The 144179-nt window shown below is 44.1% G+C and overlaps 1 long non-coding RNA gene across 1 annotated transcript; it reads right to left on the reverse strand.

Annotated features, from left to right (window-relative positions):
• Nucleotides 1–43309: 43309 nt before the first annotated feature.
• On the reverse strand, nucleotides 43310–105566 carry LOC122933762. Its single transcript, XR_006388551.1, has 3 exons — nucleotides 105475–105566; nucleotides 47594–47744; nucleotides 43310–43623 (listed from the first exon to the last, which is right to left on the reverse strand). It is a non-coding gene; the product is annotated as an uncharacterized LOC122933762 (long non-coding RNA).
• Between the last annotated feature and the right edge of the window lie 38613 nt (nucleotides 105567–144179).

Genomic DNA, 144179 nt, shown 5'->3' on the forward strand with positions numbered 1-144179 from the left:
TTTTTGTTCTGGGTTGAAATACAATTCCCAATTTAGCAATTTCATAATTTAGTGGTTCCTGCTATATCAGAGCTATTTGAAATCTATCCCTAAAAAGGGTATATAATATTCAAGGTGCACATAGGGTCATTCAGAATAACTTCACACACACCCTCTACTGTGTATTTCCAAGTCTAATTCTGTCACTAAACCCATACCTGTCACCCAGCGCCTAAATACTAGGCCTCAAATTTATATCCTGCTAAATCTCTCGTTACCGCTGTACTGTTGTTGCTGGGCAAGATATTTAGTGTCCGTCAAAGCACATTTTTTGTTCTGGGTTGAAATACAATTCCCAATTTAGCAATTTCATAATTTAGTGGTTTCTGCTATATCAGAGCTATTTGAAATCTATCCCTAAAAGGGTATATAATATTCAAGGTGCACATTGGGTCATTCAGAATAACTTCACACACACCCGCTACTGTGTATTTCCAAGTCTAATTCTGTCACTAAACCCATACCTGTCACCCAGCGCCTAAATACTAGGCCTCAAATTTATATCCTGCTAAATCTCTCGTTACCGCTGTACTGTTGTTGCTTGGAAAGATATTTAGTGTCCGTCAAAGCACATTTTTTGTTCTGGGTTGAAATACAATTCCCAATTTAGCAATTTCATAATTTAGTGGTTCCTGCTATATCAGAGCTATTTGAAATCTATCCCAAAAAGGGTATATAATATTCAAGGTGCACATAGGGTCATTCAGAATAACTTCACACACACCCTCTACTGTGTATTTCCAAGTCTAATTCTGTCACTAAACCCATACCTGTCACCCAGCGCCTAAATACTAGGCCTCAAATTTATATCCTGCTAAATCTCTCGTTACCGCTGTACTGTTGTTGCTGGGCAAGATATTTAGTGTCCGTCAAAGCACATTTTTTGTTCTGGGTTGAAATACAATTCCCAATTTAGCAATTTCATAATTTAGTGGTTTCTGCTATATCAGAGCTATTTGAAATCTATCCCTAAAAGGGTATATAATATTCAAGGTGCACATTGGGTCATTCAGAATAACTTCACACACACCCGCTACTGTGTATTTCCAAGTCTAATTCTGTCACTAAACCCATACCTGTCACCCAGCGCCTAAATACTAGGCCTCAAATTTATATCCTGCTAAATCTCTCGTTACCGCTGTACTGTTGTTGCTGGGCAAGATATTTAGTGTCCGTCAAAGCACATTTTTTGTTCTGGGTTGAAATACAATTCCCAATTTAGCAATTTCATAATTTAGTGGTTTCTGCTATATCAGAGCTATTTGAAATCTATCCCTAAAAGGGTATATAATATTCAAGGTGCACATTGGGTCATTCAGAATAACTTCACACACACCCGCTACTGTGTATTTCCAAGTCTAATTCTGTCACTAAACCCATACCTGTCACCCAGCGCCTAAATACTAGGCCTCAAATTTATATCCTGCTAAATCTCTAGTTACCGCTGTACTGTTGTTGCTGGGCAAGATATTTAGTGTCCGTCAAAGCACATTTTTTGTTCTGGGTTGAAATACAATTCCCAATTTAGCAATTTCATAATTTAGTGGTTCCTGCTATATCAGAGCTATTTGAAATCTATCCCAAAAAGGGTATATAATATTCAAGGTGCACATAGGGTCATTCAGAATAACTTCACACACACGCTTCTGTGCATTTCCAAGTCTAATTCTGTCACTAAATCCATACCGGTCACCCAGCGCCTAAATACTAGGCCTCAAATTTATATCCCGCTGAATTTGAATACAATACATTGGGCCAAATAATATATTTGTTGTTGTGGTGAACCATAACAATGAGAAAAACATCTAGTAAGGGACGCGGACGTGGACATGGTCGTGGTGGTGTTAGTGGACCCTCTGGTGCTGGGAGAGGACGTGGCCGTTCTGCCACATCCACACGTCCTAGTGTACCAACTACCTCAGGTCCCAGTAGCCGCCAGAATTTACAGCGATATATGGTGGGGCCCAATGCCGTTCTAAGGATGGTAAGGCCTGAGCAGGTACAGGCATTAGTCAATTGGGTGGCCGACAGTGGATCCAGCACGTTCACATTATCTCCCACCCAGTCTTCTGCAGAAAGCGCACAGATGGCGCCTGAAAACCAACCCCATCAGTCTGTCACATCACCCCCATGCATACCAGGGAAACTGTCTCAGCCTCAAGTTATGCAGCAGTCTCTTATGCTGTTTGAAGACTCCGCTGGCAGGGTTTCCCAAGGGCATCCACCTAGCCCTTCCCCAGCGGTGAAAGACATAGAATGCACTGACGCACAACCACTTATGTTTCCTGATGATGAGGACATGGGAATACCACCTCAGCATGTCTCTGATGATGACGAAACACAGGTGCCAACTGCTGCGTCTTTCTGCAGTGTGCAGACTGAACAGGAGGTCAGGGATCAAGACTGGGTGGAAGACGATGCAGGGGACGATGAGGTCCTAGACCCCACATGGAATGAAGGTCGTGCCACTGACTTTCACAGTTCGGAGGAAGAGGCAGTGGTGAGACCGAGCCAACAGCGTAGCAAAAGAGGGAGCAGTGGGCAAAAGCAGAACACCCGCCGCCAAGAGACTCCGCCTGCTACTGACCGCCGCCATCTGGGACCGAGCACCCCAAAGGCAGCTTCAAGGAGTTCCCTGGCATGGCACTTCTTCAAACAATGTGCTGACGACAAGACCCGAGTGGTTTGCACGCTGTGCCATCAGAGCCTGAAGCGAGGCATTAACGTTCTGAACCTGAGCACAACCTGCATGACCAGGCACCTGCATGCAAAGCATGAACTGCAGTGGAGTAAACACCTTAAAACCAAGGAAGTCACTCAGGCTCCCCCTGCTACCTCTTCTGCTGCTGCCGCCTCGGCCTATTCTGCTGCTGCCGCCTCGGCCTCTTCCTCCGCCTCTGGAGGAACGTTGGCACCTGCCGCCCAGCAAACAGGGGATGTACCACCAACACCACCACCACCACCTCCGTCACCAAGCGTCTCAACCATGTCACACGCCAGCGTTCAGCTCTCCATCTCACAAACATTTGATAGAAAGCGTAAATTCCCACCTAGCCACCCTCGATCCCTGGCCCTGAATGCCAGCATTTCTAAACTACTGGCCTATGAAATGCTGTCATTTAGGCTGGTGGACACAGACAGCTTCAAACAGCTCATGTCGCTTGCTGTCCCACAGTATGTTGTTCCCAGCCGGCACTACTTCTCCAAGAGAGCCGTGCCTTCCCTGCACAACCAAGTATCCGATAAAATCAAGTGTGCACTGCGCAACGCCATCTGTAGCAAGGTCCACCTAACCACAGATACGTGGACCAGTAAGCACGGCCAGGGACGCTATATCTCCCTAACTGCACACTGGGTAAATGTAGTGGCAGCTGGGCCCCAGGCGGAGAGCTGTTTGGCGCACGTCCTTCCGCCGCCAAGGATCGCAGGGCAACATTCTTTGCCTCCTGTTGCCACCTCCTCCTTCTCGGCTTCCTCCTCCTCTTCTTCCACCTGCTCATCCAGTCAGCCACACACCTTCACCACCAACTTCAGCACAGCCCGGGGTAAACGTCAGCAGGCCATTCTGAAACTCATATGTTTGGGGGACAGGCCCCACACCGCACAGGAGTTGTGGCGGGGTATTGAACAACAGACCGACGAGTGGTTGCTGCCGGTGAGCCTCAAGCCCGGCCTGGTGGTGTGTGATAATGGGCGAAATCTCGTTGCAGCTCTGGGACTAGCCAATTTGACGCACATCCCTTGCTTGGCGCATGTGCTGAATTTGGTGGTGCAGAAGTTCATTCACAACTACCCCGACATGTCAGAGCTGCTGCATAAAGTGCGGGCCGTCTGTTCGCGCTTCCGGCGTTCACATCCTGCCGCTGCTCGCCTGTCTGCGCTACAGCGTAACTTCGGCCTTCCCGCTCACCGCCTCATATGCGACGTGCCCACCAGGTGGAACTCCACCTTGCACATGCTGGACAGACTGTGCGAGCAGCAGCAGGCCATAGTGGAGTTTCAGCTGCAGCACGCACGGGTCAGTCGCACTACAGAACAGCACCACTTCACCACCAATGACTGGGCCTCCATGCGAGACCTGTGTGCCCTGTTGCGCTGTTTCGAGTACTCCACCAACATGGCCAGTGGCGATGACACCGTTATCAGCGTTACAATACCACTTCTATGTCTCCTTGAGAAAACACTTAGGGCGATGATGGAAGAGGAGGTGGCCCAGGAGGAGGAGGAGGAGGAGGAGGAAGAGGGGTCATTTTTAGCACTTTCAGGCCAGTCTCTTCGAAGTGACTCAGAGGGAGGTTTTTGGCAACAGCAGAGGCCAGGTACAAATGTGGCCAGCCAGGGCCCACTACTGGAGGACGAGGAGGACGAGGATGAGGAGGAGGTGGAGGAGGATGAGGATGAAGCATGGTCACAGCGGGGTGGCACCCAACGCAGCTCGGGTCCATCACTGGTGCGTGGCTGGGGGGAAAGGCAGGACGATGACGATACGCCTCCCACAGAGGACAGCTTGTCCTTACCCCTGGGCAGCCTGGCACACATGAGCGACTACATGCTGCAGTGCCTGCGCAACGACAGCAGAGTTGCCCACATTTTAACCTGTGCGGACTACTGGGTTGCCACCCTGCTGGATCCACGCTACAAAGACAATGTGCCCACCTTACTTCCTGCACTGGAGCGTGATAGGAAGATGCGCGAGTACAAGCGCACGTTGGTAGACGCGCTACTGAGAGCATTCCCAAATGTCACAGGGGAACAAGTGGAAGCCCAAGGCCAAGGCAGAGGAGGAGCAAGAGGTCGCCAAGGCAGCTGTGTCACGGCCAGCTCCTCTGAGGGCAGGGTTAGCATGGCAGAGATGTGGAAAACTTTTGTCAACACGCCACAGCTAACTGCACCACCACCTGATACGCAACGTGTTAGCAGGAGGCAACATTTCACTAACATGGTGGAACAGTACGTGTGCACACCCCTCCACGTACTGACTGATGGTTCGGCCCCATTCAACTTCTGGGTCTCTAAATTGTCCACGTGGCCAGAGCTAGCCTTTTATGCCTTGGAGGTGCTGGCCTGCCCGGCAGCCAGCGTTTTGTCTGAACGTGTATTCAGCACGGCAGGGGGCGTCATTACAGACAAACGCAGCCGCCTGTCTACAGCCAATGTGGACAAGCTGACGTTCATAAAAATGAACCAGGCATGGATCCCACAGGACCTGTCCGTCCCTTGTCCAGATTAGACATTAACTACCTCCCCATAACCATATATTATTGGACTCCAGGGCACTTCCTCATTCAATCCTATTTTTATTTTCATTTTACCATTATATTGCAAGGCTACCCAAAGTTGAATGAACCTCTCCTCTGCCTGTGTGCTAGGCCTAAATATATGCCAATGGATTGTTGCAGTGGTGGCTGACGTGAAGCCTCATTCTCTGCTATGACATGCAGACTGATTCTCTGGTGACATGAAGCCAGATTGTCTGTTACGGGACCTCTCTCCTCTGCCTGGGTGCTGGGCCTGAATTTATGACAATGGACTGTTGCAGTGGTGGCTGACGTGAAGCCTGATTCTCTGCTATGACATGCAGACTGATTCTCTGCTGACATGAAGCCAGATCCTCTGTTACGGGACCTCTCTCCTCTGCCTGGGTGCTGGGCCTAAATTTATGAAAATGGACTGTTGCAGTGGTGGGTGACGTGAAGCCTCATTCTCTGCTATGACATGCAGACTGATTCTCTGCTGACATGAAGCCAGATTGTCTGTTACGGGACCTCTCTCCTCTGCCTGGGTGCTGGGCCTAAATATCTGACAATGGACTGTTGCATTGGTGGCTGACGTGAAGCCTGATTCTCTGCTATGATATGAAGACTGATTCTCTGCTGACATGAAGCCAGATTGTCTGTTACGGGACCTCTCTCCTCTGCCTGTGTGCTAGGCCTAAATATATGCCAATGGATTGTTGCAGTGGTGGCTGACGTGAAGCCTGATTCTCTGCTATGACATGCAGACTAATTCTCTGCTGACATGAAGCCAGATTGTCTGTTACGGGACCTCTCTCCTCTGCCTGGGTGCTGGGCCTAAATTTATGACAATGGACTGTTGCAGTGGTGGCTGACGTGAAGCCTGATTCTCTGCTATGACATGCAGACTGATTCTCTGCTGACATGAAGCCAGATCCTCTGTTACGGGACCTCTCTCCTCTGCCTGGGTGCTGGGCCTAAATTTATGAAAATGGACTGTTGCAGTGGTGGGTGACGTGAAGCCTCATTCTCTGCTATGACATGCAGACTGATTCTCTGCTGACATGAAGCCAGATTGTCTGTTACGGGACCTCTCTCCTCTGCCTGGGTGCTGGGCCTGAATTTATGACAATGGACTGTTGCAGTGGTGGCTGACGTGAAGCCTGATTCTCTGCTATGATATGAAGACTGATTCTCTGCTGACATGAAGCCAGATTGTCTGTTACGGGACCTCTCTCCTCTGCCTGGGTGCCGGGGCCTAAATATCTGAGAATGGACTGTTCCAGTGGTGGGTAACGGGAAGCCAGATTCTCTGCTATGATATGAAGACTGATTCTCTGCTGACATGAAGCCAGATTGTCTGTTACGGGACCTCTCTCCTCTGCCTGGGTGCTGGGCCTAAATTTATGAAAATGGACTCTTACAGTGGTGGGTGACGTGAAGCCTGATTCTCTGCTATGACATGAAGACTGATTCTCTGCTGACATGAAGCCAGATTGTCTGTTACGGGACCTCTCTCCTCTGCCTGGGTGCCGGGGCCTAAATATCTGAGAATGGACTGTTCCAGTGGTGGGTGACGGGAAGCCAGATTCTCTGCTATGGAACCTCTCTCCAATTGATTTTGGTTAATTTTTATTTATTTAATTTTTATTTTAATTAATTTCCCTATCCACATTTGTTTGCAGGGGATTTACCTACATGTTGCTGCCTTTTGCAGCCCTCTAGCCCTTTCCTGGGCTGTTTTACAGCCGTTTTAGTGCCGAAAAGTTCGGGTCCCCATTGACTTCAATGGGGTTCGGGTTCGGGACGAAGTTCGGATCGGGTTCGGATCCCGAACCCGAACATTTCCGGGATGTTCGGCCGAACTTCTCGAACCCGAACATCCAGGTGTTCGCTCAACTCTAGTCATGGGGCATTTTTATAGAGGAGATTATTACCGACGCGGCAATACCTATGTCTACTTTTAATAAATTATTTTAGTTTTTTTGGGTGTCTCAAGTCTGAGAACCATTTTTTTTTATCCGATGTCAGTGCTAAATTGGGATATAAATTTAGTACTCCATGGAAGTGTGATACTCCCTGAAGCAACCGTCAATGCAGAGGCCCGGATGATCGGGGCATGTGTCGCACTGAGTAGTCGTGTCCTTCCGTATCCCCCTCCTGCGACACACTCTGCACTTTTTTTGGGTTCGTCCCTTCTTTCCAGTATGGGGGACCACACCTGGAAAGTGTTGGCCAGGGACGATCCGGGCGCCTACAGTTCCCGAGGTACTCCGGCCTGCTCTTTCCTGGTCCGAAAAGATCAGGGCCTTGAGGACTGCCTCATAGAACTGGAGGAATGTCCCTGTGCTGCCAGCGCTTTGGGATAGTACAAAAGAGTTGTACATGGCAACCTGTACCAAGTAGACCGCAACTTTTTTGTACCATGCCCGGGTTTTGCGCATGGCGTTATATGGCTTGAGGACTTGATCCGAGAGATCAACTCCTCCCATATACCGATTGTAGGCGACGATACAATCGGGCTTGAGGACCGTTGCCGCGGTACCTCGCACAGGGACAGGGGTGATGCCGTTACCATGAATTGTGGACAGCATAAGGACATCCCTCTTGTCCTTATACCTGACCAGCAACAGGTTTCCAGTGGTAAGGGCACGGGTCTCACCCCTGGGGATAGGTACCTGGAGGGGGTGGGCAGGGAGGCCGCGTTGATTTTTCCGCACGGTCCCACAAGCGGACGTGGATCTGGCGGCAAGGGACTGGAACAAGGGGATACTGGTATAAAAGTTATCCACGTACAAGTGGTAACCCTTATCCAGCAGTGGGTGCATAAGGTCCCACACAAGTTTCCCGGTAACACCCAGAGTGGGGGGACATTCTGGGGGTTGAATCCGGGAATCTCGCCCCTCGTATACACGAAATTTGTAAGTGTACCCTGAGGTACTCTCACAAATTTTGTATAGCTTCACGCCATACCTCGCCCGCTTGGAAGGCACATACTGGCGGAAAATGAGTCTCCCCTTGAACGCAATGAGAGACTCATCAACCACGACCTCCCTTCCAGGTACATAGGCCTCCATGAATTTGGCCCCAAAGTGATCGATGACCGGCCGTATCTTGTACAGACGGTCATGGGCAGGATCACCTCGGGGTGGACATGCTGCATTATCGGAATAATGCAGACATTTCCGGATGGCCTCAAACCGGGAGCGTGTCATAACTGTACTGTAAAGTGGGGTCTGATATAGGACGTCCCCACTCCAGTACAGCCTGGCACTGGGTTTCTTGACCAGGCCCATATGCAGCACGAGGCCCCAAAATGTCCTCATTTCGGCTGCACTGACCGGCGTCCAGCCACCGGGCCTGGCCAAAAAGGAGCCCGGGTGTTGAGCGACAAACTGTTGGGCGTACAGATTCGTCTGCTCCACCATCAGATTTACCAGTGGGTCACTGAAAAAATGACAAAAAAAGTCATATTCAGTGTAGCCCACTGTGGAAATCTGGATTCCTGATTGGCCTACGAAATCGGGAATCACGGGCTCGTATCGCTCTGGGCTACACCAGACAAGTTCACCGGCAGGGTGCTCCGGTGGATTTAACTGGTGGGCCGGGAAACCAGTACGAGCCCCAGAGCTGCTCGTACTAGTGTGGGCCACAGGGTCCCTAACATGGCGGTCCCCTTGCTCCGCCTGGCGGCGTCTCCGCCGCCTTGGGGGCTCATTATCATCGCTAGATGATGAGGAGGATGCGGATGACAACAGGAATGTGGGGTCATCCTCATCCTCACTGGGACTCTCGGACTCGGAGGCAAGCTGGGCGTATGCCTCCTCGGCCGAGAACGTCCGGCGGGCCATAGGGGAGTGTGTGTCTGCGTGTATATGTGCGTGTGTGTAACTCTTTATTTGGTGTGCGTGTGTGAGGGGGCACGGGTGTTCACGAACTCACCCTAAAACTAACAGAAAAAATAAATAAACTAACTAAAAAAAGGGCAAAAAATGTGGGGAAAAAAAATTCAAAACTGCTGATCAACCGTCCGAAGTTGATCAGCAGTGGGGTGTGCGATGCGCTAACAGTGGCCGGACGCTAAGTGCCGGCCACAGTCAGCGAACTCAAAAAAAAAAAAAAAGCACCCCAAAAAAGGTGGGGGGGGGGGCAAGTGGCAGCACCCTGGGGGGTCTAGGGTCACACAGCTGTGCTTGTGGACCCCAGACACCCTAACTGGGGTGATGCAATAAAAGTTCAAAAAAACTACCTTTCCCTTTTTTTTTCCCTGCCTAAACCAAACTTTCCCTAGCTGTCACTATGTACCTGATGGGGTGCTGGGGGCAGAGATCGGGTCCTGGGGGGGCACAGATCGGGTGCAGGCAGTGGTGCAGCGGTGGCAGCAGACACGTGCAGGCAGCTCCTCTCTCCTCCGGCTCCGGAACACAAAAGGAGGAGGAGAGGGGCGCCTGCCTCTTTTGAATCTGCCGCCGGACCGCCCACAGACCAATCAGAAAGCGATCCTGAGTGGTGATGTCACCATCACCACTCAGGATCGCTGGATGGTGATTGGTGGAGTGAAATCACACCACCATCACCATCCTGTTCCGGGTTATCGGGTCTTCTGAGACCCGAATAACCCGGAAACGCAGAAAACCGCAGGTCTGAATTGACCTGCGGTTTTCTGCGATCGCATACATGGGGGGGTCACCGGACCCCCCGACGCATTTGCCCCAAGTGCCTGCTCAATGATTTGAGCAGGCACGGGGTTCCGATCGCCGCCGGCCGCGCGGCGGTGATTGAAAATGCACAGGGCGTACATGTACGCCCTGTGTCCTTAAGTACCAGGGCACAAGGCCGTACCTGTACGCCCTGTGTCCTTAAGGGGTTAAATATAGATATTGACATGAAAAATTTAATATAACCATCAAAAGTCTTTACAAATATGTTACACATAAAAACGTGGTTTAAACAATAGGTCAGAGGATTTGTCATCAGTATTAAAGTCTTGGAAAACCCTTTTAAAGCCTCATTCACATGTCAGTGTTCCACAGACGTGTGCTGTACGTGCTCTCCATGGACAGCACACGTCCCCATTCATTTTAATGTGTGTTTGAGCACGGTCTGTGGGTCCATGGTTTTAGCATGCTCTATTTTGTCTGTGTTCACGGATCCAGCACGCTCATTATAGTCTATGGGTCCGTGAAAACCACAGATGCCATCTGCTTTTTTTACGGATCATTAGGAAAGAGATGCTTTGAAAATAATTTTTCAACTGTGTAGGTTTCGTGAAACACAGATGACACACGGACAGCAAAAAAACTGACCACCTTTGCTCGGATTTGAGGACCGACACGGACATGTGAATGAGGCTTTACTCAAAGATTTAAATGACCAGCTTGCTGAATGCTGAATCCTTTCCCTCAAAACCATATACAGTGCTGCCCATAATTATTCATACCCCAGGCAAATTTTTACTTAAAGTTACTTTTATTCAACAATCAAGTAATTTTTTGACGGGAAATGACATAGGTGTCTCCCAAAAGATAATAAGACTATGGACAGGAGGCTTTATTGTGGGGAAAAAAACATTTCTCAGCTTTTATTTACATTTGAGCAAAAAGTGTCCAGTTGGCATAAAAAAGGAGAAGCCTACAACCCCAAGAATACCATCCCCACTGTCAAACATGGTGGTGGGAACCTAATGCTTTGGGGGGGGGGGGGGGGGGGGGTTCAGCCAATGGACCAGGGAACCTAATCACAGTAAGGGGCACCATGAAAAAAGAGCAATACATGAGGATTCTCAACCACAACATCAGGCAGTCTGCAGAGAAACTTGGCCTTGGGCACCAGTAGACATTTAAGCATGACAATGACCCAAAACACACAGCAAAAGTGGTGAAGAAATGGTTAGCAGACAACAGCATTAATGTTTTGGAGTGGTCCAGCCAGAGTCCAGACTTGAATCCAATTGAGAATCTGTGGAGGGAGCTAAAGACCAGGGTGATGGCAAGAAGACCCTCCAACCTGAAAGATTTGGAGCTCATTGGTAAAGATGAATGGGCAAAAATACCTGTGGAGACATGCAAAAAGCTGGTCTGCAATTATAGGAAGTATTTGATTGCTGTCATAGCCAATAAAGGGTTTTCTATTGATTATCGAGAAGGTTATGGATAATTTTGGACTGGACACTTTTTGCTCAAATGTAAATAAAAGCTGAGAAATGTTGTTTTCCACAATAATGCCTCTTGTACATCGTCTTATTATCTTTTGGGAGACACCTATGTCATTTCCCGTCAAAAAATTACTTGCTGGTTGAATAAAAGTAACTTTAAGTCTAAATTTGCCTGGGGTATGAATACAGTTGCAAGAAAAAGTATGTGAACCCTTTGGAATTATATGGATTTCTGCACAAATTGGTCATAAAATGTGATCTAATCTTCATCTAAGTCACAACAATAGACAATCACAGTCTGAATAAGCTAATAACACGCAAAGAATTAAATGTTACCATGTTTTTATTGAACACACCATGTAAACATTCACAGTGCAGGTGGAAAAAGTATGTGAACCCCTAGACTAATGACATCTTCAAGAGCTAATTGGAGTGAGGTGTCAGCCAACTGGAGTCCAATCAATGAGATGAGATTGGAGGTGTTGGTTACAGCTGCCGTGTCCTATAAAAAAAACACACACCAGTTCTGGGTTTGCTTTTCACAAAAAGCATTGCATGATGTAAATGATGCCTCGCACAAAAGAGCTCTCAGAAGACCTACGATTAAGAATTGTTGACTTGCATAAAGCTGGAAAGGGTTATAAAAGCATCTCCAAAAGCCTTGCTGTTCATCAGTCCACGGTAAGACAAATTGTCTATAAATGGAGAAAGTTCAGCACTGTTGCTACTCTCCCTAGGAGTGGCCGTCCTGTAAAGATGACTGCAAAAGCTCAGATCACATTTTATGACCAATTTGTGCAGAAATCCATATAATTCCAAAGGGTTCACATACTTTTTCTTGCAACTGTAATTATGGGCAGCACTGTATCAATCTGCTCAGCTCCTCCTGCTGCAAAACATGTTGCCTGTAGATCGCACGGCAGTTCATGGTGACAGGTTCTCTTTAATATGCCAGCAAATGTATTTTACGTGTCAATATATTTTTCCGTTTTGCTTCTCTATACAAATTAGTGATCTTATAATATATCACTTTATAATCGTGACCATGAAAAAGCACAAAGCTCACTTTCACATGGCAATATTTAGATCAGTATTTTGCGCCATTATATATAAGTCGAAACAAGGATTGGGCCCACATTAGTGGTCTATAATACTATTTTCTCCATTTCTATGTTCCTCTGATTTTGGTTATCACTGATGCAAAATACTGATCAAGATACTACCGTGAGAAAGTGGCCTAAGGAAAACACAAAATGACAAAAATGATAATGTAAGGAATATGGAATTCTGCCAATCAAACAGCTGTTCACGGTTATCCAACATTGTCAGATATGACTTCACAGCTTTTGCCCATACTGTGCCAAGAAATGTCAAGTGCCAAAGACTGTATCTGACAGCTTGATTGCTATGCTTTCTAAGTGCTTCAGATGTAGAATGTCAAAGCAGCTGACTGAGCAACCAACAATGCCATGTTCCATGTGTAGCTGGTTACATTCATTCCCAAAGTTGGGATGATCCTGGGGGTCAATTCTGAAAATCAAAATGCAAAATGACCTTCTAAATGACACATTACATGCATGTCTCCTTCCAGATCACACAAAGTCCACACAAATCATACAGATGAATCACTTCTGCAGAATGAAAGGGAAAGGGCTGTAGCTCGCATGCATTGATTTTAGTGCTGATTTGAATTAGGCTTTAATATTTTAAGGCTACTTTCACACTAGCGTTATTCTTTTCCGGTATTGAAATCCAGTAAAGGGTCTCAATACCGGAAAAAAACGCATCAGTTTTGTCCAAATGCATTCTGAATGGAAAGCAATCCGTTCAGTATGCATCAGGATGTCTTCCGTTCTGTCCCTTGTACGTTACTTGAGTGGACAAAATACTGCAGCTTACAGCGCGTACGATCGCGCTGTAAAACGCCCGATGCTCAAACAAGTGCTTGAGCTTTTTTTTGGGCGTTTGTCGCGCGTTCCCGCACATAGAAATTCGGGAACGCGCGACAATGTGTGAACGCCAGTCTCTGTATGCGCGATTGTAAACGCCCGTACAATCGCGCATACAGAGCGCTCGTTTCTGAACGCTCAGGTCTGAACCCAGCGTTAGGGGTTTAAGTATAACACATGGAAAGATGAGGTAATTAGTAGTCTATGACTAAATGTAAATAAATATTAAAGCCTCTACATGTGTTAGGGTCCGTGTGTAAAAGTTTTTATCTAAGAGATACCACACCGCTTAAATTGTTAGGTGGGTTCTACTAGGCAATGGAAATGCCATAAATGTGGACGTAAGCTGCTGTTTGGGTACAGTGCAGGGCCCAGAAGGGAATGACCACCTTTTGGCTTTTGCAGCAAAGATTTTGATGGATTGGTTTATGGGCACCATGTTACTTTTGGACAGCTTCTGGGTTACCAGTGCAGCCATTTTCTGAGAACTATACATTTTTTTTATTTTCTCTCGATGGATTTGTGTGAGGTCTTATTTTTTCCAGGATGAGTTACCATTATCATCGGTTCTATTTTGGGGTACATACAGGGGTGCACCACCAATGAGGCCAGGTGAGGCGATCGCCTCAGGGAGCACCAGGTAGGGCCAAGAGAGGGGCAGCCGAAGGGCCATGGATTGAAGGGAAGGGGTTAGGTTAAGAAATTGGCATTGGGGAGGGATGGGCGCCATTTCGGTTTTCCCCTCAGGCAGCAGAAAGGCTAGGTGCATACAACTTTTTGATTTCTTTTTATTCCACGTTTTGGGAAGCAGGATGAAGAAAAGGCAGCAATTCCACCATGACATTTTGGATTTTACTTTTACAGTGTACACTGTGCGGGAAAAATGACATCTTAACTTTATTCTGTTGGTCAGTATAATTACAGAGGTACCAATTTTGTAAAAAAAAAATGTTATAAGTTTTATTCCTTTTACAACACAAAAGCATTTATGAAAAAAAAATCATGTTTTTGTGTCATCATTTTTTTGATTGATTGATATTATGGTTTTTGTGAGGCAAGGTGATGAAAAAAATGGCTGTTTTGGCACAGTTTTTTTTTTTACAGCATTCACCTGATGAATGAAATTGTGATATTTTTATAGAGCTGGTCATTACAGCAATACCTAATATGTCTATTTTTTTAAGACATAGTAAAAGCCTTGATTAGGGGAAAGTGGCATTTTTTACTTTGTATTTTAATCCCACCAGGTAACTACAATTTTTTCTGGTTCAATGCAGTATCGCTGGTTCAATGCAGTAAAATTCAAGATGCATTGTATTGCAGTGACCCTGTCAATTTTCACACTTATAGTTGCTTTCTTACATGTCAGACCCGGAAGCCTTCGTAAGGCCTTCAGTTGCCATGGCAACTATCAGATGATCGCAGGGAGCTGATGGAGACAGAGAAGGGGCCTCATCCCTCTTTAATATCCTTAGATGCCATGGTCAGTATTGACTGTGGCATCTAAGGGGTTAATCTGCAAGCATTGGAGTCAGTAACAGCCAGGCCCCTGTCCTGATCCAGCAAACACAGCTTTTGTGTCTGACGGTATGGTGCATTGTGTGAACCTTATGTTCACTGCGTCATACATGTATAGCACATGTCAAAAGTCTGCTGTGATCGGTGGATATGGGAAAAATGTGCGCTGTGATTGGTTGCTATGGGCAACATACAGTTAGTCTTTTAGAAAGCACATGCAGGGAGATGAGAGGCAGGCTTAAATGCAGGGAGAGAATCAGTGCCTCAGCAGCTATAGTTACATTAGTGTATAAGATGCAAACTGCACCATAGAATGCTATGGGCAACAAGCAGTTTGTCTTTTAGAGAGCACATGTAGAGAGATTACCACTCACAAATCCTTTGAATCACAAAGGATCTTTTTTTTTTCTGAAAACACGCAGGGAGAGGCAGATTGGGAAGTGCTGTAGTAAATCGAAAGCTGTGATTGGTTTCTATGGGCAACAAACAGTTTTTCTTTTAGATAGAACATGTAGGGAGATGAGAGGCAGACTGAAAAGCAGGAGAGATGAGATGCAAAGAGAAGCACTGCCTGAGCAGTTACAGTTACGTTAGTGTATACATTTTAATGCATTATGCATGAACAACACATTACTTTATTAATCTTCTAGAACCCTGTTGGCCGAACTTTACAGCCCCCAGAATTTTAAGTTGGATCATGAAGTGTATATATACCAGGTTTTACCATGTACCAGGAGTATTTCCATAGGGGACTTATGGAAGATGGTTTCAGGTCATGGGCTAAGTTGGAGGCACAGAAGCTTGAAGTTGATGACAGGTACCCTGCAAGACTAATACACAATTCCAAAAACATAACCTTTAACTAAAACCTTTAACCTTCATGAGCTTAAGAACCAACAACACTCTCTTGACAAAAGAAAGAGCCTCACATGGATCCCTGCCCAGTGCATGGAAATTACTGTGAAAACTCATTTCCTCATTTCCTTGTCATTGTTGATATACTTCTGCATTATAATGATTATTACCTAATCCTGCTTATTCTTTGTGAAACATTTTGTCACTGTTTAGAACTAGGCAGAAGCTAGCTGTCCACTAAGATTATGGCCACACAGCCAGTTTTGAGAAGCTAAAACCAGGAGTGGATTCAAAAAAGTGGAGAGGTCATATTTGTCCTCTATACTTTCCTTTTATGATCCACTCCTGTTTTTGGTTTCCAAAACTGCATGCAGAAACCCGACTGCATGGCCGTAACTTAAGGATTGATTTTAAACTTCTTGATTTTAAGCTTATTGAGTGGTGACTCTCAATAAGGTCTACACATAGGGCCAGATTTATCATGACTCTGACAGCTCACTCTACTTTCACATATGGCTAAAGTCAGTTTTAGCCAAGTCAGATTTATGATCGGCCCTTTAAGACTGTGATAAAAGTGGTTTGACAGTAGCAGTTTATCCGTCAGTAAGCAGCTTTACAAAAGTCGCACATCTTTACGAAAAAGTTGCACGTCTTTACGAAAAAGTCGCATGTTCTATTAAAAAGTCTCATAAGATAAGCATGGTATTCACTGGAGTGAAATTGCGCATTTTTTTGCGTCTTTTTTGCAACTTTTTAAATAGTCCCAATAGTAAATCTGTCTAGAGATTAATTTACATAAGAAAACACGCCCACTTTCAGAAAACTGGCGAGCATAGTGCAGAGCAGAAAAAAGTCGCAAATTTTTGCGCAGTTTTAGTGATTGCGCAAAAATTTGCGACTTTTTCACTCCATTATTCTGACTTGAGCTAATGATAAATCTAGCCCATAGATTACCACAATTATGTTTCTATTTTCTAGGCCACTAGGGTGAGGTCTCTAAACATACAGTAATTGCGTTATACACATTCCAAAGCTCTGAAGAATTTATGAAACATGAAGGCATAGATCCATGAGATCTGTTGCCAATTTAGAAACACATATGGAGAGCAAGAAATAAAGAAAAATGTGCTTGTTATGTTTTATGACTACAGACAGTCTTGTTTGTGTCAGAGATGATCTCCTTCTGAAAGACACAATCTCAGCTGAAGTAACCTTTACAAAATAGAGTGGACCTCTTGAAGCACAAACAAGTATTACATTGTATCAAATTGCACTAAAGCCTAGAAAAGAAGATTTCCTTGAATAACAAATACCTCAATGTCTAAGGCTACTTTCACACTTGCGTTTGATCAGATCCGTTCTGAACGGATCCGATCATATTAATGCAGACGGAGGCTTCGTTCAGTACGGATCCATCTGCATTAATAACTTAGAAAAATTTCTAAGTGCGCAAGATGCCTGAGCGGATCCGTTCAGACTTTCAATGTAAAGTCAATGGGGGACGGATCCGCTTGAAGATTGAGCCATATGGTGTCATCTTCAAACGGATCCGTTCCCATTGACTTACATTGTAAGTCTGGACGGATCCGCACGCCTCCGCACGGCCAGGCGGACAGCTGAACGCTGCAAGCAGCGTTCAGCTGTCCGCCTGGCCGTGCGGAGGCGAGCGGAGCGGAGGCTGAACGCCGCCAGACTGATGCAGTCTGAGCGGATCCGCATCCATTCAGACTGCATTAGGGCTGGACGGAAGCAGAACGCTAGTGTGAAAGTAGCCTAACTGTAATGGGGAGCCTACCTATGAGACCGATGGGGTTTTCTTCACTCCCTAGATTCCCTAAGGCTGTTTTGTGAAAGGGACAAGTTCTAGGACCCCCAGCAATTAGCTATTATTTGTGGGGGAAGCTGACAGCAAATATAGAAATTCCTTGCTCTGCCACCAACGTGGAAATGGAACTTCAGGGTACACTCACACAACTTTTTTAATAGCCTTCACATGGCCGTTTTTAGAGCCATTGCGGTCTATGGTTCTATGCACACCGCCATTTTTTTAAATGTGCAATCAATAATAGCTGTAAAAAAATAGGAGATATCCTTGTTTTCAAGGACTGACAGTCCCCATTTAACCCCTTAAGGACGTAGGGCATACCGGTACGCCCTATTTCCAGAGTCCTTAAGGACTCAGGGCGTACCGGTACGTCCTAACTTTAAATCGCTATTCCGGCGCCGCGGGGGTTAATCGGAATGGGATGCCAGCTGAAATCATTCAGCCGGCATCCTGTAACAACGCCAGGGGGGGTCATTTGACCCCCCTGTATCGGCGATCGCAGAAAACCGCAGGTCAATTCAGACCTGCGGTTTTCTGCATCTCCGGTGACCCGATGAACTGGAAAAAGACTGTGATCGGTGGCGTGATTACACACCACCAACCACAGTCCGTGCATTTGGAGAGGCGGTGCTGGCCCTGGTGCTGAATGCCGCTGTCCAGGGTGCTGATTGGTGCAGGGGAGAGAGGCGCGAGATTCAAACTTCCTGCCCTCCTCTCTCCCCTCCTCTTCCTGTTCTGCACGAGCACCCTGCAGCACCATTCAGCACCAGCTCCTGAGTCCCCCCTAATCGGCATCCATCACCCTCCTGCACCCATCGCCATCCAGGTAGGTTAGGGTCAGTGAGGGAGAGGCACCATTAGGCAGGGATAGAAGGGAAAAGTTAGTTAGGAAAAAAAAAAAAAATGAACTTTTATCTAAACTTTCTTTGTTCCATCTTTCAGACCCCAGACCTACCCTGCCACTTGCCCCCACTACCACCGGAGGCCATCCGGAAATGTCTGCATTATTCCGATAATGCATCATGTCCCCCGCAAGGTGATCCTGCCTATGACCGTCTGTATAAGATACGGCCGGTCATCGATCACTTTGGGGCCAAATTCATGGAGGCCTATGTACCTGGAAGGGAGGTCGCGGTTGATGAGTCTCTCGTTGCGTTCAAGGGGAGACTCAGTTTCCGCCAATACATTCCCACAAAGCGGGCGAGGTATGGCGTGAAGCTATACAAAATTTGTGAGAGTACCTTAGGGTACACTTATAAATTTCATGTGTACGAGGGGCGAGATTCCCGGATTCAACCCCCAGAATGTCCCCCCACTCTGGGTGTTAGCGGGAAACTTGTGTGGGATCTTATGTACCCACTGCTGGATAACGGTTACCACTTGTACGTGGATAACTTTTATACCAGCATTCCCTTGTTCAGGTCCCTTGCCGCCAGATCCACGTTCGCTTGTGGGACCGTGCAGAAAAATCAACGCGGCCTACCTGCCCACCCCCTCCAGGTACCTATCCCCAGGGGTGAGACCCGTGCCCTTACCAGTGGAAACCTGTTGCTGGTCAGGTATAAGGACAAGAGGGATGTCCTTATGCTGTCCACAATCCACGGTAACAGCACCAACCCCGTCTCTGTGCGAGGTACCACAGCAGCGGTCCTCAAGCCCGATTGTATCATCGCCTACAATCGGTATATGGGAGGAGTTGATCTCTCTGATCAAGTCCTCATACCATATAATGCCATGCGCAAAACCCGGGCATGGTACCAAAAAGTTGCGGTCTACTTAGTACAGGTTGCCATGTACAACTCTTTTGTACTATCCCGAAGCGCTGGCAGCACAGGGACATTCCTCCAGTTCTATGAGGCAGTCCTCAAGGCCCTGATCTTTTCGGACCAGGAAAGAGCAGGCCGGAGTACCTCGGGAACTGTAGGTGCCCCCGGCCAACACTTTCCAGGTGTGGTCCCCCATACTGGAAAGAAGGGACGAACCCAAAAAAAGTGCAGAGTGTGTCGCAGGAGGGGGATACGGAAGGACACCACCACTCAGTGCGACACGTGCCCCGATCATCCGGGCCTCTGCGTTATCGATTGCTTCAGGGAGTATCACACTTCCATGGAGTACTCAATTTTTATAATCCCCAACGGACCTAGAGAACATAAAAAACTATGGCTCTCAGACTTTGGAGACACGGAAACAAAATTTTTTCCCAAAAAAATATTAGTTTTAGTGCAGGCATCCTCAAACTGCGGCCCTCCAGATGTTGTAAAACTATAACTCCCAGCATGCCCAGACAACCTACAGCCATCAGCAGGGCATGGTGGGAATTGTAGTTTTACAACATCTGGAGGGCTGCAGTTTTAGGATGCCTGCTTAGTGTCTCCAAAGTCTGAGAGCCATACATATTGGGCATCGTCGCGTGCGTAAAAGTCGTCGCTATAAAAATAACATTTGACCAAACCCCTCGGATGAAAAGCGTTAAAAATATAAAATAAAAACGGTGCCAAAACACAAATTTTTGGGCAAAATTTCCATTTGAATCCTTTTTTCCGGTAATAAAGCAAGGGTTAACAGCCAAACAAAACTAAATATTTATTGCCCTGATTCTGTAGTTTACAGAAACACCCCATATGTGGTTGTAAATGGCTATATAGCCGCACGGCAGGGCATAGAACGAAGGGAACTCCATATGGTTTCAGGAAGGCAGATTTTGATGGACTGATTTTTTTTTTACTCCATGTCCCATTAGAAGACCCCCCCCCCCCCCCCCGATGTAGCCTAGACTAGAAACTCCAAAAAAGTGACCCCATCTTAGAAACTACACCCCTCAAGGTATTCAAAAGTTACTTTACAAACTATGTTGTTACAAAACTGTTATTCACCCTGTTAGTCTGAATGGATGAAGCACATGGTGAGAACAATGGATGGCGGCCATTTTAACTCACAGACACTGTTCAGACTTTTCTACACGGTGCCATCTCGCCGGTATTTGGTGCCCAAAGACATCATTCAGTAGTTTGAAACTACCAAACAAGGGACACGTTTATTAGTAACTATTTTCTGTATAACTTGTATATTTTCGGTGTAACTGGCATAAAACTGTATCTTCCAGACTACTGAACGGATCTGGGTGAATTTCGGATATGTGGTTCACCCAGATCCCCCGGTTCTGAGGATATACTTGTTATGGGGTTATTGCATGTTTTGGGGTTCCTGTGATATGTTTTATAAAACTGTATTTCTCTGCCTTTGATAATTATATTCGTCATTGTGTTTAATGGTCATCATCGGCAGAGGGGAGGATTTTGTGTGGGTGTGTTTCTATTGTCCCATTGTGTGTTTAAATGGTGATATCTGTCTTGTTGTCTCCACATGTGTATTGGCGATATCCCTTTTGTCCTGAGAGATAATTGGATTGTCTTCGGTCGTCTCCGGGACAGAGGGAGGAAACCATGATGCATTGTGGGGATGTGTTGTATCTGCAACAAACTGTAATAAAAACCAGGCTGGGTGTGCTAGCACTTGAGACCTAGTTTGACCTTCAAATCGCAGCCTCGCCTCGTTTTGTGGGGGAAAGATTATCCTAGCTGTAAGATAGCTAGTGGGATTGTTCTACATTTACAGGATCCTTCTGGATATCGAGACGAAGCGGCTCCTCTCTCTCTCCCTAAACAGAGATCCAGACTATCCAAGCGGTCCAGCTTCCAGCTAGCCTGGGAGTAACCGTAACATATGTTAACCCTTTAGGTGTTCCACAAAACTAAATAGCGAATGTAGAAACAATTTTTACATTTACATTTTTTTGTTACCTTGCCTCAAAAAAGAGTAATATAGAGCAACCAAAAATCATATTTACCCCTAAAATAGTCCCAAAACAACAACCACCTTATCCCGTAGTTTCCTAGATGGGGTCACTTTTATGGAGTTTCTACTCTAGGGGTGCATCAGGGGGCTTGAAAGGGTACATGGTGTAAATAAACCAGTCCAGCAAAATCTGCCTTCCAAAAACTATATGACGTTCCCCTTCTTCTATGTCCTGCCGTTTAGCCAAATAGTAGTTTATGACCACATATGGGGTGTTTCTGCAAACTACAGAATCAGAGCAACCCATTTTGAGTTTTGTTTGGCTGTTAACCCATTTTTTCCAGTAATAAAGTAAGGGTTAAAATGGAAAATCTTCCAAAAAATAGAAATTTCTAAATTGTTTCTCTATCTGCCATTAACTCTTGTGGAACACCTAAAGGGTTAACAAAGTTTGTAAACCCAGTTTTGAATACCTTGAGGGGTGTACTTTCTTAGATGGAGTCACTTTTTTGGAATTTCTATTCTAGGGGTGCAAGGGGGGCTTCAAATGGGACATGGTATAAACAAAACCAGTCCTGCAAAATCTGCCTTCCAAAACCCATATGGTGTTCCCCTCCTTCTATGTGCTCCCGTTTGGCCAAACAGTAGTTTACGACCACATATGGGGTGTTTTTGCAAACAACAGAATCAGGGCAACCCATATTGAGTTTTGTTTGGCAGTTAACCCTTGTTTTATTCCTGGAAAAAATGTATTATATTGGAAAATTTTCCAAAAAATTGAAATTTCTAAATTGCTTCTCCATCTGTCATTAACTCTTGTGGAACACCTAAATGGTTAACAAAGTTTGTAAACCCAGTTTTGAATACCTTGAGGGATGTACTTTCTTAGATGGAGTCACTTTTTTGAAATTTCTATTCTAGGGGTGCAACAAGGGGCTTTAAATGGGACATGGTATAAACAAAACCAGTCCTGCAAAATCTGCCTTGCAAAACCCATATGGTGTTCCCCTCCTTCTATGTCCTCCCGTTTGGCCAAACAGTAGTTTACGACCACATATGGGATATTTCTGCAAACTACAGAATCAGGGCAATCCATTTTGAGTTTTGTTTGGCAGTTGACCCTTGTTTTTTTCCAGGAAAAAATTGATTATATCGGAAAATATTTCAAAAAATAGAAATTTCTAAATTGTTTCTCCATCTGCCATTAACTCTTGTGGAACACCTAAATGGTTACCAAAGTTTGTAAACCCAGTTTTGAATACCTTGAGGGATGTACTTTCTTAGATGGAGTCACTTTTTTGAAATTTCTATTCTAGGGGTGCAACAGGGGGCTTCAAATGGGACATGGTATAAACAAAACCAGTCCTGCAAAATCTGCCTTGCAAAACCCATATGGTGTTCCCCTCCTTCTATGTCCTCCCGTTTGGTCAAACAGTAGTTTACGACCACATATGGGATGTTTCTGCAAACTACAGAATCAGGGCAACCCATTTTGAGTTTTGTTTGGCAGTTAACCCTTGTTTTTTTCCAGGAAATTCATAACATTTATGTCCATTTGCCATGAAGTCTTGTGGAAGACCTAAAGGGTTAACAAAGTTTGTAAAAACAGTTTTGAAAACCTTGAGGGGTGTAGTTTCTAGAATGGGGTCATTTTTGGGTGGTTTCTATTATGTAAGCCTCACAAAGTGACTTCAAATCTGAACTGGTCCATAAAAAGTGGGATTTTGAAGATTTCTGAAAAATTTCAAAATTTGCTTCTAAACTTCTAAGCCTTGTAACATCCCCAAAAAATAAAATATCATTCCCAAAATTCTACAAACATGAAGTAGACATATGGGAAATGTAAAGTCATCAAATTTTGGGGGGTATTACTATGTATTACAGAAGTAGAGAAACTGAAACTTTGAATTTTTTCAAATTTTTGGTAAATATGGTATTTTTTATGCAAAAATTTTTGCAGTGTCATGAAGTACAATATGTGACGTAAAAACAATCTCAGAACGGCCTGGTTAAGTCAAAGCGTTTTAAAGTTATCAGCACTTAAAGTGACACTGGTCAGATTTGCAAAAAATGGCCAAGTCCTTAAGGTGAAATAGGGCTGAGTCCTTAAGGTGTTAAGGGGCAATTTTTTGTGACCGATTTTCAGAAAGGCATCCTTGTCCATTAAAAAAAGGAACATTTAGCAAATTTAAAGGACAGTCTTGCCTTAGAGTACGGCCACACTGAGCGGCCGTGATACGGCAGGGTTGCGGCCATGCTGCGGCGAAGCACTGTGCAGCCAATTAGCGCAGCTGCCTTCCATCTAACTACTGAAGATCACACTGTATAGACCAGTGGTGCCCAACCATTTTTCGCACTAGACTTGGTATAGATTTCGCGGGCTGGAACCAGGTAGCTTTGCCAGAAAGAAATGCAAAGCCGTGAGGTGGCACATGTGAGCATTACTACTGTGAAGAGGGCACATATCTGGCATAACTACTGTGAGGGGGCACATATCAGGGTATAACTACTGTGAGGAGGGCACATATCAGAGTATAACTACTGTGAGGAGGGCACATATCAGGGTATAACTACTGTGAGCTGTGAGGAGGGCACATATCCGGGCATAACTACTGTGAGGGGGCACATATCTGGCATAACTACTGTGAGGGGGCACATATCTGGGCATAACTACTGTGAGGGGGCATGTGTGAGCATTACGTCTGTGAAGAGGGCACATATCTTGGCATCATTACTGTGAGGGGGCATGTGATGTATACATGTGTGTAATGTATGTATTGCAGTATGTGATGATCACACACTGCACTGCATACATTACACACATGTATACATCACATACTGCGCTGTCACCTTCTTCTGCAGGTCTACCTTGATGTCTTGTCTTTAGGCTTCAGTCAGATCCTCCACCGCCATGCTTGCGCCTTGTGCCCGACACCACCAAGAGCTGGCCCCTCCTCCTTTCATCTCCCGCCAGTTTCTCCTACAGCAGGGCGCTCTATCTCTCCAGTGCCCAATCTTAACAATCAGGGGCATAGCTATAAATGACTGGGCCCAATAGCAAAAAAATTATGGGCCCCCCCCTCCCGGATCTCCTACCCCCACATACCTATCGAACCTCCCACCCCTTCCAGAGCTCCCACCCAAACATCCCCACAGCCCTCCCCAGTGCCGTCCACAGATATCCCCCCCCCTTCAGTGCTGTCCACAGATATCCCCCCTTCAGTGCCGTCCACAGATATCCCCCCTTCAGTACCGTCCACAGATATCCCCCCCTTCAGTGCTATCCACAGATACCCTCCCCTTCATTGCCGTCCACAGATATCCCCCCCTTCAGTGCCGCCCACAGATATCCCCCCTTCAGTGCCGCCCACAGATATCCCCCCCTTCAGTGCCGTCCACAGATATCCCCCCCTTCAGTGCCGTCCACAGATATCCCCCCCCTTCAGTGCCGTCCACAGATATCCCCCCCACCCAGAGCCGCTTCATAGCTAATTTATGCACTGCACTTGCCTCTGTGAAATTGAAGAGAAGCGCTGTAATCTCACACAGGCGCACTGGCAGAGGCCAGGAAGACTGTGCATGCGCACTTCGATGCCTCTGCTAGTGCGCCTGTGCGAGATTACAGCGCTTCTCTTCAATTTCACAGAGGCAAGTGCAGTGCATAAATTAGCTAGGAGGCAGCGCTGGACGAGGAGATTGCAGGCACAGGCAGCATCGCTTTGCTGCCTGTGCCGTTTGCAGCGCGTCCTGCGCTAGTGTACTGATAAAGTCCGGTCACTGCGTGGGCCGCATGACACGGCTTCGCGGGTCGCATTTGGCCCGCAGGCTGTAGGTTGGGCATCACTGGTATAGACGGTCTGCATTATTAATAGCCGCACGGTACCTTCAATACCGAATGGCCATTAACAATGAAGACCGACCATTAGTTAAATGAAAAGAAGCTGCAGACTAATTGGCCGTGCGTATCTTGCCCTCAGCATGACCACATGGAGAGGCCACTATCCTGTCGGGTTGTGGCCGTGCTGTGGTCAAGAACCACACAGCCTATTAGCCCACAGCTTCCTTTCATTTAACTAATGAAAACCCTTACACAGTTTCCACTGAAATAAATGGATTGTCAGTGTGGCGCATGGACATTGAAGGTCATCCACAGCAGAAGACACTCTTTGCTGCTTTTTTTCTCTGAATAATAAATTCTTAAAATGAACACCTCCATCTATTAAAGGGGTTGTATTATGAAGAATGCTAAGGCATATGGACATCAGTGAGTAATACCACTTTTCCCCCTCAGTCGCTTCTATGAGGGATATGTTTGGCAGAAAGTCAAACTTCCTGTGATGTTTTATTGGTAGCCTATCCTGAGGTTAGGCCATCAATATTCTGTTCTCACAATCCCTTCAAGACCTCTTTCATACCTTGTTTCCCTATGTACATTTTGGAGACTTTAGAGAAATGTATTTCTGTGGAATTCACTTTTACTGGTGACAGTTTAGAAAAATCATTTCCTAAAAAGCATAACAAAAAGTTAACATAATAATTATTCCTTATGAACTTTGTATACACTTTACTTGTACTCCTTATGAGGTATAAATCTTTTCTTCTTGAAGGCAGCCTAAAAAAATCTGCTGGTTTCCCTTTTGGAATCTGTATGTGGTTTATCTGCATTCTGCAGACATTCATGTGGCTTGGTACTAACTGGGTAACCTCCATCTGAGCTCCCACAATGCACTGCTCTCTAGTAACAAGAAGCCAGCAGAACTTTGTATTTGGCATTATGTCTGACCATAGAATAAAACATTGTGTCATTAGAATGTAGAACAAGATAACTACAGCAACCTTTCCTTAAAAGAGGTTATCCAACAGTAGAGCGTTACTATGCAATGAATAGGTCATTTCAAAAGAAGTACTATTGCAATATACATACCATACAATAAAATGTTTTTTTTTGTGTTTTTTTGTACATTACATTTCCTCTGTGATTGCACCCCCTGCTGTCTTTACTATGCCCGAAATTCTTTTCCACCTTCTCCTCCATTCAGCAGTGGACCAACATGCTCTCCTTTTCTTCTCAGTGCCAACATAGTGATCCCACAGGGAAGCAGCTGAAGTGGACCAGACACTGTTTGTTCATTCGTCACTGCTTCTAAAGAATTATATAGCTATATCTCTCTACAGACAGTGTAGACAGAAATTGTGTGCATGTGTGTGTATGCATATGTGTTTGCGTGCAATAAGGTGGGAGCGGGCAAAAAGACTTTCTGCAAAGACTGCCATGTGACATAAGGCTGGCCCTAGATAGAACCATGCAACAGTACAGATTCCAAACAAAACAATAAACTAAACTGTTAAACTACAGATCCAAGAATGCTCAGAAATCACACTAGCCTCTGTGGAATTACAAATACCAGAAAATACAAAATATGCACTAAACTAGAAAAAGGTCAGAGTAATAGAGGAAAAAATAAAGGAACAAGATTACAAGAAAAGTACAAGAAAAACAGTCAACAACAAGAATGAAGTGATACATGGATATAAACAGCCTCCACAAACAACACTCCACCCTAATCAATCAGGCATGGCTCTATAATAAACAAACCTAATTCAGATGTAAGGCAGGTATGCAACTGTCCAAACAAAGTTAGTAACTAATTAATAAAAGAAAGTCAGTCACGTAGTTCTTTTAGATACTGTTGAATACTTGCGCTGCAGGTCCTTGTAGTGTTGTGGGTCAATTCACACCAGTTTCCAATGCGTTTAAAAAAAAGAACCGCGCTGCCTGAACAAGGAATATTTTCCAAACGTGCTGTAAGCCCACCGGACTGATACAGGATAACAGTGCTTCCCAGCTCTGGACTCCAAACACGCCTTCTGGATTCCTCTGCAGGGCACCAAAAATCACACCATAGTGAAGCACTTAGGATACAGATAAAACAACTTGTGGTTTTATTATACTCACAAACGAGCTAAAAATCATAGCATATATAAAATCCTGCTATTGGGCATCTCTATCATTATTTCTCAAGGTACATTCAATAAATTACCTAAAGACATATCCACTGAATCCACTGAAATTCTCCTTGCAACTGGTGTCGCTAGGGGAATCATTATAGAGCGTTCACCATCTTCCATTGCTTGTACAAGAGATTGCCACTCACACTCAGATACTTAATCAGAGATCCCAGATGCTGCGGTCGGCCCTTGAGGGGAAACTGACCATCCAACCCTAGGGTGGCTACTTTTTACGGTCTTCCAAAAATACACAAAGGAACTAGTCCCCTCAAGGCCCTACCGATTGTATCTGGGATAGGTAGCCTCACTGAACATGCAGGCACCGACATCGACAAAATACTTTGTCCATTTGTCACAACCCTACCATTGTATCTACAGGACATGACGGATCTACTCAAACGTATCGTTGGCATAACATTGGAACCAGATATTTGGCTAGCATCTATTGATATTTAGGCACTATACACCTCAATCCCCTTCAACAAAAGTTTGTCAGCAGCTAAGTATTTTTTGGACTCCAGGTCCAATAATTTGAAGGAACATAATCATTTTGTTATTCAACTCTTGGACTTTGTACTTTCCCACAATTATTTTGTGTTTAATGGTCAATTCTACCACCAGCTGAGGGGCACCGCAATGGGTAGTCATGCACACCGACCTATGCAAACTTTCTCCTGGGCTTGTGGGATGATATCATAGTTTTTTCAGAGACCATGACACACTGGACTAGATTTATCACCTTCTGGTCCAGATTTATAGATTCAATTTTGTTACTATCATCTGGGACACAGGATGACTTTAAACTCTTTATGCATGAGCTCAACACAAATCACATAGGGCTATACTTTAGATATGAACTTCAGTGTGATACAATAACCTTCTTGGACACACAAATTCAGAGGGGAGATAATAATGCCATTAAAAACACACTGTTCCGTAAAAAAACATCAACCAACGGCCTGCCTGCTAAGATGGGATAGCTTCCACCCGAGACCACTGCGAAAGGGCTTTCCTAAGGTACAATTCCTGAGGGTCAGTAGAAATTGCTCGGACCACAGGGATTTCACCAGGCAGGCCTCACAATTAATTCATAATTTCAAACAGAGGGGATACCCTGACTCATGTCTATATGAGGCTTGGAGTAATGCTGAGTCCATGGATAGGTCCAATCAGAATTATCGGCACATACAATACCGCATCCCAACAAGTTCGGGAAATTTGGGGACGGTACTGGTCTCTTCTCAAAACAGACTCTGATCTGACAAACCTTCTCCCAGACTACCCTGCAATAACTTTCAGACGGGGACGCAGCATAGGGGACACATTAGTGCATAGTTACTGTCACAGGGCGCCGGCGGCGTGCTTCTCCCCTCCTGCGCCGCCGGCGTCCTGGGATGACAGGTCATGCCCACTGTGTTCTTCTGTAGCGCCGAGCAACGGCGGCCCCCGTTCCTATAGTTACACTCAAAGGGGCTGAGCACCGAGCTGGCCACTCGGCGCTCGGCTACACACAGGGGGGAGGTCATATGGTGCTGGCCACGTCACATGACCTCTGCTCTTCACTATATAAACAGGCAACCTGCTAGCCACAGGTTGTCTGTGATTAATTGTCTAAGGCTAGTTGTGACTGTGTACCCAGTGCTATTTGGATTTTGACCCATGCTCTTGACCCATGCTCCTAAGTTCCAGACGTGACCTCTTGGCTTGACCTTCGGCTTGTGACCTGACCTGTTTTTGTTCATTCCTCTGGCACTTATTTACTCTCCTGGTATTTGACCTCGGCTTCTCCTGACTATTCGCTGCTTTCTCAATTTGTACTTCGTCGCCCTCTTGGTATTGACTCAGTTCGTTCACTATCTGTTGTTTGTCTTGTCTGTCCTCCCAGCACGTATTATAAGCTAGGGACTGCCGTCCAGTTGTCCCCTGTCATCAGGACTTGTGAGGCAAGTAGGCAGGGCCAGGGGTGAGGGTGGAGCGCAGTGGTCACTATCCTTTCCCCCTGTTTGTGCGTGAACGTGACAGTCACTTTGACGCCCCCATTAGGAATACTTGGCTACTGGATAGGAGACTAGGCACCCACAGGTGCGGCAAGTGTAAGGCATGCCCTTTTATCGAAGTGGGTGATACTTTCTCGTATAGTACCCAAGAACGGACCTATACTGCCCGTACGTTTGCAAACTGCAACACCCTGGGCTTAGTGTACTTGGCTTGATGTGAATGTGGAATAAAATACATTGGCAAGACCTATAGAGCCTTCAAAAAAAGAATCTTGGAGCATGTTGGGAATGTTCGCAACAAACGCAACAAACCGCTCTCAAGACACGTAATACTCCATCACAGAGGCATGATTGAGACAATAAAACATTCCTTCAGGGAAGGAGACTTCGATAAAATCCTAAAACAAAAGCAATCTAAATGGATTTATGTGTTAAACACTATTTTGCCCTCTGGTCTTAATGAGAATATAGATTTTTCATGTTTTTTGTAGTCGGCCATCTTACTGAGGGGGTAGTATATATTTGTCCCAGTTAAAACTAGTAATAGTTGGGAATATGTGGCCATTCCCTAAATTGGGCACTTTTACTCCCTCTAGTGATTTACTTTACCCTCTAAAAACTGACTGATTATTCAGATGGGTCTCACCAATATCTGCCGTCTGGCGTAGGCCAACCCCCCCCACCCCCCCTACCCCCCCCCCTTTCTTCCTCCTAACTTTTTTCATCTTCTTATTACATCTCCTCTCGATATAATACTGTCTTATTGAATTTACAGTATATACAGGTGCCCCAAGTGGCCAATTCATGCAATTACATCTTTATTTACAGTATTTACAGTAGGATGGCGCGCTTTGCACTCAGATCGTGGTGCCGGTCATGTGACCTTTAGGCGATCATATGATATGGTCTGTGCTTCAGGACTGCTGGGGGCATGAGCGCGATCACGTGACCTATCAGTCCGGGACATGATTCGCGCCACGTCACAACTGGGGGCAGGACGCTCATCTTGCCATTGGGGATAGCGTCCTACTACACGTCGAGTTGCAACGCCCCTTGCATATCCGGCGGCCTATTTAAACCTTGCAAAACTACATCCTCCTGCCACTCCACTATACAGACTGACCTATGTGACGCAGGTAGGCTTTGTGGTATTCGAGACCCGAGCAGCGCCTCTGTTCTATGGCATCTTTTGATAAATTCTTGGGTCATTTCATCATAGACAGTATGTCACAGCGGCATGCTTATGTTACCGAACAGCAACTATACTGGCTGGCAACCCTCCCCAACATTTTGAGTTAAACATATGGGGAACGCAATTACTTTTTATTTTGACAATAATTGATTGAGCAGTATCTATTTTGCATCTCATGTGAGGATGAATATGCAGTAAGCCGGATTGGGGTTATGCACACTGGTTCAATAATATTGTCACGGCTGTAAGTGAGCAACACACAGTAAATAGCAACTGACCGGAACCAAACTAGGGAGGATAAAGGGTGACCCCTGTCAGACCCTAAAAGCTCTCCCTAAGCTGCTATGCACATGTCCGGATCCATATGGTGGATCGAGACATGCCCGCGTACCTCAGGCTGATGACCACTGAAACCCCTACAATAGTGGAAGGGGCACGGCCACCGGTGCCCTGCTCAGTATATAGACGGAACCGGGGTCGCCTCGGATCCAGTCAGCAAAGAAAAAGAAACACACAATGTCTGAACACTTATCTGACGGATCTGCGGCTGCAGTGAAAACAGATCCAAAGTCAGCAGACAATATCCAAAGTACTTGCTTCAGCAGAACACAGATCCAGTAAAAAGATATCACACAGGTGAAGCTACTCAAGCGAGAGATACAGCTCAAATGAAAAGTATAATCCGCACCTCTACAAAGGAGGAGGGGTGATTTAAAGGCAGCGAAATCAAACACAGGAGAGACAGCTGGGAGGAAGAAAACCGAAAGTAAAGACCTCATCACAGGGGCAGATATGCACTGATTGTGTCAGGTGTAGGTAAGAGTTAATAGTTTTTGTTCGTGACGCCAATTGCAGGGTGCGCAGGCTACAGTCTCAGGGCCCTTTAAGGTGTTGCAACTCACGTACCAGGTGAGGAATGCCAGAGTGGGGTAATGTCTCTGTATGGTAGTAGGTATAGTGTCAATGGTGTCTCCTACCTTGGTACGGCTGGACGCCTGGATCCTGGCTCACTTGCAAAGAATGAGTGTTGCTAGTAGGAGTAATTGAGGAATGAATGAGATCCAGACTTGAAATAGAATTCAACTTGTCTTTACTGGAGGCAGCATTAATCCATATGAGATACAGCATTAGTCTTTTGGATCCCAGCAGGTATTTGGCAATGTATGGCAGGGATCAATATCTCTTCTGCATCTAGCATGTGCCTGGAGCTCTCTTGCAGGATTAGTCATCTGTAATATATGGCAGGAATCTGTCTTCTGCTCTGTCTATCTTCTGCTTGGTATGGGACTGACTAGCTGAGGAGGAATTTGGCTTCTCCTAGTCACTGGATAGTTACACAGTTATGCTCACAGGGAATGGTTCTTCCTGGAGGACTGGAGGTACTGTAGCTGCTTGCTTGTCAACCAGCTGAGGCTGATGGCTCAGGCTGGGATGGGAGATCTTTGGCCTCAGCCGAGGCATGATCCTGGGTTGGGATCCCTAGAACTGGGAGCTCCTACCAGCACAGCCTCCCCCAAGCGAGGGTAGCTGGCACACTACTTTAACTTTCTTTCCTCCCCATGAGGCAGGATGTGGGAACATTCCACACCTCCTTAAAGAGGGGGAGCTAAACTGGAATAGACTATTCCAGTTTAGAAACACTAAACTGACAATAAGGTCCTGCTGACATTGCTGCCACCTGCTGGTGTACATGGAAATTACAGCAAATATATGTACCATTCTTGACATTGCTGCCACCTGCTGGTGTACATGGAAATTACAGCAAATATATGTACCAGGCTTAGAATATGCACATTTGTGAGGAATATTAAATAAATCACATTAGATGACAAGGCACATGTTACCAACCAATAGTAGCGGGGAAACAGACTTTAGTAACATAACTCTGGGATGTTACACATACTATTTATCTGTATTAAGTGTGAGGGGGTCATCTGGCTCACTGGCCCAATTGTTTTATTGTTCTCTTTTTGCTGAATCAGTGTCTCATCAAATTTTATTCCTGAACCATGACTAACTGGCGTTGCAAACATTTCTGGACACTAGGTCAGATTATTTATGTGAAAAACTCTTGATGCTTATTTAAATACTGCATTGGTGTCCCCTGATGAGCCCATTTTATGTACTGGGTGAAATGTGTTGGGATGAAGGGACCTATACTTTGAATGTAACGATCTTTTGAAGCTGAAGCTTTGGCAAATAAGGATATAATCCGATACTGCAGAAATTGCACTGAGCATCTTTTTTTTGTTATGTATTCAGCAGTTATCTATCTTGGTGTACTCTGCATTTATTTATTATTTTGATGTACTTAGCGTTTATTACTTTCTGTATTTATAGTAGGTCATTGAACAGACCCGTTCAAGGGCATCTTATCTTGGTTTGCCTCTATAATCTGTTTTCAGGGCTAGCCAAGGGCTTTTAGGAGGTCCCTGAATACGGGATCGCCCTTATCGGGGCGGCTATTCCATTCTATAGGCAGGGCTATACAGTATAGGGTGAGAATCAGGGAAAGGTCCCCATTTTATTACCGCTAACCTACCTACAGTATTGCCCTATCCCGTATTGTGGAATACTGATTATTATTTTGTTCACATCAATTTATTATATTTTCTTTTGTTTGGTATAATTTTTGTTGGGTAATTTTAGTATTTGTAATTAAGGCTACGTTTTAGATTAGGGTGGTATTCTGTGAATAGTCTATTTAGATTTATACTACTTTAGTATATTGACCCTCTGACAGGTTACTGTCTTAGCTTTGACACTGAATCAGAGAAGTCTGATGGAGTCTGATCTGAGGCTGGGGGTCTGATAGAGAGCTGATCTGAAGCTGATGGAAGTTGGGGGGGGGGTCTGATCTGAGTCTGATGGGGGCTGGGGGTCACGGGCTTTGATGGGAACTGCAGCAAGACCTCATTCACTTGAATGGAACTCTGCAGCAGTTTCCTGCACAGTGAATGACCATGAGTGTCAACCACTGATGTGCCATCAAGTGTATATGTTAAATAGAGTTTTAAATATTTTTTTTGCATATTTTTTTTTATTTCCTTGTCACTATTTGTAACCCACTATACTAACTAATTAGTTTGGCTTTCAGCTAACTCTAAGGGCATTATCCTGGCAGTCCCCTTGTTTTCACCCTTTAACCTCAATACAGGTATCTGGTCTTTACTGCAGGGGAGCCACATGGCTGCTACCCCTATTGATAGTACTGCTATAGTTTGCAGCTGACCCACAGGGGTTAAAGACACCATTGAGAAGGACAGAGGAGTCAGGCAATATTTATAGTCAGGAGACAGGCCAAGGTCATTGCAGGCAGAGTTCAAACATATTTGAAAAACAAGTCTGAGGTCAGGGATGGTGGCAGTGGAACAATATGAAAAACAGGTTAAGTTCAGAGTCAGTTGTCAGGCAGGAATAACACACTTTCAATGGTTAACTAGAGACTATGTACCTAAAGCTCAGGTACTCTCCCACTGAATACGTTTTTTTAAATACCCAGAGAATCGCGAGACGCGAGATGACGCGAGTATGCGCCCGCGCGTGCGCAGTTAGCGCCGGCATTTCGTCGAGAAGTATTTCGTCAGCAACCTGCCAGCCAATGATCGTGGCTGGCAGGTTGCTGATTTTTAAAAAATCCAATCAAAGTGCCAGATAGCAGATCATATTTGTAAATATGATCTGTTATATGGCTGCCTGCTCCTCTGCTGGTTCTTTTCGTCGGTTGGATCCAGCAGAGGAGCAGGCTTCACAGTGAGTACACCAAACACTACACTATAGCCCCTGATCACCCCCCTGAACCCCAATTAACCCTTTGATCACCCCTTTGATCGCCCCTGTCAATCACAAGTGAAAAGAAAAAAGTGATCAGTGCAAACTGTCACTTTTTTTTTTCACTGTTATTGACCGTTAGGTTTTAGGTATAGTTTAGGTCCCTTGGTTAGGTAGTTAGCGATCAGTTAGCGCCCAGCCCACCGCACCGCAGTCCGTTATTCGCTGATTAGCGTATCGCTAATCAGCATTTGTACTTTTATAGTATCTGGAAGTGATCAAAACTGATCACGGTCAGATCTATAATTGTATTAGTGTCACTTTAGTTCGCCCTCCACCCAAAACGCAGTGTTTGCCCGATCAGGCCTGATCGCTCGCCCACACGTGCGTTCGCCCACACCCGCCCCACCGCAGTGACAAAAAAAAAATTTTTTTTTGATCACTGCACATTCACTCTACACGCACTGCGGCGATAAAAAAATCAGTTTTGATATTTTTTATCAACCGCAGCGGCCTCCGGTACTTCGCTAGCCTCCCCTTTGTAAGACAGGCTTGCTTTTTTTTTTCTTGGGTAGTCTCAGGGAATACCCCTAAATTTAGTTGCCCACATGTCTAACAGGGGGTATTCTTCTGAAGAGGCCTACAGGCTTCTGACCCAGTCGGATGAGGAGTGGGAACCCTCATCTGATGAATCCAGCGGGTCAGAATACGAACCTGTAGAAAGCAGTGGCTCTCTGACCCAAAGTTCGGACGAGGAGGCTGAGGTCCCTGATACCACCAGGCGTACCCGGCCCCGTGTCGCTAGACCGCAGGTTGCGCAGGATCCACTTCAAGAGCAGCAGAGTGGGGCTGGTGCTGTCGGATTACGTGGTGAGGCATACACCAGCAGCCCAGCCCTCCCTGGACCTAGTACCAGCACTGCCGTACAACCTGGTGAAGTAGCGAGCACCAGAAGGGCAGTTGAAGCTGGTACGGTGGCACGTGCAGTAGTGACCCCGTCGCAGCCACCGCAAAGACGTGCCCGTAGAGCCCCTAGAATCCCAGAGGTGCTGGCAAACCCTGATTGGCAGTCCCCAACTTCAGCCGCACCTGTAGTTTTCCCTTTCGCTGCCCAGTCTGGAGTTCGGGTTGAGACGGCTCAGATCGGTTCGGCCCTGGGATTTTTTGAGCTGTTCTTGACTGCGGAGCTTTTAGACATAGTTGTGGCCGAAACAAACAGGTATGCCACACAATTTATCACCGCTAACCCGGGAAGCTTTTATGCCCAGCCTTTCCGGTGGAAACCAGTCCAAGTTTCCGAACTTAAAACTTTTCTGGGCCTCCTCCTCAACATGGGCCTGACAAAAAAGCATGAATTGCGGTCATATTGGTCCACGAACCCGATTCATCACATGCCCATGTTCTCTGCTGCCATGTCCAGGGCACGTTTTGAGGCCATCCTGCGGTTCCTGCACTTTAGTGACAACACCGCCTCCCGTCCCAGGGGCCACCCTGCTTTTGACCGGCTCCACAAAATTCGGCCCCTCATAGACCATTTCAACCAGAAATTTGCAGATATTTATACCCCAGAGCAAAACATCTGCATAGACGAGTCCCTGATACATTTTACCGGGCGCCTTGGCTTCAAACAATACATCCCAAGCAAGCGCGCCCGGTATGGGGTCAAATTGTATAAGCTCTGTGAAAGGGCCACAGGCTATACCCACAAATTTCGGGTCTATGAGGGAAAAGATCAGACCCTGGAGCCGGTCGGTTGCCCTGACTACCTGGGGAGCAGTGGGAAGACAGTTTGGGACTTGGTGTCACCCTTATTCGGCAAGGGGTACCATCTTTATGTGGACAATTTTTACACAAGTGTGGCCCTCTTTAGGCATTTGTTTCTAGAACGGATTGGCGCCTGTGGTACCGCGCGAACTAGTCGCGCGGGCTTCCCCCAACGGCTCGTTACCACCCGTCTTGCAAGGGGGCAGAGGGCCGCACTGTGTAACGAAGAACTGCTCGTGGTGAAATGGAGAGACAAGCGTGACGTTTACATGCTCTCCTCCATTCACGCAGACACGACAATACAAATTGAGCGAGCAACCCGTGTCATTGAAAAGCCCCTCTCAGTCCACGACTATAACCTCCACATGGGAGGGGTCGACTTCAATGACCAGATGTTGTCTCCGTATTTAGTTTCCCGACGCACCAGACGCTGGTATAAGAAGGTGTCTGTATATTTAATTCAATTGGCTCTGTACAATAGTTTTGTTCTCTACAGTAAGGCTGGGAGAACTGGATCCTTCCTCAAATTTCAGGAAGAGATCATCGAGAACCTCCTGTATCCAGGAGGTTCAGTGGCCCCAACCACCAGTGTAGTTAGCCGTCTACACGAGCGACATTTCCCCAATGTCGTTCCTGGTACCTCAACCCAACCGTCACCCCGAAAAAGATGTCGTGTCTGTAGCAGGAGTGGAATAAGGCGTGACACCCGCTATTTCTGTCCTGACTGTCCGGACCACCCTGCCCTATGCTTTGGAGAGTGTTTCCGGAAGTACCACTCACAGGTACACTATTAGCATAGGGAGCATCTCACCAGGACAGGCACACAGGGCTATTAGGGCCCATTCACTCACTGCTGCTGCAAACGTCTCCTTTCACATGGGACAAAGTGCATAACGCACTTCGCCACATCTTTGGGCGATTTGCGCTTTGCACATTGACCCATGGGGAAGGAGAGGTTTGTTCTATAAAGGTAAAAAAAAAAAAAACACACCAGTAAGCAAACACGTTAATGTTCAGTTAAAAAAGTTAAAGTTTATATGTTCTGTTGCAAAGTTAATAAAATTATTGCGTTGCGGCCTGGTTTTTTCTTTTTTTTTTTTTCTTCTTTTTTTACCTTCCAGGTGGACCAACCGATTGACTAGCTGCAGCACCGATGTGCATTCTGACAGAAGCATTGCGCTGCTGTCAGATTACACGCAAGTCGGTGTATGCGGCGCTGCAAGACGGGATTTTCTCCTCTGCAGTGACAGATACGTTTGCCGAGGCATACGAGCTGAGGAGGAGGCGGCGTTCCTATGCTTTGGCAAGCACTTTGTATATATATATATATAAAAAATAAATAAAAATCCCGGCAATGATTTATTCATCCACATCGATTGATGTGAATGGAGAAATCTGGTTTGCCAGGGCATACGAGCTAAGTGGGTATGGATGTAGGGCGGAGCTCCTATGTCCTGGCAGACGCCTTTCCCCTCCATTTTTTTTTTTTGGCAGAGATTTTTTCATCCACATTGATCGATGCGAATGAAGAAATCTGTGCCGTTCATTTTTTTCTTTCAGCCCAGAGGCTGAACGGAAAAAAAAATCTCATTACCTGTATGCTCAATATAAGGAGAATAGCAGAAACTCCTAATGCTGGCCATACATGTAATGATTGCGGAGACCCTCAAATGCCAGGGCAGTACAAACACCCCACAACTGACCCCATTTTGGAAAGAAGACACCCCAAGGTATTTGCTGAGGGGCATATTGAGTCCATGAAAGATTTAAATTTTTGTCCTAAGTTAGCGGAAAGTGAGACTTTGTGAGAAAAAAAAAAAAAAATCTATTTCCGCTAACTTATGCAAAAAAAAAAAAAAATTCTATGAACTTGCCAGGCCCCTCATTGGATACCTTGGGGTGTCTTCTTTCCAAAGTGGGGTCACATGTGGGGTATTTATACTGCCCTGGCTTTTTAGGGGCCCTAAAGCGTGAGAAGAAGTCTGGGATCCAAATGTCTAAAAATGCCCTCCTAAAAGGAATTTAGGCACCTTTGCGCATCTAGGCTGCAAAAAAGTGTCACACATCTGGTATCGCCGTACTCAGGAGAAGTTGGGGAATGTGTTTCGGGGTGTCATTTTACATATACCCATGCTGGGTGAGAAAAATATCTTGGTCAAATGCCAACTTTGTATAAAAAAATGGGAAAAGTTGTCTTTTGCCAAGATATTTCTCTCACCCAGCATGGGTATATGTAAAATGACACCCCAAAACACATTCCCCAACTTCTCCTGAGTACGGCGATACCAGATGTGTGACACTTTTTTGATGCCAAGGTGGGCAAAGGGGCACATATTCCAAAGTGCACCTTTCGGATTTCACCGGTCATTTTTTACAGATTTTGATTGCAAAGTACTTCTCACACATATGGGCCCCTAAATTGCCAGGGCAGTATAACTACGCCACAAGTGACCCCATTTTGGAAAGAAGACACCCCAAGGTATTCCGTGAGGGGCATGGCGAGTTCCTAGAATTTTTTATTTTTTGTCGCAAGTTAGTGGAATATGAGACTTTGTAAGGAAAAAAGAGAAAAAAAAAATCATCATTTTCCGCTAACTTGTGACAAAAAATAAAAAATTCTAGGAACTCGCCATGCCCCTCACGGAATACCTTGGGGTGTCTTCTTTCCAAAATGGGGTCACTTGTGGCGTAGTTATACTGCCCTGGCAATTTAGGGGCCCAAATGTGTGAGAAGTACCTTGCAATCAAAATGTGTAAAAAATGGCCTGCAAAATCTGAAAGGTGCACTTTGGAATATGTGCCCCTTTGCCCACCTTGGCAGCAAAAAAGTGTGACACATCTGGTATCGCCGTACTCAGGAGAAGTTGGGGAATGTGTTTTGGGGTGTCATTTTACATATACCCATGCTGGATGAGAGAAATATCTTGGCAAAATTCAACTTTTCCCATTTTTTTTATGCAAAGTTGGCATTTGACCAAGATATTTTTCTCACCCAGCATGGGTATATGTAAAATGACACCCCAAAACACATTCCCCAACTTCTCCTGAGTACGGCGATACCAGATGTGTCACACTTTTTTGCTGCCAAGGTGGGCAAAGGGGCACATATTCCAAAGTGCACCTTTTGGATTTCACCGGTCATTTTTTACACATTTTGATTGCAAAGTTCTTCTCACACATTTGGGCCCCTAAATTGCCAGGGCAGTATAACTACCCCACAAGTGACCCCATTTTGGAAAGAAGACACCCCAAGGTATTCCGTGAGGGGCATGGCGAGTTCCTAGAATTTTTTATTTTTTGTCGCAAGTTAGTGGAATATGAGACTTTGTAATAAAAAATAAAAAAAATAAAATCATCATCATTTTCCGCTAACTTGTGACAAAAAATAAAAAGTTCTATGAACTCACTATGCCCATCAGCGAATACCTTAGGGTGTCTACTTTCCGAAATGGGGTCATTTGTGGGGGTTTTCTACTGTTTGGGCATTGTAGAACCTCAGGAATCATGACAGGTGCTCAGAAAGTCAGAGCTGTTTCAAAAAGCGGAAATTCACATTTTTGTACCATAGTTTGTAAATGCTATAACTTTTACCCAAACCATTTTTTTTTGCCCAAACATTTTTTTTTTTATCAAAGACACGTAGAACAATAAATTTGGCGAAAAATTTATATATGGATGTCGTTTTTTTTGCAACATTTTACAGCTGAAAGTGAAAAATGTCATTTTTTTGCAAAAAAAATCGTTACATTTTGATTAATAACAAAAAAAGTAAAAATGCCAGCAGCAATGAAATACCACCAAATGAAAGCTCTATTAGTGAGAAGAAAAGGAGGTAAAATTCATTTGTATGGTAAGTTGCATGACCGAGCGATAAACGGTGAAAGTAGTGTAGTGCCGAAGTGTAAAAAGTGCTCTGGTCATGAAGGGGGTTTCACCTAGCGGGGCTGAAGTGGTTAAGAGGGCAGGAACAAGCGAACTGCCCTATAGTACAGGCCAGGAGGCTGCAGGCTACAGAAGACACAAGAGACACCATCGTCTGGAACCGCCGCTGGCTGGGAGATGAGGGCAAATGGAACCAGACCGCAGGCTGACTGAGGAAGCCAGCTGGGTGAATAGTGCAGTACCCATGGCCGCAAGCAGCAGTGTGACAGTGGCAGGCACAGGACATCAGTGCAGCACTGTATTTAAAAATAATGGGGGTCATTTATTATGAGAAGTACACCAGTTTTGCGATCGAATCTGTGACTCTTCCCAGCTCACACCACATTTCCGAGGTGGCGGAAAAAGGGGGCGGGCTGTCAGGCCCATCTAATTTATCATTTTCTTTGCCTGTTTTAGGTTCAGGTGTGATAGGGTGAGGGCTGCAGCAGAAGGGACATGCCCCTTGAGGTATAATAGGGAGAGGGCTGCAGCAGAATGGGCTCTCCCCCCTTCCCACCAAGCTGCCAATTGGAAGAGAATCTAGCAAAGCAATTGGGATAATGAATGGGGAGAGAACTGGATCCAAGTAATGTACAGGGCTAGTGTCACAGACGTTCCCGCGACAGGTGGCAGGAGATCGGTGAGAGTGGCAACACGTGGTTTGATCTGACGTTTGGATAAAATTACGTCTGTGTTGTTTCTGGTGCTTGCCACACCTTCTTTCCACAGGTGTGGCTATTAGGGTCATTTAACCTTCTCTATTTATAGTTGCTTCTCCCACAATGCTGTGCGGTTTAAAGCTTCTGTTTGGACCTTTGGATAGATTGTGGTTGGATCTCGTCTGAGTTCCTGGTGCTTCCATTGCTACTTTGAAGTTAAGTCTTTCCTTTCCCTTTTGTATTTTGTTTGGGTTCTGTGTGTTGCATTTCCCTATTGTTTGTATTAGGCCTGAAGGAGACTCCTGTCCGTCCTTCCTTTTGGAGAAACAGGTCGTCTCGTCCCTGCCATTAGTACCAGGGTCCTATCCTTTGGGTTCTATTCATACTGGAGCTTTGCACTTTGGATTGCTGTGTCGAGACTCTTAAATGAGGCTCCACAGTGTTTTCTGTAGCTGATCTCCCTAAGATCAGCTATTGTTTTGTTTGATATGGTGCATGTTGGCAGGCAGACAGCAGTATGATGGAGGCAGCAGCAGCCGTACAAAACATGATGGTTGGCAGGTCACAGCGGGGGCATGATGGAGGCAGGCAGGCAGACAACAGTGGCAAGATGGGGCACCGCCAGCAAGTCCAGATCTATTCATTGGGCTCAGTAGGAGGAATGTGAAACTTTTCCCGAACCCAGAATTGGTTTTGAAAAAAGTGATGTTTTGGACACTGGCGGAGGACAACTTGGTCCGTTTGGGTGTCATCACGCACCCCGTGGCGCTGAAAAACCCTCTCCAACATGACACTGGAGGCTGGGCAAGAAGGTATAAAGAGAGTGTACTGTGCCAGTTAGGGCCACTGTACCAATCTGCCTTCCCAGAAAAAAAAGAAGGCATCCTACTTGGAAAGGGCAGCAAAGACTGAAAGGACTCCACTGAAAGCCTTCTCTAGGGCTGAATGCGGTGACCCCTGGCTCCATAGAACACTGTCAGACTCCGGAGTCACCTCCACATCATCCTGCTGTGACTGGGAGGAGTGAGTCATCCAATCCTTAATCTCATCCTTTTTCTCCTCAATGATAATGTTGCACTTTTCCAAAGCCAGCAGGTCTACTACTATTACTACTACTACTACTACATCTGTCCAGATAGCTGGTGCTGGCTCTACCCACATTCTGGCTCAGGGTCTTTTGTTTGGACCCTTTCTGTAGCCCTGACATATTTGGTCCTATCAGATAATATTGAGCCTTACCCTGTGTATTGGTGTAATAATCGCGTATATGCTGGTTTTAATCATTTCAACAACCTTCCAAAAAATTGGCACAGAGTGTAGATAGAAATTAAGGGAAACTGATTTAGGCATAAATTCATTAACAGTCACAGGTACATTGTTGTCCTAGTCTATGTACTGTTCGCCTATATGCAGGTTTAAATCAACTGAACAAGTCCCCCCAAATATGTAATTCCAACCGTGTGGAAATACAATGGCGTGAAATAGACAATTGAGGCCTGATGCTCAATTTCACGTTAACACTCACAGGTAAATTGTTGCCCTAGACTGTGTATTGGTGTACTGATCAGCTATATGCTGCTTTAATTAAATTGAATAAGTACCCCAAAAAATTTAATTCGAACCATGTGGATATAAAATAAATGGAAACAGATGATTGAGGCCTGCCTGACGCTCAATTTCACGTTAACACTCACAGGTAAATTGTTGCTCTAGCCTGTGTATTAGTGTATTGACCACCTACATGCTGGAATAACTACATTCAATGAGCCCCCCCCCCAACAAAAAAACAACTGTGTGGAGATAGTAAATGGATTTAGCTTGTATGTTTTGTTCTCAATCACTAACGTATACAGTTTTTCAAACAATGTAATTTTTTTTTTATATGTGAGATGGTCTGACACAGAGCTCTCACTAGTATTCTATATGCTATGCTAGATTATTCCACCTCCATCCCCCCCCCCCCCCCCCGGCTAGGGCAGCGCAAAATCCCGCCCATCAGTGCCGGTGACGTCACTGGGGTTTCTGGCAGCCCCATGGGGAGCCCGGTACATCACTGGATCTCCAAAAAATGCCTTTGTCCTGCGCGATTTAGCACAGGGCAAAGGAGAGCATCGGAGCATCAGCTGAACCCGGACAACCCCTTTAAGGGACTAAGCACTGTAATGGTTGCCACTAGAGCAGGTTTCTCAACTGGAAAACCAAGATCCAAATGTAGCTTGCAGTCGCCAGCTGTCTAGCCCCCACATGCCCTGCTTTCAACTGTATCTGTGTCCTCAGGATGCAGACACAGCTGAATACAATGGTGAATCAAACAAGGACTATAATTAGTAGCACATTGCTATATTCACACACAAACACATTTAAACATTGAAAAACAGGAACAAATGTAAAATGTATTACTTCTATACTTACTATATGAATATATTTGATCAAGAATATGTCCGGCCCGTCTACCAGCGACAAGTTGGCTTCTATCAGACAGGACCTACTCTAGCAGTCTTGTCTACCTCTCTTGGAGGTGCTGGTCTAACTCTCTTTACCACATTTATTTAGTGTTTTTTATGTTTTACTACTTTTAAAGAATGTAAAACCTTCTTTCATTATTTTTTATTGCTTTGTGTCTCCATGTTTTGACACCATAACCTTTTATTTATTTTTTACCAATCGCTGCCTCTCTAACGTCCGCTCTCCTCAGCCAGATCCCGCACGTGCGCACTAAGTATAACCTGAGGAGAGCGGACGATTTCAGAGACGGTGCTGACATTAGAGAGGCGGTGATGAACTGAGGTAGGCGGCTCTAATGAAAGGGAGGGCGGCGATTTCAATTCAGAAGGTGGCGCTGGGCACCGAAAGGAGATGTGGAGTTTGGGTATTGTAGCTGGGGTGACTACGCAAGTCCATGCTCATTTCACGCAACCTTCAGCCATCGACCATGATAGAACTGTGTGAGTAAAAGAAAGAGAAAATTAGCTTAATTAGTATCTGTATGTTTATATAAATAACAGAATACAGGGAGTGCAGAATTATTAGGCAAGTTGTATTTTTGAGGATTAATTTTATTATTGAACAACAACCATGTTCTCAATGAACCCAAAAAACTCATTAATATTAAAGCTGAATATTTTTGGAAGTAGTTTTTAGTTTGTTTTTAGTTTTAGCTATTTTAGGGGGATATCTGTGTGTGCAGGTGACTATTACTGTGCATAATTATTAGGCAACTTAACAAAAAACAAATATATACCCATTTCAATTATTTATTTTTACCAGTGAAACCAATATAACATCTCAACATTCACAAATATACATGTCTGACATTCAAAAACACAACAAAAACAAATCAGTGACCAATATAGCCACTTTTCTTTGCAAGGACACTCAAAAGCCTGCCATCCATGGATTCTGTCAGTGTTTTGATCTGTTCACCATCAACATTGCGTGCAGCAACAACCACAGCCTCCCAGACACTGTTCAGAGAGGTGTACTGTTTTCCCTCCTTGTAAATCTTACATTTGATGATGGACCACAGGTTCTCAATGGGGTTCAGATCAGGTGAACAAGGAGGCCATGTCATTAGATTTTCTTCTTTTATACCCTTTCTTGCCAGCCACGCTGTGGAGTACTTGGACGCGTGTGATGGAGCATTGTCCTGCATGAAAATCATGTTTTTCTTGAAGGATGCAGACTTCTTCCTGTACCACTGCTTGAAGAAGGTGTCTTCCAGAAACTGGCAGTAGGACTGGGAGTTGAGCTTGACTCCATCCTCAACCCGAAAAGGCCCCACAAGCTCATCTTTGATGATACCAGCCCAAACCAGTACTCCACCTTGCTGGCGTCTGAGTCGGACTGGAGCTCTCTGCCCTTTACCAATCCAGCCACGGGCCCATCAAGACTCACTCTCATTTCATCAGTCCATAAAACCTTAGAAAAATCAGTCTTGAGATATTTCTTGGCCCAGTCTTGACATTTCAGCTTGTGTGTCTTGTTCAGTGGTGGTCGTCTTTCTTACCTTGGCCATGTCTCTGAGTATTGCACACCTTGTGCTTTTGGGCACTCCAGTGATGTTGCAGCTCTGAAATATGGCCATCTTGGCAGCTGCACGCTTGACTTTTCTCAGTTCATGGGCAGTTATTTTGCGCCTTGGTTTTTCCACACGCTTCTTGCGACCCTGTTGACTATTTTGAATGAAACGCTTGATTGTTCGATGATCACGCTTCAGAAGCTTTGCAATTTTAAGAGTGCTGTATCCCTCTGCAAGATATCTCACTATTTTTGACTTTTCTGAGCCTGTCAAGTCCTTCTTTTGACCCATTTTGCCAAAGGAAAGGAAGTTGCCTAATAATTATGCACATTTGATATAGGGTGTTGATGTCATTAGACCACACCCCTTCTCATTACAGAGATGCACATCACCTAATATGCTTAATTGGTAGTAGGCTTTCGAGCCTATACAGCTTGGAGTAAGACAACATGCATAAAGAGGATGATGTGGTCAAAATACTCATTTGCCTAATAATTCTGCACTCCCTGTAAAAATTACATTACTACCCATCACAGGAATTGAGCATAGAGTGAATAAAAAAATGGGTCAGGGCAATCTATCGACCAAATACCTGTCCTAAATTGAGATCAACATTGAGGCCATGTGGTTTCATAAAAATCCAATGGATTTCTTTCTTTTTGAGGAGTGTAATTCTGTTACCACCCCTCTTCAGCATGGGTACATAATCCACAATCCAACACTTAAGATCCCTTTCCTTGTGTTTGAGATCCGTAAAGTGTTTAGAGACTGGAAGATCCAATCCTTTTTGTCTGTAGATGTTTCCCCAACATATAAAATATTGCAGGGACAGGACAGTACATATACCACATGGTCAGAAATACATGTCAGATGAAAACGGATAGGATAAGCAGCCCCCGTAGACGGATGGATAAAAGAGGAGGCTTTGCACATGTATCTGCAATTGACGCAACCAAGACACGGAAAACATCCGCGTCCGGGACGCATCAATGTAGATTGTCTGAGGACTTTTTTTGTCCCCACATCAGCCAGCACCAATTGGTCCCTAAGACTCTTGGACTTTCTGTAAGAGAACAATGGTGGGGAATCAAATTCAGGAACACCCCTGATGGAGCCAGCAAGAACAGGCCAGTGTCGTCTGATGATATGACTGATATCGACGCTGGCCTCAGTATACGTAGACACGAATGGGATCCTGGACATTCCACTTTTAATCGATGGGCCGAACAGGATTTTATGCCTGTCCATCACCATCACTGTATTACGGTGTTCTTCCAATAGTTTATTGGGATAGCCATGTTTTTTAAACCTGTGTAGCATGTCATCCAACGTGTGTCTGGAATCCAGATCATCAAAGACAATTCTCTTGGCTCGCACCATTTGCGAGTACGGAAGAGAACCTATCATTCTTTTAGGATGACAGCTGCTATACAGAAGAGTTGTATTTTTATCAGTTGATTTGACATATAATTGTGTACAAAAAAGTGCCGTTTGAGAACAATACCTTGGTGTCTAAAAATTGCAATTCACTGGTGGAATGTATCAAGGTAAATTGTAGGGACCTATTTACTCTGTTAAGGAACCTGTGGAACTCAATCAGTTGTTCCTGATTGCCTGTCCAAATGAGGAAGACGTCATCTATGTTTTTCCACCACTTCAGTACATGCCTGAAGTGGGTAGATGGATGACGTCCTCCTCAAATACACGCATGTAGATATTAGCCACACCACGTTTTTGGATATAAAAAGTGTCTTGAAACAAGAAGTAGTTATACTCCAACAAAATAGAGAGTAACCCAAGAACAAAATCTGCAACCATGTCTGACAATGAGGAGGCAGGCAACATTTTTTTAACAGCTTCAATCCCTCTATGATGTTCAATAGAGGTGTACAAAGACACTACATTGAAGGAGGCTAGAATTACCTCTTGGGAGTCAGGGATGTGTACCTGATTCAACCTAACCAGAAAATCATTGGTATCACGGATATAGGAAGTGCCACCAGTGGCAAAACCCTGTAGCTACCTGTCTAAAAAGGCAGCCGGGCGGATGAAAATGTGATGACACTGATGTGACGCTATTATCTAGCCATGCGCGTACTGTGTATTTCGGATGACGCGTCCGGGTCTTGCCGCATGCGCACTTGATCGCACATGTGTTGGTCCGTTGGATGACGCATTCAATGGGTTAATGCTAATTTTGTTTGATGATGTCACTTCCTCACACTATAAGTATGTTCAGTTTGCTTTGTTACATTGCTTGAGAAAGGCTTCATGTTGGAGCCGAAACATCGTGTCACCACTGGGTGAAAAAACTGCTTTCTTTTTTTCACCATACTGGCGTGCTGCTCTGCTTTTTACTAATATTATCTTGAGACGCTATTCCCATTGGAGCTTACACCTTATTTTGAATATTCTAATGATGGCTGCACACGTTTCTTTGCAGGTCACCATGGTTAACAATGGAAGAACAATGATTTCAAGCATCACCCTCCTTTTAACAGGTCAAGTCTGCCATTTTAACCCAATCAGCCTGACATAATGATCTACAGCCTTGTGCTCGTCAACATTCTCACCTGAGTTAACAAGACGATTACTGAAATGATCTCAGCAGGTCGTTTAATGACAGCAATGAAATGCAGTGGAAAGGTTTTTGGGGGATTAAGTTAATTTTCATAGCAAAGAAGGACTATGCAATTCATCTGATCACTCTTCATAACATTCTGGAGTATATGCAAATTGCTATTATAAAAACTTAAGCAGCAACTTTTCCAATTTCCAATATTTATGTAATTCTCAAAACTTTTGGCCACGACTGTATGTATATATATATATATATATATATGTATATAAACACACATATATATAGCATTGCTGTGTAGAATTGAACTTATACCTGCGCACGTCATCAGCTTTACCAGCTGTTCTTAAGTACAGTTTGCTTTTGCTGCTGAGAAGACCAATGCAAACAGGATGTGCAGAGAAAGGATGGCAGGAGGAAAGCGATGTTTGCATGTTCATGGGGCATTTCCAAAATAAACCGGTTGCTGCAACATAGAAAACAATACTAAGCAAACAGAGTGTTTAACTGCAGAAAGAGCCATGCCGGCATTTTATAGGGAATGATGTCTCCATCTACTACTGACTTACACAGAATTCCTCAGTTGTCCAGGGTCTCGGCAGCATTAACAGATAAAATACAAGAAGAACATCTATGTAGCACTTGTTTCATGTTCAGATGCTTCCAGCATCAGGATTTCTGTTGTTTAATAGCACACTGGTTCCTTCAAATACATAACTCTGAGGGTCTCACACCTCACCACATCTCCATACTAGTCTCTCTAGCCCCTTAAGGACTTGACTTGTGTCAGAACCGTATATTAAAGGGGATTTCCGTGATTTGGATACTGATAACCTATCCTCAGGATCTGATCGGTGGGGGTCTGACACTCGGGACGTCTGTCGATCAACTGTTTGAGATGGCACCAGTGCTCCTGTGAGCACCGCGGCCTTCTTGTAGCTTACCAAGCACAGCGTCGTACATTGTATAGCGGCTGTGCTTGGTATTGTGCTCAGCCCCATTCACTTCTATGGAGCTGAGCGTGACGCCAAGCACACCCGCTATACAATGTATGGCGCTGTGCTTAGTAAGCACATAGAAGGCCATGGGGCACACAGGAGTACCAATTGGGACACTGAGTGTTTATATTTGTCAAAATGGTGGGGAAGCGGTAATAGGTTTTTTGTTCTTATTGTAGATTTGTGCTCACATATCCTATCTCTCACTGTCTGCATTGTTTCCCCTATGTACAACAGACCACAGTTGCATTTTATCAAATAAATGACATTTGTGGACTCGCATGTGAAAAAAACTTCTATCTTGATCGCTTGTCCCGTGTGAGGTTGATAAAATTCTGGGTCTTTAATGACATGAGAACATTGAAAACAATGGCGGCAGGGAAATGTACCTTTTTTCATTGTTCTTAATGTACTTTGTCTCAATGTTCCCTCCTTACTTCCCAAATCAGCATGTACTAATTTATCTCTAAAACTGGGGTTCTTTTTATTACAAATCAATGTAATTAGTCTATTAGGATACATAGCGTTCACCATTAAATGACTCAGGAGGCTGATACAGGAAATTTTGTCAAATACTGTTGTTAAATTATGATCCTGGACACTCCAGGGAATGTAGAAATGTTACACGGAGGTGCCCGAGATGATTGCCGCAAAAATCGCATCGGAAACGCATGAAAACCGCATGCTGTCGGATGCGTTTTTTGGTTTATTGGAATCTCCTGGTCCATATCTATATAGAGATGGAGGGGTTTTTATATACCCAGTTGCAAAGAAAATCTTGCGCATATTTTGTTTCTATATATTGAATAATTTGAATGGTAGTGTGGAATATAGACTTCCAAGCAAGGTATCTTTTCTCCCTGAAAATAATACATTAGAAAATAAGATATCGGAGTATAGAGTATTCACTAAAAAATAACTCATGAGTTACCAGTTGCATTTTAGTAAGTACTGCTCTTATATTGTGATCCTGGACACTTTAGTGAAGGTAGAAATATCACACAGAGGGGTCCAGGATGATTGCCGCAAAAAACGCATCAAAACCGCATGGTGTTAGATGCGTTTTTTGGTCTATTAGAAGCACCTGACTTACATCAATATGGGGATGAAAGGATTTTCACATACCCAGCTGCAAACACAATCTAGAGCATATTTTCGTGTTTATCTGTTTAGAATGTTATTTTTTATTTCATGGAAATTTTAAGACCATTGTAATACATGTGTGTTTTTATATATATATTAAAATTATTTGGCAATGTGATTTTATATGATATAGCGAGGATTTGAATAGGAATAGACTCAATGAAACAGTGGATCAAAAATTGATCCACTCCAGGTTTTTGGAACATCCTATCCAGACTTTTGGAAGAACTTCTCCACTATATAAGAAAGGGATTGTTTGGGGGACTGACAGCTACTGAGGAAGGGGTATTTCTAAACCCCGAAACGCGTCTAGCCTAGACAGGACCCCAACATTTGGACCACTTGGGAAGCTGGAGATTTGACTGGAAAGTCGCAAAGAAAGAACCTCGGTCACAAGAAAGGTATACTTGGAAAATAACGTGTAAGGCCTGATTCCATGGTGAAGGCCTGACTACATGTGCCAAACAATTGCCGGTGTGCGAGTTTACTACGAGATATGGGCTGCAAACTTAGAGGTCCATAACTGCATCTTTGTCGACTGATTAAAGGAGACGGTAAGACAGTACGATTTTATCCAGCAATTATTATCCAGCGATTTAAAAACTGCATTATTATTCCAGTGGGACGCTGCTGGTGGATGCTATTAGCGGGACGCCGCTTGAGTTTGTTCTTTGCTCATTGGGATTCGGCTTATTTTCAGATATCCCTGTTATATATCGAAAGGGACGTACATAAAGGACATTGGATTATCACTAAAATTTCAAATATCAGACTTTCTCATAATAATATTTGCAGATTATTCGTACAAATTATTGAATATTCTATTTTATTCCTCAAATTTTAGTATTTTATATCTTAGTATTTGTTTTATTGGATTACTGCATATTGTGTTTTATGGTGTAGTGGATAGGTATTTTAATTTACAGTTTTATATTATCATTGTCAATTAGTACAGTTATTCATGCTATTATATGTTAATAAATTTCAAATGGTCCAGATTTCCTGAGAGTGCCCAGTTACTTTTGTTCTATTATACTTGGTCAGTATATGCCAATGTTTTCCAACCATTTTATCAAAACCAGCATTGTAGGGATGAAATGTATGTATAAAGGTTATCCTCTGCGGTTTATCCTTTACGGCGACATGAGATTGTAGATCTGATTTTGCCTTGTCCAAAATGAATTTGTCATAGCCCCTCTCAAAACATCTCTCAGTCATCTCTTCTAATCTAAGGTCCTGTCTTATTGGGTCAGAGACTACACGTTTAATTCTCTGGAATTGGGATTTTGGTATCGCTCTCTTAGGGTCTATTCACACGTCCGTAGTGTATTGTGGATCTGCAATACACCCGGCCGTCACCCCAATAGAACTGCCTATTCTTGTCCGCAATTGTGGACAAGAATAGAACATGTTCTACTTTTTTCCGGAGCCGCGGACCGGAAGATCGGGGCCGCGCTCTAGAAATGCGGATGCGGACAGCACACTGTGTGCTGTCTGCATCCATTCCTGCCCCATAGAGAATAAATGGGTCCCCACCCGTTCCGCAGAATTGCGGAACGGGTGCGGACACATTCACGGACGTGTAAATGGACCCTTAAGCGAAGGGGGATGAGCACTAGTATAATGGAGAATGCTGTTCCTGAACAGATCAGTTGAAAGATGACCATGTTAATTTTTCATTACAGTGGTGTCCAAAATCTTACCATCTGCTTGTCAAAAGTGATGGTAAATTTCAGACCTTCACATACAGTATTCAAAAAAGGAAAGGAGGGACTCCTGTGGCCCCGCCCACACGCAAAAAATGCCATCAATAAATCTCTTACACATCAGGACCTTTTTTTTAATATTGTTCCGTGTTATATACATATGACTCCTCAAAAGATGACATAAATGCGTTAGCGTAGGGCGGGGCCACATTAGAACCCATTGCGGTCCCGCGCTGTTGCAAGTAATAAGTATCCTCAAACATTAAAAAATTCTCAAACAAAACCAAATGCAAGATTTGCAGAATAAATTCTTGTTGTATGCCCGAATAGTCACTGGTTCGCAAAAAAATCCACCACTGCCTGTATTCCTCCCTTATGTTCTATCGACGTATAAAAACTCACAACGTCTATGGTTACCAACCAGCTTCAGGAGCGATAGATTGAAGATCCGCAATTGTTCTCAAGAGATGTGCTGTATCCAATAAGAAGGATCGTGTGTTCTTAATTAATGGTGTCAATATCTTTTCCAAAACAATTGACAAAGGGGGCAACATTGAATCCACCGAGGCCACAATCGGGCAACCAGGGGGGTCCAATAGTGTTTTGTGCACTTTTGGAAGTACGTATTGTACCGGAGTAACAGGTGATTGATTAATCAGGGATTCATCCGGGATTATGAGATTACACGTAAAAATATGTTTTCTGTTGATGTTTCTAGTTTATTGTCTATCTTTTGATATGTTAATTTTCTCCATAGACCTTATCGTCGCGCTGAACATCTCTATGGATAACAACACGGTAACCTTTGTTCATTATTGCTACATATGAAAGTGAAACCTTGTTACTGATTTGTGTTGTGATAATCACCGCCTACTGCTGGGCATGCTACGTCACTTGGGAGTGATGCATTATGTTTTATATATAAAGGCGTATTGATTATTTACTGAGTGAGAAAGGCTTTGTGCCGAAACGCGTCTTTATTACACATTGAATGATAAAAAAATATAAAAGAATATACTTTGAAGCAAGACACGGTTGCCAGGATTCCTTCATACATTTAACGTGGAGTTTACTCCTTCCTTCCTGCTGCAACGCGAACGCAAGATTGAGTGCCCACTGGATTCTGTTTCATTTTAAACAGGTGATCGGCGGGTGTCGGACCCCCACGATCAGATACTGATGACCTACACTGAGGATAGTGCAGAAGAATGGACTGGCACTCACTTGTAGAATAAATGCTTCTTTTTATTGAGACATAAGTAAAATTTTGAATGCGTTTCAGTTCAAGAATGAACTCCTCAAACTTGTATTGACATATATGATACAAGTCTGAAGAAGGTTCATTCTTGAACCGAAATGCGTCACAAATTGTACTTATGTGACAATTTAGAGAATGAGCGAATTTCCGCTTATGAAATTCGTTCACGCTTCGTTTACTGGTAAAAGATGAATTGTGTTATGGATTCCGTTACCACGGACCATAACACAATTCTATGACAAAATGCATTACGGAATGCCTTTAGAGGCATTCCGTTATTCATTCCGTTATAATAGAATTCTATAGGCTGCAAAACGGATCTGTCCTGTTTCCATTATGCAGGGGAGTCCTCTCCTGCATAACGGACACCCCGGCAGCCCCCCTGACAGGAGCATCGGAGCAGTTCATTCTCCGATGCTCTCCTTTGCCCTGCGCTAAATCGTGCAGGGCAAAGGCATTTTTTGGAGATCCGGTGACGTACTGGGGCTCTCCATGGGGCTGCCAGGAAGCCCGGTGACATCACCGGAACTGATGATAGTGATTTAGCACTGCCATAGCCAGTAAAACAGCTAGGGCAGCGCTAAAGCCCGCCCATCAGAGCCAGTGACCTAACCGAACACACTGACAGGTGGAAGTTTCCGCCCAGCAGTGTGTTATTGAAAACAAAAGAACCCGTGCCCTGCGCGATTTAGCATGAGATGCTCCGATGTTAGCCTCAGGGGAGCTGCCTGGGTGAAAATAGGGGTATGTCTGGGTTCAGCTCTGAACCCGGACAACCCCTTTAAGGACTTGATCTGTGACAGAATTCAATATTAAAGGTAATGTGTGATCAGAAAATTACCTACTCTTTGAATCACGCTTTTGTGTTAAACGTATTTTTATTTTTAATTTTTTATGTTTTTTTTTTTTCCATGTCGCTATATTATTATTTTTTTTTATATAATCCTGCAATTTTCACACTGGCCACTAAGCCTAATAATAGATCAAAATTTCCTGTTCTGCCGAGGTAACTTTTCAGTGACTATTATCATTATCACCACAGGCAGAACTACAGTGACAAGTAACACCTCTGTGTATAGATAAATTAGGATCCACCATTCACAATAGGTGAAGTCTCAGCTTATCAGCATCCTCCTGACCTCTGCACAGGGCAAAGAGCATGCCATAGAAGTCAATGGGGTCTCCTCCTGTCCATTGTGTCTGTTGCCCATGTAGCTGTTCTCAAAAGGCAGTACGTCTAAGGCTACTTTCACACTAGTGTTTTTTGTGGATCCGTCGTGGATCTGCAAAAACGCTTCCGTTACAAGAATACAACATCATGCATCTGTCATGAATGGATCCGGTTGTATTATGTCTTCCATAGCCATGACAGATCTGTCATGAACACCATTGAAAGTCAATGGGGACGGATCTGTTTTCTATTCTGCCAGATTGTGTCTGAGAAAACGGATCCGTCCCCATTGACTTACATGTGTAGGACGGATCCGTTTGGCTACGCTTCGTCAGGCGGACAGCAAAACGCTGCAGGCAGTGTTTTGGTGTCCACCGCCAGAGTGGAATGGTGACGAAATGGAGGCAAACTGATGCATTCTGAGCGGATCCTTTTCCATTCAGAATGCATTATCCGTTTTTGACCGCTTGTGAGAGCCCTGAACGGATCTCACAAACGGAAAGCCAAAGCGCGAGTGTGAAGCGTATTTTAGGCCTAGTGGCCAATGTGAAAATGGCAGGATTTTTGTTTATTTAATATAAATAGTGACAAGGAATTTTTTATCAAATATTCACCAAAAATTCTTTAAAAAATGTGTTCAACATAAAATGTGATTTAAACAATAGTTCATTTTCTGAAGACACATTTCCTTTAATATATGACAATTGATATTGCATAGTGAGTATCCAATCCTAGAACAGTTAGGAATTGATTGATGCCCAATTATTGTGCCACGTGAACGGTGACATAGTCGGTTCAATAAAAGGGAAACAAGTGCAACTATTTAGCAACTGCTACTGTTTAGTAACCAATTACTGTGTCATGTGACTTGGTAATGAACAATCATTGGTTATTTGCAATTTGAAATTGGTTCTCTGTTTGTTGTATAAAGTTATGCCATGACCGGTCGTAGTTCTAGTGTCCATGATGTTCCTTAAAGGTGCACAATAAAGGTCTTCACTGGTCTTTTATCAAATACTGGAGCTCATCCATTGAGTTTCATGTTTAATGAGGTTGTCCCACGAAAAATATTCTACAGTTTTCAAACCAGCATCTGGATCTGAATACTTTTGTAATTGCATGAAATTAAAAAATTTGTATAGCCACAGAGTTATTCAATAAAATGTATCTGTGTAGCGCCACCTGTTGTTTTTGTTTTTTTCTTATTCTTTGACCTGCTCACTGAGATGGCCACACATGCTCAGTTTCATCCTTCAACTGCCTCCTGAGCTGTGATAGGGAGAGCATGGACACGCCCCCTTAGCTGCAGCAGAAAAGACACGCCCCTTGAACTGTGGGCCTGATATACTATGAATCTAAACAGCAACCAGCAATGAATGGGGAGATCTCTAGATCCATGTGAGGTACAGGACTGGTTCTAGCTTTCTTAGAAAGAGATTGTCATGTACTATATGATGTCTGATTTTCATTTTTTACATTAGTCATGGGATAACCCCTTTAATTGAACTGTTTTTTTTTCACCAAGTACGTTACTTTCTGAGGTCTTTACAACCCTCACCGCATCTCCATAATAGTCCTTTAAAGACTTGACCAGAATTCTATATTAAAATATGACGACTGATATTGCATTGTGTTATCTAATAATAAAGCAATTAAGAAGCGATTAATGCTGTTATTTGATAATTATGATATTTTCATTGGTATCTATTTAACACCATATGGTGCCCAGTGACAAAAAATTATGCCACCTGGTAGAATGTATCTGGTTTGCTCTATTGGAGTGTGGGTGTTGTTTCCATTAACCTCTTTGTGACTGCCAATACACCTTTTACCACAATGCAAAAAATCATTTTTTTCAATAAAAAAAGGCTTTTTATTTGAAATATGTATTTGAAATCACTGTAATTATATTGACTCAGAGAATAAAGTTATATTGCTATTTATGTTGAAATATGAACGCCGCAAAAACGTAAAAACTCAGTTGCAGTATTGCTCTTTTTTTTCCATTCCCCCAAACCATACATGTCCGGCCATATATATTGATGACCTATCCCCAGGATATCTGGCTCCCTGTCACCTCACTCTTGGTTTAAAAAAATATATATTTGCCAAAAATATTTTGGGATGGTGTGCAGGGTTCTAATACAGGTCTGGATCTACAAACTCTTGTATGGATACCTTCTATACTATATAAGTGCTGGTGTTGCTCCTGTATTACTAAAGTAATTAAAGGGAATTTCTGGGAATTTAATATTAAGGACCTATACTTAGGCCACCAATTGGTGAGGGTAGAACACCGACTAATCAGCTGGGTGAACAAGAACCAGAACTGGCACAGGTAAGCACATTGGAGCACATTTATGAAGACCAGTGTTTTAGATGCCATCTTAATAAGCCCTATAGCTGGCGGTGGATCTTTATATAACTTTGGTGTATCCATAAACGCTTCTAAATGTAAGACAGCTTCCTTGCTGTCTTACATTTAGACAATTTTCTATGCCTAAACCAGGCGTAGAAAATAATGAATGAGACGGGCCTGCCGACCCGTCCCGTTCCCCACCCAAGACATACTCACTTTTTTAGACCTGGTATGAGCGGGGAATATGTCGGATTCTGCTGCACCATGGCATGCAACAGAACCTGCTCCAGATATATGCCACAAAAGTGGCATATATCTGTTCATAAATTACCCCCATTGTGTACTCAGCATGAATGGTCCTAAAGCTTTCTCCCATCCAATTGAATGGAAGAGAGCTGTAGTACCATTCACTGTCAGTGACCACTGTATGGAACAGTGCCTGTTCTGGAGCAAGCTGATCAGTGCCGGTGCTGAGAGTCCCAGCCCATAAATCCTGGAAAACCATTTTGATGGAATGGGTCTAGTGCTCTATTAAAGAGCCTCTATCAGCATGATCAACCCTATTAAACCAAGCATACCACTTGGTAGGGTTGATCATGCTGGTAAAAACAATGCCTATTATTATGAATATCCATGGCCCCATTGCTAAGAAAAACACATTTTTATTTACAGTATATGCTACTGACCTAACTGGAGCACTGAGAGGATGGTCAAAGCCCTCGGAGCAGCAGTTTGTTGTACTTTTTCACCATCAGTCTCTCCCCCCTTCCCCTGGATTGACAGCGCTAGACATCGGGTATAGCCATGCATTCTTGTACCTTTGCCTGCTCTCTCGATCTCAGCACTTGTTCTGTGTTCTCTCTGCTCTCCATATGTGGGTCTCAATGCTTGTAGGACAGCAGGAGAACATAGAACAAGTGCCCAGACCTGTCATCTGTGCCTGCGCTGTATCTACTGGTCTCGGCGCTCGATCAGTATTTCTCCTGCTGTACTGATCAAATGCAGGGAAATGTGGCTTCTGTTTGATTATAGATGGGGATTCTTTACTATAACAACAGTAAGACTATAGAAATTTTATGCAATCAAATGTAGTCTGAATGTCTTTTTTGAAAGAAGTAGTATGTATAATATGCACTGGATTTCTAGACATGGTTCATTAATCCAGGGATTTAGTCTGAGTGACATATCTGGAGTCCAGGAAGAAGTTTTTCTCTCTAATATGAGGCAACTGGAAATCATTTTGTAGGGGATTTTTTTTGCCTTCTTCTGGATCTACAGTCTTAGCATAATACATTAAACTGTATTCTAACGCTAATTACTAAGATGGAGCCTTGCCGGGAAGGATTGCTACCAATTCCCAACTCTCTTGAGTGGACTTTGTTCTCTCAATATATGAGAGGGTATAAAGGGGAAATGAGTAAATCAGTAGGAAATACAATGTTTCCCTGCTAGAGGATGTCCTCTCTTTTACAAGTCAATGATTGATAGGGGTCTGACACCTTTCACCCCTGCCAATAAGCTTTTCTGCTGTAGATCCAGTGCCGGATCCAGTGCACCCCAAAATAGTGCCAATCTAACCATCACCTCATCACACAAAAAATAATACCCTACCTAAGACAATCACCCAAAACATAAAAAAAAACTATGGATCTAAGAATATGGAGACACTAAAACATGATTTTTGGGGGGTTTCAAAAATAATATTATTGTGTAAAACTTGAATAAAAAAGTAGACATATTAGGTATTGCCATGTCTGTAAGAACCTGCTGTATAAAAAATATCACATGACCTAACCCCTCAGATGAACACCGTAAAAATATAAAATGAAAAGTGTGTCAAAAAAATCACAAAAAGTGTAATACCAAGCAATCAAAAAGTCATACACGCCCCACAATAGTACCAATCAAACCATCATCTCATACAGAAAAAAATGAGCCCCTACATAAGACAGTCAACCAAAAAAAAAAAAAAAAATACAGCTTTCAGAATGTGGAGACACAAAAAATCTTTTTTTTTTAATGCTTTATTATGAGACGCTAAAACATGATTTTTTTGTTTAAAAAATGAAATCATTGTGTTAAAGAACTTCAAAAATAAAAAAAAGTATACATATTAGGTATTGCAGCATCCGTAATAACCTGCTCTATAAAAATATCACATGAGCTAACCCCTCAGGTGAATATCATAAAAAAAAAAGTGTAAATAAAGCCATTTTGTGTCACCTTACATCACAAAAAGTGTAATAGTAAGCGATCAAAAAGTCATACGCACCCCAAAATAGTGCCAATCAAAGCGTCATCTCAACCCGAAAAAAAATGAGCCCCTACACAAGACAGTTACCCAAAAAATAAATAAAACTATGACTTTCAGAATGTGAAGACACTAAAGAATATTTTGGTATTGTCGCATCTGTAGCAAACTGCTCTATAAAAATACCACATGATCTAACCTGTCAGATAAACGTTGTAAATAGCAAAAAATTAAAACGGTGCCAAAACAGGTATTTTTTGCTACCTTGCCTCACAAAAAGTGTAATATAGAGCAACAAAAAATCATATGTACCCTAAAATAGTACCAACAAAACTGCCACCTTATCCTGTAGTTTCCAAAATGGGGTCACTTTTTTGGAGTTTCTACTCTAGGGGTGAATCAGGGGGGCTTCAAATGGGACATGGTGTCCAAAAACCAGTCTAGCAAAATCTGCCTTCCAAAAGCCTTCCAAAAACCATATGGCGTTCCTTTCCTTCTGCGCCCTGCCATGTGCCCGTACAGCAGTTTACAATCACAAATGGGGTGTTTCTGTAAACTACAGAATCAGGGCAATAAATATTAAGTTTTGTTTGGCTGTTGACCCTTGCTTTGCTACTGGAAAAAATGGAATGGAATTAAATACCTTCAGGGGTATAGTTTGTAAAATGGGGTAATTTTTGAGTGGTTTCTATTATGTAAGCCTCACAAAGTGACTTCAGACTTGAACTGGTCCTTAAAAAGTAGATTTTGGAAATTTTCAGAAAAATTTCAAGATTTGCTTCTAAACTTCTAAGCTTGCTAACGTCCCCCAAAAATAAAATGGCATTCACAAAATGATCCAAACATGAAGTAGACATATGGGGAATATAAAGTAATAACAATTTTTGGAGGTATTACTATCTATTATAAAAGTAGATAAATTGAAATTCGGAAATTTGCACATTTTTTATTTTTTTTTGTAAATTTGGTAATTTTTCATAAATAAAAATGAAATTTCTTGGCTCAATTTTACCACTGTCATAAAGTACAATATGTGATGAGAAAACGGTCTCAGAATGGCCTGGATAAGTAAAAGCGTTTTAAAGTTATCACCACATAAAGTGACACATTTCCCAAAAATGGCCTGATCCTTAAGGTGAAATATGGCAGGGTCCTTAAGGGGTTAAGGTCCATGATATTCATTTTGAAATTAGGTACTGTTACAATAACAGGCATTGTTTAAAGATGAGGTTTTCTCATCCAGGTTTTTGTGGCATTTAGATAGTCCTTTTGCAAACCAACATAATCCTACACAAATCACCGGCTTTAGCAGCCATTATCTACAAAAGAAATCTAAATCTCTTAATCTGTTAAAATATCATCACAAGCGTGGTACAATGGTAAAACAAATTTATGGTTAGATAATCATTGATACTGATAGGGGAGCAGTTTTTACTCTCTACTTCTGAACATAAAGACTGTTATCCATCTGTCGGTATCATTACCGTCTGTTGGTATTAGGGTAGTTTCACACAAGCGTATTCAGTGAGGGAAATATATTCTGTCGGACAGCAGTATTTCCCGGGCTGAACACTTCTCCTGTGACACAAACTCATGGCATTATAATGATTTATTTTATGGTTCCTGCGCAACCTCATATCTACTGAACTGTACACACAGAATGCCATCAGTACAATTCAGTGCAGCAGCAGTCAGACTGGAATTCACAGAATTATAAATCATTGTAATGTCGTGATTTTGTGTCACAATGTTAAAATGTTTGCAGCTCTTTCACACCAATTTTGCTCTTTCCAGGTTTAAAGTGCACCAAACTTAGAAATAACAACCTAACTTTCAGGAAATCTCAGCGGTGTACTGGTGAGATTCCACTGGGTAAGTGATGCACAGGCAGGAGCACACATCATTACTACAGCCTGTACCAGCTCTGCTAAAGCCTGGCACAATACATTAATGATGTGCTATGACCGGTTTTAGTGAAGACAGCACAGTCAGGAGGAGAGATCTGCTATGCAGTGTTCCTGCCTGTGCTCGCTCCACTCTGCTAAAAGCTTGTACTGATGCAAGGCTTTTAGCAGAGCGAAGCGAGTGTATAAGGCCTCTTTCACACAGGCGTTGTGTGTGAGGGCCAGATAGGATGCTGGCGCGTTGTGGGAAAATGCGCAATTTTTCTGCGCAAGTGCAGTGTTTTAATGCGTTTTTCAGGTTTGGGATCGGTGTTGTGTAAATTTTATTATTTTAAGGGAAAATAATAGCATTCTTAATACAGAATGCTAAGTAAATTAGGGATGGAGGGGTTAAAAAATAAATAAATATTAAACTCACCTCATCTACTTGTTCGTGCAGCCCGGTTTGTCTTCTTTCTTCTTCTTTGAGGACCTGGGAGAAAAGGACCTTTGGTGATGTCACTGCGCTCATCGCATGGTCTATCACATGATCCATCACATGATTATAAAAAAGAAAATGGCTGTACACCATTATACATGCAAACAATAGACTGAACACCCCCATCTACCTGGGGCTTCTTAACAGAGTACGTATGTAGCTGGTTCCTACACTGCCCTGAATATTGTAGGCTTAGGTAAGTCCAAAGAGAGGCAGTATACTAGTGTTAGGGACCCATCTGTGGAAGCCACCTTTACACCTGGTAGATGGACCCGACACACGTTTGATCAAATATGTGCGCTAAGAGCTTCCATTGACTCATTTATAGTCGGTATTGTACGACTTTTATTTAGAATGATTCCCATTTCTTAGCTCTATTGTTTGTATGTATAATGGTGTGCAGCCATTTTATTAGAATGATTCCCATTTCTTAGCTCTATTGTTTGTATGTATAATGGTGTGCAACCATTTTCTTTTTTATAATCATGTTTGCTTCATTGATATGCACCTTTGATTCTGAAGGTTCTAGTCTAAATTTTCTTATATGATCCATCACATGGTCCATCACCATAGTGATGGACCATGTGATGAGCGCAGTGACGTCACCAAAGGTCCTTTTCTCCCAGGTTCTCAAAGAAGAAGAAAGAAGACAAGCCGGGCTGCACGAACAAGTGGATGAGGTGAGTTTAAATTTTTATTTTATTTTTTAACCCCTCCATCCCTAATTTACTTAGCATTCTGTATTAAGAATGCTATTATTTTCCCTTATAACCATGTTATAAGGGAAAATAATAAAAATCGGGTCCCCATCCCGATCGTCACCTAGCAATCATGCGCGAAAATCGCACCGCATCCGCACTTGCTTGCGGATGCTTGCGATTTTCACGCATCCCTATTCACTTCTATGGGGCCTGCGTTGCGTGAAAAACTCTAAATATAGAGCATGCTGCGATTTTCACACAACGCACAAGTGATGCATGAAAATCACGGCTCATGTGCACATTCGGTCCGGATTCAGTGTGGGTGCAATGCGTTCACCTCACGCATTGCACCCACGCGGAAAACTCGTCCGTGTAAAAGAGGCCTAAGTGTACAGAACTTCAGGTACCTATTTTGCAAGGAAAAGTAAAAAAAATTATAATAATAATTTAAGTATATTACAAAAACATTTTAGTGCACATTTAGAATAGATTTTAATTAAGTTAAGCATAAAGTTTAGGTATAATTTAAAGGGAATGTATCACCTATATTTTTTTCTGCCAATTAAAACCATATAGTGATACATTTCCTTTTTTTCTAATCTGTTTTTATTTTCTGATTGTAGATTTTTTCTTATTCTATTTTCTATAACAGATTAATGGGGCAGCGATCTTGTCTGAGCTGTTGTTAACAGCATCTAGAGATAAGCTTTACAGCAGTCACCATGGGTCACAGACACAATCGTCTGGAGGGGACTTCTTTAGTGAAAGCACCAACAAGAGGATGCAAAAATGACATAAAAAAGTGCTCATATTAACTTTAGTGACGATTAGTGTTCTTATGACTATGGAAAATTAGGGGAAGCTGGAAGGTCTTTCTTGACACTATTATTCCCACTCCCCTCTAAAATGTGTAATGATGTCAAGTTAATGTACCCAAAAGTGTGCCCTCACAGCCTCAGTAAGGCTACTTTCACACTAGCGCTTGATCGGATCCGTTCTGAACGGATCCGATCATATTAATGCAGACGGAGGCTCCGTTCAGTACGGATCCGTCTGCATTAATAACTTAGAAAAATGTCTAAGTGCGCAAGATGCCTGAGCGGATCCGTTCAGACTTTCAATGTAAAGTCAATGGGGGACGGATCCGCTTGAAGATTGAGCCATATGGTGTCATCTTCAAGCGGATCCGTTCCCATTGACTTACATTGTAAGTCTGAACGGATCTGCTCGCCTCCACACAGCCAGGCGGACAGCTGAACGCTGCAAGCAGCGTTCAGCTGTCCGCCTGGCCGTGCGGAGGCGAGCGGAGTGGAGGCTGAACGCGGCCAGACTGATGCAGTCTGAGCGGATCCGCTCCATTCAGACTGCATCAGGGCTGGACGGAGGCGTTCGGGTCCGCTCGTGAGCTCCTTCAAACGGAGCTCACGAGCGGACAGCAGAACGCTAGTGTGAAAGTAGCCTAAGGCTGATCAATTACTGTATCTACACAACTTTCAGATGTCCATGGATGCACTTTGTGGTTACCTTGGGTTCCAGAGCATTTGATGTCTATTTGACTTTTTTCACTGGATCCTCCCTCATAATTATCATCATCATCATCAATTCTACAGCCACCTCTAACTTACCTGGACCATTCCTCTGGTCTTGTCCAGCATTTCATTATCATCCTTCCTACTCTTACCCACCTGTAGAGCTAGCACTCCACCAAAGCTACTACCCGTGACTATTCCATTACTACCTTTACTTCTGGAAACCATCACAGCTCAATAAATCAGTTCTTCTGCACCACAACTTTGAAGTATCTATTCCACTATTACCATTACTTCTGGAAACCATCACTGCTTGACAAATCAGTTCTTCTGCACCACAACTTCGAAGTATCTATTCCATTACTACCATTACTTCTGGAAACCATCACTGCTCAAATCAGTTATTTTCCACAACTTCCAAGTGGGTCTAGCTGAACCTCTCTCATCTTTACTTATTTCCAGCTTTTGACTATGGTACAGTACATCAACCTTTTGACTAAGTCAGAGTTCTCCATTAGCACACAAATAACTCCTCCTTTACATGTGAATGATAGGCTGTCAGCATGTGTCATACTGATTTTGGAGATATTTAATACAGTATTTGAAAGAAATGATATGGTATTGGAGTGAAGATGGAGAGTAAGAATATCAATAGTGAGCAAGAGAGACAAATAGTAGCCAGCTACCACTAACTACTATGATCACTCATATTCTCATCCCTTGTTTCAACAATTCTGTCAGCAATAGCTTGAGTGTGTGAACCGTTTGTTCTCAGTACAAATTGAGAGCATGGTGAAACTGGTCTGATAGTAAAGGCTCATTTACATGGGCTAATGATCAAGCAATCATCGGGAAGGAGCATTTTCAATAATTACCTTTTGTAAAGGTGCTGCCAATCACCATATAAACGAGCAAATGCTCATTCATCAGGTGAAAGTATTGCTGTTGTGGTCACCTAAATCATTGCTTCTGATCAATAGATTAACCTGTGTAAACAGGAATCTGCTGCCAAGAAGCAATGATTCTTTATGGGAACGAACAATCAGTCAATAGGGACCACTAGTCCTACAGCCTTCCACTGCTTTGGTAGTAGTCCACTGCTTAAATGGTTACTGGTCCACTGCTTCTTAAAACTCAATATGGAGAAAACTGAATTCATCATCTTTCCTCCATGTCAATCAGCCCCGCTACCTGACCTATCCATTACATTTAACAGCACAACGCTTTCTCCAGTCTCACAGAGGTCCACGGCTTGGGGATAACATTTGATTCTGTGCTTGTCCTTCAAGCCACACATCCAAACCCTTGCCTCCACCAGCCGCTATCCACTCAAGAACATCTCTTGTATTTACTCCTTCCTCACCCCTGAGTTAACTAAAATGCCAGTGCACGCCTTTGTCATTTCCCACCTAGACTACTGCAGCATCCTACTTTGTGGCCTCCCATCTAGCACTCTTGCACCCCTCCAATTTATGCTCAACTTTGCTGCCGGTTAATCCACCTCTCCCCTCGTTTCTCCTCTGCTGCTCCCCTCTGCCAATACCTTCACTGACTCCTCATTGCTCAGAGAATTCAGTTTAAAATACTAGCAACAACATATAAGGCCGACTACAAGCAGTCCCCTCCTTTCACCTCTGACCTACTTTCTCGATATATCCCCACACGTAATCTCCGATCCCCACAGGACCTCCTTGTTTGTTCTCCTCTCATCTGATCTTCACACAGTCATCTACAAGATTTCTCACATGCAGTTCCCCTACTCTGGAACTTGCTACCCCGGCACATCAGACTGTCGCCCAACATCCAAACCTTCAAAAGCAACCTGAAAACCCACCTCTTCAGGAATGCCTACCACCTGCAATGAGTATGCTATCACCATACCACCATATGAGCAGCTTTTACACTCACCTACCGTACCATGTCCGTTGTAGATTTTAAGCTTTTGCGGGTAGGGGAATTTCCCCCTCTGTACCAGTCTGTTAATAGGTTCATGTTTATCAGATTTTTATTTTTATATTATGTACTGTATGTGTAACCCTCTCTTGAGATACAGCACCATGAAATTAATGGCGCTTTCAAATAAATAATAATAATATGCATTTTATGTATGTGACCTGCCCAAGGAGTTAACAGGCTATAACAACCCTTGCTAGGTTGGGCTGTGCGACTCTCCAGAGTAAGACAGAACAGTACAGTGTGAGACAGAGAAGTGAGAAGAAGCTAAAAGCAGCCCTGTAATGAGGACTAGCCTGAGAGGAAGTGAAGAGAAAGAGTAAAAAGAGCATATTGTGGATCATACCAGTGGAGGTGCGTGCAAAACTGAAACTATGGAAATTACTAGCCTGGGAGGCTTATGGACTCCTGGCAGCAAACCTGTCTAAGAGACTAAAGGCTTCAAGAGATTGGACATACCTTAAAGGCAGACTGGGGATCTGCAGAGGCCCCCTCATGGCTCTGCAAATGATATCTAACATACAAGTGACACAATAAAACATTCTAACACAATAGAAGTGGAAAATGTGGTGAATTTAAAATCCTGATGGGAGAAGCAGGGTGTAAGGAAATCTGATTCCAAGGACTTTTCCATCAATTCCACAATGCCAAGAATGAGAGTTTTTTTTCTCTCTCAGGCTATGAGCTGAGCGCTGCGATTGGCCAGCGCTCCAGCCTGGGAGAAGGAGACGCCGGCAGGCTCCACCCTGTTGAGCCGAACATATGAAGATACCGGAGCCTATACCGGGAGAACGGAGCGGCGCCCAGGGATAATAGTAAGTGCAGGGAGATCGCTGGGCGTCGCTCTCCATGTCTGTATGCTTAGTTTAGATTTTTTTATTCTAGTGAAAGGTCCTCTTTAAAGGGGTTCTCCAGGATTAAAAAAAAATATATACTTAAATACAGTCCTGATCAAAAGTTTAAGACCACTTGAAAAATGGCAAAAAATCATATTTAGCATGGCTGGATCTTAACAAGGTTCCAAGTAGAGCTTCAACATGCAACAAGAAGAAATGGGAGTGAGACAAAACATTTTTTGAGCATTCAATTTAATGAAAACAACGAATAAACTGAAACAGGCAGTTTTTCAGCTGATCAAAAGTTTAGCACCACACCTCCAAAAAAAAAAACTAAACCCCCCCAAAACAGAAATCCAACTTACAAACATGAACTCAGTAATGAGTAGCTCCGCCGTTATTGTTTATCACTTCAAAAATTTGTTTCGGCATGCTTGATGCAAGCGTTTCCATGAGGGGAGTGGGAACATTTCTCCAAGTGGTGAAGATGGCCGCACGAAGGCCATCTACTGTCTGGAACTGTTGTCCATTTTGTAAACTTCCCTTGCCATCCATCCCCAAAGGTTCTCAATTGGATTTAGATTAGGGGAACACGCAGGATGGGCCAAAAGAGTGATGTTATTCTCCTGGAAGAAGTCCCTTGTTCTGAAGGCATTGTGTACTGTAGCGTTGTCCTGTTTAAAAACCCAGTCGTTACCACACAGACGAGGGCATGAAGAATGCTCTCTGTGCTCTCTGCAACATCTTGACATAGCCAGCGGCCGTTTGACGCCCCTGCACTTCCTGAAGCTCCAGTGTTCCACTGAAGGAAAAAGCACCCCAGACCATTATGGCGCCCCCTCCACTGTGGCGTGTAGAAAACATCTCAGGTGGAATCTGCTTGTCATGCCAGTAACGTTGGAAACCATCAGGACCATCAAGGTTCCATTTTTTCTCATCAGAGAATAAAACTTTCTTCCGCCTTTGAATGTCCCATGTTTGGTGCTCTCTTGCAAAGTCCAAACGAGCAGTTCTGTGGCGGTCAAGGAGACGAGGTCTTTGAAGAAGTTTTTTGTTTTTGAAGCCCTTCAGTTTCAGATGCCGTCTGATGGTTATGCGGCTGCAGTCAGCACCAGTAAGGGCCTTAATTTGGGTCGAGGATCGTCCAGTGTCTTGATGGACAGCCAATTGGATCCTCCGGCTCAGTGCTGATGAAATTTTTTTGGGTCTTCCACTTGACTTTTTGTTCCATAACCCTCAGGATCATTTAAGAATTTAAGAAATTCCAAATGACTGTCTTACTGCGTCCCACCTCAGCAGCGATGGCGTGATGTGAGAGACCCTGCTTATGCAGTTCAACAACCCGACTATGTTCTAAAAGGGAGAGTTTTTTTGCCTTTGCCATCACAACGTGTGACTACCTGACAGACAATGAATCCACATCTTTGCACAGATTTGGCCTTTTAAAGGCATGTGGTCCTAAACTTTTGTTCAGCTGAAAAACAGCCTGTTTCAGTTTATTCGTTGTTTTCATTAAATTGAATGCTCAAAAAATGTTTTTTCTTACTCCCATTTCTTCTTGTTGCATGTTGAAGCTCTACTTGGAACCTTGTTAAGATCCAGCCATGTTAAATATGATTTTTTGCTATTTTTCAAGTGGTCTTAAACTTTTGATCAGGACTGTATTATTTTATTATAAATATATTCACAAATACCTTTCATTACTTAGAGAAATAAAATGGCAGCCGTCCTATCAATTCACACAAAATCTGTCCTAATCACACAGGAGGACAAGTTGCTTCACCACAATGAGCCATAGAGCTGCCTCATCCTCCTCTCTGCTCTGCTTGTCAGGAATCATGATCCTGAATACAGGTGAATCTCTGTGGGAATGCAGATGAGGAAGAGACATGTCAGGAGGGTGAGATGTGGCTAATGAGCAACAGCACTTGTTTACAGTCTCCATTATTACAGCCCCACATTACCACAGACTGTCCTGTCCGTCCTCTCTGTACATCGCAAACTCACTAAGAGATTCAGCTAAAGCTCTTATCATCTGTATTCAGGATCATAATCCCTGACAAGTAGAGAGGAGGAGGAGGCCGCTCTTTACCTCAGTGTTGTAAGCTAACTTGTCCTCATGTGTGATCAGGACAGGTTTTATGTGAACTAATGGGACAGCGGCCATTTTGTTTCCCCTGATAATTGCTCCCCAGACATAACGAGCCATTATAACTAATGAAAGGTATTTGAGAATATATTTATGATAAAGTAATATTTAAGTATTTTCATTTTCTTAATTCCCGGAGAACTCCTTCAATAAAGGGTTGCTATTTGATAGGGTCAACTCAAAGTGAAGGTCCTTGTGCAAAATATTACTTAGGCCTCACATCCTAGGTAAGGAGGAAGAGAGGGAGTAAGCAAGGAGAACAGAGAAAATCTGGCTAACAATAGGGACATACAGTCCTAAATTAATGCTGTCATACTGTGCAATACCTCATACCCTATAATACAACCATAGCATTCATTGGCCAACAGGTCTCTACTGCAATCAAGTAGAGGGTCCAATGGACATTTCAGTTCTGTGGATTCCATGTAGCCCTGAATCTTGATGGCTGCCAACAAATGAACTCAGGGGTTGCTGGGTTTTTGACAGCTTTGGGATAATTGTTCATTTTGCTATATAAATCAGCTCTATTTCTTAGCCAATACACTAAAATCTCAACTATAAAATAATCCAATTTTTATTCACCTGGAATTAATCCAGACAAGGCACATAACTTTGTCTGCAAACTACAGGTCATCATCATTCATAACATGTAATAGTCAGCAAATAGAATTCAGGCTGTCATACCACAATCTTTGCAAATGCAGTAAATAGTAAATGCAGCTAAAGCCTCACGGACATGACCGTATTTTGGGTCTGCGTCCGATCTGTATATTTTGTGGCTCTCACTAAGATCCATTCATTTCTATGGGGCCTCAAAAAATGTGGATCTTTGTAGCAAGAGCAACATAACTATACATTACAGTATGCCTTATTTAGTGATGACCCCTTAGAAATGCAATGTAAAAGTTGCCTCTATGTATAGACTGCAATTAGTCAGCGTTGTTTATGACATCATAACTCATTTTAGCAGTCACTCTTTTTGCAGCATTTTTGAAGAGTTTATGCTGCTCAAATTAACCATCTGTAAAGTTTCTGCTTTGATGCAAGCGAGCAGATGGTATTCCTTTGTTGGGCAGAATGTTATTTTTGCTTTTGTGATGAATCCTTTCAAAGTCGAGTTGAAGGCACAAAACCTGACCCAAACTCTACACGTAAGAACAAACAGGGTAATTCTAACAGAAAGCTGCCTGTGTCAGGGTGACCTCAAATCTCGTGAAAGGGCACCAAATGTGATTAGTGTTAAATTTTTGCAAATTGCACCCGAGAAAAGGACATGAGCAGTAAACGAAGATATGTTCAATTGCTGCATTCTCACATATGCAACAGTTTGGTAGTGAAATATAAGGAGCGATAAATGAATATCTACAAAAAAATAAAAATAAAATGAGATTGGCCTGTCTACCGCTATGCAATGTTGTGTCTAATGATTTGCCCCATATTCCACTATTTTGGTATATTTGTGTTCTTTGGGACACATTTATTAAGACCTGCATTTTAGGTGGTGGTTCCCTCAAAGTTATGAAGAGGCCCTTCCTAGCTGTCTTACATTTAGACCTTTTTCTACATCTGAAACAGGCATAGAAAATGGTAAATGAGACGGGCCTGCCGGCCCTTCCATGCCCACGCCACTCCCACTATTTTAGATCTGCCGTGAGTGGGGAGAAGTAGCAGATTGCGGTGCAACTAGCTGTTGCGCCACAATCTGTGCCTGAAATACACCTAATATAGGAGTATTTCAGCTTAATAAATGACCCCCTTTGTGTTTCAAGGGGTATTCCAACCAAAAACATTGATTACCTTTCTACCTATCCAGATTAGGGGCATACACATATTTCATCGGGCCCCATAACAAAACTTTTACATGGGCCCTAACAAGTTTCCCAGTATGCATGCGTTAAACACTCCAAAGCAATGCAGAACACAAAGCGCGGGGCCCAAGATTTCTGACAATTTTAATTAAAAATTGACCTCTGTCTGACCCACTTTATCCGACTTTTATGTCGTAAAAAGAGTAGCGGTGCTTCATAAATATGTCTCATTCTGAACACCATATTTCTCAATGCATTTACACACAACTGGAATATCTACATTAATAATTCTCCCCATACAGCTCTAAATCACTGCTTCCCCTCACATAATATAATTCCAAAACTGGCTTTTGAAGCCACCACTAGGGGGAGCTCAGTGCATAGGAATGTATACATTTACCATTGACTGCAGTGGAAGTTGTAAATATCTTTGCACCAAGCACGGTCTAGTGGCACTTGCATGAAAATGTAATGTTTTCATGCTGGGAACAGCTCTGTGTGGTTGCGTGGTCTGCCTTCGTGGAGGGTATGCTGCTGCTAAAATTTTACATCTGTGAAGGTCTGACTGCTAGGACCCACTGCTTTCTGCTGTTTTTGTCACTCAATAGATTTTGTATGGAGTATGCCATTTTCTGTTCATTTCCAAGGTGCTGTGAAGTACTGGGCACCCATTCTCTTTATCGGAAGGGATCTTACCACTGAGATAGGGGGTAGCTTCAAACTACCAGGATACCCTTTTAAAGGGGAAGTCATTAATGAGATAAAAGTTGATAACATTTCCAAAACTTCTTAAAAGACTTTTATCTAGATTGATAGCTTATCCTTAAGCTATCAATATTATATTGTCAGGATTCCCACTGATTAGCTGTTTGAATGGGACACTCTGCGGTCTGCACCATCACTACTAAGGCCTCTTTCAAACAAGCAAGTTTTCCACCCAGATGTGATGCCTGTAGCGAACGCACAGCATCCAGACGGAATCCTGACCCATTCATTTCAATAGATCTTTGTAGATGACAAGATGAGCAATGTTTTTCACGCATCATCTTTGAGTTCAGGAAAAATGGCAGCACGTTCTATATTGTGCGTTTTTTACGCAGCTCTGGCTCCATAGAAGTGAATGGGGCTTGTGTGAAAAATGGAAGGCACCTGGACGCATTACGTTTATCACTGATGGTGGCTAGGAGATGTAGATTGCTATTCTTCTGTTTTTTTTCACATGCTTGAAAACCGCATGCAATCCAGATACAATCTGGATGGGAAAAAATGCACAGACAAAACTAACTAACTTGTGTGCAAAACAATCAGTTTTTTCCTTAACAGATCCGGACACAATCCATATCGCTTGTGTGAAAGAGCCTTAAGGGTATGTTTAGATGGCTAAAATCCACAAAAGAAAAATCAGTCGAAGAAAATTTGATGTTTTTGATGGTGATTTGTAATTTGGTGGAGGTTTTAGAGGAGTTCTTACAAGAGTATTATTATTTTTGGTTAAGGTTTCTCGGCTTCCACATTGACTTCTATGAAATCCAAAAATCAAATCTGTTTCAAAGAAATAACGTGACTTTTCAAGCATTTTTTCATATCAGCTACTAAAAAAAAACTCTGCCATTTTTACACTGTGTGCACAAGTTTGACACTACAGCAGCCAAACACAGGCCACGGCAGTATCAGGCTCCACTTGCGACCATGTGATTATATGTCAGGACACAACGTCAGCCTAACACTGCTGCGACCTGTGATTGGCTGCGGTGATGTGGTTGTGGACATTGCTGGAGCCCAGAGGACCATTGCAGGCCTGCAAGAGAAGGAGCGGGGAGTTGGCGCCGGGAAGCAGTTGAGCAAGCTTCTCTATGCCCCAACCTCTTTAAAGTCGAAGGGGAAGCAGTCGGTAGAGGTTTGAATGTGGATTTAGCAGTGGAAAATGTCTGTTTTCCACTGCTAAATCAGTGGCAGATTTTAGCTGTGTGAACACACCCAAAAAGTATCCCTGCGCTCTCCTTTTTTTTGTGGACACATAGAAATGAACATACTGTTGGTGGAGGTCAAGTAACCACTGCAGCCAATCACTGGCTGCAGAAGTGACCTGTCACCCATGCGGTACATCACAGGGTCACATGACGCATGGATCATAGGTAACCACTGCAGCCAGTGATTTCCGTTGAGAGAATGTTGATTCCGAGAGACTCAGAACCTGTGAAGGTGGCTATTGAGCAATAGAGATGGATCGAAGCAGCTAAGACCAGGTCAGTATGACCGGACACTCTAAGTTGCACAACCTCTTTGAAGGAAGTGGGCATGGGCTGTAGTACCAAACACAACCACTATGTAATGTACAGCACTATGCTTTGTACGCTGTGAGGAGTAGTGCACTGCTCAGAGGAGTGCCATGGCCTCATCAAACATTTGATTGGATCAATCTGATATTGATGAACTTTCCTGAGGATAAGTCATCATCATTGTACTCGTGGAAACTCGTGGTGTGTCTCTCCCCTGTTCTTCTGATAGGCCGCAGGCACTAATGCCTGCAGCCTATCAGAGGCCGGCTCTGGCGGCGCGATGACGTCACCATCGCGCCGCCTGAGCCGGGCAGCACACAGCAGGGACACGGGCCGGAAGAGGCTGCATCGCATCGCTGCTGGTAAGTATTGGTGTATTTTTTATTTTTATTTTTTATTTTTTTGAGGGGGGGGAGCTGGCACTATGGGGGCACTAAAGGGGCGAACTGCACTATGGGGGCACTAAAAGGGAGAACTGCACTATGGGGGCACTAAAGGGGAGAACTGCACTATGGGGGCACTAAAGGGGAGAACTGCACTATGGGGGCAGTAAAGGGGAGAACGGCACTATGGGGGCACTAAAGGGGAGAACTGCACTATGGGGGCACTAAAGGGGAGAACTGCACTATGGGGGCACTAAAGGGGAGAACTGCACTATGGGGGCACTAAAGGGGAGAACTGCACTATGGGGGCACTAAAGGGGAGAACTGCACTATGGGGGCACTAAAGGGGAGAACTGCACTATGGGGGCACTAAAGGGGAGAACGGCACTATGGGGGCACTAAAGGGGAGAACGGCACTATGGGGGCACTAAAGGGGAGAACGGCACTATGGGGGCACTAAAGGGGAGAACGGCACTATGGGGGCACTAAAGGGGAGAACGGCACTATGGGGGGCAGTAAAGGGGAGAACGGCACTATGGGGGGCAGTAAAGGGGAGAACGGCACTATGGGGGGCAGTAAAGGGGAGAACGGCACTATGGGGGCATTATTTGAGGGGCACCATGGGGGAGAGGAGCACTATGGGGGCTCTAAAGGGGCTTTTTTTTTTACACATTATGGGGGCACTATAGGGGAGAATGGCACTATGGGGCATCTGGTGGCACTATAGGGGCATTATTTGGGGGCACTAAGGGGAAGTGGGGGCTCTAAAAGGGCCTTTATTCTTATTGGCACATTATGGGGGCATTATTGCATCTGGTGGCACTAAGGGGGCATTTTTTTACTGGCACATTATGGTAGGCACTATGGGGGAAAGGAGCACTATTGGGGCATATGGTGGCACTTAGAAGGGGCATTTTTTACTAGCATATTATGGGCAACACTATGGGGAAGGGGAGAGGAGCACTATGAGGGCATTTACTGGGGCACTATATAGGGGTATTTTATACTGGCATACATTATGGGGACATTAGCTCAACAGCGGGTACTAAGCGTGGGTACAATAATTTTTGGGGGACATTATCTTTATACTAGTAGTGTCTGGGTGCAGTTATTTTTTTAGAGCACTGTGTGCCAAGGGGGCACTACCTGTGTGGTAGCAGTATTTCCAGGGGGACTGTTTCTGCAGTATAGTATTGGGGGCACAGCGGGCACAGTATTGGGGCACTATCTGTGTGGTAGTAGTATTTCCAGGGGGACTGTTTCTGCAGTATAGTATTGGGGGCACAGCGGGCACAGTATTGGGGGTGGCAGGAAAGGGTGTTCAGAAGATGTGAAGATGATGGAAATGTGGGAAACTAATGTCTGTTTGTTAATCTCTGCAGAGATGGGAGATGGCTGAAAAATCATCATGGCGGTCTGGTCTGAATGGAGAAGATGAGGAAAGAGAAAGTCTACAACAAAGGTGACATCACTGGATGTAAGAGGTATATGGCGCTATGTAGGAGAGGAGATGCTCTGGCTCCTCCCCTGCCATTTGCAGAAGGAGGATTCAGAGCTGGGTGAGGACAGCCAAATGGGGCAGCAGGCAGATGGTGGGGGGAACCACAGGCCTTGAGCAGGATCTGGGGAGGGAGGAGAGCGGAGGAGGAGCTTCCTGGCTGTAGCCTGCTGTCTATTGTATGATGTGAAGCAGGCAGTGCAGCCAGGACAGGTCTCCCCTCTCCGTATGATGTGTAGAGACAGGCCGCAACTATAGAATGTCAGCTGTACAATGTTTGTTGGGAGTGGCCTATTATATGTAGGAGGGGCTTTTAATAATGGGCGGGGCCGAAAAAATTGCATTGTTGTTTTCCAGCAGAGCTTTTAGAATCGCCAAGTAAAAGAATCAGCGCAACACACTACACCCCCCGTCCCTGCAGTTTTAAATATAAAGGGGGCTTTGAAAAATTGAATTAGCACAGCGCACTACACATGCCACATTTTTTTGCCTTTCGGACCCCCCCTAGACAAAATTCCTGGGTGCTCCCCTGTGCACATTTGTCTAGGTTTAGAAAATAACCCAATAGAGAATCTAATGTCTGAGACACTAAGTTTTGTCTCGGATCAGCGACCAGAAGGAGAAGGTCGTCAGCAAAAGCAGCAGTCTGTATTCCCCTGTGGCCCAACTATGTCCCAGTTTAGGTAGAGGTATTCTGGAGGTCAATAGATAGATTAAATAATAAAGGAGAAAGAGGACAGCCCTCCCCAGCCCCACAGTATAAATGAAGGGGGGAGGGGGATAGATTATTAATTAGAAGAGAAGTACAGGAATATTTCTGCCGGAGTGTTAAAAAAATTGGAGAAATGTAGGGCTTCTTTTCAGGGTAGATAGTAAGAAGGGCTATGAAACCTTGTCAAACGCCTTTTCGTCAGCATAGAGGGCGTGTCATCCGGATCTTTTGCCGCTACGGTGGTTGCGTTCACTGTTATTTCTAGTGAAGTAACAGTTAGTAATGAAACCAATATGACAAGGATTCATTGTAGTTTATTAGCTAAAATCTTGGGGAAAAAATTATAGTTATCGTTCAGTAGGGAAATCGGTCTGTAAGAATGAGGGAGGGTTGGATCTTTTAGTGGTTTTGGAAGTAAAATTGTATGAGATTCCATACAACGGTCTGCTATTGTTTGATGTTCAAAGTGTCCTATAAAGGCCAGTTAAAAGGGGAACAATATCTGACTGCTAAATTTTATAATATTCTGCTGGAAAATCATTGTCCTCAGTCACATTTGCAGCAGGCTACTGCCAGGCGTCTGGGGTATCCCTTGGCCCTTAGGAGGTTTCTATGAAATATACACACAACCAATAGAGCTATATGGATCCACAGATTATAACAAAGAATATACATACAAAAATATAATCAATAATTGAATAATTTATTAATAGCAGTTTTATTGTTAACATGATTAGCACAACACAAAACATAAAAACACAATTAAAATGTGGAAATAGAACTGGTAGTGCATGATTGATGGAGAGTACAAGTAAAGTGCAAGTGCAAAAAGGCCAGTGATCAGTACATCTAAATTAGCTGATAGAGATGGTAAGATTATAAACAGGATCAAAGCTGATCTGAGTTCTTCTGATCATGTGTAGATAACCTGAATCCACACAAAGAGCATATCAAGGCCAAGTACAAAGAGCACAATTATAAGTGAAAATGCATAAATATACTCACCAATATAAAGTCCACAATCACAGCAACACCACCAGGCCACTCACTGACGTGCGTTTCGCGGTCTGCTACCCCTTGATGTAGACAATGGGGCCATATCCTAGCAATATGCCCCCATTGTCCATGATGAGACAACCCTTTTAAATCAGTGCAAAATGAAATAAAAAAACCTACCTTAATTTCTACCCAAATGTCTTATGGTACAGCCACACAGTCAGGTTTGTGCATGTAGTTTTGATGCCAAGACCAGGAGTGAATAAAAAAAAAAAAATCAGAAGTTGTATCTGTCCTTTATACTTTCTCTCCTTTTAAGACCCACTCCTGATTTTGACCGTGCTGCCATACTCTCACAGTTTAATAGACATCATTAATTTGCAGTTTAACAACCTTGACACTTGCTTCTAAAGCTTCTGATCCAGATTAATTATTGGGCGAGTCATTCTTACAAACATCTAATCAGCTTATTATTACTTTCAGGTATTAAGGTTATATGATTTACATCAGAAATAGTTTGTGGAAGTTGATGCCATAATGACACAAATCCTATTTTAAGCGGCTAGGTTTCATCACATTCTGTATTCTTAAAGTATTAAAATTTTACAGATACCAATAGTTAAATATCACGGAAGGGAAAAAGACAAAAGGGAAACAACCATTTTAGCAAAGTTGTATAAGTTAATATGATCTCTTTAGAATAAAATATTTTACGTGAAGAGCTAGCCAAGAGTCATATAAACATGTTATAACTGCATAACAGGTTTAGAGATATTTAGAAAAAATAATTCCTTGTAAAAGACATACCAAACTTTTCACCACACCATTACCTCTGTATGTGAATGTTCCCATATATACAAGACTGAAATGCACAGTATCAACAGGCAGAGTGTTATAGATAATGGATGTGAATCCACTGTCTGGCTTGGGGCTACTCCTAAGGGCATTATCTTGGCAGTACCCTGGTCTTCACCTTTTAACCTATATACAGGGATCTAGACTCCACTGCAGGGGAACCACCAGGCCATTAGCTCCTGGAGTAGTCTTAGTTCACGGGATGCTGAACCTTGAGGATCAAAGGAACATGGGTGCAGAGCTAAGAGGGGGCAGGCAAAACCATAGTCAGGAACACGCCAAGGTAAGGGCAGGTAGCGTTCATGCAATCCAAAATCTGTTTGAAGGTCAGGGCAGGCAGACCAGGGTCAGTACGAGGAACAGACAGAGGTCAGGTCAGGCAGCAAAGGGTCAAATACAGAGGTCTGGCAGTTGGTACACAAACAATCAGAAAAATGACACACACCTTAGCAGGACCCTATCTTTCTAGAACCTATTGCTGAGGCAAGATTAGCGTGTGCACATGCTGACCCTTTGAGAGCTGGAGAGAGCAAATGTGCCCTATGGGCAGAGAGACAGGGCACAGGCAGGATGCTTGCCTCACCGTCTGTGGAGTGGATGGAGGAGCTCTACTCTGATGGTGACGCTATCACCAGAGCTGCGGCAAAGGGTCGGCAACTGCCATCAAATAGGATGGGAGAGTGCAGTGAGCACTTTAGTGGCCATGCCCACAGGGAGGAGTGGGATGGTGGTTAGCACAGGCACAAAGTATCATTCTGCTAATAAAAAAATTTAGGCTTCCTTTAAAGCGGGGCTTCTCAACCTTCTTCAACTGGTGCCCCATGAACCAGGGTGGTGGGACATCGGCCTCATCAGTGCATGCCAAAATAATATTATTTTAATCTATCTCCTGAAACATAGCTGCCCTGGTTGCAGTGCTGCACGCTGCCTAGTTTCCCTTCCCAGCTCTGCTCTATTACTTCTCCTTTGCATCGGGTTTCAGTGGCAATCCAGCACACAGCAGTGACGTCATCCTGCCTGGTGAGTACAAGGAATACTATAACTACCATTATTGATGCTGCCCATACACAGCCATTGGGAAAAGAAACCTCTGTGAGATACTTTGGTCTTATCATCTATCCAGTAAAGAAAGACTTTATTTATTGCAATCAAAGGGCGTGGTTATTGACTCCACCATCCATCCGCCAACCCTGCATCCTAGCCAAACTGTTCAGGATCAAGGGTACCCCAACTACCATCAGGCAAGAGTCCCAGCACCAAGGTGTGCCTCGAGGGAAGAAAGGGTGCGCCCTTCAGTCATTGCATGGTGCTGGGGAGTGCCAGGGTGGAGCTAGCCACTGAGAACTGTGAGTGCTCTCACCATCGCCACAACCACTGCTCCCATCCTGGCCTCCCCTCTGGGTTGCTCCACAAGCATCTCAACAGCAGCAAAATGAATTTGGAAGCTTGACATACCATCGCTAAAATTTGTCTTTAGTGGTCATCCAAAGTTTTTAGTAACTCCTATTGAATCCTGGTTAAGCTCTGCCAAATACATGTTGAATCCAAATCAGAGAAACCACTGAACAATCCAAATCAGAGAAACCACTGAACAAACGGAGCTTCTAAATGTTCAATGACAGCAATATATGAAAGAATACAAAGTCATTTTTCTTTTTTGAGGGCTTGTCTCCAATTGTTCTCTTTAAAGGGATTTTATTGTCCATGATTTTTTTTTTTATTGGTAGGGACAGTGTTCTAATTGAAAAAAATATTATACTTACTGTCCCAAAGCCCTCTCCGTTCCAGCACCACTGCTCCTCTCTTCCCCGTTGGGCTTTGTAATCCCGACTGTAGTGGTGACATGCCTGTATACCACATGTGACTGCTGCAGCCAATCACTGGACTCAGTAGCCTCTTTGGCCCCTTTCACACGGGCGAGTATTCCGCGCGGGTACAATGCGTGATGTGAACGCATTGCACCCGTACTGAATCCTGACCCATTAATTTCTATGGGGCTCTGCACATGAGCAGTAATTTTCACGCATCACTTGTGCGTTGCGTGAAAATAGCAGCATGCTCTATATTCTGTGTTTTTCACGCAGCGAAGGCCCCATAGAAGTGAATGGGGCCGCGTGAAAATCGCAAGCATCCGCAAGCAAGTGCGGATGCGGTGCGATTTTCACGGATGGTTGCTAGGTGACGATCAGGCTGGGGACCTGATCTGTATTATTTTCCCTTATAACATGGTTATAAGGGAAATTAATAGCATTCTGAATACAGAATGCAAAGGGAAATAGTGATGGAGGGGTTAAAAATAATAAAAAAAATTAACTCACGAGTCCACTTGATTGCGTAGTTGCGGATCTCTGTCTTCTTCTGTAATGTTGAGCCGCCGGCTAAGGACCTGTGGTGACGTCACATCACATGGTCCCTCACCATGGTGATGAACCATGTGATTGGACCATGTGATGAGCACAGTGACGTCATTAAAGGTCATATTCCTGTGCACAGCAAAGAAGAAGACAAAAGAGATGCCGGCTGCGCGATCAAGTGGATTAAAGTATAACTGTCATATTTTTTTTTTTGGGAGTATTGGACTGTGGTGATTAATATCTCCTTGGTGGCCCTATTTCAACTTTTCACTGTGTATTCAATTACCCCTTAATTCCACAGTTTTGTTCCCTGTACTGCCTACTTTTACCTGTGCTTAAAATAGGTTTGCTAGGCATGGTCCGTCTATCTGACGGAGGACGCAGAAGCACGCAGCGTGCAAGGTCAGTAAATGATTAGAGCCAGGTCCTCCCCAGCAGCAGATAACAGTGCCCGGGCTGTGTGCACTTCTCCCTGTCCCTGCGGTTGGCAGACGCTCCCTCACTCAGCAAAGCTGGAGAATGCAGAGCCGAAGCAGCGCAGACCAGGGAAGGGAGATCTGCCGTCTGCTCAGTGTATAAATGAAAGCAACATGTGGTAAGAGGACCCCTTTGTGCTACAGGAGAGTAACCCTTTAGGGGGAGGCCTCTGGTTACTGACACTTTTGGGGGGCTATTGTTACTTGCTAGTGAGGGCAGGCGGGATTAGCCTCGGGGTGAGGGCAGTGGCGGCCATCTTAACTGAATAGTGAAATTGCAGTTTTATGCAGACTGGTTGCTAAGGGCTGAATCTTATTAAGTATGGGGTAAGTCAGTGTAATAGTAACTGATTCTGGAATATCATGTTATTAGTAACTACATATATGAAAATTGAAATTAGGGTCTAAATGTGACAGTTATCCTTTAAGGTGAGTTAAATTATTATTATTTTTTTTTTTTAACCCCTCCAGCCCTATTGTACTATGCATTCTGTATTCAGAATGCTATTATTTTCCCTTATAACCATGTTATAAGGGAAAATAATACAATCTACAGAACACCTAACCCAAACCCGAACTTCTGTGAAGAAGTTCGGGTTTGGGTACCAAACATGCCGATTTTAAAAACACATTACAATGTTTTGCACTCGCGCGGAAAAAACGCGCATTTTCCCGCAACGCACCCGCATCTTATCCGGGCAAAAAACATGATGCCCGTGTGAAAGAGGCCTTTCTGTATACAGCTGAAACCAGTGATTTGCTGGACTGGTGACGTGGAGTATACTGTACAACCAAAACTAAATTACTAAATTACATTACTGCAAGCAGTGGAAGGAGGGAAGCGCACCATTGGAAAAGAGGGGTCCAAGATAGCAGAGGAAGCTCTCCAGCCCTCATGTGAATTCTGATGAGGTCATCAGTGGCAAACAGTAGTGAGCAGTGATGAGTGCATTTACTGCCTTGGTTCTTATGATGGCTGCATCAGAATTTGCAGGAGGGCTGGAGAATGCCTATTGATATTATGCATAGTGTGCAGACACAGGACAAACACCAGGTGCACATTTTTTTGTGTTATTTCCTTGTTTGCCACAGTACCAATATTTACAAGTGCGGCTACCAATAAATGTACATCTATATACCGTATTTTTCGCCTATAAGACGCACCTGCCCATAAAACACACCTAGGCTTTTGAGGAGGAAAATAAGAAAAAAAATATTTTGAACCAAAAGGCGTGCTTTTGATCGGTTTTGAAGTAATGGTGGTCTGTGGATAACACTATTATGGGGGATCCATGGATGACACTGTTATGGAGGGGATCTGTGGATGACACTGTTATGGGGGATCTGTGGATGACACTGTTATGGGAGGGATCTTTGGATGGCACTGTTATGGGGGGATCTGTGGATGGCACTGTTATGGGAGGGATCTTTGGATGGCACTGTTATGGGAGGGATCTGTGGATGGCACTGTTATGGGAGGGATCTGTGGATGGCACTGTTAAGGGAGATCTGTGGATGGCACTGTTAAGGGAGATCTGTGGATGGCACTGTTATGCGGAGGGGGTGGCACTGTTATGGGGAGGGAGATCTGTGGATGGCACTGTTATTGTGGATCTGTGGATGGCACTGTTATGGGGGATCTGTGGATGACACTGTTATGGGGAGGGGGATCTTTGGATGACACTGTTATGGGGAGGGGGACCTGTGGATGACACTGTTATGGGGGGAATCTGTGGATGACCATGCTATGGGGGGGATCTGTGGATGACACTATATAGCATCTTATGCTATATGTGTCATCCACAGATCCCCCCCATAACAGTGACCCCCAATACACCGGGCCCTGCCGCTCACAGCAGTATTCATATCTAAACAGTAATCCTTAACCTCGAGTACGGCAACTTTAACTTTAAAGCAGCGCTATCCTGTTTACTACCTTACAATTAAGCTCCTGTAGCATGCAGAGCGGCCGGCAGCATACCGTCACTCTCTCACGTCACGCGCCTGCTTCATTCATAAAGTGGGAGGAGCAGGCGCGTGATGTGAGTGAGTGACGTTACGCTGACGCCCACTCTGCCTGTTACCGGAGCTTGATTGTAAGGTAGTAAACAGGATAGTGCTGCTTTAAAGTTAAAATTACTCAAGATTAAGGATTACTGTTTAGATATGTATACTGCTGCGAGTGGCGGGGCCCAGTGTAAGAGTACAGTGACTGCATCGGGCCCCACCGCGAGTTTCCGGCCTCCAGCCCCTCCTCCCTCCCTCGCTGCGCTGTGCTGCCGGTGATGTATCAGCGTTAGCAATGTAAAAATGGCAGCATTTGCCCCATAAGACGCACTGCCATTTTCCCTCCGCTTTTGGTAATACGGTACATTCTTGTAGCCCAGCAGCATATATACTTATTGATCATACTCTATATGGATTTTTTTTTTATCTACATGTATTTATGGAAAGTCATGTAATATTTTGATATACCCATTCTGGGTGATATTTCAATGTTAATATGTTTTCAGATTTTAGAATGGGCATGTTATAATATAATATTATCAAATTGCAATATACAACTGTATTTTATTATATATTCAATCACATTTAATATTTATGGTTCAATCTGTTTTTATTGAAATATAGTAGTAATAAACCATTACAAACGATTGTGAATCTTGAAATATGCCAGAACAAGAAACTTCTAGGAGTTATATGGATACGCAATAACACAATCTGAAGAATCTGTATAACATATGGTGCAGAACTGTGCATGCAATTTTTAAGAACAGCATGTCTCTATTACAATGGACATCAATCAAATAAGATGTTTGAACGTCATGAATAAAGAATGAAATAGAAACAGATAGCGAGGAGACAGACATGACGGCAACAATAGGAAGGGGGAGGGGAGAAGGATGGAGCGATAGCTGCTTATCTCAAGCGATGATCTTTAGCTAGTAGGTTATAATGTAATGCCACTGGTCAGCCAAACCGAAAATTGAGGAGAATTGTAGAACTGAATCCATGGCTCCCACATTTTTATGAAAACAGGTATCGTGCCTCCTTCCTCAGCCCCTAATTCCTCCATGCGGGTTAAGACATCAAGAGGAGCTGCCCAGGCACATTTCCGAAGGCTCTCAGTCGATCTCCAATTATGGGGAATTATTTGCCTCATTGCCATAATAAAGAATCTTAGAGTATCTTTTTTAATTTGCTGGGTCATTCCTGGAAAGACCAATATCATGGCCATTGAAGGTGTGAGGTGTATAGTAGACCGGTAAAGAGAATTGTATAGGGTGATAACTTCTCTCCACAAGGGAGCGACTCCTGGGCATTCCATGAATCATTGTGCCAACTCTTCTCGAGCATCGCCAACAAGTGTCCGAGACAAGAGGATAAAATTAGTGGAGCTTTACCGGAGTCCTATATCACCTCGTTAATATTTTGTAATTAAGTTCTTGTAATCTACATGAGGTTGATAATTTATGCGTATGCAGAATGTATTTTTTCCACTGTGCTGGTGAGAGAGTGATCCCTAACTCTTTTTCCCAAGCAAGCATAAATTTACATTCTGCTGATGGTATCTCAGAATCCCTGTCCTCAGATCTCCCGGCACCCAACATGTTATATATGAGAGAGATGGCATGGTCTGGGGCCGAACCCGGCACACACAACCTTTCAAAATCTGTTAAGGAGGTACATAACCGCATTCTAGGTGTCAGAGACTTGATAAAGTTACGCAATTGAAAATAAAGAAACCAACGCCCAGAAGTGTGTGGTATAAGATGGGACAGTTCACTGAGTGTGTGGAGACAATTTGTGTTAAATAAGTCTTTAAGCCTAATTGGGCACATAGTCTGTGATCCAAAACTTGCAAGGGCTTTGAGGCCTGGAGTTAGGTCAGGATGTCCTGCTAAGATAGTGAGGGGTCCTGGTGCTGCCACTAGGCCAAGTTTAGTTGCGAATCCTCCCCAAATTTTCCCCAAAGAGAGAAGAAATTGTGACGTTGGGGAATCAAGTAGTTGAGTCTGAGTCTTCAGTAGGAGCCAAAATATACCTAGAGCCAAATGTGGCGCTAATTCGTGTTCTATCTCAACCCACAATTTCGAATGTCGATTATGTTGAAGATCAAGGACACAATTTCGCAATTGCTGCATTGTTGCTTAAGGGAAAGTTGGGTAGCCTGGCCCCCCTGTGGCTTTTGATCGTGCTAATAGGCTATAACTAAGTCTAGCTCTGGAACCCCCCCCCCCCAAATGAATTGTGAGGCGAGCCTCCTGAGACGGACGAAGAATAACTGTGGAATCCGACATGGTATCGTCTTGAATAGGTATAACAAGCACGGTAGAATGTCCATCTTAAGCGCATTGATTTTGCCAAACCAAGATATCCGGAGAGAGGACCACCTGTCACGAGGGTGTCAAGAGCCACGTCTGACTCCGTTATACCCGGGGTCAGGAAGTCGCAGCGGGTGGCTGCGCGCTCTATGTCTAAAGATCACGGTGTTTCTTAGTGTTTGTTTTCTGTGTTTGCATTGCTATCCTTTTTGTCTCACTCAGGGATCCGTAGCTTCTCCTCCTCAGCTGTTTCTTGTCTGCCACTCCCAAACTCCTTATATTCTCCTCTCACACTTCTCTTGTTGCCAGTTATAGAGCTTCCTGCCTGGACATCTATGCTGACCCACTGGAGCTGAGAATCTGGTTGTTGTTCCAGAGTGCTACCCTCCGGATCCCTGTTGGGCTTTTGTTGTCTCCTGTTGTTGCCCTCCTGGGATTATATGTTTAGTTTGTATTGTCTGTCCTCCCCTTGGTGTTTTCCTTTAGAGCTAGTGGTGCGGACTAGTGTTCCCACCGCCCTGTTCACTATCTAGGGCTCATCCTAGGGAAAGCCAGGGTTTTAGGCACGTGATCGGCGTACGGGTGAGGAACCCGTCTAGGGACGACAGGGCAGCCAGGCGCCAGTCGCAAGGTGAGTCAGGGGTCACCACCTTCCCTCTCACTAGGGCAGGGCCTCCCTCTTTTCCTCCCTCCGTGTCACGTATGTGACAGTTACGCCGATCGTGATATTATAACTGGCCCTTATTTTTTTTTTGAGAAAAAAAAAAAATTAAAAAAAAAATATATACGTTTTTTTTTTTTTTCTCTACTTAGAATCCAATATGGATCCTATTGCTGCTTTGGCAAAACAGCTTCAAGGCCTGTCTTTGGAGGTGGCGGGATTGAAGGCGTCTGTCCTCCAACAGCAGCAGCAAATGCAGCAGACCGTAAGCCCAGCGGTTGCTATGGGTAACCAGGTTGTTACAGAACCCAAGGTTGTTCTTCCTGACAGATTCTCTGGGGGAAGGGACAAATTTGTGTTGTTCCGTGAGGCCTGCAAATTATATTTTAAGCTGCGCCCTTACTCCTCAGGTAATGAAGAACAGCGGGTGGGGATTGTTATTTCCCTGCTTCAGGGGGACCCGCAATCCTGGGCGTTCTCGTTACCCCCTGGTTCCCAGGCTCTCCGGTCAGTGGAGGGATTTTTTGGGGCTTTGGGTCTCATATATGATGACCCTGACCGTGTCGCCCTGGCTGAGTCGAAGTTACGGAGACTCCTACAGGGAGATCGGCCAGCAGAGGAATATTGCTCAGAGTTCCGCAGGTGGGCTACGGATACTCAGTGGAACGACCCGGCTCTCAGGAGTCAGTTCTGCTCTGGGTTATCTGAAAGGGTTAAGGATGCGCTGGCGCTGTATGAGACCCCCCTTTCCCTTGATGCTGTTATGTCCCTCTCTATCAGGATAGATAGACGTCTTAGGGAGAGATCGAAAATTCCTGAGCAATCGGTAACCTCTCCCAAGCAGCAGTTAGTCTGTACTGACTTGGATGAGCCTATGCAGCTAGGAGGAACTTCTCGTCAGGTCCGTCCTCCTGAGGTTCGCCGTAGGTGGGGGGCTTGTTTTTTCTGTGGGGGGAAGGGTCATTTCATTAATGTCTGTCCCTCCTTTTCCCAAAAACAAAAGACCGTCGGAAAACTACTAACCCCAGGCTGTGCGGAGGATGTCAGCCGGGGGGTATACGTTTCCTCCATACGAACATCTCAATTTGTGTTGCCAGCGGTTATTGTTTTTGGTGTTAAGACGGAGTCTATTTCTTTTTTTCTAGACAGTGGTGCAGGGGTAAATTTGATAGATGCCCATTTTGCCCGCACTATGGGTTTGTCTCTCTGTACGCTGCAGAGACCCATTCCCATATTCGCTATTGACTCTGCTCCTCTGTCTCAGAGAAACCTCACTCACGTTGTCCATAACTTACATCTTCGGGTAGGGGACCACCATAAGGAGCGTCTTTCATGTTACGTTCTGGAGGGCCTTCCCTCTCCTGTGGTATTGGGTCTTCCCTGGTTGGTAGCGCACAATCCAGTGGTGGATTGGCAGGCCAGGGAGATATTGGAGTGGAGTGAGCATTGCAGAGAGAATTGCTTAAATAACAATTGCTTAATCGCCTCCATAGCTTCCCTACCTACATTTATTTCAGACTTTGAGGACGTTTTTTCTGAAAAGGGTTGTCAGAAGCTACCACCTCATCGTCCTTATGATTGCCCGGTTAACCTGATTCCCGGTGCAAAATTACCCAAGTCCAGGTTGTATAATCTTTCGGGTCCCGAGAGACAAGCCATGAAAGATTATATCTCCGAGAGTCTGGCCAAGGGACACATCAGACCCTCTTCTTCACCCGTGGCTGCAGGGTTTTTCTTTGTTAAAAAGAAAGATGGGGGCCTGCGTCCTTGCCTAGATTTCCGTGAGCTAAACCGGATAACCGTCCGAGACCCATACCCTCTTCCTCTCATTCCTGACCTTTTTAATCAGATTGCGGGTGCTAGGTGGTTCTCCAAACTTGATCTTAGGGGGGCCTACAATCTGATTCGTATCAAGGAAGGGGATGAGTGGAAGACAGCTTTTAACACCCCTGAGGGGCATTACGAAAATTTAGTCATGCCTTTCGGTCTGACCAATGCCCCTGCTGTCTTCCAACATTTCGTTAATGATATTTTTAGTCATCTCATCGGCAGGTTTGTAGTCATATACCTAGATGATATCTTAATTTATTCGGCTGATCTGAAAACACATGAAGTACATGTCAGGCAAGTACTGCAGGTCCTACGGACGAATAAATTATATGCGAAAATTGAAAAATGTGTCTTCGCCGTTCAGGAAATACAATTCCTGGGATATCTATTATCTGCTTCAGGTTTCCGTATGGATCCTGGGAAGGTCCAGGCAATTTTAGATTGGGATCTTCCTGAGAACCTTAAAGCTCTACAACGGTTTTTGGGTTTCGCAAATTTCTACAGAAAGTTTATTAAAAATTATTCAGTGATCGTTAAACCCCTTACTGACATGACTAGGAAGGGGACTGATTTTTCTAAATGGTCTGACGCCGCTAAAATTGCATTTTCCTCTCTAAAAGAGAGATTTACCTCGGCACCTGTCCTAATTCAACCTGATGTCTCCCAGCCTTTTATTGTTGAAGTTGATGCGTCGGAGGTGGGAGTGGGGGCTGTATTGTCTCAGGGTCCGTCTCCTGGCAAATGGCGTCCTTGCGCTTTCTTTTCCAAAAAATTATCTGCAGCAGAAAAGAACTATGATATTGGAAATAGGGAACTGTTGGCGATTAAACTGGCGTTTGAAGAGTGGCGTCACTTCTTAGAGGGAGCAATCCACCCCGTCACGGTAATTACGGATCACAAAAACCTTCTGTACCTAGAATCGGCTAAGCGTCTCACCCCTAGACAAGCTAGGTGGTCGCTATTCTTTACCAGATTTAACTTTGTAATCACCTATCGTCCTGGGGCAAAAAATACCAAGGCAGACGCATTGTCTCGTAGTTTCCCTGGAGGGGGTAATGTTAGAGATCCGGTACCTATTTTACAAAGAGGAGTGGTTGTCTCTGCTGTACACTCTGTTCTAGAGGGAAAGGTGTTAGAGGCCCAGGGGGACGCCCCGGCCTCTTGCCCCTCAGAGAAATTGTTTGTACCGTTAAACCTGCGTCTTGAGTTATTGAAGGAACATCATAATTCGGCACTTGCTGGGCACCCGGGTAGTAAAGCAACCTTGGAGCTATTGTCTCGTCGTTTTTGGTGGCCAAGGTTGCGTCAGGATGTAATAGATTTCGTGTCTACTTGTTCTACTTGTGCACGCGCGAAAGTCTCTCATACACGTCCAGCAGGGTCTTTATTGCCACTTTTCATCCCCAATAGACCATGGACACATCTATCAATGGATTTCATCACTGACTTACCTTTGTCTGCGGGTAAAACAGTTATCTTGGTAGTAGTAGACAGGTTTAGCAAAATGGTACACTTTATTGCGCTACCCGCACTTCCTAATGCTAAGACTCTTGCTCAGGTATTTATCAGTGAAATCGTGAAGCTTCACGGGGTCCCTTCCGATGTGGTTTCGGATCGGGGAACCCAGTTTATTTCTAAGTTTTGGAAAGCTTTTTGTACCCGTTTAGGGGTACACTTATCCTTTTCCTCAGCTTTCCATCCTCAGTCGAATGGACAGACTGAGCGTACCAACCAAAACCTAGAAACATATTTAAGGTGTTTTGCGTCTGAAAACCAAGAGGTGTGGTCATCATATTTACCGTTAGCCGAGTTTGCCATAAATAATCGCCGTCAGGAATCCACTGGCAAGTCACCATTTCTTGGTGCATACGGTTTTCATCCCCAATTTTGTACTTTCAAAGAGGGGGGGTCTTCTGGGGTTCCCGAAGAGGAACGGTTTTCTTCATCTCTTTCATCGGTATGGCAGAAGGTGCAAGCTAACTTGAAAAATATGAGTGGTAAATACAAATGCATGGCCGATAAGAAACGGTCGCCAGGTCCGGACCTAGGAGTGAATGACTATGTGTGGTTGTCTACTAGGAATATTAAGTTGAAGGTTCCCTCTTGGAAACTGGGTCCTAGGTTCATTGGTCCTTATAAAATTGTAGCCGTCATTAACCCTGTGGCTTTTCGCCTGGAGCTACCTCAGACTTTTAAGATCCATAACGTCTTCCATAAGTCGCTGCTCAAGAAGTATGTTCCACCTCTAGAACCATCACCGCTGCCACCGCCTCCTGTTGTTGTGGATGGTAATCTGGAGTTTCAAATATCCAGAATTGTTGATTCTCGTCGGGTCCGCCGCTCTCTTCAGTATCTGGTGCATTGGAGGGGTTACGGTCCCGAGGAAAGAATGTGGGTTCCAGCGTCAGAGGTAAACGCCAACAGGTTGATTCAGGCTTTCCATGTCTCTCATCCGGAGAGACCTGGTCCTGAGTGTCCGGAGGCCCCTCGTGAAAGGGGGGGTACTGTCACGAGGGTGTCAAGAGCCACGTCTGACTCCGTTATACCCGGGGTCAGGAAGTCGCAGCGGGTGGCTGCGCGCTCTATGTCTAAAGATCACGGTGTTTCTTAGTGTTTGTTTTCTGTGTTTGCATTGCTATCCTTTTTGTCTCACTCAGGGATCCGTAGCTTCTCCTCCTCAGCTGTTTCTTGTCTGCCACTCCCAAACTCCTTATATTCTCCTCTCACACTTCTCTTGTTGCCAGTTATAGAGCTTCCTGCCTGGACATCTATGCTGACCCACTGGAGCTGAGAATCTGGTTGTTGTTCCAGAGTGCTACCCTCCGGATCCCTGTTGGGCTTTTGTTGTCTCCTGTTGTTGCCCTCCTGGGATTATATGTTTAGTTTGTATTGTCTGTCCTCCCCTTGGTGTTTTCCTTTAGAGCTAGTGGTGCGGACTAGTGTTCCCACCGCCCTGTTCACTATCTAGGGCTCATCCTAGGGAAAGCCAGGGTTTTAGGCACGTGATCGGCGTACGGGTGAGGAACCCGTCTAGGGACGACAGGGCAGCCAGGCGCCAGTCGCAAGGTGAGTCAGGGGTCACCACCTTCCCTCTCACTAGGGCAGGGCCTCCCTCTTTTCCTCCCTCCGTGTCACGTATGTGACAGTTACGCCGATCGTGATACCACCTCAGAAGGCTTGCCTCGACAGACCTGAGCATGGGTGTGTAGTTAAGCTTAAATAACTGAGAGGGATCTGGTGAGAAGTGAACTGCCAGGTATTTAATGGAATGTGAGGCCCAACTGAAAGAAAAAGCTTCTTTAAGTAGGGTGACTTTATGCTGTGGGAGGGTGATGTTTAGTATTTCCGATTTTTGGATATTTACTTTGAAGTTGCTAAGACGACCAAAGGTCTTGAATTCTCTAAGGAACAGAGGGTAGTCACAGTCTGGGAGAAGTCAAATATATGAGATCGTTAGCAAATAAAGATAGTTTATGTTCAGAGTTGCCCATTTGTATTCCTTTTATGGAATAATTCGCTCTTAGGGCATTTGCCAGGGATTCTATAACTAAGATATAAAGAAAAGGGGAAAGAGGACATCCCTATCGAGTCCCATTTCATATAATAAAGGCATCAGAAAGTAAGCCGTTAACTCGGACGCAAGCTGAAGGGGAAGAGTAGTGCCATAATCCTATCTAGCATTTTGACTCCCAGACCAATATGGGCTAATGTTTCTTCTAAACAATCCCAACTGACTCTGTCAAAAGCTTTCTCTGCGTCGACTGTGAGAAAGCATAAAGGAGTTTTTAGCATCTTAGCTCTGGAAATTAAACCTATGGATTTTAGTGTATTGTCATGGGCCTCTCTACCCGGGACAAAGCCCACTTGTTCTCTGTGGATGCAGTTAGGATTGTGTGGGTTTAATCTCAAAGCAAGGAGTTTGGCATATATCTTTAAATCTACATTAAATAGGGAGATGGGCCAATAGCTGGCGCATGAGGAAGCATCTTTGCCTGATTTAGGGATTACTGTAATGTGAGCTTGTAAGGTCTGGTGTGGGAAGGGGCAATTTTTTTTAGATTGAGTTGAATGCAGTTAGCAGTATCGGGGTGAGTTCATCCCCAAAGGTTTCATAAAAGCGGGGGGTCAGACCATCAGGGCCGGGACTCTTCCCATTCTTGAGAATTTTAATGATGGGCAGGAGCTCTGAAGCATTAAAATCCTCTTCGGTGTTACAGGATGATTCATCTGAAATACGAGCCGGGACATATTGGATAGCAACTCAGATGGGAAAGTGTACTAAGCCCTTTGAGGCTGTATTTAATGATAACACATGGGTTAGAGGAATCTGGGGGTGTAATGCCCTCGCCAACCACTTGCTACTTTTATCTCTGTATTTGTAGGAGCCATACTTGACCTTATCACGAATACTCAAGGATTTTTGATCTAATATCTGGCGTATTTGTTGACGTAGGGAGGAAATATCTGCCTTCAGTTGGTCAGAAGGGGATGTCTTTTTCATTATATCCTTTTGGTCTAACTCTTTGAGAAGTGGTTAATTTAAGGGAGCATTCACACGACTGTTTTTCTTCCGTGTCCGTTCTGCAATTTTTGTGGACAATGCACAGACCCATTCATTTCTATGGGTCCGCAAAAATTGCAGAATGCCTTTCATTGTCATCCGTGTGCTGTCCGTTCCATGTGTCCGTTGCTTTTATTTTAGAACATGTCCTATACTTGGCCGCAAATTGCGGTCCGTGGCCCCATAGAAAGTCATTGGGTCCGTAAAAAACGGATAGCACACAGAAATGCATCCGTATGTCATCCGTTTTTTGCGGACCCTTGGACTGAAAACATTCTAGTAAACCCCATTTCAGTCCCATTTCAGTTTTTTGCGGACAGTGAAAAACGGATGACACACGGAAGCACCACGTCCATATTATACGGACTTACGGAACGGAGACGGAAAGATAACTGAAGACATACGGAATACACGGATCCATGATTTGCGGACCGCAAAACCAACACGGTCGTGTAAATGCTCCCTAAATGAGCGTTCATGAGAAAGGAATAAACCTCTGAGTACGCATTTCAGAGCTTCCCATTTCACAGGCGGGGCAGTAGTATCAATTTAGTGGTCTTTGATGAAGTTTGAGATGGTCTTTCGTATGTCCTCTACACACACAAGATCATTTAGGAGATTATCATTCATTCTCCAGGTGTATGATCGCTGGCGTGAAGGACAGCTGGACAGTAGACCGTACATCGGGGCATGGTCTGACCATAGAAAGTTGTCCATGGAGCATCGAGGGGCTAAATCCAGTAGTTTATGAGAGACAAATAGGTAATCAAGTCTCCCATAGCTATTGTGTGCCAAAGAGTGGAAGCTATAGTCCCTGACACCTGGATGCAGAACCCGCCACAGAGCAACCAGTCTGAGTGTAGCGAGATCGGCCCTGAGCGTGCTTGAGGACCCCGGGGAGATTGAGGTTCTACCTGATGAGGAGTCTATGGAGGGATCGATTACCATGTTCAAGTCGCCTCCTAGGATGATGGAGGAACCGTCCGCAAATTTGGCTAATCTTTTCAAGACTTTGGAGCCAAAGGTCATTTGTCCCTGGTTAGGAAAATAGACATTGGCAATTGTTACAACAAAGTTATCAACTGAAAAACAAATCTGCCACTAGTACTAATGTCTGAGGACAAGACCGTGGGGTGGAAATCCTTGTGAAAAGCAATGGAACCAAACCGGATAATATCTACTCTAGCATTTGGGAATAGAGGCCATTTTAAAATGTGTTTCTTGAAACATGGTCAGCATGACCCTTTTCTTGTGGAATCAATACAGGATTTGGCTACGCTTCTCTGGTTTATTAAGACCCTTGGCATTATATGTGCAGAATGAGAGGGGAGCAATCATGGCGGGTAAATGGGTGGACCATAGTGTTTAGTAGACAGTACTCCCATCCAAATCTTGGATATCTTGGGACAGGGGGACACATAAGGGAGAAGACAGATACCAAATGGAGAGGGCAAAGACATTGTTTCCATGAGGAGTAATATGAGGTGGGGGGGGGGGGGGGAATAAAAATAAATTATAAAACAGGAGAAAAAGAAGAGGGAACAGAAAAACGAGAAAGAGACAAAGGAAAAAGAAGTAGAAAAAGGGGGCGAGAGAGCCGAACAGGGCACCTCAGTGCAATCCTAAGTAGTGACCTCAATCGCCATCAGCACTACGTGCTGTGTTCCCGAATTGAGGGCGTGAGAAGCTAAGGGCCAAGAGGCAACCCTACTAGTCTCCAACTATGATAAACAACTAACTTTAAACAATTCAGGACAAATATAACACATATTCTATACTCTTATAGCCTTAACTACAGAAAAGGACATAACTTTCTGTGTACAGATTGAAATAATAGAGGAAGACAAAAAGCCAGGAAGATGACAAATGCAGTCATTTGTGTACTCCATCAACCAGAGTCTGCGGTCATCTGGGAGATCTCTGTTGTTTGGAAGATGATGTCTGCCACCTGTTTGGTAGTGGTATGGCATAGATTGGTTTCGCTCTGGGCCAGTCAGGAAGCTTCAGGGTTGGCAGATCAAAAGTGTTCAGTAGACTTGGCAAGTCCGCTAGAGATTTGAAAACCGCCGACTTTCCCTCCTTCTTAGCAAACAGTTAAAAAGGAAATCCCCATCTGTAGATTATGTCGTTATTTCTAAGAATAACGAAGAGGGGTTTCAACTCTTTGCGCAGCATCAAGGTGCATCTCGCAAGATCTGGTAGAATGAGGAGTTCCTTGCTCTCAAAAAGGATTGCCTCTGAATTACTTGCAGCTTTAAGAATGGCTTCCTTATCTTTATAAAAATGTATTCTGCAAATAACGTCACGTGGACGTGATGAGTCATCCATCTTCGGACCCAGGGCCCTATGTATATGGTCAATCTCAATAGGTTGCTCACGTGGCCTGCTCAGTATTTTCAGGAAAAAGTCCTGTGCCCAGGCCTCTAAGTGATGCGGTAATATGTTTTCATAGAGTCCCCTTATGCGGAGGTTGTTCCTCCGGTTTCGATTTTCCATATCTTCCAGGTGGGACAATATGTCCTGTATTTGTTCCGAATGGTCATTGAGGACTTGATGATGTGAGTCCAAAGTTGTGAGGATCTGCTCCTGCAGGCCTTCTATCTCCTCCACCCTCTGCCCCACGTGTTTAATTTCTTGGTGTAAAGCCGCCATATCTTGATTGTGAGAGTTTTCCAACCTCACGAATAGGGTGTCAATTTCAGATTTAGTGGGGAGAGCTTTAAGGTGCAGCTTCCAGTCCCAATCATGGTTTGGGTCATTTGGTGTGGTGGACTTTACTGACCTGGAAGTCCCTGCCAGGGAGCCACCATGCTGGGAAGAGGCGCTTGGAGAAGACTCCATATGACTGTATAATACTGGAGAGGCTGAGGATGGCGAACCGGGTCTGCAGAGTTTGACCAACAGACATCTTAGTTTCCTACTTTTCCATCCTCCTCCCCACTGAACAGCCCATCCTGCCACCCCCAATACTGTGCTCTATTCTGCTGTCAGCAATGCAGTGCAAGACACATACGTCATCTAGTCTGTGCCCTGCGCTCTATGCAGCCCAGCTCAGGCAGTTCAATAATGATGACACCGGCCTCTGATAGGCTACAGCAACTAGGACTAAAGCCTATTAGACGAAATGGAGGGCCAGGGAGACATCGCTCCCGTGCCCCGTTGCCAGGGCTGCCATCAGAAATTTTGGGGCCCCTTACACAGCTCAAGGCCTGGGCCCCCCCTCCTACCCGCCCCTTTAGAATCCTTCCTGACTCCACCCCCCCCTCCACCCCCAAGGACCTACCCCCAATTTCATTATTTTTTTACAACTACAAAGACAGTAAAAAGTGATAATCAGCGATTTCAGTAAGGAATAAATTTTTGACCAAATAATATGAAGCCTGCTACCACGACAAGGTAGACCCTTTTTAGCAGGACCCTACACTAACTACACTACCTGTTCTAATCTGCCCTAGCAATCTTCCCCTGGCACATTTAAGAAAAAACACCTTAAAAGCACAAGGTTTACTGTTACAGCATTATGGGGGGATCTGTGGAGGACTTACTGTTATGGGGGGAATCTGTGGATGACACACTGTTATGGGGGATCTGTGGATGACTAACACTGTTATGGGGGATCTGTGGATGACTAACACTGTTATGGGGGATCTGTGGATGACTAACACTGTTATGGGGGATCTGTGGATGACTAACACTGTTATGGGGGATCTGTGGATGACTGACACTGTTATGGGGATCTGTGGATGACTGACACTGTTATGGGGGATCTGTGGATGACTGACACTGTTATGGGGGATCTGTAGATGACTGACACTGTTATGGGGGATCTGTGGATGACTGACACTGTTATGGGGGATCTGTGGATGACGGACACTGTTATGGGGGATCTGTGGCTGACGGACACTGTTATGGGGGGATCTGTGGATGACAGACACTGTTATGGGGGGATCTGTGGATGACGGACACTGTTATGGGGGGATCTGTGGATGACGGACACTGTTATGGGGGGATCTGTGGATGACGGACACTGTTATGGGGGGATCTGTGGATGACGGACACTGTTATGGGGGATCTGTGGATGACACACTGTTATAGGGGATCTGTGGATGACACACTGTTATGGGGGATCTGTGGATGACACACTGTTATGGGGGATCTGTGGATGACACACTGTTATGGGGGATCTGTGGATGACACACTGTTATGGGGGATCTGTGGATGACACACTTTTATGTCTGCATTGGATTTCAGAAAACTCTCTAAGTGTGAAAGTTAGTCAGACGGATCCGTCCAGACTTACATTGAAAGTCAATGGGGGACAGATACGCTTGAAATTGCACCATATTGTGTCAACTTCAAACAGATCCGTCCCCATTGACTTACATTGTAAGTCTGGACGGATCCGTTTGGCTGCAAGCAGCGTTCAGGTGTCCGCCTGCTGAGCGGAGGACAAACGGTGCCAAACTGATACATTCTGAGTGGATCCGCATCCACTCAGAATGCATTAGGGCCGTACGGATCCGTTCGGGGCCGCTTGTGAGAGCCTTCAAACGGAACTCACATGCGGAGCCCCAAACGCTAATGTGAAAGTAGCCTTACTTACAAAAGAAGCTATTCAGTCGTCTGCTGTGCCGTCCTCCGCTTGCTTTTGAGGATTCTTTCCCCTCCTTTCTCTCTCTTCCTCAGTGCGCAGGCGCAGTGTTATGGGGGATCTGTGGATGACAAACTGTTATCGGGGGGATCTGTGGATGACACACTTTTATGGGGGGGATCTGTGGATGACACACTTTTATGGGGGGGGGATCTGTGGATGACACACTTTTATGGGGGGGATCTGTGGATGACACACTTTTATGGGGGGGATCTGTGGATGACACACTTTTATGGGGGGGATCTGTGGATGACACACTTTTATGGGGGGGGGATCTGTGGATGACACACTTTTATGGGGGGGGGGATCTGTGGATGACACACTTTTATGAGGGGGATCTGTGGATGACACACTTTTATGGGGGGGATCTGTGGATGACACTCAACCACTCTCAAACTTGTTAAATGGATCCCAAACACAATATGCACAATAATAACACCCCCCACCCCCTCCAACACTTAATTAACCCCTTCAGCACACAGCTAAATGGGGCTGGGTGGGCTGGCAAGGGAGGGGTTAATAATAAGTGATGGATCATGGAGGATCATCAGGGCCCTGGATAATGTTGCTCGGTCTTTGCTCGGGGGTAAAATGCAAAGCTGTTTTCTGGATTATCCCACAGGGCCATGATCCTTCATCACTTATTGTTATTAACCCCTCCCTTGCCAGCCCCATTTGGCTGTGTGTTCTGACTGCAGCCGAAAACACAGTTAAATGGGGCTGGCAAGGGAGGGGTTAATAACAATAAGTGATGGAGGATCATTGCCCTGTGGGATAATGCAGAAAACAGCTTTGCATTTTACCCCGAGCAAAGACAACATTATCCAGGGCCATGATGATCCAACAGACCATGATCCACCATTACTTATTGTATTGTTATTAACACCTCCCTTGCCAGCCTACCCACCCAGCCCCTTGCCTTATGGATGAAAATAAGTCAAGTAATAACCTAATTTAACCTAATGGGCGTTATGGACCTAATGAATTATTAGGGGGGGTCCATCCAAGTCCAAGAAGATCATGTGTGTGATGGAGGAGGGGGTGAGGACACTACGGCAGCTGGGCAGGCTTCCAGACCACCACAGTCTCAGACCACAAGTTACCTCCAGACAGTACTGCGTCTGCCACTCTTTGCCACTGCCACTGCCACTGCCAGAACAGAAGTTCCCGCGCGCTAATTTGAATGCCGGCGGCGTCCCGGCGTGAGGCAGTGACGACAGGTTTAGCCAGCCGCACGCACAGCATCTGAGGTCACGTGCCGCTGCGCAGCTACGTTCCTCTGCGCAGCGGCTCCTTTTAAAGGGGAATGCAGCCGGGCCCGGAATACCGTCCCCAGGTTAGGCTAAGGTGTTGTACTACTACTAATACTGCGGCCGAATCATTGGAGCGGTCGGTCAACGGGGCCAGGAACAATCAATTGCCCCTGCCCCCTGCGGACATAAAAAATAAAAATAAAAATTATGAAATTGGAACTGGCCGGGCCCCCTCGGGGTCCGGGCCCCTTACTGGGGTATCGGCTGTACCCCCCTGATGGCGGCCCTGCCCGTTGCAGCAATTAACTGCATTGCTTTCCCGAGTACAGCAATGCAGTAGGATATGTACAGATGAGCATTTCCACAATGGAAGCGCTCATTGCCCATTGCCCTTCCACTGCTCCCCTCTTGACCCTACCGGGTGCTGTCTGAGGCCTCACCTCATTGGCACTGCACTCCTGCATCCAGACCATCACGTGCACAGGTATGTTTAGCCAGGGGAGTCTGCTATAAAAGACACCAGTATTAATGAATGGCAAATGGTAGATGGGGCCTGGTAGATGGGGCCTGTTACAGATTTTTAATTAGGTCGTAGGCGAGTCCGGTTTCACCACTGACTTTGACTCATTCATCTGCAGTCCATCGCCACCAACTATAACAAAGAAATCGCCTCTCCAGCTGCCCTTTTAAAAGTGCCATCCTGTAGCTTTCACCAATACTATGCCCGCTGCTGGCCCGAGTGCCCACATTGCTGTAAAGTGCTGCCTAATGCCCCTAAATACTGTACTGTCAAAATAGATGTTCATAAGAATGCATATACAGAACTGGAAAATGATGGGCCTCAAAGCAAATTTTAAGCAATAAACCCCAGAACAGACCCCAAAACAGATTCAAAACCCAGGCCAGAACTCAAAACTTATGGGGTTGTTCAGACATGTAGTTTTTGTAATAAAAATATAAAATAATAACAGTAGTGATACCTTACTGATCCCTGGCTGCAATGGTCACATGTCCAAATGGAGTTCGACTTGGAAGTACAGAGACCAGCAAAGACATGGGAATCAGCTGAGAGCGGTGGATGATCAGAAAGATATCACTACTATTATTTTATGACATTCCAGTTTTCAAAATAAATTTTACATGGCTGGACACCCCCTTCTTAATACAGACTGCAGATGAGACCCTAAAATCAATACAGACCAGATCCCAATATTATTATAGCCCCTTCTAGACCCCGTAATTAATACAGGCTGCCACATCAGACCCCAGAATTAAAAAAACTCTCACACCAGACCTCAGCATTATTACAGACCCCCAGATCACCCACCAAATTTGTAAAGATCTCAGATCAGCATCTAAATTCATACAGACCCCAAATCAGAGCTCTAAATTAATTCTGACCCCAGATCCAAAGGATTAACTGGAAAGACTGAGCATGGTTTGCTTTACAGAATATGATTGTTTTACTGCTTGTTTTTTTTAGGGTAAGTGAGGGGGATAGGTGATAAAAAACAAGATATGTGATACTTGTATGTATTTTATAATTGAAGTAATATAAAATTGTCAATACTGTACAATATTATATGTAAATATTAAACATTTTGATAAATAATAAATAAAAAACATTGAAAAAAGTTTTTAAAAAGTTTAAAATAAATCACTTTATTGCAGAAAATATTGAAGAAAATACACCACAGTGTAAGAGCTCATATGTGTTTTGCAGTCCACAAATTGTGGATCTGCAAAACACGGATATCGGCCATCTGTGCTCTGCATTTTGCGAAACGCTCATGGCCAGCGCCAATTGCGGACAAGAATAGGACAGGTTCTATCTTTGAGGGGTCGCAAAACGGATTACAAGGAGTTATTACATCATTTATACATGGAGACCAAACTGGCTTTATGCCGGGTAAAACTACAATGGATAATATAATAAGATGATATTTGAATATGCAGCTCCCCTGGCCCTGGTCCCGTCTGCAGCAGCTGGCTTCTCCTCTGTGTGGCCCTGGAATCTTCTCTCTGCTTCAGACAATCGCTGGTTTGAGGACCGTATTTTTCACCCTCTAAGACGCACCGGCCCATAAGACGCACCTAGGTTTTAGAGGAGGATAATAAAAAAAAAAAATTTCCATCGCACCTCAGGTCAGACCAGCAATTAGACCCCCAATGTTAAACAGACCTCAGATCAGACCCCCATGTCAGCCATAGGCCCCCCATATCAGCCATAGGCCCCCCATGTCAGCCATCATGCCCCCATGTCAGCCATCATGCCCCCATGTCAGCCATCATGCCCCCATGTCAGCCATCATGCTCCCATGTCAGCCATCATGCTCCCATGTCAGCCATCATGGCCACCATCAATCATGCCCCCCCCCCCCCCATGTCAGCCATCAGCCGATTGGTCTGCCTTATTATAGCACCGGCCCTGGGTCTCATGGTTCTCTGTTCTGAATATTTTAGATTTTTGAGAGATTCGGGGAAGTAGCTGGTTTAAAAATAAACTGGAGTAAATCTGCATGTATCCCTCTGGACCCAATAGGAGACTTTGTCCCAGGACCCCTGGTCATCAAGGAGGGAAAGTGTAAAATATTTAGGAATTCACCTAACAAGTACCCCCAAAGGATTGCATAAGACTAAATTTAATACCTTTAATAGATAAAATCTAAAAGAATGTACAAATATGGAATAAGCTGGGGCTGTCAATGGCAGGGAGAATTTCTCTAATAAAGATGTGTTTACTCCCAATGATAAACTATATATTATGGAACTCTCCATTAGAAATACCCCCAAAAAAAATCCATAAGATCATAGAGAGCTTATTTAGAGAGTTGATATAGAGGGGACGAAGACTCAGAATTAAAATTCGAACTCTATACCTATACTTAACTGACTGTTGTCTTCCGTCTCCCCTGGTTACGGCCACTGCTCTTCTCAGGAATCGCGGTGGCCGCGCGTGCGCAGACGTCTTCTTTTCTTATCCCGGCCAGCCGCGCGCTGTACTGATGCGCACGCCAAGTCCGCGCATGCACCCTGGTGACTTCTTCCTGGCAAGTATACTATACTGGCCAGGAAGAAGTCACCAGGGCGCATGCGCGGACTCGGTGTGCGCGTTCAGTAATGTGCGCAGCCCAGCCGGGAGAAGACATCAATGAAGATGGAGCCCGCCCCCTGCCGAAACCAGGAAGTGGACGGCGCGCCGGGAGCAGGTAAGTATAAACCTGCGTCTTGAGAAAACCCCTTTAAATCTCTTTGGCAAGATATAGATATACATTATGATACAATTATATAAAATAATGTACACTTAAAGGAATTAGGGGCCATAGAAAAGAACATGTGGCAAAAATATGGGATACATAGATTAGGGCAGGTATGGCAGAATGGGGAGGTAATAGAGTTCAAAGCACTAAAAGAAAGCTATGGTATTCCAGATAAAGAGTTCTTTTACTATTTTCTATGAAAAAAAGCAATAAAAGTTGCACGTCCTCGGCGCAGCACAGGGGGCCCTGCCCAGCTGGAAACTGTCACCTGAAAGACAAAAATGCATAGCAGGCACATACATCTACATTTGCAATAAAATATCAGCGAGCTCCGCTGGCAAAGGAGCAAGTGCGGTGAAAAGGGGCATCGTTCTCTTCATACAGGATAGAACAGGGAACAGGGGCGCTGGCCTGGTACAGCGTATCAGGGATAACCAGGATAGTCCATAATAATAAAACACAGTAGTCCCATAAAACAGCATCTTAGAGGCCCACATAAATTGGGGTCATCTCTGGGCACATTTCTTTAAGTTTTAATATTGCACATAAAAGTCACAGCACAAAAAGTCCACATCTCAGGGATATTTTCCCTGGCAAGTCCTAGCATATAAAAATAGTGCTGTAATATCCCCTATTCAACCTGAAAAGGGGGTTAAAAGTGAAGAGTGCAAAAATAACAGGCACAACTTGGCTTGGCACTTTAAAGAAGGCAGGATGTCCTGGTAGAAGTATGGCAGTAGAGCACTTGTTATACTCAGTGGTTTTTAACTACCACTGGGCCGTGGGTAACTGGCAGCAGCTCATAGGGCCAAAACAAAGGACTCCTGTCCTGAAACAGTTAAGTTCACTGTGAGGGTCCATCAGCAAAAACATGGCCGAGCAGGCCTACTTACAGGTATGTATCCAGTTCATACTGGTCATCAGTTGTAGCACATCCTGGCTCCGCTTGAAGTCTTGGCCTGAAACGAGGATCCATGCATGGCTGGGCCCACAAAATAGTATTTGCAGGCAATTGAAGCATAAATAGGCCTGTCACTGGTATAGGCTCTGCAAGCCTGGGGGTGAACACGGTAGGAGGCTCCAGGGATCTGGCTGGCGCTGGCTTCAAGCAACGGACCCGACTCCTTGCATAACAGAGTTTCTCAGGTGCCGCAACGGCAGGCACAGCTATGGGGGTCGCCGAGCTGGCGGGGACGGGAACCCTGACTACAGGCTCAGGGACATCTGAGTTCTTTGGGAAATCTCTTTTGTCCACTGACATAGGCGCCGCTCTGGACGTGACAAGTTGGAGCAGGCCATGAAGATGGATCTCTAACCTTGTGATTTGATCCTCCAGTCTCTCGGGCGATGCTCCGCTGCAGGTCTCCGGCACTGTTGCAGCAGACTCAGGTGCGGGGTCGCAACCTTTCTCCCTCGCAGGGCATCAAGGGCTTCCTGGAACTTGTTCAAATTTTCCATCTCAGTCTGTGTCTTTTCCCCATTTTTCCAGCACTGTAGGCTGCCAAAAGACATTGGGGCCGGTGAAAGAACCCCTCTCCTGGTATGTGTTGTGAGCTGGTTCCATTGGGCGCTCAGGCTCACGTTCCAGAGTGGTGGGCTCCTCAGGCTCCTCCCAATCTTCTGGTCCCGGCTTGGGACGGGCTACTGCCGTGGTGTACGGACCTCTGAGGCCCTAAACGGGGTTGAACTCCACCTCTTCTCCTTCGCAGAGGTTGTGCAGATGTTCCGGCAGGTAGCTGCGCTTTACAGACCTCCGGTTCACAAACAGGTCTCGGCCTGTGGAGTAGTCCTTAATAAATCCGAACCCCCGGCTTTTGTCGAAAGCCACCACTACCCCCATCCTTCTTTCCAGGCGGGGGTGGGTGTTTGTGTGGCACTCGAAGACAGTTTTCGCCAGTTCCTCGAAATACATTTTCTTCCTGGTCGTTTTTTTGTATTGCCGTGGCGTGTATCTCAGCCATCAGTGTAGACCATTGCACACTGGGCTGGGCAAGTTCCTTCCACGAGCCAAGGCACGGCTTGGACTGCGACCACGATAGAAGGCAGGGTGGTTTCTCCGGTCCCAGAGTATAGGCCGGTGGGGCTTCTTCCTTCTCCAACGTGGTAGGTTCTGCAGTCTGGACAGCAGGTGAAGCCATTAACTTAGAGCAATCCTCACTCTTCAACATACTCGATCCTTCTCTGGTGAGCGACAGGGCGGCTCTCAGTATCTCGCCAAAGACCTCCCACTGCTTCGGGAGGCCGCTCCCTAGGTACTCCAACATGGGGGAGGCGGAGTCCATCTTAGCAGACATGCAAATTTTCTGATAAGGCGGTGGCGCTAACATACAGTCTTTCCCGCACTTTCGGCAGACGGCGCCAAATTCTTCCCGCCAATACAATACAAGGATGGCGCAGCAATAATTCCAGTCAGCTTAGGCGGCCATCTTTAAGCATAACACTGTTCATTCACTGACAGCAAGCGGTGACTTAAGAAGCGGCAAACAGTCCACAAAAATACAGTTTTCACACCGCAATTTTCACAGTTCTTGGCCCAGCAATTTTTCAAATAAACGGATAGGGCATATATCACTTTATAGGTAATAACGGCACACAGTTCAGGTTCTACAATGGAGTAGGAATATTCGCATTCTGTTCGTGATGCCAAAATATGCAGTACGCCACCCTGCAGGGTGAGGCGAATGGTGAGGTGACAGGGGTAGTTACTAACGATGGTTGTTATAGTACTCACAGTCTTTTATATACCCTGGGCAGACGTACAGCAGTGATGGAGAGGCTGGCACAGGGGACCTCTGGGGCACTCTGTGTTTAGGGACCAGGCCTGATGGTAGGTGAGGTGCCCTGGATGTTGCAGGTTTGTTTAATGTGGCAGTGGCAAGATCCCTTTAAATTCGTGATGCCAGTGCCGGTAACGGTGGCACACCGATTTATGGTAGTAATAAGTGAGGAACACGAATTGCAGCGAACCAAAACTTCTGTTTACTGAACAGTTAACTATTTACAGTCTTTGGTCAGAGTTCCATATGTAAGAAGTAGTCACATGCAGGCTTTACATCAATTGGCAGGCACAAAGTTCTTGCAAGATCCTCAGAGGGTTAAACACTTACAGATCAGGCTGCACTTTTCCTCAGAATCCTGTCTGTCTTTATCCCAAGGCCCGTATGCCCTATTGCTGGCTTTATCCATGGTTAGGGAAAACTTCCTCAGGTATATGTCTCCTTGCTTTAAATATATCCTTCTGCCCTTCAGCTCTCTGGTTCGGCTGGAATAATGGCTCTGCTATGTACTTTTATAGGAACTTCGGGTTTCTCAGGAGGCAACTCTTCCCCTGGTAACAAGCTAGAAGCTGGGCTGTCTAGCTGCATGTCAGGAGTTGGCCTTCAGCTCCTCTCTGGCTAAAGTACCCACTCTTCTGACTCTACACCCTTTTTCCTGCACAGGACCTGACTATATATATTAAGGGTTCCCTAGCTCCCTCTACTGTCTAAGAGGAGTAATTACACCCTAACAGGCCTGATACACTGATAACAGGGGAAGAAAATCACATAAAACATCACATAAAATACAATGGCCCTGTTCCACAGGAGGTGGAAAACAACGTGGCCCAATTGACCCTTGTGTAGTGCCCACATTTACATAGTGGGACACTACACTAATATGCCATAAAACATCCCAACGCGTTTCTCCCTGTTGGGTTTATCAGGAGACCTCTAAGTGAGTCGGGGTAAAGAGCAAAAAAAAAAACTGATGGAGATGCTGCATAAATCGTCTCCAGAGGGATCAGTCTCCAACAATGGTCAGTGATAAGGTAGCACCAAACTGGAATAAAGGTCATACATAGGTAAAAAAAAAAAAAGCTAAAATTGCAATATACAATCGCTCAGTGTGGTAACTTATAGACCTAGCAGTAAGTAAAGGATAAACAGGCCCACTCGCGCTTCCCAGGAGTGGTCCCAAAGCAGCATTCAGCATAATCACCAACGTAGAGGTAAGCAGCTTTACCTAGTTCATTGGTTACATGGCTTAGGCGCATAGAAGTGAATGGGGCTGAGCTGCGATACCAAGCAGAACCGCTGTACAATGTACGGTGCTGTGCTTAGTGAGCATAGAGAAGGCCGCCGGTGCCTTCTCAAACAGCTGATCAGTGGGCGTCCTGGATGTTAGACCCCCACAGATCAGATACTGATGACCTATTTACAATTTATTATAAAGTCAATACAAGCCACTTACTGATGTATTTCTATTATCCATATTGTTTTCTTTGCTGGCTGGATTCATTTTTCCATCACATTATACATGGCTCATTTTTCCTATAGTGTTCAAGCAGGGTGGTCATAACCTCTGGATATGAGCAATGTATAATGTGATGGAAAAGGGAATCAAGCCAGCAAAGGAGGCAATATGGACAATCACAGTACATTAGTAACTGCCTTGTATTAACTTAAATTAACTGTACATGATAATTGTCATTTGCTGAAGTGAGACAGCCCCTTCAGAAAAATCTTTTAATTTCTGGTTTGAGATTTGTGCAGTATTGTATGACAAACATGTTAGGGATCCCACCTGTACGTGTAGTCAACTGGAGAATCATATATACTCACTAACTCTTATATCCCAGTGCTTCCTGCCAGCCTGATATGTAAGAAATGGTTGTGGACAAGCCATAACTATACTTTACAGTGGCTCTGTCACCAGGATCAACCCTATCGAGTCAGACATACTGGTTGTTGGGCTCATCATGCTTATTAAAACTATACCTTTCTTCTTTCTGTATGCTAAGCAGCTGCAGAGAAATGTACGCTTTTTATTCATATGCCAATGAGGAGTTGGAGCACCAGGAGGCAGGGCTGAACCCTTTGAGCACTGCTATGTAACACCCCCTGTGCTCTGCACACTTCCCCCTCCCCTTGATTGACAGTGCATGTAAATATGATACACTCTATGTACTATAGCTTCACCACACCGAGAATGGCTCAGAAAGCTATATACATATTACTGCTTTAGCCTCAAGCACAATATATAAATAAAAGACACACCCTGTGCTCTGCACAATTGCATGTATGCATGCTGATTGTTTCAATCCGCGTGATGAGCCCTACCAGCAAGTATGCCTGCTTTAATAGAGTTGATCCTGGTGACAGAGCCGTGTTAAAGGGGTTGGCCACTATATAAGTACTTTCCACTATATAGTGGGAGGTAGGGTAAAAAAAGAGTTTACTAATATACTTTATTTAAAAAATCTGAATGGTGATGTTTTTATAATGAGCCCCGACCCCTCAGCCCCGCTCTGCCTGCAGCCAGTTCGTGCATGGCTGAACATGACATGGAGCAGCTTTAGAGAAAGCTCGTCCATGCATTTATTCTAACTGCACATTCGCTGCTTTTCCTAGTAAGAAACAATACCTAATCGGTCAGAATAAGTAACTACACTGTTACCGGGATACTCAAAAATATCAATAATAAACTTCACTAAATGAGTACACATCATCCCATTGAATTTTTAAAAAAATTATACATGATCTTTATTGAACAATCGTAATTGTAAACATGATTATACCATTATAACATAGAATTTTATCACTTAATAATGAGCCTTTATAATAAAGGAATCTAATGACTAAAGCACCTATTACTTATATAGGACTATAAACATGGAAGGGACCATCAATGGTGAGTGTCAGCGGGAAGGTGAGCTCTTTTAAACTATGAGGCTGGGGTGCATTAGCGTTGTCATTCTAAATGCAAACACCCATATAAAAGTATATGGAGACTATTACCATTCCTGAACCGAAAAACATATGCTGCTGAGTAAATTAACTGTTATCAAACAGCTGGCCATTGACAGAATATAAACCTACCTATGAGGGTTAAAAATAGGCGCTGGATCTCCCCGACGTACGTTTCGCCGCGCTGCGTCCTCAGGAGGAGTGATTAAATGGGGCTAGAAAGCCTGTTCAGAAAAAATTCAATATCAAAAACAATCTACAATAATGAAAGACAGATTCTTAGATAGAGGATACAGCAATCGACAAATCAAAAAGAGCATGAATGTGGCCAAACAAAGAACTAGAGAAAAATTGCTATATCCAAATGTTAAAACAACTAGGGATCAGAGCCAGGAACCAAGGTTTATAACCAATTACAACAGACAGTGGGGGCAAATTAATAAAGTGCTAAATAAACATTGGGAGGTACTCTTAACTGACATGAAATTAAAACAAATTGTCATAAACAGACCTCTCATTACTGCAAGGAGATCCAGAAATTTAAAGGATATTTTGGTCCATAGCCATTATATACCGGACACAGTAGGAAAAAAGGATGAGATCAAAGGAGGGTCTTATGCATGTGGTAGATGTAAAGCTTGCAAAAACATGGAAAGGACCGACGTGTTTGTGGATGGAGATAAACTAAAAACATACGATATTCGAGAATACATTTCCTGCTCCTCCACAGGTGACTCTCCTCCTGAGGACGCAGCACGGCGAAACGTACGTCGGGGAGATCCAGCGCCTATTTTTGACCCTCATAGGTAGGTTTATATTCTGTCAATGGCCAGCTGTTTGATAACAGTTAATTTACTCAGCAGCATATGTTTTTCGGTTCAGGAATGGTAATAGTCTCCATATACTTTTATATGGGTGTTTGCATTTAGAATGACAACGCTAATGCACCCCAGCCTCATAGTTTAAAAGAGCTCACCTTCCCGCTGACACTCACCATTGATGGTCCCTTCCATGTTTATAGTCCTATATAAGTAATAGGTGCTTTAGTCATTAGATTCCTTTATTATAAAGGCTCATTATTAAGTGATAAAATTCTATGTTATAATGGTATAATCATGTTTACAATTACGATTGTTCAATAAAGATCATGTATAATTTTTAAAAAAATTCAATGGGATGATGTGTACTCATTTAGTGAAGTTTATTATTGATATTTTTGAGTATCCCGGTAACAGTGTAGTTACTTATTCTGACCGATTAGGTATTGTTTCTGATATTTTTTCTGTTTTCCAGCAGATTTAAGGTCGACGACATGGAGATTGGAGCCAGGGAACAGGCGTGGCTCTTACAGGCAGACAGCCTTTTTAGTGGGGGGTCTAATTCTATTTTAAATGACACAGCATTTCAGGTTGGTGAGGTCCAAAAGAAGTACAAAACCTTATGCCACAAAGAAATTAAAATGTGGTGGAACAAAGCATCCCTACAAAATTATAGTGCCAAAAAAATTGTCCCTAGGGGATTGAGGATACAAATATTCCCTAGTTTTGGTCTAGATGATCAAGATTTGAAAGATAGGTGGGAAGAGGGAATTACTAGATGTTCCCTTGAATTTTTGGATATCCTGATGGAAGCCAGCAATAGGAAATTAAAAGGTTTGGAAGAGGAGATCCTAACTCTGGAGTCGGTTCTAAAGAGAGATATGAGTAGGGACAATTTCACCAAATTAGAAGAAGAAACTAATGATTCTTTCCAGGCCTGGGAGAAAGATATTACGGCGCAAAAGATAAAAAAGTTTCAGAGAGATCTTATGGACTATAATAACAAGAAAGTATATAGATGGCAACAGATGAGAGGAGGGCATGATACAAGAGCGAGGGCACCCTCTTTCTCATCTACTGGATCCCTATCCGAAACGACTTCAAGAACGGGAGATGAACCAATCCTAAGATCAGGAAGACCCAAAACTAATTGGAGGGGTGTAAATCAAGGAGGTAAAAGAAAAATGGATACTAATAAAAACGACAACAAAAATAAAAAAGGAAAAGAAGATTCTTTACAGGTAATTAATCTGTCTAAAGCCATATTGACACCTGACCAACTTATAGTGTTATCTAAAGGATTAAGCTTTTGTCCTACAGCTAATATGGATCTCTTTACAGTGACCAAAGACGTACATCTGTATGCCAGGAAACTGCTTTTAAAACGATTACATTTTCATGGAGATGAACATCAATGGTTTAGTACATCAGCAGAGAAGGAAGCTCTTCAAATTTTGGAAGATTTAGAGAAAGAAAATGAGGGTGAGGAAAAGGTAAGTCTACTACCAGGAGGAATGGGGAAAAAGTCCACCACATTCCCGCCTTTCAACATTTGCCCGGCCCTGGATATTTTTGTCAAACTAGTCTGTGATGATCTGAAAAAATTTGAAAGAGAAACAGGGAGATTTAATTTGAGTAGAGCAGAAAATAATGCCTTACAAGACCTCAAAAAATTAAAAGGGATAGTTATAAAACAAGCAGACAAAGGGGGCAATGTTGTAATCTGGCCTTCAGAAATGTACGAAAAACAAGTCTTCAAACTATTGAAAGATAAAACCTGCTACAAATGTATGTCTAACAATCCCTTATTAATCTTTCAGGAGAACCTGTGTGATATGCTCAATCTGGCATTTGAAAATAATATCATCTCCAAAAAGATCTTAGAGATGCTACAAGTAATTCACCCCAAGACCCCAACCTTTTATATCATCCCCAAAATCCACAAAAATAAAGAAGATCCGCCAGGAAGGCCAATTGTGGCAGGTAATGAAGGGCTTTGTGAGAATATTTGCCGCTTCGTGGACTATTATCTGCAACTTCAAGTGGTTAATCTACCATCATTCGTACAGGATACCACAGCGGTGTTAAAAAGATTACAAAATATCCAAATGGAAGACAATATGTGGTTGGTTACGGCCGACGTTGAATCACTGTATGCAAGTATTAGACATGATAACGGCCTGAAGGCAACAGCGGACTTCTTGAGAGGTAATAATTTTGATCAGCACTTTAATGGCTTCATTTTAAACCTGTTGCAATTTGTATTGGAACATAATTTTTTCGTCTTTAAAGACAAATATTATTTACAGTTGCAAGGGGTGGCGATGGGGGCAACATGCGCCCCATCATACGCAAATTTATTTCTTGGAGCATGGGAACGATCTATCTTTCAGGAAGGGCAAATCGTCAATGTAGATAAGGTCCACAATTGGATACGCTACATTGACGATATCCTGTTCATTTGGGAGGGATCCCTGGAGGATCTAAACTACTTTATGCAACTACTGAATACCAATGATCTCAACATAAAACTTACCTTCCAGGCTGCAAGAGAGGTGGACTTTCTGGATCTTCATATTTCAGTAGGTGAGGATGGAATGCTTAAAACAGACATCTACAGGAAAAAGACAGCAGTTAATTCGATCCTACATGCAGAGTCAGCACATCCCAGGACAACCATCAATGGAATTCCCACAGGTCAGTTCCTAAGGCTGAAAAGAATCTGTTCAGAAAAAATTCTATATCAAAAACAATCTACAATAATGAAAGACAGATTCTTAGATAGAGGATACAGCAATCGACAAATCAAAAAGAACATGAATGTGGCCAAACAAAGAACTAGAGAAAAATTGCTATATCCAAATGTTAAAACAACTAGGGATCAGAGCCAGGAACCAAGGTTTATAACCAATTACAACAGACAGTGGGGGCAAATTAATAAAGTGCTAAATAAACATTGGGAGGTACTCTTAACTGACATGAAATTAAAACAAATTGTCATAAACAGACCTCTCATTACTGCAAGGAGATCCAGAAATTTAAAGGATATTTTGGTCCATAGCCATTATATACCGGACACAGTAGGAAAAAAGGATGAGATCAAAGGAGGGTCTTATGCATGTGGTAGATGTAAAGCTTGCAAAAACATGGAAAGGTCAGACGTGTTTGTGGATGGAGATAAACTAAAAACATACGATATTCGAGAATACATTTCCTGCTCCTCCACAGGAGTAGTATATTATGCAACCTGCCCATGTGATAAAATATATGTGGGCCTGACCACACGAGAATTACGGAAAAGGGTCAGAGAACACGTTAGGGACATTGAAAAAGCAAACGATGAGGAAGATCTAGCGAATTTAAAAACTATACCCAAACATTTCAAAATCTTTCATAAAGGAAATCCAAGTGGGTTCAAATTCAGGGGTATTGATTTGATCCACCTAGGGACAAGAGGAGGAAATAAGGGCAAAAAATTAGCCCAACTTGAAAGCAAATGGATTTTCAGACTAAATACTTTGGCACCTGTAGTGCTGAATGAAAATTTTTGGTTTAGCTCTTTCCTGTAAAATGCTGTGTTTTTTAACATATTTTATGGGGATAATAAACGTCATTTTAATGTTTATAATTTATTTCATGATATATAATATTATATAATATTATACATTTTTTTTTTTTTAGTATTGCTATCCAGTTGTGATCTTCTTTCACTTATCTTTTGTTTTTCTGTCCATATACAATCATTATAGGCTTTTTCCCTTCACTCAGGAGTCCTTGGAGAAGAAACGGGCAGTACCCAGGAGAATGATCCCCTTTTTGGAGGATATCCATAATCTTTTTAAAAAACCTTTTGGCCCACCAAAACATGAGTTGTGGTTAGAAAATGGACTATTTGTTACAACAATTTCATGAAATTTATTGCTTTTAATTCTAATCTATTCATTATGTTTGTACGCTCCTTTAGCACATGAAATAGTCTTTAATTGTCACTGGTTATATATGTCACTGGTTATACATGTTCATGAAATAGCCATTCTGCACAAATGCACTTTTAGTAGTTATTCTTTTATCTCGTCACTGTAATACATGTGGCTAAATGTCCCTAATTGTATTTAATTATATTGCACACAGGCACTTTATATTAGATTCACCATCCTAATCAACTAATAATGGCCCCAATATATATAGAGGTTTACACCTTATTAATTCTGCATTTTAATAATGCAAGACAGCATGTAACCAACGTTGCTATTCACAATTAGTAATTAATCCTCACTGCAATTTATTCTCATGTTACACTTAGATAACATTTTATTAGATATTCATGTCCTGCATTCTAATAAGCTCTTATGGCCACGAATTAATAACTTCCACTCCTAGCCTTATTTAGATTCCTCCCAAAATAAAAGATTAGGCCCATAAAATTATGTAAAAACAACAAATTCCCTTGGTATAAAATGGTCCGTTTCTCCACCATGTTCTATACCGCTCCGCGAGTCATAAACGAAGGTTCGCACAGCAGAAGAGGAGATTGGCATAGTGCGCATGACAGTCCTACGGCCAGCAGGCTTCCCTCTGTCTCCAAGGAGATCCGGCGTCGGTGCCGTCAGTCGGTGTCATGCGTGACACGTGACTGCCCTCTCCGCCGCTTGACTCAGGAGACGGGCGGAAGTAATTCCACAAGCGGCCGATAAGTGATGAGTCATGCGCCAACGTAGCCTGTCATCCCATACCCTGCACATGTGACCACAACCGCCCGCACCAATTGGACAGCCAACATTGTTAAATACTGGCTTTCTAGCCCCATTTAATCACTCCTCCTGAGGACGCAGCACGGCGAAACGTACGTCGGGGAGATCCAGCGCCTATTTTTGACCCTCATAGGTAGGTTTATATTCTGTCAATGGCCAGCTGTTTGATAACAGTTAATTTACTCAGCAGCATATGTTTTTCGGTTCAGGAATGGTAATAGTCTCCATATACTTTTATATGGGTGTTTGCATTTAGAATGACAACGCTAATGCACCCCAGCCTCATAGTTTAAAAGAGCTCACCTTCCCGCTGACACTCACCATTGATGGTCCCTTCCATGTTTATAGTCCTATATAAGTAATAGGTGCTTTAGTCATTAGATTCCTTTATTATAAAGGCTCATTATTAAGTGATAAAATTCTATGTTATAATGGTATAATCATGTTTACAATTACGATTGTTCAATAAAGATCATGTATAATTTTTAAAAAAATTCAATGGGATGATGTGTACTCATTTAGTGAAGTTTATTATTTTCCTAGTAAGAGCAGTGCATGCCCAGTCTGCCCCTGCCACTGGCGCGCTCCCTGCTCCGACTCTGTCTCTACAAGCGGCTGACTCCTGTCAGAGTTCGGAGCGGGAAGAAAAGTAGGAGCACGTCTGATCCACGACGCCCTCTTACTTTTCTTCCCACTCCGAACTCTGACAGGAATAATAATTGAATCCAGCCAGCGAAGGAAGCAATATGGATAATAACAATACATTACTCCCTGCGCTGCTCCTGGTACCCACACTGCTGCTGTTTCTTCCCGTGCGTGATCGGGTAGCCAGATTAGTATATTCAGTGTGAGGGGCCCGGGTGTATGCGGTACATTTTTTAATCTCGGATAACGCCTTTAAGGAATATTGCTTTAAGAAACCCATAGGTCACTATGGCTTAAAGGGTTTACTCCTTGATTACCATAAGAAAATGAAAATCAGACATCCTATAGTATATGACAATCTCTAACCAGTGGCATGCCAAGGGGGCAGTCTGCCCGGGTGCCAGCTGTGAAGGGGGCGCACAGCACAGCAGGCTGTCGGGTAAGAGATACGATAGCATTCCTTCTCCCTGACAGCCTTCTTTCTGTGTTGCTGTACACTGCTTGTAACCCTCCCCAGCTCACCTCTCCCAGCTATCTAGCAGTGAACGGAGAGTGCCCGGGGCTACAACCTTACATTCTATCTTGTGGAAGAAATCAGCATGAACAAGTTCTGTCATGTTGTTGCCCTGGTTATGGGGGATGCCAGAGTTGCACCTGCCAGTATTCAGACAATACCAAGACTTGAACTGACAGCAGCCATAGTTTCAGCATCAATAAGCAAGTTTCTGAAAGAAGAATTGGAATTAAAAATAGATGAAGATTATTTTTGGACAGACTCACAAATTGTCCTAGGATACATAAACAACGAAGCTCGGAGATTCCATATCTTTGTCGCCAACAGAGTTGAGAAAATTTAGGAAATAACAAATCCAGAACATTGGCATCACATTGACACAAAGCATAACCCAGCAGATCATGCTTCAAGAGGCCTGAATGTAACAGAACTGAAAAATTCTAATTGGTTCACAGGTCCAGAGTTCCTTTGGGAAAAATAAATTAACACTAATTAAGTCAATTGGCAACATGATTGGGTATAAAAAGAGCTTCTCAGAGTGGCAGTGTCTCTCAGAAGCCAAGATGGGTAGAGGATCACCAATACCCACAATGTTGCGCAGAAAGATAGAGGAGCAATATCAGAAAGGTGTTACCCAGCGAAAAATTGCAAAGACTTTGCATCTATCATCATCAACTGTGCATAACATCATGCGAAGATTCAGAGAATCTGGAACAATCTCTGTGCGTAAGGGTCAAGGCTGTAAAACCATACTGGATGCCCGTGATCTCCGGGCCCTTAAACGACACTGCACCACAAACAGGAATGCTACTGTAAAGGAAATCACAGAATGGGCTCAGGAATACTTCCAGAAACCATTGTCAGTGAACACAATCCACCGTGCCATCCGCCGTTGCCAGCTGAAACTCTACAGTGCAAAGAAGAAGCCATTTCTAAGCAAGATCCACAAGCTCAGGCGTTTTCACTGGGCCAGGGATCATTTAAAATGGAGTGTGGCAAAATGGAAGACTGTTCTGTGGTCAGACGAGTCACGATTCGAAGTTCTTTTTGGAAATCTGGGACGCCATGTCATCCGGACCAAAGGGGACAAGGACAACCCAAGTTGTTATAAACGCTCAGTTCAGAAGCCTGCATCTCTGATGGTATGGAGTTGCATGAGTGCGTGTGGCATGGGCAGCTTGCATGTCTGGAAAGGCACCATCAATGCAGAAAAATATATTCAGGTTCTAGAACAACATATGCTCCCATCCAGACGTCATCTCTTTCAGGGAAGACCCTGCATTTTTCAACAAGATAATGCCAGACCACATTCTGCATCAATCACAACATCATGGCTGCGTAGGAGAAGGATCCGGGTACTGAAATGGCCAGTCTGCAGTCCAGATCTTTCACCTATAGAGAACATTTGGCGCATCATAAAGAGGAAGGTGCAACAAAGAAGGCCCAGGACGATTGAACAGCTAGAGGCCTGTATTAGACAAGAATGGGAGAGCATTCCTATTTCTAAACTTGAGAAACTGGTCTTCTCGATCCCCAGATGTCTGTTGAGTGTTGTAAGATGAAGGGGAGATGCCACACAGTGGTGAAAATGGCCTTGTCCCAACTTTTTGGGGATTTGTTGACACCATGAAATTCTGATTCAACATATTTTTCCCTTAAAATTGTACATTTTATCAGTTTAAACTTTTGTTCCGTGATTTATGTTCTATTCTGAATAAAATATTAGAAGTTGGCACCTCCACATCATTGCATTCAGTTTTTATTCACGATTTGTATAGTGTCCCAACTTTTTTGGAATCCGGTTTGTACATGATAGAACACTACAACCACTTAAAGAAGTGTGAACCTGGGTGCAGCCCTCACAAGGCAGAGACTGCAGGGGGAGAAAAAAACTGTTAGGCCCCTTTCACACGGGCGAGTATTCCGCGCGGGTGCGATGCGTGAGTTGAACGCATTGCACCCGCACTGAATCCTGACCCATTCATTTCTATGGGGTTGTTCACATGAGCGGTGATTTTCACGCATCACTTATGCGTTGCGTGAAAATCGCAGCATGTTCTATATTCTGCGTTTTACACGTAACGCAGGCCCCATAGAAATGAATGGGGTTGCGTGAAAATCGCAAGCATCCGCAAGCAAGTGCGGATGCGGTGCGATTTTCACGCATGGGTTCTAGGTGACAGTCTATTCAATGTATTATTTTCCCTTATAACATGGTTATAAGGGAAAATAATAGCATTCTGAATATAGAATGCTTAGTATAATAGTGCTGGAAGGGTTAAAAAAAATAAAAAAGTTAACTCACCTTCTCCTCTTGATCGCGTAGTTCCCGGTCTCTTTACTTCTTGAATGAGCTGTGGGCTAAAGGACCTGTGGTGATGTCAGATCACATGCTCCATCACCATGGTGATGGACCATGTGATTGGAGCATGTGATCTGACATCACCACAGGTCATTTAGCCCACAGCTAAAGAAGAGACCGACCGGGAACTACGCGATCAAGAGGAGAAGGTGAGTTAACTTTTTTATTTTTTTAACCCTTCCAGCACTATTATACTAAATGCTACTATTTTCCCTTATAACCATGTTATAAGGGAAAATAATACAATCTACAGAACACCGATCCCAAGCCCAAACTTCTGTGAAGAAGTTCGGGTACCAAACATGCCGATTTTTCTCACGCGCGTGCAAAATGCATGACAATGTTTTGCACTCGCGCAGAAAAATCGCGCCTTTTCCCGCAACGCACACGCCTCTTATCCGGGCAAAAAAACTGACGCCCGTGTGAAAGAGGCCTTAAAGTGCAAATAGTGCAACAATTAAGCTTCCTTACTGACCCTGGTCTGAAGCAGCCGCCCGACGATCGTTTCGCTTCACGCTTCCTCTTGGGGCAGAAAAATAAATCACGCCCAGTAAAGGTTACACATGTCTATGGGTGATCCAGAAGTAAAAGTTGTACAAACATTGAGCACTGCTGCCAAGTGTCAAGATGACATACTTGAAAGACTAGCCAGATGTTCAAAATAGAATACAGTCATAAACGTAGTAGCTCGAATTCAACGTTTGGCAAAGGGAATCAGAAAGAAGGAATTGTTGAATGTAGAAGAAAGAATGAAAGTTGAAGAAACAGTCTCATTCAACAGAGATTCTATAGTGAAGAGTTGAAGAGACTAAGGCTACTTTCACACTAGTGTTGTTTAAATCCGGTGTTCAATTCCGACACCGGAACTGCCCGCCGGATCCAGAAAAACTTAAGAAAACGGATTGCATTTGAATCCTGATCAGGATTTTGATCACAATGAAAAAATGCATTGGAAAAAACGGATCCACCATTTATGGACTTTTTTTCACATTTTTCGGGTTTTACATGCAAAAGCCGGATACGGTTTGACTGAAAACAAGTCAATGGGAAAAAGACCGGATCCGGCGTTCAGTCAAAATGTTCAGGATTTTTGGCCGGAGGTAAAAATACAACATGCTACGGTTTTCTGAAAAGCCTGATCAGTCAAAAAGACTGAACTGAAGACATCCTGATGCATCCTGAACGGATTACTCTCCATTCAGAATGCATTAGGATAAAAACTGATCAGTTCTTTTCCGGATTTGAGCCCCTAGGACGGAACACAGCGCCGGAAAAGAAAAACGCTAGTGTGAAAGTACCCTTAGACAAGAACTTAAAAAGCTTCTAAACAACCACCCCTTGTACAAGCTTAATCTTGTTCTGCAGGATGGTATACTGAAGGTGGGAGAGAGACTGGAAAATGCAACGTTACCTAGCAGAGTGAAGCATCCAGCAAGTCTACCCAAAAACTCTACCTTCACAAGATTGATTATTGATCACTACCACAACATACCCTTGCATCAAGGAAGAAGCTTTACCCAAAGCTGTTTGAGAGAAGGTGGTTACTGGATTGTGAAAGGAAGCAAAGTTCTAGCAAAGTATATAAGTAAATGTGTAGTCTGCAGAAAGGCACGTAGACCTACAGAAGAACAAAGAATGGCAGATTTACTGGCAGTTCATGTAAACCCATCACCACCATGTCTTTATAGCGGAATGGATTGTTTTGGCCCATTCATCACCAAACAGAATTGCAAGGAGTACAAGAGCTATGGCCTAATATTTACATGTCTAAGCTCCAGAGCGATTCACCTGGAAATGTTTGAAGATATGTCAACTGACGCATTCATCAACGCCTTGAGATGTTTCATAGCCATTAGAGGTACAGTCAGAGAGCTTAGATCTGACCAAGGATCTAAATTTGTTGGAGCAAAGAATGAATTGAAGAAAGCTCTAAAAGAGATCAATAAAGAAAAACTAACTGAGTATTTGTTAGAGAAACAGTGTGATTTTCATATGAATGCCCCACATGCAAGCCATACAGGAGGAGTTTGGGAAAGACCAATCAGAACTGTTGGAAATGTGTTTAATTTTGAAAAAAAAAAAAAAAAAACGCCAGAAGGATAGATGATGCTCCACTTAGGACCTATTCTCTGAAGTAATGTCAACAATAATATCAACGACCCAACAAGTTTGGACCCTTTGACTCCCAACCATCTACTTCACCTTAAGTCTGATTACACACAGCCACCGCCTGGCAAGTTCACCAAAGAGGATTTATATGCCAAAAGGAGACGACGAAGAGTTCAATATCTATCAGAACAGTTTTGGAATAGGTGGAGGAAAGAGTACTTAATTGATAGACTTTGGAATATAGCGGCTCACCCCTCTTGTCACTGTGGTGATGGTGCTCTGCTAAAAGTGATTCACCTAATCTCTTGACTATGAATGATTGTATAATGATTAGCAGGCACTCATCATCTGCATTTCATACATATAACATATTTATTGTAAGATATAAAAATCGGATGAAAATCAGGTGAGAATAATCCACTGATAAAAATTAAATATACACTATATCAAGGTGATCCATGCAATGAGCCAATTGTGAATCCCGTATTGTATTTTTGTGCAGTGCTTTCGTGATTGAACTTGAAGTTGTTTGATTCTTATACCATACAAATGTATATATGGTTATTCACTGTACGTGTAACAATGTCTTATGCAGTACAGCTACTCACCCAAACCGGGGGCTGTTTTTTCTTTCGTGATGCACTGTTATTGCGCTCAAATGTCAGCGTCCAACGTGATGGTTTATGGTCACGTGACTTGACTGCAAATATGTACTGTAGATAAACAAAGATATTCTTTTCGTCTTTTCAAATTTTCCGGTTTTGTCGAGTGCGCACTTTTGGGTCCTGCAGGATATATATTCGGTAATTTGGTTTCTTTTGCCCGCCAGACGCGTTTCAAGATGACCTCACCTCTTCATCATTTTTATCCAATTATTTTTATCTGATCATTATTTTTTACCATATTTACCATACGCTGCAATTTTTATTTGATGTTAGTTTTTATCTGATATTATACTGTTTTACTATATGGTCCTAATATATGCTGTGCGATTTTATTTTGTTCCTACAATTTACCTTATTGTTATATCTTACAATAAATATGTTATATGTATGAAATACAGATGGTGAGTGCCTGCTAATCATTATACAATCATTCATAGGAAAGAGTACTTAGCCAATTTTATGGCCAACACCCAGAAGAAATGTCCAAGTTGGTGACATAGTGTTAGTGAAAGAAGAAGAGTCACCTATAAGTCAATGGAAATTGGCCAAAGTTCTAGAAGTTCAAAAGGATGAAGACAAACTAGTAAGAAGAGTGTTGTTACAAATAGGAGACTCTAAACTTGACAAAAAAAGGAAAATGTCTCACTACTCCACTCAAGTTGGAACGTCCTATACAGAAGTTAGTTGTTCTACTTGAGATAAAAGACACTTGGAAGTTGAGATGACGGAAGATTTCTCAAATTCATGTTTACATCCTACCAAAAAGAACATAGAATTATAGGTAATTTTGGTGGGAGTGTAGCTGGCCAGCTAGGACCTGTCCTAGGTTGCTAGTATATCTTATATGTGTATACAGCTAGACCTGTCAATAGCCTTAATACAGTTCCTATGTTTATGTGTTAAAGACAAAAGCAGAGTTATTTACTGTGACATCATGTTTTGGATGTCATATTAATGTTATATTTTGTGTTCACAGAAGCAGAAAAAGATAATATGCCTTTAAGATTCATTTTGTAATGTAAAGTAAGCTCAGTGACACAGCAGAAACAACAGAAAGCATACTGTTAATCTGTTAGTGCTGGGCAAAAGTCTAGACCAATCACAGCCAGTTTCTCACACAGCAAGAGTTTTCACCAATCACAGCCATCGTCACACACAGCCTGTCTGGGAATTCCCCTAGCAGGAGCTGCTAGAATCATTATTCACCAGAGACAGGAGCTGAAGACACATTCACTCTGAGAGCTGAGTTTTATGGGAACAAGAGGACAAAAATAGTTCCACCAAATACAAATTCAAATTGCAAATTCAAATTGCAAGCATACAAACCAGATTCCATACAAATTGCATACAAACTGCTCATACCAGATCATAAGCAATTGCATACTGCAAACCAAGTTGAGCAAGTAGAACTATCAGTTAGACCTCAGATATACCTCTCAGAGAGATCATAAAGTGCTTAAATAACTTAAAGTGATAGTACAGATACTCAAGAGAGAAATATATTCACCATTTTATGTTGAATGACAAGATTGAACAGTTGAACCACCATCTTAATCATACCGCCATTTTGTGATATCTTTTCAACACGTGTTATGTACATGGACTATCTGCTGCGGAGGCGGCAGTGTTATATATGAAGAAAAGTTGAAGTTAATAAAGGAGTTATTTGAAACATTTGGTGTGCTCTTTAAACCTGCTGTTTCCATAGAATGGTTCTACAGGAATTACAGAGTAATAGACAGTCTGATTAGACTAAAAGTCAGAGATATCAAAATTCTTCTAATGCCACAGCGCAAAAGGCACTTCATAGTGCTGCACCTGCCACAATGCTGTAGGCTATCCAGCCATGCTGGAAGTTGTAGTTTTGCAACAGCTGGACGGCCGCAGGTCGGGCATGCCTGATCTAGATGGCCAGACAGCCTCTATGGCACTTGACTAATTTAACAACTTTGGGTCTTTTACTATCAAGCTCCTTAGTGGGGTGTAACAGATAGTGCACCTAAATAACTCTTAGGAAAACAACATAGTTGTAAAGTGCTGTGTGCTAGAATATAAAGGTTAAGGCCTCAGGTGCATCAGAAAATCTGGTCTGCTGATCCTTTAGGTTAAAAGAAGTGTGTGTACAATACTAGCTGCTGCAATAAAGAGCTGAGGCCTTCCTCCAGACACAGGTGTGCTATCTGGTGAGCAGCTGAGACATAACTGCCAATATGGGCACATGTCCTTTATGCATAATTTACTTAAAGGGGCTAACTCATCAAAACCATTTATTAGCTATCAGCAGAATATGTAACAAATGTATGGTCGCTGGGGTCTTACGATTCCTCTGATCCTTCTCAGTGCAAAACCTCAGTGAGAAGTTTGAATGGATTGGGGAGGGTCACACATGTGCCCTTGCAATACCCCAGAGGAGAACTGCTAAAAGGGTTAATGTATTTTCACTGCTGTTTAATGTGATTCTAAGAGCTAAAAACAGTCTTGTTTACTGTGACCTACTCTGAGAGAAGAGCTGTATAGTCTGATTGCATCAGCCAGTGAGTATGGGCTAGGCAGCCAAAGTGTGAGGAGCTGCATGGATCTGGACAGTGTGAGGCCTACAATAAGGACTCTCCAACCCCATATGCTGACTACAAGTGCTAGACCTCTAAAAAATGGGAGCAAAGAATATATAGACTGTTCAGGGTTATAAGGCTGTGCGTGATAGCAAAAGTAATGCTCATTTATGGTTATGGACTTTGCTGCTCATGGAAAGGGCTATTTCCCTCCTGCACCTCCACATTTTTACAATGGATTAGCTACTCTGATGTGGGAACTGTAGTACATATTGTGGATTTGCATGCCTTTAGTCAATTTTGAGAAGTTGTCCAGATATTTAGAAGGACAATACAGCCTGCTTTCCCATATACAGCCTTGGAAAGATTGGCTGTATACCCTGAAGAGACTGAACCTATCCTCACAAGTGTTATATACTAAGAATACCTTAGTAAAGCTTGTTGGACTTGTCACCTTACACTGGCCTTATTGCCCTGCAAAAAGACAAGGTGGCATTAGCAGGAGGTGCTCAAACCCACATGCAGTCGTGCATATATACAGGGGAGCAAATCCTGCACTTGTGGCCCGTTGCTAATGGCGATCCCCAGCAAAATGCATACGGTGGAGGATGCCCGCGGCGAACCACAAGTACCACAATAGACATCTCACACAAGGTAACAAGTGCGGATGTCATAATCAATATAACAATATAACCAGTGCCCGGGCTTAGACATGTTCTACACCGTAGGACATGTTGACTAATCTCTCAATTTTAAAATCAGTTTGAGGGTTTAGTGAGACCGCAGAGTGCACCTGTATTTGTTATTGTTTTGTTATATTGTTATATTGATTATGACATCCGCAGTTGTTACCTTGTGTGAGATGTCTATTGTGGTACTTGTGGTTCGCCGTGGGCATCCTCCACCGTATGCATTTTGCTGGGGATCACCATTAGCTACGGGCCACAAGTGCAGGATTTGCTCCCCTGTATATATTCACGACTGCATGTGGGTTTGAGCACCTCCTGCTAATGCCACCTTGTCTTTTTGGCTTGTATATATAGATTCCTGGAGGTATATAAACTCCAATTTAAATGTGCCCGTTTTCCATCTACAGGCCACATTTAGGTGCACCTGTGAGGCCTGGGCCATATCAGTCAGTCTTGAGTGGGACTCGCAGACTCCTCCCTCCTCCCATTGCAAGCATGGTTACATGCTGGAGGTAACTGGTGAGCTGTTTGTGAGTCGGCCTCATGCTCCTGTAATTTGCCCACTGGCTCCTGGTATCGCTCATACAGCTCAGGTAGGAGAGTGTTAGGTCCCGGGCTACTTGAGAAACCTTGACGTGGTGCCCGGGCTTAACCATGTTCTACACCGTAGGACATGTTGACTAATCTCTCAATTTTAAAATCAGTTTGAGGGTTTAATGAGACTGCAGAGTGCACCTGTATTTGTTGTTGTTTTGCCTTATTGCCCTGCACCCAACACTTGCACTGCTGCCACCACTGTATTGCCTGCACCACCAGGAAGCTTTGCACTCATTTACCTATCAAGTCCACCCCACCCTACATCAGGCAGGAGGCCCAATACTAAGGTGTTTCCGGGCCGAGGGAGAAAAGGGTGCAACCTCTAATAACTGCAGGGAGCATTGGAGTCAAGACAGCCACCGTGAACCACCACAACTCCTGTCGGTGCTCAGGACCACCACTCCTCTTTTGATGACTCTTTCCCTGCGGATCGCTGCACCCTAACACTCCATTTAATGACTCCATCAGAATTCATGTTAAGGTTATGGACACATGCAGCAAATTTTTGCGGTAGATTGTCCTGAGTTGCTGGTGCGTATTTGTTGAGAATCTTGGTACAGATTTGCAGAGCATTGCAAATGGTAAAATCTGTGGTTGACATCCACAACGTATATTGCCATATTTGTAGCATAAAGACGTCACTGATTAGATTATGCCTGTGCTGTGACATGACTGTATTCATTACCTCTGTACTGTGACATGACTGTGTTCTTTATGCCTGTAGTAGGACATCAATGTATTTATTATTGTTATGCTGTGACAATAGGACCGAGCGCCATAGCTCGCCATAACGTTGATTGCATACATTTAATCCCTCAAATGTAACCACAGCATCTGAGAAGTTAAAGAGGTCCTCCAGGAATTAAGAAAATTAAAACAAACATTACTTTATTATAAATACAGTATATTCCCAAATGCCTTTTCTTAGTTATAGTCGCTTGTTTTGTCTGGGGAGCAATCATTAAGAGAAATAAAATGGACTCTGCCCTATTAGTACACACAAAACCATATTCACACCGCAGGACAAGTTCCTTGAGAACTGAAGTAAAGAGCTGCTTCATCCTCCTCTCTGCTCTGCTTGTCAGGGATTATGGTCCTGAATACATCTGATAAGATCTTCAGCTAAATCTCTGTAGGAATGGAGTTCATGAGGAGACATGAAGTACAGAGAGGAGGTGGGGATCTGGCTAATGAGCAGCAGATGTTGTATGCAGTCTCTATTACCATGGCCCCACATTACCACAGTCTGTCCTGTCCGTTCTCTCTGTACTTCATGTCTCCTCATGAACTTCATTCTTACAAAGATTCAGCTGAAGATCATATTAAACTGTATTCAGGATCATTCAGGATAAGTAGAGCAGAGAGGAGGATGAGGCAACAACTACTCAGTGTTGTGAAGTCACTTGTCCTGCTGTGTGATTATGACAAGTTTTGTTAGTACTAATTGGACGGCGGCCATTTTATTTCTCCTAATGATTGTGCCACAGACAATATGAACCATTATAACTAATGAAAGGTAGATGGTAACATATTTATAATAAAGCAATATTTAGGTATTTTCATTTTCTTAATTCCTGGAGAACCCCTTTAAAGGCCATGAGTGTGTGCTCCTGGCCATGTACCGTTTTCCCACAGCGAGGATCGGGGGAGCCAGATGTAGTGTGCTGCAGCCTCTGTACTCAGGAGTGGTACAGGGCTGCCACACATCAGTTCCTATGGAGAGCCTGCCTGTGACAGGGCTCCACTGGAACTTTGCGTAATTCTCATAAACGTCAATGCTATGTCTATAGAGAAAATGCTATGTCTATAGAGTCTATGAGAAAAGCAATCTAATGACTGCTTGTTATTGTTCCTTAGTGGAACTATTAAAAAGCTTCAAAAAATAAATAAATATTAAAACAAATTAAAAAAAAATTCTAATCACCCCCTTTCCACAAAATTAAAATTTAAATACCTAAATTATTTTAAAAAATTAACATCATGGGCATCCTGCATGTGAAAATGCTCATACTATTAAAATATTAAAATATTTATACCATATAGCAAACGGGAAATGAAAAAAAAAAGTCTAAATGGCCGATGACGTTTTTTGGTTGCTTCTCCTCCAACAAAAATTGAAAAGAAACATAATCAAAAAGTAAAACACAAGAAAAATGATGTGGTATCGTTGTAATTGTATTGACTCAGAGAATAAAAGTAACAGGTCAGTTTTACCATATAGTGTGTAAGAAAACCGCCATAAAACTGACAGAATGGTGGGGTTTTTTTTATAATTCCACCCAATTTGGAATTTTTTCTGTAAACGGTGGCATTAGAAAGTGCATCTTGTCCCGCAAAAAAACAAGCCCTCATACGGCTATGTGAATAAATAAAAAAAGTTATGACTTTGGGAGGGCTGGGAGTATAAAACAAAAAAGTAGTATAGGGAGACAGTTCTCGTCAAACTCAAAGTGACATGTGGCCACGCCCCTTTTCCGCCCGTAACCCCGTCCACTCTGCCCATAATCCCACCCACAATCCCTGCCCAAACCACGCCTAAAATACCGCCTATTCAAATCCCTTTTTAGATCCGATAAAGTGTCAGTAATTCAATTAAGTTTTAATATATTTAAAAATAAAATTATATAAAGCTTGTATTAAGCTTATATCAACCTCTTATTAAGCTATTATAAATATTGGCAGTGGCTAATTATAAATATTGGCAATAGTTATTTCATCCATCTAACTATTTATAGGACCTTCGATGATGTCACCAGGTCCTGTTCTAATTAATTATCAATCTAACCCAAATTTAATCATCTATCTATCTATCTATCTATCTATTTTATCTAGGACCTTTGATGAGCCCCTTTCCCTGCCCCACAACTCCCACAAACCCTCCCAGCCCTGCCCCAAAACTGATGCCAGAGCTGATCTCACCGAAGGTCCTGTTCTAATTAATTATCTAACGTTCAATAGATAAATATTTTATCTATCTATCTATCTATCTATCACCATCTATCTATCAGGCATCTAACTAACTACCATATTTTTTGCCCCATAAGACGCACTGGTCCATAAGACGCACCTAGGTTTTAGAGGAGGAAAATAAGAGAATTTTGTTTATTTATCTATCTATCTATTACATATCTATTTATCTATATCTATCTATCTATTACATATCTATTTATCTATATCTATCTATCTATCACATATCTATTTATCTAGCCATCTATCTATTTATCCATATATCTATTTATCTATGTAAACGTTTATCAAGCTTCTAATATCTATTTAACGACTTATCTTTCCATCTAGCTATCTATCTTCTAATATCTAGCTATCTATCTATAACATGGCTAACTATCAAACATCTATTTAGTAATCTTTCTATCTATAACATATCTATTTATCTTTCTATCTAAATGCCTATCTTTCCACAATCTTTCTATCTATTGTGGGGATGTGCTCGTGGTAGGCTACGGTAGCGGCGTCAGTATTGAGGCAATCATAGACAGTCTTTGTGATACACTGTGACTTTATTCACACCAACGGCATAACAGGCAATGTGCAGACCACACAGGTGCATATCCACATAGTGCATAGAACAAAAGTCCTTCCATAGAAAATAAACAGCAGGTTTGAGTCACCTTGTTTTGGACAGACCACAGCAGTTCTGCAGGCTTCTAGGCTATCTGCCTTTGTCTCCCTCAGGCCAGAGCCCCTTTGGCTTGTAGCACCACAGGTCCCAGGGCTATCCTTCAATGTGTGCTGCGCCCAGACTCTCCTTCATCAGCACTCACTCTGTCTGTGGAAATCTCCAGCTCAGCAAGACACACCCCACCCCCATCATCAGCAGGCTGGGTTCTTAAAGGCCCAGCTCCACCAAAAACCTGGGCTGGCCGTGGGGAACAGGCATTCCCCCACTCTTTACCTGTTCCCAGTAAGAACCGGCCCGGACACGCTGCGCCAGCAGCATTCGCCGCTGTAACCGCAATGATCCGGTTCTTACTCCACCGAGGCCAGGACCTCTGGTGGCACGTATCGTCCGTCCATTATTATTCCGGGGACTCTCCTACATATCCCCCCCTTTGTTCACCCCTGAGGGCTTGAACATACTGTTCAAGCCTGAGGGGGTGAACACATGCACAGCAGTATACCCGGGACAGGGCATCTGCGTTCCCCTGTAAGCGGCCGGCCCTGTGCTCAACAGTGAACTTAAAGTTCTGGAGGGACAAGAACCACCTGGTAACCCGAGCGCTCCCCTCCTTAGCCCGACTCATCCACTGGAGAGGGGAGTGGTCGGTCACCAGACGGAACCTTCTCCCCAGAAGGTAATATCTGAGAGACTCGAGTGCCCACTTGATGGCGAGGCACTCTCTCTCCACAATGCTATACCGGGTTTCTGCTGGGGTAAGATTGCGGCTTAGAAAAACCACGGGGTGCTCTTCCCCGTTGAGCTCCTGGGAAAGCACAGCCCCTAGTCCTACTCCCGAGGCATCTGTTTGAACTACAAACTCCCGCTTGAAGTCGGGCGTCACCAGAACTGGGGACTCACATAGGGCCGACTTCAAATGGGAGAACGCCTCCTCCTCCTTCTCCCCCCAGCGAACCATCACCGACTTTCTACCCTTCAAGAGGCCGGTTAACGGGGCTGCCAAGGTGGCAAAATGGGGAATGAACCTCATGTAGTACCCAATCAGGCCCAAAAATGACCGTACTTGCTTGGACGTACGAGGCCTGGGCCAATTCCGGATTGCTTCAACTTTATTTACTTGGGGCCTAATGACTCCGCGTCCAATCACATACCCCAAATAGCGAGCTTCCTCTAGTCCCACCGAGCATTTTTTTGGGTTGGCAGTTAACCCCGCCTTCCTTAGAGAATCTATCACTGCCTGAAGTTTTGACAAATGACCCTCCCAGTCTGGGCTAAACACGACTAAATCATCCAGATACGCGGAGGTATACTGGTGATGGGGCTTGAGGACGACATCCATCAGACGCTGGAACGTAGCCGGAGCGCCATGCAACCCAAAAGGCAACACCCTATACTGAAAAAGCCCCTCCGGGGTGACAAAGGCCGTCTTCTCCTTTGCCGCCTCCGTCAGAGGTACCTGCCAGTAGCCCTTCGTGAGATCTAGGATCGAAAAATACCGGGCTTTTCCCAGCCGCTCTATCAACTCGTCTACCCGAGGCATGGGATAGGCGTCAAATTTTGATACCTCATTCAATTTCCTAAAATCATTACAGAACCGTAATGAACCATCCGGTTTGGGAATAAGGACAATCGGGCTAGCCCACTCGCTCTTTGACTCTTCTATGACCCCTAGACGTAGCATCGATCTTACCTCCTGCGAAATGGCCTGTCGCCGAGCCTCCGGTACTCGGTATGGTCTTAGGCGGACTTTCACCCGGGGCTCGGTGACAATGTCATGCTCGATCAAGGTGGTACGTCCAGGAAGGTCAGAGAATACGTCCCTATTCCGACTAACAAATTCTTTCACCTCTTGTGCTTGTTTGGTCGACAGTCCGTCCCCTATCGTCACCCCAGCGGCGTTCTCCAGAACACCTGGTGACCCCGGGTCACTCCCTGACGTCCCGTCAGAGGGCGGGCTGTCTGCAAACAAATTCTCTCTGTCTCTCCAAGGTTTTAGTAGATTCACATGATATACCTGTTCGGGCTTCCGCCTCCCTGGCTGGTATATCCTGTAATCAACTGGGCCCACCTTCTCCTTAACTTCATAGGGTCCTTGCCACCGGGCCAAGAATTTACTCTCGACCGTGGGCACGAGTACAAGAACTCGGTCCCCCGGGTGAAATGTCCTTACCCGGGCGGTTCGGTTATATACCCGACTCTGGGCCAGTTGTGCCGCTTCCATGTGCTCACGGACGATCGGCAACACGACCCCTATTCGGTCCTGCATTTTTCCTATGTGCTCTATCACACTTTTATGAGGCGTAGGCTGTTGCTCCTATGCTTCCTTAGCGATATCCAGTAGCCCACGGGGATGTCGCCCATATAACAACTGAAAGGGCGAGAACCCCGTGGACGCCTGGGGCACCTCCCGTACCGCAAACAAAACATAGGGCAACAGTAAGTCCCAATCCCTCCCGTCCTTAGCCACGACTCTTTTTAGCATGGACTTCAGGGTCTTATTAAACCGTTCTACTAACCCATCGGTTTGGGGATGGTAGACGGACGTGTGCAGGTGTTTAATATTTAATAGCTTACACAATTCCTTTGTTATTTTGGACATAAAGGGTGTCCCCTGGTCCGTCAGAATCTCCTTTGGTATCCCCACCCGGGCAAACATACTCATGAGCTCTTTAGCTATTACCTTGGCCGACGTATGGCGCAATGGGACCGCCTCCGGATAGCGAGTGGCATAGTCTAACACTACCAGGATGTGTTGGTGACCTCGGGCTGACTTAATAATGGGGCCTACCAGATCCATGGCGATCCTTTCGAAGGGCACCTCTATAATGGGCATAGGTACCAGTGGACTGCGATAGTGAGGTTGGGGGCTAGTCAGCTGACACACTGGACAGGACTGACAGAACCTCCGGACTTCCTCATATATCCCAGGCCAATAGAACCGTTGTAGAATTCGCTCCAGCGTTTTCTTAACCCCCAGATGACCACCCAACACATGCTCATGCGCTAAATCCAAGACCATTCGCCGGTAAGGCTGGGGCACCACCAGTTGTTCCACCACCTCCTGCCTCACCTTGTCTACCCTATATAACAGGTCCTGGTTATAGGCCAGGTGAGGAAATACGGTATCGGCGCCGGGACGCTGGGCAACACCATTAACCACCAACACACCTTCTCTAGCCCGCAATAACGTCGAATCCTGGAGCTGTGCGGTCCCGAAGGTTTCTCGGGGTACCTCCAGATCCAGGATGGACGAACTTTCTACTGTCTCACCCGCCAATACTTCTAGGGGAAACCGGTCAGGGTTACACTCTACCTCCTCTACGGTGACCCCTACAGCTGGGGTCCCTGCCTCGGGGTCCTCGGGCTCGGGACCTGGACATTTTCCTTCCCCATAGGTAGGCAACCCGTTCCTCCACAAAGTCCAGAACAGGGGAAAGTCCCTCCCCAATATTGCGGCATAAGGGAGCCGTCTCCCCACCCCGACGACATGTGGTACCTCCTTTCCACACACTGCCAGGGTAACCTTAGTGGTGGGATACTCCCTGCGATCCCCATGTATACAGACAATGGTAAGGGTTCGCCTTTCTGGGAGTTTTTCCATTACCAGCGACTCATGGACCAGAGTTACCAGGCTCCCAGAGTCCAGCAGGGCCTGCACGGAGTGTCCATTAACAACGACATCACACACCGGAGGGTTGTCCGCCGCCAGCAGGGGGTCAGCTATATACACCGGTTGGGCATAAAAAGAGGACCGGCGAGCGAACCCGCAGTCCATGGGTTCGGATGCCCTAGGGCAGTTGGATGCCACATGTCCCCAGTCCTGACAATGCCAACATCTGATCCTCGCAGCCTCCCTCCTCCCCAGGGTATTCCTCCCACGGACTGGAGATCCACTCCCCTCCTTATGTGGTGGGATCCCTTTTTCAGGATCCCGGGTCGGCAGCGGGGGCTGATGTGACTTCGGTAGTACCGCTGAGTCCCGCCCCAAATCCTGAGTGGCCATATACCTCTCCACCAGGCTAACCAGTTGTTCCAGGTTGCCTGGATCGCCTTGTCCCACCCAGCGCTGTATGGCTCTCGGGAGGGTACGCACAAACCTGTCGACCACGACCCTTTCAACCATCTGAGAAGGGCTCAATATCTCAGGCTGAAGCCATTTTTTTACTAGGTGAAGTAAGTCATAGGCTTGTGACCGGGTGGGTCGGGACTCGGCAAACACCCACTGATACACCCTGTGCGCTCGCACATAGGTGTTTACCCCCAACCTGGCCAACACCTCAGCTTTTAGCCTCTCATAGTCCTTGGCCTCATCGCAGCTGAGGTCAAAATAGGCCTTTTGTGCGTCCCCCACCAGAAAAGGCGCCACCACCTCGGCCCACTGCTCCAACGGCAGCCTCTCTTGCTCCGCGGTTCTTTCGAATACCATCAGGAATGCCTCTATATCATCTCCCGGACCCATTTTCCTCAGGGCGGATCGGACTTTGTCCCTGGCGGTAGACACAGTCGGGGTTGTCGCAGTTAAAACTCCTTGCAGGGATGTTCGCACCGACTCTTGCATGGCTACCAGCTGCTGCATTAGGAGATTGTTCGTCTGCTGCTGTGCACACATAGCCTCCTCATGTCTTTTTTGCTGTAGCTCATTACTTTCCCTCTGAGCCTGCAATGCCTGTTGCTGCTGTACATTACTCTGAATCAGGTGCTTAATGGCCTCCTCCATCTTGTCAGGAACCATAAAACTTGCAGGCCTGATATATGACATGCAGTCCAACACAACTTTTGCCTCAGGTCTGCCTCACTGCAGGAATGCCCGCTCCAAGCCACCAATTGTGGGGATGTGCTCGTGGTAGGCTACGGTAGCGGCGGCAGTATTGAGGCAATCACAGACAGTCTTTGTGATACACTGTGACTTTATTCACACCAACGGCATAACAGGCAATGTGCAGACCACACAGGTGCATATCCACATAGTGCATAGAACAAAAGTCCTTCCATAGAAAATAAACAGCAGGTTTGAGTCACCTTGTTTTGGACAGACCACAGCAGTTCTGCAGGCTTCTAGGCTATCTGCCTTTGTCTCCCTCAGGCCAGAGCCCCTTCGGCTTGTAGCACCACAGGTCCCAGGGCTATCCTTCAATGTGTGCTGCGGCCAGACTCTCCTTCATCAGCACTCACTCTGTCTGTGGAAATCTCCAGCTCAGCAAGACACACCCCACCCCCATCATCAGCAGGCTGGGTTCTTAAAGGCCCAGCTCCACCAAAAACCTGGGCTGGCCGTGGGGAACAGGCATTCCCCCACTCTTTACCTGTTCCCAGTAAGAACCGGCCCGGACACGCTGCGCCAGCAGCATTCGCCGCTGTAACCGCAATGATCCGGTTCTTACTCCACCGAGGCCAGGACCTCTGGTGGCACGTATCGTCCGTCCATTATTATTCCGGGGACTCTCCTACACTATCTATACATCCAAAGAACGAGGCAGCACTCCAAATTCTAGTGAGAGGGCGATGACCCAATTTATTTCCCAGGCAATGTTTCGGCCTTCTCAATGACGCCTTTGTCAAGCCTAAGAGTGCTGCCTCGTTCTTTGGACGTATTATACAGTGGAGGAGAAGCCTGCCTTCCCTGAGGAGTTGCACCCTATTCACACCGTCTGACTGTGCTGCTGCTCTGTGTTGTTGTATCTATCTATCCATCTAACAATTTATCTATTTATCTTTCTATCAATCTATCAATTTATCTTTCTATCAATCTATCAATTTATCTTTCTATCTTTTTATCAATCTATCTATATCTACGTATCTATATATGTTTCTATCTAACTGTCTATCTTTCCATTATCTATCTATCTATCTATCCATCCATCTGTCTAACAATTTATCTATTTATTTATCTATCTATCTATCTATCTATCTATCTATCTATCTATCAAGCTATCTATTTATCTATTATCTAGCAAGTTTCTTTAAAGTACTTTCCCGAAGCTATTAAATCCCATCAAGCTAATCCCATCATTTTCACACACGGTTGCTAGGTGACGATCGGAATGGGGACCCAATCATTATTATTTTCCCTTATAACATGGTTATAAGGGAAAATAATAGCATTCTTAATACAGAATGCATAGTACAATAGGGCTGGAGGGGTTAAAAAAATTAATTAAAAATTAAACTCACCTTATCCACTTGTTCGCGCAGCCCGGCTTCTCTTCTGTCTTCTTCTTTGATGATCTGGGATGAAAATGACCTTTCGTGACGTCACTGCGTTCATCACATGGTCCATCATATGATCCATCACCATTAAAACGCTTTGCACTCGCACGGAAAAATCGCGCATTTTCCAGCGACGCACCCGCATCCTATCCGGCCCTCACACGCGACGCTTGTGTGAAAGAGGCCTTAGAATCTTTAAAAGATCTATCTATCTTCTAATAAGCCAGCTGGCGATCATTTTACACAAACACCTGCCAAATTTAGAAGTCCACAATGTATAGTCAGCCTAATGCATGAGCAGCGCCAATTTTTACAGTGTCTTTTATTATTCCAAATTTTCGTACTTCTCTGAATAAGGTTCAACGCCTCCATAAGAACAGATAGCTTTTGTGGTGTAGTACTGTTTTTCTCAATATTTCGGATATGTAAAACAAATAAAAACATTATCAGACATTACATACAATTACATTTTTACATACATTCAAAGTAAAAGTTACAACGTTAACCAAGACGTCTGTAACAAAGTTATGTAGAACATTATCAGACATTATATACAAATGCATTTTTATATACAGGCAAAGTAAAATTTACAACATCAACCAAACTTTCTGTAACAAAGATATGTAAAACAAAAATGTAGTCCGTTTTTCTTTTGACAATAAATACACCGCTAATTTGTGTTAAAGAGGTCTTCTTATCTCTCACAAAGTGCCTTTTTTACTGAATTCTTGTATTCCTCATGAAATAACAAGGCTGTTTACTTTTTTTTTTCTTAGAACTCTATATTGTTCCTCTGTTATTTCTTCCTAGAAATTAAGATATAAATGAATAACTGACACATGGATATTAATGTCAGCTGTTTGTCCCTACAAGAATTGGCCAGTGCACAGAGCAATCACTCCGCGTTCCATGGATTACGCGGGTGGCGTGTGGGGCGGCGTTGAGTGGCTAGCACTCGGGGTGTGGTCGGAGCAGACGGTGGTCGGTGTGGACAGCGTGTGGGGCGGCGTTGAGTGGCTAGCGCTCGGGGTGTGGTCAGAGCAGACGGTGGGCGGTGTGGACAGCGTGTGGGGTGGCGTTGATCAGCCGGAGCGCGGGATGATGATTGCTCTGCGCACTGGCCAATTCTAGCACCAGTTATTGTAACGGGCCTAATGTCTAGTTATTTATAAATATGTCATTGTAGGGACAAACAGCTGACATAAATATTCATGTGTCAGTTATTCATTTATATCTTAATTTCTAGAAGGAATAACAGAGGAACAATATAGAGTTCTAAGAAATAAAAAGGAAACAGCCTTCATGAGGGCACTTCATGAGAGATAAGAAGACCTCTTTAACACAAATTAGCGGTGTATTTATTGTCAAAAGAAAACGGCCTACATTTTTATTTGTTTTACATATCTTTGCTACAGAAAGTTTGGTTAACGTTGTAAATTTTACTTTGCCTGTAAATAAAAATGCACTTAAAGGGTGACAGGTTCCCTTTAAGTGTTTTCTTTCCCTTTTGTATTTTGTTTGGGTTATTTTGTATGTTGCATTTCCCTGTCATTTGTATTAAGGCCTGTGGGAGACTCCTGTTCATCCTTCCTTTTGGAGGAACAGGTTGTCTCAGTCCTGACATTAGTACCAGGGTCCCATAGGGTGAGTTAGGACACTAGGTATTCCTGTGTATCAACTCACCTACCTCTGGGGTCTGTTCATACTGGTAGTTAGTCAGGACTTTGATTAGGGTTTTACTAGGAGGTGTCCATCTCCTTTCCCTAGTTTCCTTATTCCCTCACCCCTTTCCCTCCTATGTTCGGTGTGGTGTTTCTCTCCCACCCAAACGTGACATAAATACAGACACATACACAGGAAGTGAACTGATACTGTGGCTACATAATTAACCAGAAGTACATGCAAAGTTGCAATCAGGAACATATAATAAACCGTTTGCAACATTGTAAGTACCTTTTGGTTAATTATGCATCCATGGTATCAGATCACTTCTGATGTATGTATCTGTATTTAAAAAGGTTTTCCAGGACTTCAATACTGATGACCTATGCTCAGGATAGGTCATCAGTATCTGATCTGTGGGGGTCCGACACATGGGACCCCTGCCTATCAGCTGTTTTGAGAAGGGGCCAGTGCTCCTGTGAGTACCGCAGCCTTCTCCGTGTTCACCAAGCACAGCGCCATACATATATATATCATATATATATAGGACATCAGTATTAAAGACTTGGAAAACCTCTATAACTGCTGCATATTACATTGTTTCCTCAGCCTGAAGAAGGTGGAGGACTGCCACCGAAACGTGTATCTTATGTCCTTTTTTATGTTTTTTTTTATCATTTTAATAAATGGTCTTTTTTACTGAAGTATCTAGTGCAGGGTGTTATTTCTTATTAGCTCCATTTGGGAGCTTTTTTCTCTTCATTCTCCCTATACTGTGACATCACAGTGTTCATTTCTGTACTGTGACATCACTGGCTTCATTCTCCCTATACTGTGACATCACAGTGTTCATTTCTGTACTGTGACATCACTGGCTTCATTCTCCCTATACTGTGACATCACAGTGTTCATTTCTGTACTGTGACATCACTGGCTTCATTTTCCCTATACTGTGACATCACAGTGTTCATTTCTGTACTGTGACATCGTGACATCACTGGCTACATTTCCCCTATACTGTGACATCACAGTGTTCATTTCTGTACTGTGACATCACTGGCTTCATTTTCCCTATACTGTGACATCACAGTGTTCATTTCTGTACTGTGACATCACTGGCTTCATTTTCCCTATACTGTGACATCACAGTGTTCATTTCTGTACTGTGACATCACTGGCTTCATTTTCCCTATACTGTGACATCACAGTGTTTACTATTTCTGTACTGTGACATCACTGGCTTAATTTTCCCTATACTGTGACATCACAGTGTTCATTTCTGTACTCTGACATCACTGGCTTCATTTTCCCTATACTGTGACATCACAGTGTTTACTATTTCTGTACTGTGACAGCAATGGCTTCATTTTCTCTATACTGTGACATCACAGTGTTCATTTCTGTACTGTGACATCACTGGCTTCATTTTCCCTATACTGTGACATCACAGTGTTGATTTCTGTACTGTGACATCACTGGCTTCATTCTCCCTATACTGTGACATCACAGTGTTCATTTCTGTACTGTGACATCACTGGCTTCATTCTCCCTATACTGTGACATCACAGTGTTCATTTCTGTACTGTGACATCACTGGCTTCATTTTCCCTATACTGTGACATCACTGGCTACATTTTCCCTATACTGTGACATCACAGTGTTCATTTCTGTACTGTGACATCACTGGCTACATTTTCCCTATACTGTGACATCACAGTGTTCATTTCTGTACTGTGACATCACTGGCTACATTTTCCCTATACTGTGACATCACAGTGTTCATTTCTGTACTGTGACATCACTGGCTACATTTCCCCTATACTGTGACATCACAGTGTTCATTTCTGTACTGTGACATCACTGGCTTCATTTTCCCTATACTGTGACATCACAGTGTTCATTTCTGTACTGTGACATCACTGGCTTCATTTTCCCTATACTGTGACATCACAGTGTTTACTATTTCTGTACTGTGACATCACTGGCTTCATTTTCCCTATACTGTGACATCACAGTGTTTACTATTTCTGTACTGTGACATCACTGGCTTCATTTTCCCTATACTGTGACATCACAGTGTTTACTATTTCTGTACTGTGACAGCAATGGCTTCATTTTCTCTATACTGTGACATCACTATGTGCATTATCTCTGTATTGTGACATCATAATGTGCATTATGCCAGTACAGTGACACCACTGTATTTTCTCACTATTTTCACAACACTGTCTGCATTGTCCCATTATAATTATATCACTGTGCAAATGGTCCCTCTATTTCTACATTACTGTGTGCATTATCCCTGTACTATGTATGCATTAGCTCGGGGCATTAGAGAAACTCATCATAAACTCTTCTATACTTGCTGCTGAAAGTGGCCATGTTTGTTTGGGGCCCCATGATTATTTGTTATGCCCCTGTCCCACGGCCTGACACAAGTTAGTGCACTTTATGCTAGAAATTGATGTAAATTATAGTGGAAATCTAGTTCGTAGCTGCTGTAGATTTCAGTTTGTGGCACATGGATGGCCCAAAGATACACCTTTGCCTCCTAATAAGTAATGTGCCTATTATACCAATGGCTTCACATTAACCTATTCCCACTGTACATAAACTGAAAAATAAAAAAAAGTTATGGCTCCGGGAAGCCGGGGGGTAAAAAATGAAAACACAAAAATTGCAGGGTCTTGAAGGGATTAAGACTGGTCTTAACAAATTCCCCTCATGGTCTGCACATTGTAAGTTTAGATGCTCATGCAGTGGTAAGTAGACATTTATAAGGGACACTTTGTGGCAACCTCATACACGTAGGTTCCTCTTCTACCTAACTACCTCAGTGAGCAAGTCTTGCATTTTCAAGACAGTCCTTCCCTACCCTCTCATCACTGTGGAAGATTATTCCAGTAATACAGGGTGACTCAAAAGTCTCAGGACACCCTTTTATTTCAGTGGGAAGGGGGTCATGTAGCAAATTGCTGTTGATAACTTTTGAACCACAAGAGATATTGCAGATCTGATTGTGGCAGTTGATTTCTGAGAAAATTCTGGTCTTCTTTGATATGCTACATGACTCCCTTCCCATTGGATACATTTGCCCTTGATCCAATATGGCGGCTTTCAAGTTGGTGGCCATGTTCCAGACAGCCTAAAAGATAGGCCCCCTCATTTTCCCTTTCGTTTCTGAAATAAAAGGGTGTCCTGCAACTTTTGACTCACCCTGTAGATATATCAGGCATTGTCCAGAATTGTGTGGGAAGCCTCCGCCCGGCAGTGTGTTATCGTAAATAAAAGAGCCCTTGCCCTGCGCGATCCAGCGCAGGGCAAGGGAGAGCATCGGAGCATGCAATGCTCTGATGCTAACATCAGGAGGACTGCCTGGGTGAAATTATGGGTATGTCCGGATTCAGCTCTGAACTCGGACAACCCCTTTAAATGTATTTTATTGGGATTTTATGTGCTAGACCAACACAAAATGGCAAGTATGTGTGAAGTGAAAAGAAAATGATACATGGTTTCCAAAAAAATGTATAAATAAAGATCTGGAAAGTGTGGCGTGCATTTGTATTCAGCCCCCCTGAGTTAATACTTTGTAGGACCACCTTTCACTGCAATTACAGCTGCAAGTCTTTTGGGGTATATCTCTACCAGCTTTGCACATCTAGAGGCTGAAATTTTTGCCTATTCTTCTTTGCAAAATAGCTCAAGCTCAGTCAGATTGGATGGAGAGCGTCTGTGAACAGCAACTTTCAAAGCTTGCCACAGATTCTCATTGGGATTTAGGTTTAGACTTTGGGCCATTATAGCAAATGAATATGTTTTGATCTAAACCAATTTTCCATTGCAGCTCTGGCTGTATGTTGTCCTGCTAGAAGGTGGACCTCGGCCCCAGTTTCAAGTCTTTTGCAGCTTCTACCAGGTTTTCCTCCAGGATTGCCCTGTATTTATCACCATCCATCTTCCCATCATCTCTGGCTGGCTTCCCTGTCCCTGCTGAAGAAAAGCAGCCCAACAGCATGATGCTCCCACCTGATTTGTGGATCTCTTTAGCTCCTCTAGAGTGACCTCTTGGCTTCTTCTCTGATTAGTGCTCTCCTTGCCTAGGCTGTCAGGTTAGGTCAGGGCTGGCCAACTTGCGGCTCTCCAGCTGTTGCAAAACTACAACTCCCAGCATGCCCAGTCATAGAAACATATAATGTGTCGGCAGATAAGAACCATTTGGCCCATCTAGTCTGCCCAATATACTAAATACTATGAATAGCCCTTGGCCCTATCTTATAGGAAGGATGGACTTATGCCTATCCCATGCATGCTTAAACTCCTTCACTGTATTTGCAGCTACCACTTCTGCAGGAAGGCTATTCCATGCATCCACTACTCTCTCAGTAAAGTAATACTTCCTGATATTACTTTTAAACCTTTGCCCCTCTAATTTAAAACTATGTCCTCTTGTAGCAGTTTTTCTTCTTTTAAATATTCTTTCCTCTTTTACCTTGTTGATTCCCTTTATGTATTTAGCAGTTTCTATCATATCCCCTCTGTCTCGTCTTTCTTCCAAGCTATACATGTTAAGGTCCTTTTAATCTTTCCTGGTAAGTTTTATCCTGCAATCCATGTACCAGTTTAGTAGCTCTTCTCTGAACTCTCTCTAAAGTATCGATATCCTTCTGGAGATCTGGTCTCCAGTACTGCGCACAATACTCCAAATGAGGTCTCACCAGTGCTCTGTAGAGCCAGTGGCGTAACTACCGGGGAAGCAGGGGAAGCAGCTGCTTCGGGGCCCGGGCTGCCAAGGGGGCCCGGCGCCCCAAGCAGCGTGTGTGACAGTTTATTTTCAAGTTAGATAAATATCGTGTTCAGGGCCCCTTCACAGCCGCTAGAGTGATCTAATTTTACTGTCTGCTAAAAGTCTCCTGGTCTGGGATTCGAACCCACAACCTCCAATCTATAAGTGAATCAGTGGCAAAGCATTTACCCTCACAGCCATAAAGGCTGCATTACAACTGACTGTAAAAAAAAAAAAATACATCTATACACATGACAGCTGCCCAAACACACCTAGCACTGCTATATCTGTATATGACAGCTGTCCCTGCACATTCAGCTCTGCTACATCTCTATATATGAACAGCTGCCATGTGTATAGATGTACACTTAGCCAGCTATAACAGTAGAAGTCTCATATTTTTTCACTCAGCCTCAAGGCAGCTCTTATGGTCTAGTGGATAGCTGCTCTGCCTCTGAAGCAGAATGTCCTGGGTTCGAATCCCAGCAGACTCTTTTCTGAAATACAAGCACTGACTCCATATAAGGGCATACAGGGCGGGACAGAATACAAGGCGGGACACAGGAAGAGGCTGCATCGCATCGCTGACATGGAGGTAAGTAGAAGTGTTTATTATTTTTTTTTTAATACCCGACTGTTACTGCCATGGAGGAGCGGAAGGCACCTGATACTGGCACATGGGGGGAGGGGGGTTGGCACCTGATACTGGCACCTGGGGGGGGGGGGGGGGGGGGGGGGGGGGGGGGGGGGTTGGCACCTGATACTGGCACATGGGAGTGGGGTTGGCACCTGATACTGGCATGGGGGGGGGAGGGAGAGAGGCACCTGATACTGGCATTGGGGGGGGGGGGGAGAGAGGCACTTGATATTGGCACTTTTTAGTGGGGGGGGGGGAGATGGCACTATGATACTGGGACATGGGGAGGAGAGAGGCACTTGATACTGGCACATGGGGGGTGGGAAGGAGAGAGGCACTTGATACTGGCACATGGGGGGAGATGGCACTATGATACTGGGACATGTGGGGGGGGAGAGGCACTTGATACTGGCACATGATAGGGGCACTTACTGGCACATTATTGGGGGGCATTATGGGGGACACGAGGCCGGCAGCCTATCAGAGGCCGGACACTGAGCGGCATCTACTGGGGCACTATATATGGGGCATTTTATACTGGTACATTTTGGGGGGGCACTAGCAGGAAGGGGGGAGAGGAGCACTATGGGGGAAGTTACTGGGGGCACTATATAGGGGTATTTTATACTGGCACATTTTTTGGGGCACTATGGGGACATTAGCTCAACTGGGGGCATTACAAGGGGGTATTTTTTGCACTGTCACATTATAAGGAGAATTATTACTACTGGGGGGGGGGGGGGGGCATTATGGTGGGTTTTATTACTGCCCCATGGTATGACCCCCTAGTAGCGGCACCAGCCTCTCCCTGCTCTGCTATCCCTCTGCCCCTTCTCCAAATCCTTATTATAAAATCTTTCTCATTAGGATAAAACACAACATCAGCTCCGCCGAGCCCCCGGCCAAAGTGTGGAAGTGGTGTCCGAGATCCCCAAGGACCAAGCCATGTAACTGTAAGTGTTCATGTGGAGTATGTTTATGTTATACACATATAGCCTACACTGTGCCACACAATATACAGTATACCGCTACACTGTGCCACACAATATACAGTATACCTCTATACTGTGCCTCACAATGTACAGTATACCGCTACACTGTGCCCCACAATATACAGTATACCGCTACACTGTGCCACACAATATACAGTATACCTCTACACTGTGCCTCACAATATACCGCTACACTGTGCCACACAATATACAGTATACCGCTACACTGTGCCTCACAATATACCTCAACACTGTGCCACACAATATACAGTATACCGCTACACTGTGCCTCACAATATACCTCTACACTGTGCCACACAATATACAGTATACCGCTACACTGTGCCACACAATATACAGTATACCTCTATACTGTGCCACACAATATACAGTATACCGCTACACTGTGCCACACAATATACAGTATACCTCTATACTGTGCCACACAATATACAGTATACCGCTACACTGTGCCACACAATATACAGTATACCGCTACACTGTGCCACACAATATATAGTATACCTCTACACTGTGCCACACAATATACAGTATACCGCTACACTGTGCCAAAGGAGTGGGGTTTACACAGGAGGAGGGAGGTGCGAAGCGCGCTGAGGGGGGCCCTTACAAATATTTGCTGTGGGGCCCAGTCACTTCTAGTTACGCCCCTGTGTAGAGCGGCATGAGCACCTCCCTCTTTCTACTGGTAATTCCTCTTGCTATACACCCAAGCATTCTGCTAGCATTTCCTGCTGCTCTGTGACATTGTCTGCCTACCTTTAAAGAGGACCTTTCACCAGAAAAAAGTATGTAAACTGACTATACCGACGTGTAGAGCGGCGCCCAGGGATCCCCCTGCACTTACTGTTATCCCCGGGCGCCGCTCCGTTCTCCGGTTATAGCCTCCGGTATGTTCCTACTTAGGCTCCACCCGGGGGAACCTGCCGGCGTCTCTTTCTCCTATGCTGTAGCGCTGGCCAATCGCAGCGCTCAGCTCATAGCCTGGCCTTTCCTGGTGAAAGGTCCTCTTTAAGTCTTCTGAAATAATGATCCCTAAATCCCTTTCCTCAGATACTGAGGTTAGGACTGTATCACTGATTTTATATTCTGCTCTTGGGTTTTTACGCCCCAGTTGCATTATCTTGCACTTATCAACATTAAATTTTAGTTGCCAGATTTTTGACCATTCCTCTAGTTTTCCTAAGTCCTTTTCCATTTGGTGTATTCCTCCAGGAACATCAACCCTATTACAAATCAGCAAAAAGACACACCTTACCATTGAGGCCTTCTGCAATTTCGCTGATAAAGATATTAAACAATATGGGTCCCAGAACAGATCCCTGAGGTACCCCACTGGTAACAAGACCTTGGTCTGAATATACTCCATTGACTACAGCCCTCTGTTGTCTGTCCCTCAGCCACTGCTGAGGGACTGCTCTTTATTGATAAGCCTTCTATGTGGGACAGTATCAAAAGACTTACTAAAGTCTGCCTACAGCTATTAGCCTACAGCAGGGAATGGTGGGAGTTGTAGTTTTACAACAGCTGGAGAGCTGCAGGTTGACCTGCCCCTGGTTTAGGAGAACGGCTATGTCTTGGTAGGTTTGCAGTTGTGCCATACTTCTTCCATTTTCAGATGATGGATTGAACAGTGAGATGTTCAGCGTTTGGGATATATTTTTATAACCTAACCCAGCTTTACATTTCTCCACAACTTTATCCCTGACCTGTCTGGTGTTGTCACGCCGGGTGGGATCTCAGACATACAGATAAACCAGCAAACCAGGCTCTAGGCGACAAGCAGGGGAAGGGTCACCTCCTAGCAAATCCCTGACATCTCTCCCTGCTCTGCTCAGCCCACATTCAAACCTTGATGGTAGGAATGATGTGTCCTCGTGCCTGGGTTAAAACACCCTAGATTCCCTGAGATGATGAAAAGGGGAATAGGAGCAGCCTGCTCGCACAGAACCTGGATGGGAGAGATGACACCAACACAACCAAGATAACAACAAAAAACTGAAACCACACTTATCTTTTCTGAGCTGGAACAGCCTTGCTTCCTTGCTTCCAAGGCCAGAATGATTTCTATAACCTGCTCAGAGCACTGGGATAGAGTGCTATTTAAACTAATGACCCCACCCAGTGCACCTGATGGGAGGCGGATCCAGCATGGCTCCAAAACAAAACACTAAACACGTGCTGTTATTCTGACCGACCTCTGCACATTGTCAGAGCAGGACATGACAGGTGTGTTCCTTACTGTTTGATCACCAATGTTCTCTAACAAACCTCTGAGGCCTTCATGGAACAGCTGTAGTTATATTGAGAATTAATCTCACATACACACACACACACAGGTGGACTCTATTTACTAATTAGGTGACTTCTGAAGGCAACTGGTCACACTGGATTTATTTAGGGGTATCAGAGAGCAGGAATACAAACGCACGCCACAATTTTCAGATTTTTACTTATTAAAAGTTTTGAAAAACATGTCTCATTTTCTTCTCACTTCATACACACAAATTATTTGCTACTTTGTATTGTTCTACCATCTAAAATCCCAATTAGGGCTCGTGCACACAAACGTATTTTTTTTTTCAGGTCTGTATGCGGAAACCATTCATTTTAATAGGTCTGCAAAAAAATTTATAAAAAAACATTGTGTTTCCGTATTTACGGTCCACAAAAGAAGAACATGGCCTATTCTTGTCCGTTTTGCCCCTCCGACAAGGACAGTCATTGTTACAATGGATCAGCAACAAAAAAAAAAAAACCAACACGGATGTCATTTTTTTTTTGCGGATCCGTGTTTTGCGGTCGTGTGCAAGAGCGCTAAAATACATTAAAGTTTGTGGGTGTAACTTTAAAAAAAATGTGGAAAAGTTCAAGGGGTATGAATATTTTTCCAAGACACTGTCTTTGTCCCCACAGCTTTCCTTTTACTTGGGCAATTTAAGACACAGAAGCTGCGCTGTGATTGGTTGCTTTGGCCAACAAAGCAAGTTTTCCCATTTCTGACCATTTTTGTTTGTTTTTTTCTGGTGGAACCTTCTCCTCATAAGTTATAACAGTTTCATGTACAATCAGAATAATAATGTAAATGACATATGACAGGGCGGTCACAGGGACAGGGCTGAGCTCCTGTGCAGAGGTGACAGCAAAGAACTCGTCAGCACTCGGAAGGGTGACCGCTTTGAACTTTTGTCTGCTGACCTGCGCAATAAAGTTTCATTTAAAAAAAAAAAAAAAAAAAAAAAACGGAGTGAAAAGAAAAGTGCCACGACTCCAGAGAGTCAGTAGAGAGGCTGAGCCGGCTCTGCCCGCAGCACATTGTCACAGGACGCTCCGCTCCCCGCCACCTCTGTCAGCTCCACAGCGCAGGTAAGTGACCACGGCAAGCTTGTCACCTACTAGCAGGCAGCGCCGCCCGTACACAGTGCAGTGGAATTTGGGGGGGTTCATAAGGATGCAATTATCATAATGGATCTATATGATCGCATCGATTAATATAGATTTAGATCGTACGTTGCAGAAATCGGTTCCCTACTGATAAACTCTGTCCTCAGCTACAGAAGTGATTGCCTTCTGTTTAGCACGATCAGTGATCGATCTGGTCGCCTTTTGCAGTCTGCAACCGATTTGAGTCAATATATATTTTATTAAAAATAGCCACGTGGAACTACAAGTGCCAGCATGCCAGGGGTACGCTACATGTTGGGAGCTGTAGCTGGCCAGCTGTTGGGTCCTATGAATGAGCTAGTGACAGATGTGGGGACAGGAATGCAGAGGCTTCACCAGATCGGGTATGGATCTGGCATATGTTAGGAGGGGGGGTGACGTCTGCTCCCTCTACGTGTCAGTCTGGGGAGATCCCAAAAATCGCAGAGCCTTGATTGATGGCGTGCAGCTTCCAGGAAAGTTTTAGGATTTGGGGGAGCAGGGGGTGCACCGATCTCCCCCCAGCAGATCAGAGGAAGGTCCCCAGATCTGGTCATCATGGAAAGTCTGAGGTAGAGGTCTCCTGAGTGCCGCTCTGGAGGAGGCTACGTGTCCACCTCTCCTGTGAGGGACACGTCTGCTTAACCCATCTAGCGGTCTGGAAAGACCAGGCTAAGCTGCATCCTACGGAGGGGGCGGGGCCTCATTAGCATACGGCCGGCCCCTATCCTGCTCCATCTGCCCGCAGCACTGATTTTCTCCTGCTTTGATCTTTCTTTCTTTCCCCCTCATCTGGTGAAATTGCAGGTTTTCTTCGTGTCTCTGTGGCTTTCCTGACGCCCATTTCCAGGAGAGGGCCTTACTTTGTGATAGTGATCTTCCCCTAAAATAAGTGATGTCTAGCTATGCAGGCACATCCGTTAGGTTGGGTTCTTCCATACAATGCCGGGGTCACGCTACACGTCTCATATAGGATTCAGTATATGTGTGAATTCCATTGTGGTCTGTTATGGTGGCTGCCACTTCGCAACCTGAACCCAGAGCATTGGATTTTTTTTTTGGGGGGGTTGCATTGTGAATCTATAGACAATGTGACATCGAGATCTTCAAGGAACCATCAGAGATAGGCGTCATGCCCACGACCGTGTTCACATTGCGGTCTACAAACCATGGATCTGCATAATATGGAAGCCCTTGGTGGAAATCTAAATTTTTCTCACTCCCGTCACTAGAAATGACTATTCTCCTCCGCAATACGGACAAGAATAGGACTTGTTCCAAAATTTGGAGCACAATACGCACATGGTGGTGTGCATGAGGTCTTAAAGTCGGTATAAAGATAGTGATGGCCTATTGCTAGGATATGCCGTCACTTTTAGCTCTGTGGAGGTCCCATACCACTGATCCTGAGATACCAGTAGTAGGACCACCGCTGATTTGATACTTCTCACCTATTCTATGGATAGGTCAAAAGTCAGGGGGCGCAACCTCCGGCACGTCCAGCAGGTAGGTGCACTTGCTCATCTGTTCCTGGAACTTCCACAGAGTTCCAGGAACGGAGCATGCTGGGAGTTGTAGTTTCACAACAGCTGGCGTGCCAGAGGTTGCTTGATCACTGTCATAAGTTATAGTATGAGAACCCCTTTAATGGCACTTCCAAGGGGTGGTCCCATGACAAACCTCTATCCACGACATAGAGGATAAGTGACTAATCGTCTGGGATCTGACTGCTGGGGCCACCTCTGCTGAGGAGAACGAGGGCTCTATGTCCAC

The sequence above is a fragment of the Bufo gargarizans genome, chromosome 4, assembly GCF_014858855.1.
Source record: "Bufo gargarizans isolate SCDJY-AF-19 chromosome 4, ASM1485885v1, whole genome shotgun sequence".
Taxonomy (NCBI): domain Eukaryota; kingdom Metazoa; phylum Chordata; class Amphibia; order Anura; family Bufonidae; genus Bufo; species Bufo gargarizans.